Raw genomic sequence first — 116896 nt, 5'->3', positions numbered from 1 at the left:
TTTGGGACTCCCATTACATTTAAGTTGGAATGCTTGACTCCAAAGTTTCCAAAACCCTGTTTATTTTTCTTCAGTCCTCTTTTTTCTCTGTTCTTTGGTGTGGATAATTTCTATTAGTCTATCTTCAGATTCACTGATTATTTCTTCTGTCATTTCAAATCTGCTGTTGAGACCATCTAGTGAATTTTTCATTTGAGTTATACTTTTCAAATCTAGAATTTCCATTTGGTTCTTTTTTATACTATTTCCTTATTGAGATTTGCTTTGTGTTGATTCATTGTTAGCATTTCTAAAATTATTTGAACTTATTTATAATAGCTGCTTTGGCATGTTGCCCTGATAAACCTAAAAGCTGGGCCCACTCATAGTTAGTTTCTTCTAACTGCTTTTTTCCCTGTATATGGGTAGAACTTTCCTGGGTTTTTTTTTTTGCATGTCTAGTAATTTTTGATTAAAAATAAACTGGACATTTTAAATAATGTATTGTAGCTACTCTGAGTTCCATTTTCTACTTTTGATGGTTATTGGATTTTTTCCCTTTATTGTTTAATAACATGCCTAGAGTTAAACTGCAGAATCTGTCTCCCTGGTGTGCAGCCACTGATGTCTCTGCTGTTTTATATTTGTTTGTTAGTTTCTTGTGTTTGCTTAGCCCGGCTCCCTAGTTATTTCCTCTGTGACTGCATAGCTTAGTGGTCAGTCAGTGCTTCGGGCAGAGGTTGTACTCAAATGTCTTGAGCCAATTAGGCTCCTACCCTCTGCTGATTGATGCGTGTGGGGATTGGGGAATGCATTTGAAGTTTCAGCCTGTGCTCAAGTCTCTCTCATCTTTCACTTTTTGCTGGGCTCTCTGAGGTCTCTTGGATCTTCTCTATTCATGTGTAGTGTCCCAGTCAGCCAAGGATGTGTGAGGAGCTTATCGCAGCTATTCTTTGCCTGTCTCGTTTCCGGGGTTACCCTGTTAAACTTCTGGCTGCTTCACCACTTGCTCTGAACATGAACCTCATCTTCAAGCTGGCAGAGCTGCTTGTGCCCAACTAAGTCCACAACTTATTGCTGGCAAGGCTGGGGGACTGTGGCCCCTACACTGAATGGGGTCTGACTCCTCTTGCAGAAGTGAGATTCTCTTGCAAAATTGAAAACAGTCCAGTGAAATAAAACACAGCAAGATAAAATTCCAGGCTCTGATACTTTCATCAGTGAATTATACCAAACATTCAAAGAAAAGTTAATACCAAGATTTCACAAGCTCTACCAGAGAGAAGAAGAAAGATGGAACACTTAACAACTCATTTTATGAGACCAGCAGAATTTTAACACCCAAACTTAACAACATGTTACAATAATGGAAAGTCAAAGGTTAGTCTCTCTTATGAGCGTAATATGTAAAAATTCTGAACTTAAACCACAATTTTGAATCCATCAATACATGAAAAGGATAATCCATCACAAACAAGTTTTGTTTATTCAAAAAATGTAAGGTTGGGGCTTCCCTGGTGGTGCAGTGGTTAAGAATCTGCCTGCCAATGCAGGGGACAAGGGTTCGAGCCCTGGGCCGGGAAGATCCCACATGCTGCTGAAAAACTAAGCCCGTGTGCCACAACTACTGAGCCTGCACTTTAGAGCCCATGAGCCACAACTACTGAAGCCTGTGTGCCTAGAGCCTGTGCTCCGCAACAAGAGAAGCCACTGCAATGAGAAGCCTGCGCACCGCAACCAAGTAAAGTCCCGGCTCGCTGCAACTACAGAAAGCTCACACGCAGCAATGAGGACCCAACACAGCCAAAATTTTTATTGATTACTTAATTAACTTTAAAAATGTAAGCTTAGTTTAATATTGGAAAAATCTATACCTTCAATATTCTAGATCTGGCTCAAAAATGATGTGCAACAAGCAGGGTATATTGTTTTTTTAAATTACTTTTTATTGGAGTATAATTGATTTACAATGTTGTGTTAATTTCTGCTGGACAGCCAAATGAATCAGTTGTACATATGCGTATATCCACTCTTTGTTTAGATTCTTTTCCCATATAGGTCATTACAGAGTATTGAGTAGAATTCCCTGTGCTATATAGTAGGTCCTTATTAGTTGTTTATTTTATATATGGTAGTGTGTATATGTGAATTCCAATCTCCCAATTTATCCCTCCTGTCCCCTTTCTCCCTTGATAACCATAAGTTTGTTTTCTACATCTGTGACTCTATTTTTGTTTTATAAAATAAGTTCATTTGTACCATTTTTTTTAGATTCCACACATAAGCGATATCATATATTTGTCTTTCTCTGTCTGACTTACTTCACTCAGTTAAGGGCATCTTTAGATATGGATAAATCCTGTGGTAAATAAGAAGGGGTGGGGACCTTAATTACCCATTACTGAAATGAACTCTTTCTTGAACACCCTACAGCAGTATTTCCCAAAATATGTGCCTTGAAACAGTAGTTCTGGGAGGAACAAAGGTATTGGGAACAAATAAGTTTGGAAAAACCTGTGTACTACCCTCTGTTCCCAATTTAATTCCTTGAAAGGAGTCACAATGTGCATTAGCATATTAAACACCCTGAGAAATACTGCAGTGAAGAAACTTATTTATGTTTGTTTAAACCAGTGCTTTACCGAAGTTACAAAAGCACAGAATCCTTTTTTTTCTATATGCCTATTACTGAGGGGGCAAAGCTAGTATTTTGTGGAGCTCACCCTAAGAAATGCTTGTCTGTAGTAACCAAGGGTCCATACAGCAAATTATCTCCTACAAGGACTAAACAGTATTTTCCTAGCTTGGAAGAGGCCCTAAGAGACCTGTTTACACGGAGAAAGATATTTATTGACTTCAGCTTTCTATTAGATAGATATCTCATGTTTAATATTCAGATACTAATAATTTATTATAATTGTTTTCTCACTTAAGTTATAGATGTTTAGTATATAAAAATCAAACAATGCAGAGAAGTTTTATATAGAATGTTAAGGATCTCTTTAATCCCTTCCCTTAGAGATAATTATTATTAGTGGTTTAGTATTATTGTTTCTAAAATTCATATTTTTGCAAGTTTTTCAAGAATAATTTCTCACTAGCAGAGGAGTTGGTCAGTTTCTGCTATCTAATGAAAATGCACATATTAATACCATTAAAACCTCCAAGGTTTCAAATAAATATGAAAAATATCAGAGTTTTTTAAAATATGTATGAAAGATGAACATTAAAATTTAAATACAAAATAGAAGATAAATGAAGGAAAAAACTGTCAGGAAAAGAAGCCAAAGACTATGACATCTGATTAACTTCAAGCAAGAAATGGAACACACCGAAGATGGGAAACAAAGGGATAATTTATTTATTTTTGGATACACAAAACACTTATCTTTTGAATGCTCTGATAGTTTCATAAAAAACAGTTTTCACTATGGCTATTATGAATCAAGGCATACTTACACAGGAAAATATTCATGGGCATGAAATTATTGTTTACGCCACCAAGAGAAAATGGATAAAAGACATCAGTAGTTGACAGTTATGACTGATGGGGAGGTGGCATCTCTCATTCACAATAATCCAGGATTTGGAATGAAATGAAGGTCAACAGAGGAGGAATTCCAGGTAAGTGTCAGCCTATTGACACCTGAAGCACCACTGTCACCAAGGGAAACAACTAGGCATTCATTGTCCCTTCTCCATTGGTGGCATTTCACCAGTCAAGTGGGAGTTAAAATGACAAGAAAACAGATTTTGTAAGTAAGGCCACAGGAATTATCATCCTGGATCAGTTTTACAGGTCATTCAATTCATGACAGCCTCTGACAGTGGCGTCCAGGGTCGTTTTGTGGAAGGGTCTCATTTTCCTCTACGCTGCAGCTTCAAAAGTTTCAGGTGCAGGCCCAACAATTATTTTCTTTCAACAGCTCATGCTGAAATGTCAGAATGTTTCTTTCCTATTCTTCCAACTCTCATATCAGTTTCATCTCCTCCTGTGGTTCCTTTCTAGCTTTACTGTATCTTTCCTCTGGTGTGGACACAGAACTACATACAGCATGTGGGACGTGAACTCTTCTGTTTCCTTTACAACACCATTCCTAGTGACTCCACATTTTTGTTGCTCTTTGTGGCTGAAGAACCAGTCTGGACCAGCATGTTCAACGAACAAGGTGATTGTCTGTGATCCCCCCATTTCCTTGGTTTAGGTGATAGTCAATCCTTCTTTAAGTTTGTCGGAAAGAGAACTAGACCAGCAAGTTAGAGTCCTGGCCCATGGTCTGGTGTTATCAATAATGAGCTATGTGACCTCGTAAGCTATGTAAATGGAATGAGCTTTAATTTATTCATATATTAAATAAAAGGATTGACTTTTAGATGCTTTAAGTTCCCTCCCAGCTCTGAATTTATATAATTATGATATTGTAGCTTATCTACCATTTTTCTCGACATTCTTACACCGCATAAGCACTTTTAGCAGTATATTTGTATCTTGGCATTGCAATTACTGCAGTTGGTGAGTGTCAACTACAAATGTAAATATTTCACCTTAAAATCTCAAATCTTAATGTAACATGCCCTTCTCCATCAGTGTGTAAGAACCCATCTCCATTGTGCTTTTTAAAGCCCCAACACTTTAGTTCCTAGCTCTAAATCACAATTCTAATGACCATCATCAAAAACATCTATAAACAATAAATGGTGGAGAGGTTGTGGAGAGAAGGGAACCTTCCTACACTGTTGGTGGGAATGTAAATTGGTACAGCCACTATGGAGAATAGTATGGAGGTTCCTTAAAAAATAGAGTTACCATATGGTCCAGCAATACCACTCCTGGGCATATATCTGGAAGAAAACATAATTTGAAAAGATATGTGCACCCCAGTGTTCATTGCAGCACTATTTAAATAGCCAGGACATGGAAGCAACCTAAATGTCCATCAATAGGGGAATGGATAAAGAAGACAGCATACATATATACAATGGAATATTACTCAGCCATAAAAAAGGATGAAATAATACCATTTGCAGTGACGTGGATGGACCCAGACATTGTCATACTGAGTGAAGTAAGTCAGACAGAGAAAGACAAATATGATCTGATATCACTTATATGTGGAATCTAAAATAAATGGTACAAATGAGCTTATTTACAAAACGGAAATAGAGTCACAGATGTAAAAAACAAACTTATGGTTACCGGGGGGAGGGGGAGAATAAACTGAGAGATTGGGATTGACATATACACACTACTGTATTTAAAATAGATAACGAATAAGGACCTACTATGTAGCACAGGGAACCCTACTCAAAAATCTGTAATGACCTATGTGGGAAAAGAATCTAAAAAAGAGTGGATATATATAATGTATAACTGATTCACTTTGCTATACAGTAGAGACTAACACAACTGTAAATCAACTATACTCCAATAAAATTAAAAGAAAATCACAACTCTATCCATTCATTCATTTATATATTCTTTCATTTTTTAAAAACATTAAGTTCCTATTACGTGCCAGTAAGACAGATATCATTCCTATTCTTACCGAGCTTACAATCTAGAAAGACAGGTACTTGAACAAGCCATGACAATAAAATGTGATCCTAGGGAACGTACTAGGGACTATTTAGCAGAGGCATCTAACCAAGTCCCAAAGCAACCTGTTTTTTAAAATAACCTTTGACTTCACTATTTGAAACTTTGAATGTTTAAATAATTTACATCTGCAGTTCTCCTTTATTTAGGATAAAGCAATGTAAGTAACAACATTTAGAAATTCTCCTTTCCCTAAAAAAGTAGCTACATTCAGGCACCTCCATATCAATAACACCTTACAACCATTTTCCAAATGGCTTTATATTTCCGAGTAGCTTCCTTTCTTTTATATGTTAGCTGATAAACAACCCTGCATTTTCTTCAAGTATTGTGCAAAAGTGGCCTGTAGGACATTAGATATAGATATAGATATAGATATAGATATAGATATAGATATGTGTAACTTTTTAAAAAGTGGTCCTTTTTAGCAAAGATCTCATTAGCCAAGAGATCTCCTTCATTAAGAGATTGCGCTGAGAAGCAAAGATTGTCCTAACATATATTTACCAGTGAACCAATATAGTCACATGATATATTGTGAACTTTCAACGCCATCAATATACATTTATATCATTTTAAGTACTGAATAGTATTCCATTGCATAAATTTGTTACAATTTGTTTAACAGCCTTCTTTTTTAACATTTAGATATTCTGCTTTTTTAATTAGGTAAGAATGTGAAAACATCCTTAAATATGCTTCTTGACCCATCTCTCTGGTTATTTCCTCTTCTTGGATCAAAGGGTGTGCACATTTTTAAGGCCTTTGATACATCCTGCTAAATTGATTTTAAAGTTGAAACTAATTTAGGCTCTACTTACCTCACTAGAGATGCAGAGGATCCTGATGCCAGAAGACCTCAGGCAGCTGGAAGTTGGTGGAGTAAATACAACAGTCAGACCCGAGGTTGGGTAGGGCAGTCACAAAGTGTGCTATGCTTTAGGAAGAAATAAAATACAGAGCACTTAATTTGGGATATTTTAGCATATTTTTAAGTTATATGTGCAAGAGTACAGTAAAACCCATGATGGGAAAAAAGCCGCAGAAACAAAATTTATTGTGGCCAGAGGTACCAGCTTCTATCAGAAACGACAACAACAACAAAAAAAACACTACATGATGAAGCATGTGGAAATCATTTAAAAAAACATAAAGTATTTAACTGTTAAGTCCTACCCAATTTTTATGTATCTGTAACCCTTAGGACGACTTGAAATGCACAATATGTAAACCCTCAGGTAGATGAAGACCGAGAAAAAATATTTTTAAACTCTTACATGCTTCTGTATATGCATGTAACAAACCCATATTTGATACTTTCCTAACCTGAATTTAGTAACTTAGTAATATTCCCACATCATTCCAGTCCTCCTACTTACCATTTATTTTAGGTTTTAGAAATGGTAAAAAATCTATAAAATTTTACATATGTATATATGAACACACACATATGGTAATATATACACGAAATAAAAAAAATTAAGCAATGCTAAAGAGTATACAGTAAAAAGTAAATCATTAGCATGTATATTCCAATGTTACTATCCAAAGGCAGTCACTCCTAATGGTTTCTTTTTTTTATTTATTCTTTATGTTTTAAAGCTTTTTTTAAATTTATTTATTTAATTTATTGGCTGCGTTGGGTCTTTGTTGCTGCACACAGGCTTTCTCTAGCTGCTGAGAGTGGGGGCTACTCTTCATTGTGGTGCACAGGCTGCTCATTTTAGTGGCTTCTCTTGTTGCAGAGCACAGGCTCTAGGCACGTGGGCTTCAATAGTCACGGCACATGGGCTCAATAGTTGTGACTAGAGCACAGGCTCAATAGTTGTGGCGCATGGGATTAGTTGCTCCGTGGCATGTGGGATCTTCCCAGAGCAGGGCTCAAACCCGTGTTCCCTGCATTGGCAGGCAGATTCTTAACTATTGCGCCACCTAGGAAGTCCACTCCTAATGGTTTCTTATGTATCCTTAAGACAGTGTATGCACGTAACAAATACACACACACAAAAATATGTGTATGTGTATTCTCTCTCCAATTAAACAAAAAAAACCAGCCTATGCTACAAACTGTTCTGCATTTTGTTTCTATCACTGTATCTTAGAGACTGTTCCATATTAGTACAGCAGTATTTGCCTCATTAAAAAAAATAAATTTTAAATTAAAGGGACAAAACAAAATAGTTTCAGGGCCTAGAGGAAATTACTTTTGAGGAAGGCTAAGCAGATACTCTGAGATACATTATTGTAACAAGAAAAAGATGAGGGAGACATCCCTTTACTCATTCCTTCCTTACTCATTCAACATGTTTTGGATATTTACCAGCTCTGGGGAACTTATTGGGTATTAGGAGTATAACGATGAATTAGAAATCATTTCTACCTTCTAGGAGTCACAGACTACTAGGAAATACACTCTCATAAACAATTTAGCAATTGTAATAGGGTATGATGTGATGTTATGCTATAGAGTGGCAACACAAAGGATTAAGTAGTTAACTCTACTTGTGCAGGAAAAAATGCTAAGCACTTCATGGGCATTATCTCATATAAGACTCACCACAACCCTATTACATGCCTGCAGGAGGTCTTTACTAGTCAAGGTTTGATTAGAAGTTCCCCCAGTTGAGAGATTTCACTAAGAAGCAAAAGTTGCCCTGCTATATATTTACCAATAAACCAATCACTTATAAAGTTAGTCATCAGATATCTCTCCTTATGTAACATCTTTCTGTTCCCATTAGCCTATTTGCAAATTCATTCCAAAATGTTTGCAAAATGAAATTGCAAATCTCTTGCAAAAGATGTAGGACTTTCATGAACTCATGGAAGGTAACAGTGGAGGATTGCTCAAATTGCAAGCAAAGCCACAGATGAAGATAAGAATGTTGTGGAAGTATACTAGCTAATAATTGAGGAAGAGAAACTCCAAAAGGGTAGTGGTATTTCACAAGAAAACGATTTGAATGGAAAAGAAATGAAAAGTAAAATATATGTTTTATGTATCACAGTAACCTAAGGCAAAAGCCTATAGCAGATACACAAAAGATAAAAACAGAGTGGTACCAATAAGTGTACCACTCCGGAAAATCATCAAATCAAAAAGGAAGAGATGGGTATTGGCCTTGTTCTCTGCCTTTCGGTTTTCCTTCTTGCAGATGCCACCCTGCTCTCATCAGCCTCCAGCCCGCCATCTCCTTGAGATCTAACACCATGCCTTCAATTAAGCTGCAGAGTTCTGATGGAGAGATATTCGAAGTTGATGCTGAAATTGCAAAACAATCTGTGACTATCAAGACCATGTTGGAAGATTTGGGAATGGATGATGAAGGAGATGATGATCCAGTCCCCTTGCCAAATGTTGATGCAGCAATATTAAAGACGGTCACTCAGTGGGGCACCCCCCACAAGGATGCTTCTCCTCCTCCTGAGGATGATGAGAACAAAGAAGAGCGAGCAGATGACACCCCTATTTGGGATCAAGAATTCCTGAAAGCTGACCAAGGAACACTTTTCGAGCTTATATTGGCTGCAAACGACTTAGACACCAAAGGTTTGCTTGATGTTACCTGTAAGAATGTTGCCAATATGATCAAGGGGGAAACTCCTGAGCAGATTCAAAAGACATTCAATATCAAAAATGATTTTACTGAAGAAGAGGAAGCCCAAGTATGCAAAGAGAACCAGTGGTGTGAGAAGTGAAATTTTGTGTCTGATGCTGTAACACTGTGAGGATTGTTCCAAATACTAGTTGCATTGCTTTGTTTATAATTGTTAATATTAGAAAAACTGTCAACAAATGCAACAGCAAATCAATTGTATTATTAGCAGAATGTCGTCTCCATTGCATGTGTAGTTTCAGTACAGATTCCAAACTTATGGCTCCGTTTCTTCTAGTCTGATCAAAACTTCTTTTTTTCTTTGCTCTGAATAAAATCGTACTGTGGGTTCTCTATAGAAAGTGGCATTTGGGGCTTTCCCTCTTTTTGTAAAGCAATTTCTGCCTAGTTTGTCCAATTAACTTAAGTGACTTTTAAAAGTTGGCACTGCAAATAAAGCAACTTGCAAAAAAATTTCTGAAATAGAAAAAAAAAAAAAAGGAAGAGATGAAGAGAAGAAGAAGAAAGGAACCAAGAAATTACAAGACAGCCAGAAAACAACTAACAAAATGGCAACAGTAAGTCCCTACCTAGCAATAATTACTTTAAATGTAAAAGACTAAATTATCTAATCAAAAGATATAGAGTGTCTTGGGACTTTTCTGGTGGTCCACTGGTTAAGACTCCATGCTCCCACTATAGGCAGTGCAGGTTTGATCCCTGGTCAGGGAACTAAGATCCCTCATGCTACATGGTGCAGCAAAAAAAAAAAAAAAAAAAGACATAGAATGTCTGAATGGATTAAAAAAATGACAAGACCCAACTAACTATATGCTGCCTATAAGAGACTCACTGAAGCTTTGTGGAAACACACGGATTAAAAGTGAAGAGATGGTAAAAAGGTATTCCTTGTAAATGGAAACCAAAAGAAAGCAGGAGTAGCTATACTTAAATCAGATTAAATAGACTTTAAGCCAAAGACTGTAACACAAAACAGGGAAGGTCATTATATAATGATAAAGAGGTCAATCCAAAAACAGGATATAACATTTGTATATATTTATGCACCCAAAATAGGAGCACCTAAATACATAAAGCAAATATTAACAGACCTGAAGGGAGACATAGCAACATAGTAATAGTAAGGGATTTCAATAATTCCTTTCAATAATGGATAGGTAATCCAGAAAGAAAATCAATAAGGAAACATAGCACTTCAACTACATTAGACCAGATGGCTTTGCTGGTGAATTCTACCAAACATTTAAAGAAGAATTAATACCAATACTTCTCAAGCTCTTCCAAAAAACAGAAAAGGAGGGAACACTTCCAAATTCATTTAATGAGTCCAGCATTACACAGACAAAAGATGCCACAAGAAAAGAAAATTACAGATCAATATCCCTAATAAACATAGATGCAAAAATCCTCAACAAAATATTGGCAAACCAAATTCAACAATATATTGAAAGGACTGTGTACCATAATCAAGTGGGATTTATTTCAGGAATGCAAGGTTGGTTCATAGTCTGCATATCAATCAATGTGATATCCTTCATTAACAAAATGAAGGATAAAAATCATATGATCATGTCAACAGATGTAGAAAAAGCATTTACAAAGTTCAACATCCATTCATGATAAAAACTTTGAACGAAGTGGGTATACAAGGAATGTACCTCAACATAATAAAGGCCATTAAGATAAGCCTCCAGCTAACATCATACTCAATGGTGAAAAGCTGAAAGCTTTTCCTCGAAGATCAGGAACAAGAAAAGGATGCCTACTCTTGCTACTTTTATTCAACATAGCATTGGAAGTCCCAGCCAGAGCAATTAGGCAAGAAAAAGAAATAACAAGGCATTCAAATTGGAAAGAAGTAAAATTGTCTTTATTTGTAGATGACATAATATGATACATAGAAACCCGGAAGAACTCCATCAAAAAAATGTTAGAACTAATAAATGAATTCAGTAAATTTGCAGGATAAAAAATCAATACACAAAAATCAGTTGTATTTAAAAACATTGACAATGAGCTATCCAAAAGAGAAAATAAGAAAACAATATCATTTACAACTGCAATAAAAGAAATAAAATACCTAGGAATAAATTTAACCAAGGAAATAAAAAATTTATATACTGAAAACTATAAAATATTGATGAAAGAAATGGAAGAAGACACAAGTAAATGGAAAGTTATTCTGTGCTCATGGACTGGAAGAATTAATATTGTTAAAATTTCATACTACCTAAAGAAATCTTGAATTCAATGCAATCCCTAAAGAATTCCAATGGCATTTTTCTTAGAAATAGAATAAACTTCTAAAATTCATATGTAACCACAAAAGACCCCAAATAGCCAAAGAAATCTTGAGAAAAAACAAAGTTGAAAGTATCACATATCCTGATTTTAAACTATATTACTGGGAATTCCTTTGTGGCATAGTGGTTAAGACTCTGCACTCCCAATGCTGGGGGCTGGGGTATGATCCCTGGTCAGGTAACTAGATCCCACATACATGCCACAACTAAGAGTTTATGTGCCACAATTAAGGAGACTGCCTACCACAACTAAGACTGCCTACCACAACTAAAACCAAATAAATACATATTTAAAAAAATAAAATAAACTATATTACAAAGGTATAGTAATCTAAAGAGTATGGTATTGGCATAAAAACAGACACATAGATCAATGGGAGAGAATAGAGAGCCCAGAAATAAACCCATGCGTATCTGGTCAATTAATTTACAACAAAGGAGCCAAGAATATACAATGCAGAAAAAATAGTCTCTTTAATAAATTGTGTTGGGAAAACTGACTACCACAAGAATGAAACTGGACCCCTATCTGACATGATACACAAAAATCAATTCAAAATGGATTAAAGACTTGAATGTAAGACCAGAAACCATAAAACTCCTAGAAAAATGCTTTGGGAGTAAGCTGTTTGACATCGCTCACAGTGATGAGTTTTTTGGGTTTGTCACCAAAAGCAGAGGCAATAAAAGCAAAAATAAACAAGTGAGACTACATCAAACTCAAAGCTTCTGCACAGCAAAGGAAACCAGCAGCAGAATGAAATGGCCACTTATTGAAAGTGAGAAAATATTTGCAAATCATATATTTGATAAGTGATTAATATCCAAAATATAAAATGAACACATACAGTTCAATAGCAAAAAAATCAAACAATCCAATTAAAAAATGGGCAGAGGAACTGAATAGATATTTTTCCAAAGATATACAAAAGGCCAACAGGTACATGAAAAGGTACTCAGCATCACTAATCATCAGGGAAATGCAAATCAAAACCACAGTAAGGTACTGCCTCACACCTGTCAGAATGGTTATCATCAACCTGACAATTGTTGGTGAGGATGTGGAGAAAGGAGAACTTTTATGCACTGTTGGTGGGACTGCAAATTTGTGCATCCACTATGGAAAACAGTATGGAGGTTCCTCAAACAACTGAAACTAGAACTACCACATGACACAGCCATCCTACTTCTGGGTATACATCCAAAGGAAATTAAAACAGGATATCAAAATTATATCTATTGACTCACATGTCATTGCAGCTTTATTCACAATAGTCAAGATATGCAAAAAACCTAAGTATCCATCAATAGATGAATGGATACAGAAGATGTGGCATATATACACAATAGAATATTATTCAGCAGTGAGAAAGAAGGAAATGTTTTATTTGCGACAACATGGATGGACCTTGAGGGCACTGTGCTAAGTGAAATCAATCAGACAGGAAAAGACAAATGCTGTATGGTTATCACTTATATGTTGAATCTTAAAAAAAAAAAAAAAGACAAACACATAGAAACAGCATAGAAAAGTTGCTGCCAGGGGCTGGTGGTGGAGCAAATAGGAAGAGGCTAGTAAAAGTGTACAAACATTTAACTATAAGATGAATAAAGTCTGAAGATCTAATGTAAAATATGGTGACTATAGCCGATAACTCTTTTTTTTTTTTTTTTTTTTTTTTTGGCACACGGGCTTAGTTGCTCCATGGCATGTGGGATCTTCCTGGAGCAGGGATCGAACCCATGTCCTCTGCATTGGCAGGCGGATTCTTAACCACTGCGCCACCTAGGAAGCCCTAGCTGATAACTCTTATACGAAATTCAACCAAGTAAATTTTAAGATCTAATTGGCTTTATTAGGCAGTTTATGAATTGGGTAACATCCCATCAAGCAACTAGAATGATGTTCTGAGGGGCTGTATGAAACGGAGAGTTTTAATAGGCAGCAGGAGGGCGAGGCAAGAAGGTATTAGCAAAAGAAAAGATTGTTTCAGGCCAGACCATCTTTTTTGCAGGGAGGTGGCAGCAGGGAGGGACTGCAGGGGTCTTTATCCTGTAATTTCAGACCAACTCTTTTAAAGGTCACATTTCTGTGGACTGTTGAAACTGCAATTACAGACATACCTCAGAGATATTGTGGGTTCAGTTCCAGACCACCACAATAAAGCAGTTATTGCAAAAAAGTGAGTCACACACAAAAAACACCAATGTACATAACTGAATTTAAAAATGCTCTATTGATAAAAACAACAACAAAAAAGGTAACCATCATCTAAACCTTCAGTGACTCATATTAGTAACATCAAAGATCACTGATCACAAATCACTATAACAAATATAATAATTGAAAAGTTTGAAATATTATGAGAATTAGCAAAATGTGACATAGAGACACAGAGTGAGCAAATGATGTTGGAAAAATGGTGCTCATAGACTTACTTGACACAGGGTTCCAACAAAACTTTAATTTGTCAAAATGAAAGCAAAATAGATCTTCCCTGGTGGCACAGTAGTTAAGATCCACCTGCCAATGCAGGGGACACATGTTCAATCCTTGGTCTGGGAAGATCCCACATGCTCCGAAGCAACTAAGCCCATATGCCACAACTACTGAGCCTACACTCTACAGCCTGCAAGCCACAACTATTGAGCCTGCATGCCACAAACACTGAAGCCCATATGCCTAGAGCCCAGGCTCTGCAACAAGCCACTGCAATGAGAAGCCTGTGCACCACAACAAAGAGTAGCCCCCGCTTGCCGCAATTAGAGAAAGCCTGCACATAGCAACAAAGACTCAATACAGCCAATGAATGAATTAATTAATTTTTAAAAAGTACAATAAAACAAAGTGCAATAAGCATGAAGTATGCCTCTTTCAGAGATGGTTCAAGATGGCGGAGTAGAAGGACGTGCACGCACTCCCTTTTGCAAGAGCACCGGAATCACAACTAACTGCTGAACAATCACTGACAGGAAGACACTGGAGCTCACCAAAAAAGACACCCCACATCCAGAGACAAAGGAGAAGGCACAATGAGATGGTAGGAGGGGTGCAATCATGATAAAGCCAAATCCCATTACCACTGGGAGGGCGACTCACAAACTGGAGAACAGTTATATCACAGAAGTCCACCCACTGGAGTCAGGGTTCTGAGCCCCACATCAGGCTTCCCAACCTAGGGATCTGGCAATGGGAGGAGGAATCCCCAGAGAATCAGATTTTGAAGGCCAGTGGGATTTGATTGCAGGACCTCCACAGGACTGGGGGAAACACAGACTCCACTCTTGGAGGGCACACAAAAAGTACTGTGTGCACCAGAATCCAGGGGGAAGGAGCAGTGACCCCATAGTAGACTGAACCAGACCTACCTGCTGGTGTTGGAGGGTCACCTGCACAGGTGGGGGACAGCTGTGGCTCACCATAGGGACAGGGACACTGGTGGCAGGGGTTCTGGGAGGTGCTCATTGGCATGAGCCTCTTGGAGTTCTCCATTATCTCTACCAAAGAGACTGTAAACTCCAGTGCTGGGTCACTTCAGTCCAAAATATCACCAAGGTGGGCACACAGCCCCACCCATTGGCAGATAAGCAGACTGAAGTTTTACTGAGCTCCACCCACCAAAGAAACACACAGCCCTACCCACCACCAGTCCCTCCCATCAGTGAGCTCACACAAGCCTCTTAGACAGCTTCTTCCACAAGAGGACAGACAGCAATCAACCAGTATCAGCAGTATTTTGTTCTGTGGAAATGAAAACCACAGCCACAGAAAGACAGAGAAAATGAAAAGGCAGAGGACTTTGTACCAGATGAAGGAACAAAACAAAACACCAGAAAAACAACTAAGTGAAGGCAACTTTCCAGAAAAAGAATTCAGAATAATGATGGTGAAGATGATCCAGGACATTGACAAAAGACTGCATGCAAAGATTGAAAAGATGTAAGAAAAGTTTAACAAAGATCTAGAAGAACTAAAGAACAAACAAACAGAGATAAGCAATACAATAACTGAAATGAAAACTGCACTAGAAGGAACACATAGCAGATTAACTGAGGCAGAAGAACTAATAAGTGACCTGGAAGACAGAATGGTGAAAATCACTGATGCAGAAAAGAATAAAGAAAAAAGAATGAAAAGAAATGAAGACATCCTAAGAGACATCTGGGACAACATTAAATGCACCAATGTTCATATTATAGGAATCCCAGTAGGAGAAGAGAGAGAGAAAGGACCTGAGAAAATATTGGAAGAGATTATAGTTGAAAACTTCCCTAACATGGGAAAGGAAATGGCCACCCAAGTCCAGGAAGTGCAGAGAGTCCCAGGCAGGATAAACCCAAGGAGAAACACACCAAGACACATAGTAGTCAAACTGACAAAAACTAAAGACAGAGAAAAATTATTAAAAGCAACAAGGGAAAAAAGACAAATAACATACAAAGAAACTCCAATAATGTTAACAGCTGATTTCTCAGCAGAAAATTTGCAAGCCAGAAAGGAGTGGCATGATATATTTAAAGCGATGAAAGGGATGAACCTACAACCAAGGATACTCTACCCAGCAAGGATCTCATTCAGATTCGATGGAGAAATCAAAAGCTTTACAGACAAGCAAAAGCTAAGAGAATTCAGCACCACCAAACAAGCCCTACAACAAAAGCTAAAGGAACTTCTATAAGTGGGAAACATAAGAGAAGAAAAGGACCTGCAAAACCAAAAACAAAACAAGCAAATGGTAATAGGAACATATATACTGATAATTACCGTGAATGTAAATGGACTAAATGCTCAAACCAAAAGACACAGACTGGCTGAGTGGATACAAAAACAAGACCCATATGTATGCTGTCTACAGGAGACCCACTTCAGACCTAGGGATACATTCAGACTGAAAGTGAGGGGATGGAAAAAAAATATTCCATGCAAATGGAAATCCAAAGAAAGCTGGAGTAGTGATACTCATATCAGATAAAGTAGACTTTAAAATAAAAAATGTTGCAAGAGACAAAAAAGGACACTACATAATGATCAAGGGATCAATCCAAGAAGAGGAGATAATGATTATAAATATATATGCACCTGACATAGGAGCACCTCAATACATAAGGCAAATGCTAACAACTATGAAAGAGGAAATTGACAGTAACACGATAATAGTGGGGAACTTTAACATCCCATTTACACCAATGGACAGATCATCCAGACAGGCAATTAATAAAGAAACAAAATAAACCAGCTACATTTAATAGATATTTATAGGACATTACATCCAAAAACAGCAGATTACACTTTCTCCTCAAGTGCACATGGAACATTCTCCAGGATAGATCACATGTTGGGTCATAAATCAAGCCTTGGTAAATTTAAGAAAACTGAAATCATATCACGCATCTTTTCTGACCACAATGCTATGAGATTAGAAATCAATTACAGGAAAAAAACTGTAAAAAACACAAACACATGGAGGTTAAACAATATGCTATTAAATAACCAAGAGATCACTGAAGAAATCAAAGAGGAAATAAAAAAATACCTAGAGACAAATGATAATGAAAACACAATGATCCAAACCTATGGGATGTAGCAAAAGCAGTTCTAAGGGGGAAGTTTATAGCAATACAATCCTACCTCAAGAAATAAGAAAAATCCCAAATAAATAATCTAAACTTACACCTAAAGAAACCAGAGAAAGAAGAGCAAACAAAACCCAAAGTTAGTAGACGGAGAGAAATCATAAAGATCAGAGCAGAAATAAATGAAATAGAAACAAAGAAAACAATAACAAAAATCAATAAAACTAAAAGCTGCTTCTTTGAGAAGACAAACAAAATTGATAAACCTTTAGCAAGACTCATCAAGAAAAAGAGGGAGTGGACTCAAATCAATAAAATTAGAAATGAAACAGGAGAAGGTATAACGGACACCACAGAAATAAAAAGCACCATAAAAGACTACTACAAACAATTATATGCCAATAAAACGGACAATCTGGGTGAAATGGACAGATCCTTAGAAAAGTATACCCTTCCAAGACTGAATCAGGAAGAAATAGAAAATATGAACAGACCAATCACAAGGAATGAAATTGAAACTGTGATTAAAAATCTCCCAACAAACAAAAGTCCAGGACAAGATGGCTTCACAGGTGAATTCTATCAAACATTTAGAGAAGAGCTAACACCCATCCTTCTCAAGCTCTTCCAAAAAACTGCAGAGGAAGGAACACTCCCAAACTCATTCTATGAGGCCATCATCACCCTGATAGCAAAACCAGACAAAGATACTACAAAAAAAGAAAATTGCAGACCAATATCACTGATGAATTTAGATGCAAAAATCCTCAACAAAATACTAGGCAACAGAATCTAACAACACGTTAAAAGGATCATACACCATGATCAAGTGGGGTTTATCCCTAGAACGCAAGGATTCTTCAACATATGCAAATCAATCAGTGATACACCACATTAACAAATTGAAGGATAAACACCACATGATCATCTCAATAGATGCAGAAAAACCTTTTGACAAAATTCAACACCCATTTAGGATAAAAACTCTCCAGAAGGTGGGCATAGAGGGAACCTACCTCAACATCATAAAGGCCATATATGACAAACCCACAGCAAACATCAATCTAAATGGTGAAAAACTGAAAGCATCCCCTCTAAGATCAGGAACAAGACAAGGATGCCCACTCTCCACTACTATTCGACATAGTTTTGGAAGTCCTTGCCACAGCAATCAGAGAAGAAAAAGAAATAAAAATAATCCAAATAGGAAAAGAAGTAAAAGTGTCACTCTTTGCAGATGACATGATACTATACATAGAAAATCCTCAAGATGCTACCAGAAAACTACTCGAACTAATCCATGAATTTGGTAAAGTTGAAGGTACAAAATTAACACACAGAAATCTCTTGCAGTTCTATACACTAACAATGAAAGATCAGAAAGAGAAATTAAGGACAATCCCATTCACCATTGCAACAAAAAGAATAAAATACCTAGGAATAAACCTAACCAAGGAGGTAAAAGATCTGTACACAGAAAACTAGAAGACACTAATGAAAGAAATCAAAGACGACACAAACAGATGGAGAGATATACCATGTTCTTGGATTGGAAGAATCAACATTGTGAAGATGACTATACCACCCAAAGCAATCTACAGATTCAATGCAATCCCTGTCAAATTACCAATGGAATTTTTTACAGAATTAGAAGAAAAATCCTAAAATTTGTATGGAGACACAAAAGACTCTGAATAGCCAAAGCAATCTTGAGGGAAAAAATAGAGCTGGATGAATCAGCTCCCTGACTTCAGACTATACTAAAAAGCTACAGTAATCAAGACAATATGGTACTGGCACAAAAACAGAAATATAGATCAATGGAACAGGATAGAAAGCCCAGAGATAAACTATGGTCAACTAATCCATGACAAAGGAGGCAATGATATACAATGGAGAAAAGGCATCCTCTTCAATAAGTGGTGCTGGGAAAACTGGACAGCTACATAGAAAAGAATGAAATGAGAACACTTCCTAACACCATACACAAAAGTAAACTCAAAATGGATTAAAGAGCTAAATGTAAGGCCAGACACTATAAAACTCCTAGAGGAAAACATAGGCAGAACATTCTTTGACATAAACCACAGCAAGATCTTTTTTGATCCACTCCCTAGAGTAATGGAAATAAAAACAAAAATAAATAAGTGGGACCTAATGAAACTTCAAAGCTTTTGCACAGCAAAGGAAACTATAAGCAAGATGAAAAGACAACCCTCAGAATGGGAAAAAATATTTGCAAATGAATCAACAAAGGATTAATCTCCAAAATATATAAACAGTTCATCCAGCTCAATATGAAAAAAATAAACAACCCAATCCAAAAATGGGCAGAAGACCTAAATAGGCATTTCTTCAAAGAAGACATACAGATGGCCAAGAGGCACATGAAAAGCTGCTCAATATCACTAATTATTAGAGAAATGCAAATCAAAACTACAATGAGGTATCACCTCACACTGGTTAGAATGGGCATCAGCAGAAAATCGACAAACAATAAATGCTAGAGAGGGTGTGGAGAAAAGGGAACCCTCTTGCACTGTTGGTGGGAATGTAAATTGATACAGCCACTATAGAGAACAGCATGGAGGTTCCTTGCAAAACTAAAAATAGAGTCACCATATGACCCAGAAATCCCACTACTGGGCATATACCCAGAGAAAACCATAATTCAAAAAGACACATGCACCCCGATGTTCATTGCAGCACTATTTACAATATCCAGGTCATGGAAGCAACCTAAGTGTCCATCAACAGATGAATGGATAAAGAAGGTGTGGTACATATATACAAATATTACTCAGCCATAAAAAGGAGTGAAATTCAGACATTTGTAGAGACATGGATGGACCTAGAGACTGTCATACAGAGTGAAGTGAGTCAGAAAGAGAAAAACAAATATCGTATATTAACACATATATGCGGAAAATAGAAAAATGGTACAAATCAACCAGTTTGTGAGGTAGAAATAGAGACAGAGATGTAGAGAACAAACATATGGACACCAAGTGGCGAAAGCGGGGAGGGTTGGGGTGGGATGAATTGGGAGATTGGGATTGCCATATATACATTACTAATAAGAAAAAAAAAACCAAATTCCGCACTCTAAGTATATGCAGTTTATTGTATGTTAACTGTATCTCAATAAAATTTCTTAAAAAAAGAAACACTCAATGTAAAAGTTGTGAGTTAAGTTTTATTCAGGGACCCTACCAAGGACTATAGCCCAGGAGAGAGCCTCTCGGTAGCTCTGAGGAGACTGCTCTGAAGATATAGGGGAGGAGCCAGTATATATGTATGTGTGTATATATACACGTACATATATATATATAGGGTGCTGGGAAATACATGTAATCAAGCAACTATCTTAGTAAAAGATGACTGCTAATGACAAAGAACAGATATCTCAAGTTAATAATTGTAATGCTTTTCTGTGTATGGGGAGTTTCGAGCATTTAGGGTCTTTGAAATTCTTCCTTAGATATTCATCTTAGCTATCTAGGGGCCCAAACCACAGAATGTTTCATGCTGTTCTCCCTCACCCCATTCTGAATTCCCCACAGAGCACAGATGGTCAGCGACCTCAGTGAATTGTGACTTAATCCTTTTATAAATGTGATGATGAGCCACACTCTTTGTTCTTTTTTTTTTTTTTTTAATAAATTACTTATCTTATTGGCTGTGTTGGGTCTTTTTTGGGTCTTTTTTTTTTTTGTGGTATGCGCAGACTTTCTTTAGTTGCAGTGAGTGGGGGCTATTCTTCATTGTGGTGCATGGGCTCCTCATTGTCGTGGCTTCTCTTGTTGTGGAGCATGAGTTCTAGACGCGTGGGCTTCAGTAGTTGCAGCACATGGGCTCAATAGTTGTGGCACACGGGCTTAGTTGCTCTGCAGCATATGGGATCTTCCTGGAGAAGGGATTGAATCCATTTCCCCTGCATTGGCAGGCAGATTCTGAACCACTGTGCCATCTAGGAAGTCCCTCTTTGTTCTTTTTGTTTACAATTGTAAGTCATGGTTTGCTGCCACCAGAGGCAAGTGACTCCATTTTGGGCCTGTTAATTTTTTTTTTTTTTTTAACATGAGGCAGGTTGTATTGCATAATTGAAATTTGCTGAGATTAGAATTTAAATGTTCACACTAGCAAATATGGGCTGAAGTCTTCCTCCTCCAACCCAACTGTAAAGATGCCACAGTAGCGAGACATTCCTGGTTAAGAATCCACCTTCCAATGCAGGAGAGTTGCAGATGCGATCTCTGGTCAGGGAACTAAAATTCCACACAATTCTGGGCAGCTAAGCCCATGTTCCATGTGCCACAACTACTGAGCCTCTGTGCTCTAGAGCCCATGCACCAGAACTAGAGAGAAGCCCGCGTGCCACAATGAAAGATCCCGCATGCTACAGCTAAGACCCAACGCAGCCAAATAAATAGAAAATGGATATTCTGGGTGAGAATTTAATAGTTTTTTTTTATCGAGTTATATATAATACAGTGAAATCTCTCCCTTCTCTTCCTTTTTTTCTTTTCCTGTTCTTTTTTAAAAAGAAATTTATTTATTTATTTATTAGCTGTGTTGGGGGTTCAGTGCTACGAGCATGCTTTCTCTAGTTGCAGACAGCGGGGGCTACTCTTGGTTGTGGTGCGTGGGCTTCTCATTGCAGTGGCTTCCCTTGTTGCAGAGCATGGGCTCTAGGCACATGGGCTCAGTAGCTGTGGCTCATGGGCTCTAGAGCACAGGCTTGGTAGTTTTGGCACATGGGCTTATTTGCTCCGTGGCATGTGGGATCTTCGTGTCCCCTGCATTGGCCAGCAGATTCTTAACTGCTGTGCCAGCAGGGAAGTCCCTAATTTTTGCTTTTTTTCTTTCCTTTTCACACTGTTTTTTCAAGATGGTTTCCTAAAAATTGATTTGCATATAATTTTATCAGATAATGCCAAAATCCTTTGCATGTGGTTATACAATTTTGCATTGCCATCAGCAATGTATAAGAGTGTCTGATAATTCATAGCCATGCTAATAGAGGATGTTGTCAAAGTTTTGGATTTCTGATAGGTGAGAGGGGATAATTGGGAAATGGTGTCTCAGTGTTGTTTTTTTTCTTTAATAAGATTAACAACTGTGCCACCAGGAAAGTCCCTCAGTGTTGTTTTAAACTGACGTTCTCTTACTATGAATAAGCTCAACTACCTTTTGTTTTAAAAGACTTTTCTGTCTTTTTTGTGAACTGCCTATTTGTGAATTTTGTCCATTGTCCTATCATGTTTTGGATCTCATTTTCTCAGTTTCTTAATGTAAATCAGCCTTTTTTCTGTGGTACAAGCTGCAAGTATTTTCTCTGTTTTTCACTTGTATTTTGCTATGTTTGTAGCATTTTTGCCATGTTAAAAAAAAATTAATCCTAAAGTACTTAAATCTATCAGCCTTTACTATAATTTCTTGTGATTTGGGGTAATAGTTAAGGAAAGATTTCCCCTCTCCCAGTTCTAAAGAAATTTATCCCTGTTTCTTCTAGGGCTTGTATGGTTTCATGTTTTTTAATTTTAGATCTCATACTATTTTGTTAATGTTTTCAAGTCTTTTATATTTTTACTGATTTTCTATTTGTATCAAAGGATAATTGTGTATTTATGTATTTTTCTTTTCTGTTCTGTCAGTTTTTATTTCATGCATTTTGAAGCTCTGAATTAGCTACATATACATTGATGACTGTTATGTCTTTATGTTGAACTGATCTTTTAATTATTATGAAATGTCCTCTTTACCCATGGTAATATAGTTGTCCTAAAGTTTACTTTGTCTTGGGACTTCTTAGGTGGTGCAGTGGTTAAGAATCTGCCTGCCAATGCAGGGGACATGGGTTCTATCCTTGCTCCAGGAAGATCCAGCATGCCATGGAGCAACTAAGCCTGTGCACCACAACTATTGAGCCTGCACTCTAGAGCCTGTGAGCCACAACTACTGGAGCCCACGCACCTAGAGCCCGTGCTCCACAACAAGAGAAGCCACAGCAAGGAGAAGTAGCACAATGAAGAGTAGCCCCCGCTCTCCACAACTAGAGAAAGCCCACGTGCAGCAACAAAAACCCAACACAACGAATAAATAAATAAATTTATTTAAAAAACTATAAAAAAAGTTTGTCTCATATTAATATACTTCAGCTTTCTTAAGAGTAATGTTTGCATATTTATTTTAACTTATGAGTTTTAATATTTAAGAATATATTCTTGCATATATGTATATATGTATATTTGTGTAATGTATTTAGTTGGTTCTTTTTAAAAGCCAGTATGATCAACAGAAGAATGGCATAACAGTGTCAAATAACATTGCTTGACCTCTTCCTATCTGTTCATTTATTAGACACGCATTATTTTTATCATATCAATACCAGAATAAAATATAATTTTACAAAAAAAAAAAAAAGCCAGTATGAAAATATCTGCTTTTTCATTTTGGTGTTTAGACCATTTACATTTAGTGTAATTTTCCACATGATTAGGTTTAAATCTACCATTTTGCTATTTGTTTTCTATTTTTCTGATCTGTTCATTGTTCCTTTTTTAATATTTCTGTGCCTTTTTGAATTTTTTTATCCTATTTAATTTCCACTTCTGGCTTATTAGCTATATTTTTGTATTAGTTTTATAGTGGTTGATCTAGGTTTTACAATTGCATCTTTAATGTATATTCTATCTTCAAATACAATTATACCACATGATAAAATGTAAAAATCATACAAGACTATATTTATATTTCTCCAAACCATCCTTTGTTGCTGTTCTTGTCATACATTTCACTTCTATACATTATTAACCACACAATACACTATTATTATTTTTGCTTAAATAGATACCTTTTAAAGAAATTATAGTTTGAGAATCACTATATTTACCATATTTATTATTTCTGGGATCTTCATTTCTTTGTATAAATCCAGCTTTCTATCTTGTATCACTTTTCTTCATCCTGGAGAACTTCAACATTTCTTTTACTGTAGTACAACATGCTAGTGACCACCCCACTCAGATTTGTCTGAAAATATTTTAACTTACTTTGATTTTTGAAGAATATTTTGATACATGAAGAATCAGTTTTCTTTTTCCCTTTCAGCATATTTAACATGTTCTATCTTCTGACTTGCCTAAGTTCTAATGGGGAAGCTGCTGTCATTTTAATCTTTGTTTCTCTGTACATAATGTGTATTTTTGTTCCTCTATTGCTTTTCAATTTTCTCTTTATCAGTGCTTTTCAGCAATGTGAGTATAATGTGCCTTGATGTGCTTTTCTCTTAACACTTATCCTATCTGGGGTTAGTTGAGATTCTTGGATATTGGACTGTAGTTAAAAACAGTATAAAATAGTCTTATATGTGAATTCCATATGGTCAAGAAGCTAGAGAAAAGACTGAACATGCTAAGTAGAGACATGTAAGATATTAAAAATCACAAACAGAGCTCCTAGAAATGACAACCATATTGTCTTAGATGAAAAACACACTGCATAGAAATGACAGCTTACTAGATATTGCAGAAGACCGACTAGTAAACTTGAAGATAAAGCACTGGAAACCATCCTAAATGAAACAGAGGAAATTTACCACAGATTACCTTAAATTTATAAGAAGAAAAAGGTGAACTTATTGAATAAAATGAGATGAGCTCCAATGTGTTGAAAGATGTGAGGGAGGTAGGAAAGATTCTAAAAAGGGAATGGGACAGAGGTTTAGCAAAAGAGGTAGATAAAAAGATTGCAAAGAGTATACAAGACCAAACTGAGTTTGTATAACATGGTTTTTGTTATGGATCTATTTCCCCATCAGCTACACTAGAAACATCAGAATAATTTTTGCCATTTCTCCTTTTTCTAATCTCTAAGCCACGTTAAGTTAGTCCCATGAATTACTTTCCTGGTTTCCCTAGTATTCATTCTTTTCACTGACACCCTAGTTCTGGCTGTTTTTTTCTGTTTGTCTGGATGTCAGTATGGTCTCCTAATTAATCTGCCATCCATTATGAATTGTGTTGCCAAATTCTTTTTCCTAAGGCCCCATTTTGATCATGTCACTTTTTTTTGCTACAAAATCTTCAAAGGCTCCGCTCTTTTTTTTTTTTGGCACATGGGCTTAGTTGCTCCACGGCATGTGGGATCTTCCTGGAGCAGGGATCAAACCCGTGTCCTCTGCATTGGCAGGTGGATTCTTAACCACTGTGCCACCTAGGAAGCCCATCCGCTCTCTTCTGAATAAAAATTTGGACTGTGTTTCACCTGCAACTCAAAGTCCTACCTATTTCTCCAGCTTTTTATATCTTATGATATATCTGTACTAAATTATCTGTTATTTCCAACAAACTTTTATTTTATTGCCTCTTACTTAGTCATTAATGAAGACACTTACTGAGCACATATAATGTGGCATTAGCCTAAATGCCAGGGATAAAGTCATTTTCTTTCAATCTAGGTTTAAGGAAATCTGATCACCTTCATACAAATCCATATAATGAAGTTTCTGAACTTTCAAAGTTGAAGATCAGACCTCAGATAGAGGTAAAATCACTATGGTATAGTCACTTAGGAAGTTTTACCTGAAACAGCCAAATGGCATCTATGTTCAGAACATTATGGAATGAATTATTTGCAGGAGGTTCAAGAGAGAACACTGAGAACAGACCACAGAAAAAAATGTGTGAGAATCAGATTGAAATGAATGAAAAAGGTCTAATTTGTCCTGTACAGAACAATTTCCCTCTGCTTGGGAAAGGATAAGTGATCTGTACCACAAGAATGGAAAGTTAAAATTTCCCTGTGCTTTGGTGGAATGCTTTTGCATGTAGAACATGCATTTCATCCCTTTGACAAATATTCTGAAAGCTGTGAGGGAGGTAGGAAAGATACTAAAAAGGGAATGGGATAGAGGTTTAGCTAACAGGCCCCATGCTCCATGTATAGGTATATTTGAGGCTGAGCTCCTGAAAAGGCCTAGAGTCAGGGAAAGGAAGCTATGAACATTTAATAGTATTGTTTATGGTATTTATGTTTCTCCATGAATAAAATCAATGTCTTTTTGACAGCAAAGTGAAATTATTAAGGGGCTAAGAGTCTAAGTAGTGAGTACAAGTGAATTATCAGCCAACAATCTATCACAGGAATACTGAGTAAGCATTACAATGTGTATTTGTAAAGGGAAAAGTCACCTCAGATTTTAGGCTTCTATTAAAGATGGCCCAGACTCACATATGAGAAAAGGAATGTGGATTTGTTTAGGTATTTAAGCATTTTCAAGGGCCCCTTCTAACTCTTAATATTATAAAGTTTATTGTCAAAACTGAATTTTTTATATTTTCCACTATTAAATGGCTACCTTTCCCAGACACTCTATGTCAGGTTTGTCAAAATACAGACACAGATTTACCATGAAATTAATGAAAGAAACTGAAGCTTTTGGGATCCTCACTTGCACTGTCCCCTTCTAAATAAGTAAATAAGTACTCACTTTTGTACCTAATTTCGACATGTAGTTCCACGTTATTTTTTGTAAAAAGAGCCCAAGAATTATATGAGCTTTAGGTCACAATACACCTAGAAATGCCTCTGGTAGAAACCTTAGAATTATTAAAGTATTCTTCTTGTTCACTTCATTTTATTTAATTCTAAAAATTACTATTTATCCTTCAAAACTCTCTTGGATTTTCTCTTGTCAATTTCAGCTGATACTATTTAGTTCAGGGCTTCCTCACTTGAAAACTGCATCATGATGATAGCCTGATAGTTGCTTTTCCTGACTGCAATCTCCCTCTCAAATAAATCTATACTACATAAAGCTGGCAGACTAATTTTCTTAAAAAGAAACACTGCTTATTTTGCAAAATTCCCATCCAAACTCAAGATATTTTGGTGTCTTACCACTACCACTGATCTTCTACACTTGGGATGCTTAAATGCCCAGGCAAAAGTGGCAGTCAACCAGAGGATACTCATAGCCACAAGAGAAATGTGACGCATTTTTCTAGAGTATCATTTTTACTCCATAGCAAGTAATTTAAAAGGTTACTTCCCCACTTTCTTCTCTTTGTTTCAAACAGATATAGATTTGAATGCAAAAAGAAAAAATACTCTTGAGCTCAGATGCAGAAAATTAGATTCATTATTATTCTTGGCTCATGACACATGCTCACCATTGGTTCATTCAAGCCCCTCAAGTATTCATTCATTCTTTCATTTAAAATAATACAACAGGGCTTCCTAGGTGGCACAGTGGTTGAGAACCCGCCTGCCAATGCAGGGGAGACGGGTTCGATCCCTGCTCCAGGAAGATCCCACATGCCACAGAGCAACTAAGCCCATGCGCCACAACTATTGAGCCTGCGCTTTAGAGCCCGTGAGCCACAACTATTGAGCCCATGTGTTGCAACTACTGAAGCTCATGCGCCTAGAGCTCCTGCTCTGCAACAAGAGAAGCCACGGCAATGAGGAGCCTGTGCACCACAACGAAGAGTAGCCCCCCCCTCCACTCACCACAACTAAAAAGAAAGCCTGTGCACAGCAAAAAAGACCCAACACAGCCAATAAAATAAATAAATAAATAAATAAATAAATAAATAAATAAATAAATAAATAAAATAAAAATAAAATAATACAACAGGGGAATTCCCTGGGAGTCCAGTGGTTAGGACTCCAAGCTTTCACTGCCAAGAGCCTGTCTTCAATCCCTGGTAGGGAACTAAGATCCCACAAGCTGTGTGGCCAGTAAATAAAATAAAACAACAAAAATCCAAGAAATCACCGCCAACATGAAAACTAGAACATGAACTTACATTCACCTCTTTGACCTTCCATTGCATCAACCAGCCTCTTCGCTTCAAGGTAACACTATCTAAATCATCATTCTCTTGCTTTTCTTTTTACTATCACAGATACATATATAGTCCTAAATAGTTTTGGGGGGGTGGGGGCAGCTTAGAAGTTATTAGCTTTATAAAAAGTCTACCGCATGCTGTATGTAATTCTTACAGACTTACTCTTTTCACTCAATATTATATTGCTAGGATTAATCCTCATTATGGCATATAACTGTAGTAAATTCATTTGGAATGCTGTATGAATATATTCTAATTTATTTATCTATTCTCCTACCTGTAGATGGGCATTTGGGTTGTTTTCACATTTTGATATTAAAGAGAATACTCACATGAACAATCCTGTATATGTCCCGGTATTTGTTCAAGTTTATTTTAGGTATATACCTAGGAGCAACATGGCTGGTCAAGGGGTTTGCAAATGTTTATCTTTACAGGGTAAATGACAAGTTAAAGGAGGCTGTACCAATTTACATTCCCGCTAGAAATGATTGATTCTGCTGATTCACGTCCTCTATATACAGTCCAACTTAAAGAAGATTTTTAAAATTATGGTAACATATACACATCAAGCCTACCATTTTAACTACGTCTAAGGGTACAGTTCAGTGGTATTAAGTACATTCATATTTTTGTGCAACAGTCACCCACCACATTCATCTCCAGAACTTTTTCATCTTCCCAAACTGAAACTCTGTGCCCATTAAACAATAACTCTCCTCTCTCTCCTTTCCCCAGTCCTCAACATCTACCATTCTACTTTCTATGTCAATGGATTTCACTACTCTTAGTAACTCATAGTGGAATCATACAGTATTCATCATTCGTGATTGGCTTATTTCACTTAGCATAATGTCTACAGGGCTCATCTATGTTGTAGAATGTGTTAGAATTTCCTTCTTTTAAGGCTGAATTATACATATATGGACACATTTTGGTTATCCATTCATCCATCTATGGATACTGGGTTGCTAAGTATAAGGAAAGAAGAGAAAATTGGAGTTTGGGTGAAAGAACTGGATAGGTTCAGTTTGGGATATCCAAATGGAAATGCCCAGTTGGCAGTTAAGATACTAGGTCTGAGAATCAGAAAAGAAACTTGGGCTACAGATATTATTTCATGAATTATCAGTGGATAGATGATAACTGAATCTACTGAAGAAAACAAGATAACAGGGAAAATAAGTAGAATGAGAAAAAACTAGTTTTAAGGATTATGTGCTAGGTGGTTTAATAAGAAGCAGTAATAATAAGTTAACACTTATTGTGACCTTTCTATGAGCCACGTACCATTCTAAATACTTTGCTTATATAATTTTTTAAAAAAGGGACTTCCCTGGTGGTCCAGTGGGTAAGACTCCTTGCTCCCAAAGCTGGGGACCTGGGTCCAATTCCTGGTTGAGGAACTAGATCCCACATACATGCCACAATTAAGGAGTCCGAATGCCACAACTAAATATGCTGCAACAAAGATCCCGTGTGCTGCAACTAAGACCTGGCGCAGGCAAAATAAATAAATAAATATTAAAAAACAGAAAAACAAACTTCGGACTTAGGTGCTATTATTATTACACCATTTTACATTAAAGGAAACCAAGGCACAGTGCAGTGAAATAATTTGCCTGAAACTGTACATTAAATTGAGTGGCAAAGCCAAGATTTGAAGACAGCTTGTCCAGAACTTTGCTCTCAACCCTATGCAAACCTCACAGTAACTCTGGGAAGTGGATATTTTTACCTCTGCTTCACAGATTTAAAAAAAAAATGAGGCTCAGAGAAGTTAACTCGCTAGAGTAATGACAGCTTGCATGGAGTAGGGCTATGATTCAAACCTAAAGATCATATCTTTCATACCTCAGTTATGAGAAGGGATTTAATTTCTCTCATAATCTTCTACAATGCCTCACCTAGTATTAAATATTTGCTTAAAAAATGGTATTATTATCCTTAACTATTACTACTAATAATGTAAGAACACTGAAGTTTAGCTCCCGATTACCTTTCACAGGAAGTTACTTGAGGTTGTACCACAACATAAAAAAAGTATAAACTAAGGCAGAACATGTGGTCCAGGAAACAGTGACTCCTACCCTAGAGAATAGTGAAAGGAAGTCTCAGGACAAAAGCCTTGCAGTAGTCACCAAAATTGGAGCAGGACAGTGAATTTTTGCAGGGTGGTCTCCATGGAGAAAACTTTGAAATCTAAAAATCAGTACAAAAGAGAGCTTAGAGATGTAAGGGAATCTGGTAGCATGTAGTAAAGATGTCATTTAATTGTCTCTAGCACTGTTCTTCAACAAGGGGCATAAGGTCCTGATATCTTTGCTCTACAGAAGGAAATGTTATCCTAGCAGTCCACAGTTCTGTAGTAAATATTAACATAGGAATAACTGAAATGCTTTTTATTAGCATATTTCACTGATTGTTAAGACTTTTCCCCCCACATTTTAACACCTCTGGATGGGATGCATCTTATAAGCAATGGTGTGTCATGGTTTAGTTATTTTCTTTCTTAGTAGTACATAAAATAATGATGCACCTTCTAATCAACAGCATGTTGGATTTGATCAACCATGTGTGCCACAGCTTTATATGCTTTATAATATACTTTCTAATTTAATCTTCATAAGTTTCATGTAGATGATGTTATTACTGTTTTAAAGAAACCGAGGCTCGAAGATGCTAAACAATATGCTCAAAGACTGCTGTCAATGAAGTGGCAAAGCCAGAACTGAAAACCAGGTCTGGGGAATCCCCTGGCTGTCCAGTGGTTAGGACTCATCTCTCTCACTGCCGGGGCCCCAGGTTTGATCTGCAAGCCTCGTGGTGTAGCCAAAAAAACAAAATGGAAAGGAAAACCAAGTTAGACTTCAAAGGTCATGCTCTGTTGCACCTCAGCATTTACCGTGGGTGATACAAAGCTGAATAAACACTATCAAAGTTGAATAGTTCAAATCGGATGAAGTTTTTCCAACTCCTCCAGAAAGAACCAAACGTGCCCTCATCTGTGCTCCCATAACATTTTATGAATACTTCTGTGGATGTAAAATGTCACCTGCCCTATTAGCAAACATAGGATATTGCAGCCATCAGCCACTACATCAGCCCTGAGGGAACTCAGAATAGAGACAAACAGGCTGCCTGTCACCAAGCTGTCAGCCACTGTAGCTGTCCCCAAAGGTGCAACCTGAGGGAATTCAGGATGGAATAAAAAACACAATACTGGCCATAGATAGTTAAGGTGCATATCAAAGGAATGATTTCAATAAGCCCAGACTCTTGCATTTTCCCATACATAGCTAAATTCATTAACTTGTGATGTCCGGTTTTTAATTAGCAGTAATCTTTTGATTTCCGACTACTAGTTTTTGTCACAAAAACTCCTATATATCCTGGCTCCTCCCTTATCTCTTTGGAGCAATGTCTCAGCGCTACCTGAGAGGCTGCCTCCTGGGCTTAAGGCCTCAGAAAGTCCAAAGAATAAAACATAATGCCAAACTTCTGGGTGGTGCTTTATTTTTTTTTTTCAGTTGACACCTCTATTACATCTTACTATAATGTATAACTTTCAAGTCAGGAGTAGTATCTTAATCACCCTTTCCAACCTTACAGTGCCTACCACTGATCTTGACACATGTAGAAGCTCAATGCGTCTGTTAAAAGGAAACAGGGTCAAAGAAAAAAAAAAAAAAAGGAAACAGGGTCTCTGTCACTAAGTCTAAGGAGGAGACAAGAAAGGCACACATAACTAATAAAGGCCAAATATAGTGCTACAGGGAAATTATAAATAAAGTGCATTGGAGTTTAGGGGAAAAGAACAAATGATAGAAAGTACAAGTCAAGGGGAGACAGTTCTGCCAGGTTCCAGATTTTCATACACACTTACACAGATATAGTCAGTCTGGAAAAGCTGCAAAGGCTGAAACTCAGCTGCTGCGACAATTCCTTTACCCATTTTTAAATTTTAATGAGTTACCAGCATTTATAGGCTGAACTTTTAAAAATTCACATAAAATCAAGACTTTCAGATTTCCTTGAAAAATGGGAAGATAAAAGGAAACTGCGTGCTCATTCTCCAAGGGAAATTGGTTAAATGTATCAATTATTCCCTTCAGATAAAGTCAGTGCTCCCTTAATCATCCTGGTACCTATCACCATTTTCTTTTGCCCACACAGTGTAAGATACTTTATGTCTGACCATGGGTATTTGGGTTTATGACCCCTTGTCAAGACATACAGCTCACTGCTCTATTACACACCAGGTATGTTCAAGCACAGTGTCCCTGCCTGGAAAGATCTTTGCATTCTAAAAAAGCACTCAGACTCCTCCAAGCGACTGGTTCAATTTCTTTTACTAGCTTTCTCTGACCACCCCCTCAACCGGGTCACCGCAGCATTCTGGTCATACCTCTATTAACACCGTAATTACACCGTATGTACAAGTTTTCCTCCTTTGCGAGGATGTGAGTGCCTGGAAGCCAGCGGCCCACGATTCATTGCTGCTCGCGCCCCAAATCCGTGGCCTGGCATCCAAACACAGGCATTCAGTACGTAAGTACGGAAGTCAATCTCTCCACTTTACGCAAACCTAGGCTAAACTATCTACTCGACCTTAGACGTGGGTCTGAGACAGAAACGCAGACGAGTGAAAACACGTGGACTCTGGGAGAGAAGAAAGTGTACACCGAGACCACCACAAACAGACGCTCCGGAACGACGTTCCACCTCTGCCACACAGTCTCAGAATCGCCAAGTCCAACTCTCGCGAGATTCGGCCTGAGCGACGGCCCGTAAGCCCCCGAGACTTGCAGCTCAGTTTCCGCTGGATTCTCGCGGCCGCACGACACGCCAGGATGAGCACTTCCGGCGCTGCGCCCAGGAAGCGGAAGTGAGACTTCCAGTCTGTCTGAGTAGGTGTGTTGTTCGGCGGTCCTGAAATCTGGGAAAGTCGTTTTCGCTTTGCATTCCTGGGCTGTCGAGTGCTTCTCCCCTGGCGGGTGGGAGTGCAAAGACTGAAGTGCGAAATGAGCACCATGTTCGCGGACACGCTGCTCATCGTTTTTATCTCCGTGTGCACGGCTCTGCTCGCCGAGGGTGAGAGCAGTTGCTTCTCTGACGTTTGACCAATCCGAGAGGGGAGGATCCGAGGCTCTGGGTTCCTCGAGCCTAGGGAGAGGTCGCGAGGCTTGCTTCCTTCGGCGGGGGTGGGGGTGGGGGGCGGTGGGGTTCATCTTCTCTATTCCAGGGACTCTTTCTTACCTCCAGGAGCGGGAGCGGTAGTGTGGAATCGATTGTCGAGGTTTGTTTGGTCTAGGGTAGATTTCACTTGCTTGTGGAGACCCCTTCGTATCGTGTCACAGTTGTTTTGGTTGAAAATTCAGTTGTTTTAACGTTAAAAAAGTTAACTGTTGGTGAATATAAAGCAAAAAGTTGACATCCATTCTTACCCAACGGTAACCACTAATAAAGGCTGTTGTGACCGTTCCAGACATTTCTCTGTTAGCATGCTGCTTTTAATGTTTCAGGTATAACCTGGGTCCTGGTTTATAGGACAGACAAGTACAAGAGACTGAAGGCAGAAGTGGAAAAACAGAGTAAAAAATGTGAGTATGGCAACATCCTTCAGAAACAGTTTCAACACATCACGCTTACTGAGTGCATGTTCATATATTTTAGGAGCACCAACTGATATAAAAACTTTATAGGAATACAAAGGTGAATCCGATTTCAATTGAAGTCTATTTAGAAATATAAGACTTTTATGCAAAATATGTAATACAAACTTCAGTGGAGTGACTGACAAGAGTAGTACTTACTATGTGCTGTGGTGGTTCTAAAGAGGAGATCCCACGCAGTTGTGAGGGGCCATGGAAGCCTTTGTGATGCAGATAGCCTTGCAGTCCTTCATGAGTAGCTAAAGTTTGGACAGGGGATGAGATGGGGAAGGAGTTCCAGGCAAAGGAAACAGCGTGTGTGCAAAAATATGGAGATTTTAACTAGTAAGGTGTATTTGGAGAACAGCAGGCCACAGTGATTGGTATCAAGGTAAGTGGTGTCTTCAGGGATAAGCCAACTTTCATTTGGGTCTGATGGCTGAAGGAGTATTTGAGGAAAAGGTTAAGAACAAGTCGAGTTTGTTGTTTTTGAAATAAAACAGGAATTCCACAGGATACAGCTGAGGGGGCTGCTAAAGGTATAATGTGAATTGTTCTTTACAGGCTTGATTTGGTTTTCAGTCATCTTTTCTGCCTTATAAATATTAATTCTAACTTTCATATCTTAAAATTCTTGTGACTTTCTGTATTCTCTTACTTCTCTGTATGTCTTCATAAGGGTTTGACGTTTTCTTTCTTACAACATCCCATTTCTAATATCCACATAGCAACCATTTGTGGTCAGTTGTATAAATATTATTCCTTTATAGAAAAGGAGGTTGAGACTCAGAATGGTTAAATGACATGTTAATGTCTCAGAGCAAAGAATTAGAGACCAAATTCAGGCCTTTTAAATTACGGTTTTACTGTTTCTTCATTTATTAATGTTGATAATGCACCTTAACATATTTAAAACCAAACTCATTATCTTTACCTTCACACATGTGATCCTTTTCCAGGATTTCCTTATTTGGTGAATGGTACTTCCTTGCTTCCAATGGTGCAAGCCAAAAAACCTTACTATACTTTCTTCATTTGGCTTTCAGGACACCACACTCTCTTGGTTTTGCCCTTACCTTGCTCATTGGTCATTCTTGTTTTTTGTTTTTTTAATAAATTTATTTATTTATTTATTTAATGTGTTTATTGGCTGCGTTGGGTCTTTGTTGCTGCACACAGGCTTTCTCTAGTTGCTGAGAGCGGGGGCTCCTCTTCATTGTGGTGCGCAGGCTCCTCATTGTAGTGGCTTCTCTTGTTGTGGAGCACAGGCCCTAGGTGTGTGGGCTTCAGTAGTTGCAGCACATGGGCTCAGTAGTTGTGGCTCACAGGCTCTAGAGCACAGGCTCAATAGTTGTGGCACACGGGGCTTAGTTGCTCCGTGGCATGTGGAATCTTCCCAGGGCAGGGCTCGAACCCGTGTCCCCTGCATTGGCAGGTGGTTTCTTTACCACTGCGCCACCTAGGAAGTCCCTCATTGGTCATTCTTGGTTTTTTTTTTTTTAATAAATTTATTTATGTATTTATTTTATTTACTTATTGGCTGCATTGGGTCATTGTTGCTGCGCGCGGGCTTTCTGTAGTTGCAGAGTATGGGAGCTACTCTTTATTGCAGTGTGTAGGCTTCTTATTGCAGTGGCTTCTCTTGTTGCAGAATACTGGCTCTAGGAGCACGGGCTTCAGTAGTTGCGGCACGTGGGCTCAGTAGTTGTGGCACACAGGCTTAGTTGCTCCACGGCATGTGGGATCTTCCCAGAACAGGGCTCAAATCCCTGTCCCCAGTGTTGGCAGGTGGATTCTTAAGCACTGCACCATCAGAGAAGCCCTGATTGGCCATTCTTTTGCAATTTCCTGGTTGCTTCCTCTTCTTGACTTCCTGTTGTTGGGAGTGACCCAAAATTTGTTTTTTTTCCTCTGTAGTCAGAGCCCTTAATGAACTCATTTATGTGGTCTATTCACCAGTGACCCCCAAATTTACATCCTTAGCCCTCTCTGCTTAATGCAAGATTCAGATATCCAACTATCAACTTGTTAATTCCACTAGAATGTCTAATACACATCTCAAACCCAACCTGTCCAAATTATAAACACTGTTTCTCACTTCCAAGCCTGCTACATTTGTAGCCTTCAAAATCTTGGTCGGTGTTAACTCTGTCTTTCCAGTTGTTCAGGACATAATCCTTGTGCAGTTATCTTTGACTCTTCTCTCACAGCCCGCATCGAGTACTGTTGGGCTGCCTTCAAGTATATTCAGAATCTGCCCACTTTATATCACCTCCACGCTAACTACCATAGTCCAAGCCAACATCACCCTGTGCGTGAATTACTGTGATAGCCTCCAACAAGTGTTCCTGTTTCCCTGTAGTCTGTTCCCAAAATAGCAGCCAGAACAGTCCTTTTAAAAGTATATCAGATCATGTGCCTCCTCTGCTCATAACTCTGGCATGGTGTCCCATTTTCACTCAGAGGAAAAGCCAAAGTTTTCACAGTGGCCTACAGAGGTCCCCTGTTACGGCTCTGATCTTCTTTCCCTCGCACTCACTCTGCTCCACCCTCCCTGACCTGTTTGCTGTTCCTCACTGCACATCAGCCTCACTCCTGTGCTGGGGCCTTTCCAATGGCTGTTCTCTCTACCTAGAATGTTCTTCTCTATGGTATCTGCTTACCTAACCCTTATATCTTCTTCAGATCTTTGCTCAGAGCTCACCTCAGTGACCACCCTATTTAAAACTGCAGTCAGCCCACCTCCTGTCACTGCTGCTCCTCATCTTCCTTATCTTGCTCTGTTTTATTTTGTTTGTTTTCATTCAGCTGTTAGAATGAACCCCTCACTAGGGCAGGGTTCTTTTTTTTTTTTAATCGTTTACTGATGTATCCCATGCACCTAGAACAGTGGCTGGCACGTGATAAATGTCTAATAAATATTTATTGATTCAAATACTTTCTTCTGTCACCCTGTATATGCAGTCCACTCTCAATCCGTGATACCACTGTCCTCCTGAAGAGTTTTCAGTCTTTCCACATCTCTTCATTTCCGCCACCATCACCCAGCCTGCACTTCTGTCATGTTTCATTTGATCTACCATGATAACCTCCTCATTGCTCCACCTGCAGCCGCTCAAATTTGTTCTCTACAGTAACACCTGGAGTAATTTTTCAAGACACAAATCTCATTGTGTTACTTGCCCTTCTTAGAACACTCAATTTCTTCCCATTGCTTTGAGGACAAAGTTGTGGCCTACAAAGTCCAGTGTGGTTGGATGCCTCCCTCCCTCCCCTTCTGACCACATCTGTGTCATGTTTTTCCCTACTCTCTATTCTTTAGCCATCCTCTGAACTAATCTTGCTTTTTCCTGCCATGGAGCTGGGCTTTTGTATCTGCTTTTCCCTCTATCTGGAATAAGTTTCCCTTCTCATTTTGTCTAATAAACTCCTACTCATTCTTCAGATCTCAAAGGCTTATTTAGTCTTCCCAACAGGATCAGATCTTCCCATCATGTGCCTTAATTTATCCAGATACTTCTCTGTAGAGAACTTGTCATAATTACATTTTTATCTGTGTATGATGATGATGATTTGAATAATGTCCTCTCCCCAACTGAACTGTAATTTCTGTGAGGGCAAAGGCTGTTGTATCTCTAGCACTTAACACAGGGCTTGGCATAGATTCGATATTTGATAAAAGTGTGTTGAATAGTTTAAAGAATAAAGGATCTCTATAACATAACATCACATATATTCTTTGTGGGGAATTGTTCTGCTATGATCATAAACTAGCTAGCCAGCATGCAGCGGCATCCACAGACAATTTTCTTCATGTCACGTGTCATGGAGTAGTCTTATGAAATATAAAACACATTTAGCTTCGAATTTGTTTGGATTAATATTCTCATACATTAAATACTTATATGAATATGAATTTGCTGTATAGATTTTGGACTTCCTTAGTGTCCACAGCTAATTGCCTTGTTTCTAGTTATCTGTATTATAGAAGTTAAGTCTTCTTCACCTGACATCTAAATTCAAAGTAATATAGTTGCCAGGCGAAGTTGCCAGGTTATCAAGGAGGAAGGGTAGGGAAGGGGTAAATTAAGAGTTTGGGATTAGAAGATACAAAGTACTATATGTAAAATACATAAACAACAAAGTCCTACTGTATAGCACAGAGAACTATATTTAATATCTTGTAGTAAACTGTAATGGAGAACAGTCTGAAAAAAACTTATATGTATAAATGAATCACTTTGCTGTCCATCAGAATTCACAAAACATTGTAAATCAACTATAATTTAAAAAAAAACCAAAAACTCAGTGTGTTTTGTTTTCATTTATATGATTAGTTGACACATACGACTGCTTGCTCTCTCTAGAGTTTACCGTGTTGAGTGAAGTACACAATGAAGCGGCATAGATACTGTCTTCTAGATATTTGTAATTAAATGGACAGCTGTTATTTACAATGGGGGGCTATTTAACAGGAAGAATTAAGGTAAATTCCCTCTTTGAACAAATGTCTTAATTGCAAACATAATCCCTCCTGACATTCTGCGTTCAAAATTTGGTATGGATCTAGGCAAGAAAAGTTTGTAGGGGACCAAATCTAGAGATGGCCCATGGGAATTCCCTGGCGGTCCAGTGGTTAGACTCCATGCTTCCACTGCAGGGAGCATGGGTTCAATCCTTAGTCAGGGAACTAAGATCCCACAAGCCATGCAGCATTTCCGAAAGAAGGAAAGGAAGGAAAGGCAAGAAGGGGGGAAGGGAGAAGGGAAGGGAAGGAAAGGAAAGGAAAAGAGATGGCCCAGATATACAACTTGTACATAACTATGGTTAACATGTTAAAGGATCTAGTGGAATATATGAACAACATGCACAAACAGATGGGGATTTTCAGGAGATGGAAACTATAAAAAAGGTGTCACATGGAAATGACAGAAATAACATATCAGACATAAAGGATCCTTTGATGAAATTATCCGATATGCAAGACCTTAAAAATATTTATCTCAGTAAACTTGGGAAATACACCAAAATAAAGGAGTAAACCAAAAAAAGAGAAAGATATGAACTCCAGGAAACAAGAGCTCCAACACAGGACTCAAGTGAAGGGAATCTCTCAGACAATAGTGAAGGCAGATTTAGCTGTGCACCAGGCTGAGCTTGTAAGAGGATGCTAGGGGAAACTTCTTCAGGCAAATTTGTAGTGCCTGATGGTTTGACTTTGTACAGGAAAGATTTAGACAGCTAACTAAGAATTTGGGGCCGAATTAGTGATAAGTGTGGAGACAACCAAACAAATTTTAAAATGACATAAATCTCGGAAAAACTTGCAGAAAGGAAAAAATCATCATTTACTGTGTAAATCACCTGTGAACAGTATTTTCACAGTCATAATTTTGTAAATGTTGAACTCACATTTAACCGAAATTACAACTTATAACTAGATTATTTCAAGATATAGGTAAAAAACGACAACAAAACTTTATGGGAGTTCCTTGGTGGTCTAGTGGTTAAGATTGGGTACTTTCACTACCGTGGTCTGGTTGGGGAACTGAAGATCCCACAAGCTGCACAGCACTGCCAAAAAAAAAAAAAAAAGATATATGAGTAAATACCAAAATAATCAGCTAAAAGAGGAAAAGTGGTTGCTCTTTGAAATGAAGGAAATAGGGAGGAGGGGCAAGCATAAGACCATTGCTTATCTTTAAGACTGCAGAATGACTGACTCTAAAATAAATGAGTGTTTTACTTTGGTTATTTATTTTTTTAAACTCTTTATTTTATATTGGAATATAGTTGATTAACAATGTTGTGTTAGTTTCAGGTGTACAGCAAACTGATTCAGATATACATATACATGTATCTATCCTTTTTCTTTCTTTTGTTAAAAAAATATTTATTTATTGGCTGTGTTGGATCTTTGTTGCTGCACATGGGCTTTCTCTAGTTGCAGTGAGCGGGGCTACTCTTAATTGCAGTGCATAGACTTCTCATTGTGGTGGCTTCTCTTGCTGTGGATCACAGGCTCTATGCACGAGGGCTTCAGTAGTTGTGGCTCGTGGGTTCTAGAGTGCAGGCTCAGTAGTTATGGCACACAGGTTTAGTTGCTCCACGGCATGTGGGAATCTTCCTGGACCAAGGATCGAACCTGTGTCCCCTGCATTGGCAGGTGGATTCTTAACCACTGCACCACCAAGGAAGTCCCTATTCTTTTTCAAATTAAAATGTTTTCCAGTGACAGCTCTCATTAGATGATCACCAGCTTGTAGACTGTTAAAATATTTACTACCTGATGTTTTAAACTTATATAAAAATCTAATCTCTTCACAAGTTCAGCCAAACAAAAATCCTTTACAAGTACAAATAAGTACTTGAAAAAAGTAGAAATTTTGCCACAGTTGAAAAACTAGAAATTTTCTAACTATTGAAACAGTTTTGAATCAATCAATCCATTTTGGACTTTGCTAGCTCAAAATGAATTTAAGGAGACTAAAGTATTTTCACACATTTCAGTGAACAAACCAATCAATAGTAATAAAACAAACTAAAGGGAGGCCTTGCTATTTCATCTACTCTTATTCTTTAATAAAGTGATAGGAAGCACAGGCTCAAAATGTAAAAATAAAATGAAATAAAATAAAAATAAAATAAAATAAAATAAAATCCTCAAAAAAATTTGTAGGGTTTTTGAGGAATACAAAGAAATATAAATAGATCTGAATCAGAATTAGATTTCAATTTCTTGTGCAGATCTAATCCTAGGCATTATTTGGAGAATACTGGTGTTACAGTTGTGGTGGGGGCTTTGACAAAAGATCCTTTCTTTTTTTTTTTTTAATTTATTTTTGGCTGTGTTGGGTCTTAGTTGCGGCACGTGGGATTGTCTTTGCAGTACGCAGCCTTCTCCCTAGTTGCAGCGCGAGGGCTCATTTGTCCTGCAGCATGTGGGATCTTAGTTCCCTGACCAGGGATCGAATCTGTGTCCCCTGCATTGGAAGGTGGATTCTTAACCACCAGGGAAGTCCCAGCTTTCTTAAAGGTACCAAGTTGTTTGATTCAGGTAGTCCCTAGACTTATGAGTGTGCTCTAAATGTCAGTTAAGTCTTTTCTCATTGTGTTACTTTTATAATATAGACTAATGAAAGAACACTTCAGTAAATGAGAAAGATTAAAGTACTATATATAGCTGGATTCTTGTAACAAAATTATTTGAGAGCATTTAGAGTAATTTATAAACTGACAACTCTGGAATTCAAAATGCAGCAATACCAGGTCATGGGCAAAAATATATTTCATAGTAGACATCTTTTATTTTTGTCAACTCTGATATCACCATTTATTGTTATGGGGTGAGGTTCTGATGAATAAATGTCAGCAAAAAGAGAGTTTCTCCACAACTTCATGAGGTTAAAAACTATTAGGTTAATTTATATTATCCTTAGAAAAGATTTACCTAGATGGGGGAGGGAGGAAAATCACAGATGTCAACAGAAGGTATAAATATACAGAACTTGGTCAACCATTAAGAAAAAAAAAAAGGTTTATCTAGTCTTAATCCAGTGTGCTGGAAGATCAGGTTAATGTTCACAGTATCATCTAATGTTTCTCATTCTCTAGCCTGCTGGCTTTTCTTTTTTTTTTTTTTTTTGCCCTTGTTTTTAATGTGGTCATGGTTAAATGCCAAGTAGTTGTGTTATAGTCCTTCTGGAGCATCGATGTTTCTGTCCATTTTGTCTTTTAAAATGTTATTTCTGTAACATCTTGTAGAATTTGACTTAATTTCCCTTATGATCTCATACTACTAGTTCATTCTAAATCTCTCTCAGAACGCCCCTGGTGGTCCAGTGGTTAAGACTGCGAGTTTCCATTGCAGGGGACACGGGTTCAATCCCTGATCAGAGAACTAAGATCCTACATGCTGCCTGTTGCAGCCAAACAAAACAAAACAAAACCTCTCTCTTTTATATCTTTTTGATAAAGGAGTAGCACCAATTTTGCTTTTAGAATTCAGGCAGCATACTTAATATACTAAAGGAAAGATTCCTACCTGCCAGTTCTCTTTAATGCAACTTTTAGAAATAATGCATGTACTGTACTATTTGCTAGTAAAGGAAGTATACTAAGATACTATAGGAAACAGATAATGTAAATAAAGTAAAGGTAATTTTTGGTGCAACTATCGCTAGTCCATCTGTAGGTGCTTAAAGATAGTGAGTATAAAATGTAAATATGTTAACACTGTTCTTCAAAAACTTACTGTTACTCTATCATCATGTTAATTGGAAAACTTCAGAAAAAATTTTGGTCTTAGCCTTTTTGGCTCTCCTGATCTTCCTGCCCTGTGCATGTGTTGCCATTTTTCTGTACTATAATTGTTATTTGATTATGTGCCCTCACTAGATTGCTTTTTAGAGGGCAAGGGTCATTTTTATCTTTTTATTTACCTACAATGGTGCCTGTTACTTAGGCAGCCAATAACTGAATGAATGAATGCCCACCTTCTGTAGTGAATATGAGAATGGCACTATAATTAATCACCTAAGAGAGCAGAATTTTAAAATTGTGCTCAGACTCTACCTAAGGCAATCACCCCTCAGCTAATAGTCTGAAAATCATCTCAGTTTTGATTATGATTTTGTCTTTATAAAGTCCTTTACGGGTATTTGATTGATGATGCTTGGAATATTGTGTCTACCTTTTACTCTCAGCAGGTGTGGGAGCATACCAGTTAACTTAACCATGACCATAATCAAAGTCAACATGTAACTTTCTTGTAAGCTTCTTTCATTGGTTCAGCTGTGATAAAACATCCTTTGTTTCTTTAGTGTCATGCATAATTAATTTTTACTGTGTTACTATGTTGTTCACAGTGGAAAAGAAGAAGGAAACAATAACAGAGTCAGCTGGTCGACAACAAAAAAAGAAAATCGGTAAGATGAGCTATTGGTATATACAATATCGAGGTTTTCTTGGAAAAAATAAATTCTTAGATAATGAAAATATAATCAAGTTTTTAATAGTAGTAACTCATGTTTGTGTAGTTTTATGGTCTAGAAAACACTTGCATATGTTATCTGACTTGACTCTCTCTGCTTGTTTTTGCTCTTAGCTTTGAAATTTCAGTTTAGTAAATTGATGTTGACAGTCATGGCTTTTGAACTTGGCTGAAGATTCTTGGCATAGTTTGTAAAAGCGTATTGTTTTTCTTATCTGAGATGATTTCCAGTTAAGACTGAGTTACTTGTATTTATTGTTGCCATGGCTTCCTTACTGAGAATTGACTGGTGATAGAAATCCACCAAGGCGTAGGAAATTTTCTGCTGAGTAATTTTACCTAGTCTGCAAAAATAATTATATGTTTTTGGTTTTTTAGTGTAATTTAGAATTTGATTACAGAATGTAATTCTCTTCCAGAAAGACAGTTTATAAATGACTGCATATGATTTGTATTTATACTTTGTGATGCTTCCTGATTCTAAAATCAGGACAAAATTGTTGTGAAATTGTGTATGTGGTTTGGAAACTCTGTCTCTATCCCTAGGTCACTGCTGTAAAATCCCAGGAGATCACTCTACCAGGCTAGAGTATACCAGTGTCCTGTTCTGATGAAACCTTTTCAATTTAGTGTTCAAAATGGCCTACTCATTCAGTTCCACGGCAAGATGCTACTGTACATCTACTCTGTATGTGTCAGTCACTCTGGTAGGCATTGGAGAAACAAAGTGGAAAAAACTGCTGTCTTTTAAGACGTCTAAAGAGGAGACACAGATCAGTGCAGTATAATACATACTTTTTAGAGATATATTCTGAGTGTCATGAAAGTGAAGAAAAAGGATATCCAAGTGAGTCTAGGGGATCAGATTTTCTTTAAGAGATAATTCTTAAGCTGTATCTTAGTGTGAATTAACTAAGTAAAAATATAAATAAATAAAATACTGATCAGTTGAGTTCTTACCATCAGCAATACCCTGAAGTAAGCACTTGACATTTTTTAGTTCTTTTAATCATATGTGGTAGTGGACAGTGTTACCTCATTTTTAGAGATGAGAAAATTAGGCTTAAGTAACTTGCTCTGGGTCATTCAGTGGTATGATGGATTAAGTAAGTGGTAGAGAAGGGATTTGAACCTAGTTATTCATAACTTTAAGAATCCATGTTTTTAAGCCTTATATGTTCTCGGCAGAAGGGTAGGCATATGCCAAAGCATAGAGGGACCAAATAGCAAGGTATGTACCTGGGACTATAAATAGTTTAGTACAACAAATAAAAAAGAAGGTATGTGTAAAGTACAAGCATACAAGGCTGGAGAAATAAGTAGGGCCTAGTTCATAAAGGTCTTTATAAATTAAGATAAGGAGGTTAACGTAGGCAGAAGGCTTCCCATAACCGTTAAGGGATTTTAAACAGAGGTTTGAAATCAGATTTTAAGAAAGACAACTCTGGCAGTAGTTTGGAAGTTAAATCAGAGAGGGGATCAATGGCAAGAAACTGAACTTAGGCAGAGACACTGGGAGTGCAGTAGGTGGTGCAGATTCAGTGGATATAGAGGAAGTAGATGTAATAGGACTTGAAGACTTTTTAGATGTAGGTATGTTGAGAGGAATGAGTCTGGGAAGAAGCCCAGATTTCTGATTAGGAGAGGAAATATTGGAGGAGTAGCAGACTGGGATGAGAGGAAGAGAGGATGATTTTAGGTTTGAACATGTTATATTTGTAGCGCCTGTGTGACAGTAGGGTGGAAATATTTGGTACACAGTTGAGAGTTGTATGGTTTGGAGCTGGCAGAGAGATAAAGGCTACAAATAGAGTTTAGAATCATATGATTATAAATTGTAACTGAGTCCACAAAGTAAATGAGATCACACAGGGAGACCATAGAAAGTAAGAAAAGCAAAGGGCTGAGGATGGAGAGAGTCTTGAGACACAGAAATTTAAAGGGTAGCAAAAAAAGTGGAGCTTGAAAAAGTATAGCCGTAGAAGTTGGAAAGGAGTTGTGTCATAGAAGTTGAAGCGAGTGTTTGAGGGGACAGGAAGGGTTAGAGGCTGGGTGTTAAATATCTAAGAGGCAAAACAGAGGTAATTAGTGATTTAGCACGAATAATTTTGCTGGCATGATAGGGAAGAGAAATCAGATTGTATAGATTAGAGAGATAATGCATGGTGAGGAAGTGAAGACATTGAACATGGGCAATTCTTTCGAGTAGCTTTGTTATAAAGGATAGGCAAGATATAAAAATGGAAGGCACATTACCCCCTACCCTTAAATTGACAACAGAAAGTATTTACACTCGAATTATGTTACCATGGAAGGCAACCTTGAATTGTTTTCTCACCAAAATGTCATCAGAAGGTAAAAGAAATAATATTTATGAAGAGTCGCTTATCAAAATCTTATCTGGAGTTAAACACATAATATTTATTGGGAGTTGCTTGAAGGACAAACATCCTATCCATTCCGTAGATTTAGAATTTTTACTCCTAAATTAAGCCAAACTATCATAAATCTGTAAACCTAACCTTGTATTATTTTGGACATCATATTGCTTCTACTCTATTTCACCTTGACATTTGCACTCTTAGACATGTCATGAAAAACTCAGCCAGATAAAATTTATTGTAGTACTACTATGGACTGTTTTTGAGAACATCATCTACAACATTACACGATACTCCTTTGAGGAGAAATTATGGAAACTTTCTAGTACTTTTGAATGTCAAGACAAGCAGTGATTCTCATACATAATCGATTTATTTTTATCTTATTGACCCTGTGCTTGAACTGATGGGTCCCCCCCAACTTTGAGACTGGAGTCAGATTTGCTATTCATCTCCAGCAACTTTATAAGGCCAATTAAATGTATTTCTGTATACTGGCCCTATGTACGATTTTGTTATTATGCAGCCCTTACTTCCCATTTTATCAGATTCCCTACTTGGGCTTCTTTAAAAAAAAAATGGGGGGCACTATAAAGAGTGATACTGCTGCATTGAAAGAAGAGTTTTTAGTAAAGGGGGAGTGGTCAGCAATAGTCAGTGTTTCAGAAAAGCAAAATGTCATTGATATCACTAGGTGAAGCTCTTAGAGATAACGGTCTTGGATAGAGCCATTAATTTGAAACTGAGGTGTGTAAAGATTTTATGTCTCCCATTCTCATTTCAGGAGCAGATGTTTTGGTTTAAACTGTAAAAGAGAAACTGCTTTTAATGTATGAATTTTATTTAGCTCTTTTGGCCACAGTCAAGTTACCTCAAGTAATGAGGAATTTAAGGATATATGTGATCCAGAACTCAGGAAAAGCTGAACTAACTGGTTACAGGAAGGCAGAAACTATGTTAAAGCAATTCCTGCAGGCAGAGCAAGCCCTGGGATAAAGCCAGATGTTGGGCTCCACTATTAATTTATAGTACTTCTCTCTCTCCTGTTGTTCAGCTTCCCCACTTTCTCTGCAGTGCTTTCCTAGCATTTAATATTTGCCTACATTTGACTTTGGCTTGTGTCCTGCGGTTCTTTCTAGATCAGCATTACTCACAATGTGCTCTCTAGGTCACCTATATCAGTATTGCTTGAGTTATGTGTTACAAATGAAGGGTTTTGAGTCTTACTCCCAGGCTTTACTAAATCAAAATTTCTGGACATGCGACCCAGGAGGCCACTTTTTAAATAAGCTGCCCAGATAATTCTTAGGCGAACTGAAGTTTGAGAGCCAATTCTACATTATTATTTTGCTGTTTCTGCTCCCACAGTTAAATGTTTACTTTCCCAAGATTTTCTGGTTTAAATTCCTGAAAGAAGGAATCCAACTAGCTCAGCTCGTCTTTTTATAACATAGGTCTTGGGAAAGCCTATGGATTGGCTACCTTTTTGGCCAGTAGTGGCAGGGCAAGGGGTGTGAGGAATCTTCATAAGGTTGAACCTCAACAAAGACTGTGATGTGAGGGAGATATTCCCCAGAAGGTGGCCAGTGATGGGAGAGCAGGCAGTTTGAAGCTTTGCTGAATGGGGTATCTCCTTTCTTGGTGACTTGGAAATATGAGAGGACATTTTTGAAATTTATTTGGGGTCCTGAATTTATGTATTCATTCTAGGCCTTTATGTCTGCTATTTGGATTTTCCATAAAAGAAGGCTGTATCAGGCGTTTCATTTAAATTTTGCTTCTTCTCCCAATCTACATGAAATTTTACAGGCGTGTTATTAATTGGTCTTCCATTCAAGACTACTCAGAATATAGAACTGTCATGGGATACTTAATCTGTAGAGAGGCATCTGCTATTTTGATCATCTGTTCCTTGTTTAAAGATGTTCCCCACCTCCCAAACTGTCAGTTGGGTCAGACTACCGAGTTGCCCCCGGAGTACGTTAATTGATCTATATTCTTTGACAGAGAAGTCACTGGTTATTGACTAAGGTAAATGATGAAGTGTTCCTTTCTTAGTTAAATTACATTATCTTGTGGTACAAAGCCTAATGCTGTCAAATAAAAATGTGTAATAGATTGGCTTGAGGTTTGTTCATTCTGTGGTCAGAATGGATGTCATCATTGCTACTAGTGTATTCCAATAGCTACAAGAAATGTAGCTCTTTTTAATTGGAGTATTCGCTTTTAGAATTTTAATTTTTCCTTGGATTTCAACTTGGATAATAAATCATTCTAGAATACAAGTGTATCTTCTTCGTGCTTACAGTCTTCTCCCATGAAATTTCCACAAATTTCATAGAGTTTGTATTCCAAAAGCTGAGTAGTAAAAGGGTGTATAGAATTCCTTTCAGATGGAGGAATTGAGGTATGATTCTCTTCTGTATTAAATCCTGAGGTTCTGGATGACAAAGTAAAGAATAGTTCACACAGGAGAGGTGAACACTAAATGACATAGAATATTTATTTCCAGCATTTGGCACCTTTAAATTCTAGATCTTCAGGGGAGGTGTAGAAGGTTTTACACATGTTTTCACCCTCCTCTTGTTAACAGTTATGAAAGATGAGTTGGGAAGTACAACCATCGTGGAAGTCTTGGGCTTCTAGATGTTGAGTTTTTTCTTAGGAGATGTTGAGTGAACCTTAGGATGAGGTTCACTAGCTATACTTCTTTTAAGTAACACACCACCAAGCTGGAAATAACCTTAGACTGAGACAGTGACTTCCCTACCTTATTGGGACCCAGAGAGAACTTTTTGAGAGGATTTAAGCTAGTTAACTGACAACAGGTAAGGACTAAGTTAACACAGAACAATAGAGAACCAATGAATCACTTTTACTTATTTCAGTATACTCTTTAACTATTTGGGGTACTAGAAGTTAAGCATTTCAAGCAGTAGAATAACTAGCTTTATTGCATCATCTCAGGCAAAACTGTATTATGCTCAAATATTTGATTGCTGCTAATACACAATATAAATCATTTCAAAATAAATCATTTCCACTTATTTTACTTACTAACGTGAGTTCCCCAGAAATTATTCACTTGGGGAAACAAAGTTTCTTGTTAAGGGAAAAGCAGGTTCTTTTAAAAAAGATACTTTTTCAATACAGTTTATTATAAATTTGCTTATTCTTATGTATTCTTATGTATTACATGGTGCTTATATTGACTAATGGGTCTTCATAAGCTTATTTAATCCATAATGTAATGTAAAAATTGTATTTTTAGGGACAGTAGTTGGTTTTGTTTTTGTTCCTCTTTTGTATTGCTGATAATTAAAAGCAAAATTGGTCATGAAATAACATTTAAAATTTCTTTAAATCATTGAGGCTTAAAGAAAAGTAGATTTGATCACAATGTGAGAGCTAGAAACTTGAAAAGGATGTTTCAAGTAATTTTAAGGACGTAAATGTTTCATTTCTCATTGTGTCTAACAGAATATCCTTGTAAAATTTGAATCTTATATTCTGAAATAATGAGTAGAACGCATCTTTGCCTAGAAGTTACTAGAGTCAGGGTTTGATAACCATAATGGAAGAGAGATAAAGAATGAGTTTAATAATTTTCTAAGGCTGGAAAGAAAAAAAAAGAGGCTAAAAGAGAATGTGGGTATTGAGAGAGATGGGATGGGGGGAGAGACAGGACAGCATCTTAGATGCAATTAACTGAGCTGGGAAAGGAGGAAAATGGAAAACTTTTAGATTAGGCATTTCTCCCAGCAGTTATTTAAAGGTATCATCAATTGGGGGGGTTAGTGGGGAGAAGAGGAGGTATATAAACCTAACTGTGGCTTTATGGCGATACTTACAAGTTTATTGTTCATAACTTGGGGAGTACCTGAAATTTCTTCCCTATTGGTAACATTTCTCTTAGATCAGATTTGCTCTCTCCGGCATGGGCATTTCTGGATTTCTGAAAACTTACATTGTTTAGGACTTTTAATAATAAAGTCTTTGTAGTGTTCATGCTTCTTGAGGCATCTTAGCATTTCCTACCAACTAAGCAGATCATGTTCATTTCAGACAAAACTTTGCATGTATAGTTGACCCTTGAACAATGCGGGGGTTAATCCGTGTGTAATTTACAGTCAACCTCATATCCGGGATTCCTCTGCATTCCTGGATTCAACCAACCACAGACTGTGTAGTACTGTAGTGTTTACTATTGAAAAGTATCTGTGTTATCAGTGGACCTGTGCAGTTCAAATCCGCATTGTTCATGGGTCGGCTGTATAATGTTTCCCTGTTAAATATATCTGTTTAGATTGTTCCTTTATTTTATTCTGCTTTTTGTCCCCTTTTTTAAACAGAGGGTTTTGGTTTGTTTTGGCTTTTTTAACCAACTTTACCTTTTTATATAGTATCTTTTTTGTTTTTGGGGATTTTTTTGGTGGGTTTTTTATTATAAATTTATTCATTCATTTATTTATTTATTGGCTGCATTGGGTCTTCGTTGCTTTGCGCTAGCTTTCTCTAGTTGTGGTGAAGCTACTCTTCGTTGTGGTTCACAGGCTTCTCATTGCAGTGGCTTCTCTTGTTGCAGAGCTTGGGGTCTAGGTGCATGGGCTTCAGTAGTTGTGGTACACGGGCTCAATAGTTGTGGCTCACGGGCTTTAGAGCACAGGTTAAGTAGTTGTGGCACACGGGCTTAGTTGCTCCATGGCATGTGGGAACTTCCTGGCCCAGGGATCAAACCTGTGTTCCCTGCATTGGCAGGCACATTCTTTTTTTTTTATTTATTTATTATTTTTTGGGGGGTACACCAAGTTCAATCATCTGTTTTTATACACATGTCCCTGTATTCCCTCCCTTCCTTGACTCCCCTCCCCTCGAGTTCCCCCCACCCTCCCTGCCCCAGTCCTCTAAGGCATCTACCATCCTCGAGTTGGACTCCCTTTGTTATACAACAACTTCCCACTGACTATTTTACAGTTGGTAGTATATATATGTCTGTGCTACTCTCTCGCTTCGTCTCAGCTTCCCCTTCACCCCCCGCCCCCTCCCAAACCTCGAGTTCTCCAGTCCATTCTCTGCATCTGCGTCCTTGTTCTTGTCACTGAGTTCATCAGTACCATTTTTAGATTCCGTATATGTGAGTTAGCATACAATATTTGTCTTTCTCTTTCTGACCTACTTCACTCTGTATGACAGACTGTAGTTCTATCCACCTCATTACATATAGCTCCATCTCATCCCTCTTTATAGCTGAGTAATATTCCATTGTATATATATGCCACATCTTCTTTATCCATTCATTTGTTGATGGGCATTTAGGTTGCTTCCATGTCCTGGCTATTGTAAATAGTGCTGCAATAAACATTATGGTACAAGTTTCTTTTGGGATTATGGTTTTCTTTGGGTATATGCCCAGAAGTGGGATTACTGGATCATATGGTAGTTCTATTTGTAGTTTTTTAAGGAACCTCCAAATTGTTTTCCATAGTGGCTGTACCAACTTACAGTCCCACCAACAGTGCAGGAGAGTTCCCTTTTCTCCACACCCTCTCCAACATTTGTTGTTTCCAGACTTTGTGATGATGGCCATTCTGATTGGTGTGAGGTGATACCTCATTGTGGCTTTGACTTGCATTTCTCTGATGATTAGCGATGTTGAGCATCTTTTCATGTGTGTGTTGGCCATCTGTATGTCTTCTTTGGAGAAATGTCTATTTAGGTCTTCTGCCCATTTGTGGATTGGGTTATTTGCTTTTTTGGTATGAAGCTTCATGAGCTGCTTGTATATTTTGGAGGTTAATCCTTTGTCCGTTGTTTCATAGGCAATTATTTTTTCCCATTCTGAGGGTTGCCTTTTAGTCTTGTTTATGGTTTCTTTTGCTGTGCAAAAGCTTTTAAGTTTCATGAGGTCCCATGTGTTTATTCTTGATTTGATTTGCATGATTCTAGGAGGTGGGTCAAAAAGGATCTTGCTTTGATGTATGTCATAGAGTGTTGTGCCTATGTTTTCCTCTAGGAGTTTGATAGTGTCTGGCCTTACATGTAGGTCTTTAATCCATTTGGAGTTTATTTTTGTGTATGGTGTTAGGAAGTGTTCTAATTTCATTCTTTTACATGTTGCTGCCCAGTTTTCCCAGCACCACTTATTGAAGAGGCTGTCTTTTTTCCATTGTATACTCGTGCCTCCTTTGTCAAAGATAAGGTGCCCATATGTGTTTGGGCTTACTTCTGAGTTCTCTATTCTATTCCATTGATCTTCCTTTCTATTTTTGTGCCAGTACCATACTGTCTTGATCACTATGGCCTTGTAGTATAGTTTGAAGTCAGGAAGCCTGATTCCACCAACTCCATTTTTCCTTCTCAAGATTGCTTTGGCTATTCAGCAGGCACATTCTTAACTACTGCGCCACCAGGGAAGTCCTGTGTATCTTTTTTGTGCTATTCTGTTGAGAATGATACCTGATGAAAAGTGAAATCACTGAATCATATAACATGCTTTTCAGGTCACCTCAGACACAGTTACTGTTAATTATCCATGAGTAAAATACCTGTGCTGAGAATGAGTCTTAGCTTCTTCTACTACACCATCTAGCTAGATCGTGTGTGATGGTACGTGAGTCTATCAGAGCAAGTCAGGAGTGAAAGCAAACATCTGAGAAACTTGACTGTGTTTCTTTTACCTCCTCCAAAACCAGATGAGCATTAACTTATTTCTGAATTATTTGAAACCAACAAAACCTACTTTATTTGTATATGGTGGGCACCTAAAAACAATGTGAGTTGAAAAATCTTCAGGAACCATGCACAGTAGTGTTGGCATATATCATAAACCTATACTGCTGTATTCTTAAGCCATGTATACATACAGTCTGCCTTGGCACTACATATGGTTAGAGTTTCTGTTTGGACATAATTGAAAAAAGTGGAATAAAATGTCAGAAAAACTATGTCACTTTAGTTTACTCTCAGCCTTTCAGTCTCTAAGTGCTTCTTCAGGCTATCAGCTTTATTATGAAAGACTCCTGTCCCTGGAAAGGGATTTTTGGGGTACTGTATCTTCAGATCAGCTTTTATTACATTTGCTGATTCATTAATGATGCATTATTGAGCATCTACTACAATACTGAGCAACTAACTACTTGCCAGTTACTGAGGATACAAAAATGAAGAAGGCATAGATAGTCCTTGTCCCCCAGGAGCCTGCCATCTAGTTGCATTGTTAAGTACATACATAAACAGATCATTATAACAGTATAAACTCAGTGAGTATAATGATAGAGATGTGCTTGGGATATTCTGGAACCCTAAAGAAAGGACTTCTAATCCAGTGTCTAAGACTGCATTGTCCAGTATAGCAGCTTCTAGCTACATTTGACTGTTTAGATTTTAAATTAATTAAAATTATTAATGAAGTTGAAATTTTAGTTCCTCAGTCATACTGGTCACATTTCATTGCTGAGTAGCTACATGTAGCTAGTGAGCTACTGTATTGACAGCACAGCTATAGAATATTTTCATAATTGTAGAAAGCTGTTTAGAATAGTATTGCTTAAGGAATCAAGATTGTCAAAAGGAGGCGACACAAGAGCTGATCCTTAAAAGTTGAGTACAGGCTAGCCAGGAAAGGGTTTGATGGGGTAGGATAAAACAGTCTAGGTGGAAATAGGGTAACCAACCATCCCAGTTTGTCTAGTCCGAGGAGTTTCTTGGGATGTGAGATTTTCAGAGCTGAAACTGGAACAGTCCAGGGAAAACTGGGACACTTGGTCCCCCAAGGTTAGAAGAGACTATGAACAAAGACACTGAATCAGGAGAAAAGCATCATATATACAGGAACTTAAAGTTGTTTGGTGTTGTAAAAACATAAAAATTTATGGGAGTGGTTGGAAATGTAGCTGCAGAAGTAAGCAGGGACCAGATACAGGACTTGCAGTTGATATTGAAACATAATCTTGGGACTTCCCTGGCAGTCCAGTAGTGAAGACTCTGCGCTTTCACTGCAGGGGCTGGGTTCAGTCCCTGGTCAGGGAATTAAAATCCCACATGCTGTGAGGCATGGCCAAAGGAGGGGAAAAAGAAAAAAAAGAAAAGAAAAGAAAAGAAAAGAAAAGAAAAGAAAAGAAACATGATCCTGTAGGGATGAAAAGCCATGGAAGGATTTTAAGCTGGGAAATATCATGCTTTTGTTCAGTTTTGCCTTTTAGGTAGATCTGACATGCATTTATATGGAAGATGGATTTGAGGGAACGAGTTTGAGGTAATGAGATCTGTTAGGAGACTCGAAGGTAGTATAGGTAAGAGGTGTTAGAAATCCTAACTAAGGAAGTGAGAGTAAGGCGGAGGGGAGGGGGTGGATTTCATAAGTATCTCTGAGGTATAATTAATAGTACTTGGTGTTTGATTGAAGATAGAATAGGGAGTCAAGGATACGCCAAGATTTCTAGCATAGATGCTTTTCTATACCATTCTTTTCATGTCTCAGTGATAGTCCTTTCCCCCCTCCAGTTCTTTTATGACTGTTTACCTTCTAGTCATCTCTTACCCCAATCCTCAAATCCCAAATTTTAAAAAGTCTTATTACATTATAAGAGGGCTGCTCAGGTAGAAAAAGAGATTTAGGGGCTTCCCTGGTGGCACAGTGGTTAAGAGTCTGCCTGCCAATGCAGGGGACACGGGTTCAAACCCTGGTCCAGAAAGATCCCACATGCCGCAGAGCAACTAAGCCCCTACGCCACAACTACAGAGCTTGTGCTCTAGAGCCTGCGAGCCACAACTACTGAGCCCATGTGCCGCAACTACTGAAGCCTGTTTGCCTAGAGCCCGTGCCCTGCAACAAGAGAAGCCTGCGCACTGCAATGAAGGGTGACCCCCGCTGCCCGCAACTACAGAAAGCCTGCATGCAGCAACGAAGACTCAATGCAGCCAATAAATAAAAAATAAATAAGTAAATAAACTTAAAAAAAAAAGAGATCTAGCCTCCGAGATACACCTTAGCTCTATCCCACTTTGTTCATTTTCTTCCATATATCTTCACCATCTCTACTCTCTCCTGCCTGTATCCTTTCCTTCCAGAGAGAACAAACTGGATAGGAACCATTTAGGACATGGAATCACATATTCATCTCACTGTACATTGGAAACTGCACTCCAGCCTGCAGTTCCTGTAGGCCTGTTCTTCTTCCCTGCTTTCCTTTAACTGCCTAAACTTGCCAGCCCTCTCACCAGTTTAATATATTCCAATTGTATATTTTTTGTTTTAGAGGGTATATCTTTTATTTCATAATCTTCCTGTGAGGGTGAGGATTTGTGTGTGTTTTGTTCATTCATTTTATCACTACTGCTCAGAGAAGTGCTCTGGGGCTTTCCTGGTGGCACAGTGGTTAAGAATCCACCTGTCACGGAAGACCTAAATAGACATTTCTCCAAAGAAGACATGCAGATGGCTCAACATCGCTAATCATTAGAGAAATGCAAGTCAAAGCCACAATGAGGTATCACCTCACACCAGTCAGAATGGCCATCATCAAAAAGTCTACAAACAATACATGCTGGAGAGGGTGCGGAGAAAAGGGAACCCTCCTGCACTGTTGGTGAGAATGTAAATTGGTACAGCCACTATGGAAAACAGTATGGAGGGTCCTTAAAAACTAAAAATAGAACTGCCATATGACCCAACAATCCCACTCCTGGGCATATACCCTGAGAAAACCATAATCCAAAAAGAAACATGTACCACAGTGTTCACTGCAGCGCTATTTACAATAGCCAGGACATGGAAGCAACCTAAATGCCCATCAACAGATGAATGGGTAAAGAAAATGTAGTACATACATACAGTAGAATATTACTCAGCCATAAAAAGGAATGAAATTGAGTTACTTGTAGTGAGGTGGATGGACCTAGACTCTGTCATACAGAGCCAGGTAAGCCAGAAAGAGAAAAACAAATACCGTATGCTAACTCATATATATGGAATCTCAAAAAGTGGTAATGATGAACCCAGTGACAGGGCAAGAATAAAGATTCAGATGTAGAGCATGGACTTGAGGACACGGGGTGGGGGACAAAGGGGAAGCTGGGACAAAGTGAGAGAGTAGCACTGACATATATACACTACCAAAGGTAAAATAGCTAGTGGGAAGCTGCTGCATAACACAGGGAGATCAACTCAATGATGGGTGATGACTTAGAGGGCTGCGTTAGGGAAGGGGGGAGGGAGTCAAGGGAGGGAGGGGATATGGGTATATATATATAAATACAGCTGATTCACTTTGTTATGTAGCTAAAACTGGCGCGACAGTGTAAAGCAATTATATTCCCCAGAAAAGCTTAAAAAAAGAAAAGGAATCCACCTGCCAGTGCAGGAGACACGGGTTGCATCCCTGGGCCGGGAAGATCCCACATGCCACCGAGCAACTAAGCACACGAGCCACAACTATTGAGCCCATGTGCAGCAACTACTGAAGTTTGTGCTCCTAGAGCCCACGCTTCGCAACAAGAGAAGCCACTGCAATGAGAAGCCCGCGCACCGCTAGAGAAAGCCCATGTGCAGCAATGAAGACACAACACAGCCAATAAATAAATAAATAAATAAATAAATAAATTTTTTTTAGAAAAGTGCTCAGCATGTAGTAGGTAATCAGTAAGTATTTGTTGAATAAATTGATTCTGGTGATAAAAATACATGATCAAAGAAAGCAGTAGCATAGTATTATATATAGAGATAATTGGATTGGGAGTTGGGAAACTTGAATTCTAGTCTTAGCTTTGCCATAAAATAATTATGTGGTCTCTGAGATGTCAATTCTCCTTTGCTGGGCCTCAGTTTCTTCACAGGTACAATAATAAAGTCCCTTATGTTGATGGAATACAGTAAATAAGGGCATTAATATACAGCTGAGACTTCTTTAGTGGTTTAGGTTCTGTGTATATAACAATTTTCTTGAAATATATGTCAAGTTTCCTAGCTTTCCAAGCAACTTAACTATGAACCTGTGCTTATTTTTAGATTGATTTGACTGTAATATGAAAGAACCTGAATCTTAAATTCATCTTAACTGGCTTTTAATTTTTAGACTCTGTGCTCTCTTAAATTAACTGAAAGAGGAGAAAAAAACCATAAGAGATGAATAATTAATATTTGAAACCTAAGTACAGTCATTATGGTTATACTGTACTTCCTATTGATGTTATAAGAGTATATCTTAATGTACAGAGTTCAGACAATACCAGAGGTAAATTTTTTAAATTGAACTTTAAAGATTTTTTTTAAAGCTCTTTATTAGAATATAATTGCTTTACATTGTTGTGCCAGTTTCTGCTGTACAACATGAAGCATCTGTATTTATACATATATATCCATATGCCCTCCCTCCCTTGACTCCCTCCCACTCTTCCTGTCCCATCCCTCTAAGTCATCGCCCATCATCAAGTTGATCTCCCTGTGTTATGCAGCAGTTTCCCACTAGCTATCTGTTTTACCTTTGGTAGTGTATATATGTCAATACTATTATCTCACTTCCTCCCAGCTTCCCCTTCGCTCCCCTACTCTGTGTCCTCAAGTCCGTTCTCTGCAACTGCATCTTTATTCTTACCCTGTCACTGGGTTCATCATTACCACTTTTTGAGATTCCATATATATGAGTTAGCATACGGTGTTTGTTTTTCTCTTTCTGGCTTACCTGGCTCTGTATGACAGAGTCTAGGTCCATCCACCTCACTACAAGTAACTCAATTTCATTCCTTTTTATGGCTGAGTAATATTCTACTGTATGTATGTGCTACATTTTCTTTACCCATTCATCTGTTGATGGGCATTTAGGTTGCTTCCATGTCCTGGCTATTGTAAATAGCGCTGCAGTGAACACTGTGGTACATGTTTCTTTTTGGATTATGGTTTTCTCAGGGTATATGCCCAGGAGTGGGATTGTTGGGTCATATGGTAGTTCTATTTTTAGTTTTTAAGGACCCTCCATACTGTTTTCCATAGTGGCTGTACCAATTTACATTCTCACCAACAGTGCAGGAGGGTTCCCTTTTCTCCGCACCCTCTCCAGCATGTATTGTTTGTAGACTTTTTGATGATGGCCATTCTGACTGGTGTGAGGTGATACCTCATTGTGGCTTTGACTTGCATTTCTCTAATGATTAGCGATGTTGAGCCATCTGCATGTCTTCTTTGGAGAAATGTCTATGTAGGTCTTCTGCCCATTTTTGGATTGGGTTATTTGCTTCTTTGATATTAAGCTGCATGAGCTGCTTGTATATTTTGGAGATTAATCCGTTGTCAGTTGCTTCATTGGCAAAGATTTTTTCCCATTCTGAGGGCTGTCTTCTTGTCTTGTTTATGGTTTCTTTTGTTGTGCAAAAGCTTTTAAGTTTCATTAGGTCCCATTTGTTTATTTTTTATTTTATTTCCATTATTCTAGGAGTTGGGTCAAAAAGGATCTTGCTTTGATGTATGTCATAGTGTATTCTGCCTATGTTTTCCTCTAAGAGTTTTATAGTGTCTGGCCTTAGATTTAGGTCTTTAATCCATTTTGAGTTTATTTTTATGTTTATCTCTGGGCCCTCTATTCTGTTCCATTGATCTATATTTCTGTTTTTGTGCCAGTAGCATACTGTCTTGATCACTGTAGCCTTGTAGTATAGTTTGAAGTCAGGGAGCCTGATTCCTCCAGCTCCATCTTGCATTCTCAAGATCGCTTTGGCTATTCGGGATCTTTTGCGTTTCCATATAAATCGTAAAATGTCTTGTTTTAATTCTGTGAAAAATGCCATTGGTAATTTGATAGGAATTGCGTTGAATCTGTAAATTGCTTTGGGTAGTATAGTCACTTTCACAATGTTGATTCTTCCAATCCAAGAACATGGTATGTCCCTCCATCTGTTTGTATCGTCTTTGATTTCTTTCATCAGTGTCTTATAGTTTTCTGCATACAGGTCTTTTGCCTCCTTACGCAGGTTTATTCCTAGATATTTTATTCTTTTTGTTGCAATGGTAAATGAGATTGTTTCCTTAATTTCTCTTTCTGCTCTTTTGTTGTTAGTGTATAGGAATGCAAGAGATTTCTGTGCATTAATTTTGTATCCCGATACTTTACTAAATTCATCGATTAGTGCTAGCAATTTTCTGGTAGAATCTTTAGGGTTTCCTATGTATAATATCATGTCATCTGCAAAGAGTGATAATTTTACTTCTTTTCCAATTTGGATTCCTTTTATTTCTTTCTCTTCTCTGATTACTGTGGCTAAAACTTCTAAAACTATGTTGAATAATAGTGGTAAAAGTGGACATCCTTGTCTTGTTCCTGTTCTTAGAGGGAATGCTTTCAGTTTTTCACCATTTAGAATGATGTTGGCTGTTGGTTTGTCATATATGGCTTTTATTATGTTGAGGTAACTTTCTTCTGTGCCCACTTTCTGGAGAGTTTTTATCATAAATGGGTGTTGAATTTTGTCAAAAGCTTTTTCTGCATCTATTGAGATGATTCTATGGTTTTTATCCTTCAATTTGTTAATATGATGTTGATATTGTGATATTGATTGATTTGCATATATTGAAGAATCCTTGCATCCCAGGGATAAACCCTACTTGATCATGGTGTAAAGATTTTTATTTATTTAAATTGAACTGTTTTGGTGCTCTGCTACATTTGAATTTTCTGTTAATACAAAGTATACAGTATTGCATGTATTCAGCTTATCTTATTAAGTGATACTGAGACAGAAATGCTTTATAGTCACCACTCAGTGACAGTTTTAACATATGCTTTGTTCTCAGCACTGTATATATTAACCAGTTCATTAATTCTTTGCAGAGCGGCAAGAAGAGAAACTAAAGAATAACAACAGGGATCTATCAATGGTAAGAGTCCTAAATATAACTTCATGATAAACCACTGTTTTTCAGCAAAAGACCCTGATTTGCATCAAGTACACTATGCTTACCTTTTCAGAAATGTATAGTTATGTAAGCTATAAATAATATCACGGGTGTTCCTGGACTAGATAGAAGTGAAAATATGCTACTGGGCTGAAGCTTCATCTTAGTAATATGAAGAGTTTTTTTTTTTAAGGCTGTCTCAAGATCATAATTTGTCCCTTTCACACAGTTTTTATTAGCTTCCCCCTTACATTTTCGAATGAAGTAGCTTATTTTCTTTTTCTTCCTCATGTTATTGTTGAATCTTTGGCTTTATGGTGACCTGGTAATCCCACCATAGGGGTTGGAGCATCATAGATGGCCTTTATTGTGGCCTTTATTCTTTAAGAGGCCTTTTATTCTGAGGGTCAGGCATATCATAAAGTGTAAGGAAAAGTGATTTTATTAGCCATTTACTCGTTATTTATAAAGAGTAGAGTTTGTGCAAGCGTGTCTTTCTCTGGCATAGGTAGGCTAATTATATGGCTTAATTGCTGTATATTCAACACAGGACATCTAAACTGTGCAACAGTTGTCTTTTACCAAGAGACCTTGCTATATTATTTTATTTTCAGTTTCTTGAAATTCTTATTGATTAAGAAAGATTATAATTTGGAAGTGCGTTTTCTTGAAAACAGCTTTTCTTGTGTCACAATTATTATATGTTCATGAGACCAAATTTGGAAACTGCAGAAAAAAGATAAAACTTGCTGATAAACTGTTAATCTTATATCTTTATGATCTTTTATTTATACTTTTATGGCACATGTAATTAAGAAAGAAGTTAGCTGCAAGAAACAGAATACCTAATATTAAACATATAAAAGTCTTTTTACTTGCTCAGGAAGTGCAGAGGTTGGTAGTCCTGGGCTGGTGTGGCCGCACAGTAATGTTACTAAGGACTCAGGTGTGTCTTCCTTAGCCTATGGTCGTTTGGTTGTTTTGATGGTGCTTTACTGCCAGGCATTTTGTTCTTTGTTCCAGTCAAGAAGTATGGGCAAAAGCCCTAAGGGATGCTAGCCAAGTTTGTCCCTTTTAAAAATTCTGATTAGTACTTGTACTTATAGCTCATTGGCCAGAATTGGGTCATATGCACCACCCCATACTATTCATCAGAAGGTGGGAAGAGAAGAGGCCTTTGAGGTGGTGGGTCAGTTAGCCAATAAACAGCTTTTTGCCAAGGAGCATTTTTTTTAAATGATACGAAACCAAAACTTTTGGGGTATGCTTTAGTGGTGGTTCTTCGTTAGTGCGAAATGACAATTTGTTATTCTCCTTACAGGTTCGAATGAAATCCATGTTTGCAATTGGCTTTTGTTTTACTGCCCTAATGGGAATGTTTAATTCCATGTGAGTATCCTTTTATATGGTTTTATCTAACTGTTGCTGTATGTGTGTGTATATGTGAACAATTAACTTTCTTGGTAATGTTTTGGTTTTTCAGATTTACAGAAAGATTACAAGAATAGTACATTCATTAACCGGATTCACAGTTGTTAGCATTCTGCCTCATTTGCTTTCTTTTTTTCTCTGTTTCTCCATATCATATATATACTCATTCATACATTATTTGTGTATTTTTCTGAATCATTCAAGAGTTTGTTGTAGGCTTCATGCCCCTTTACCCATAAACTACTAAAATGTGTATTTCCTAAAAACATGGACATTCTCTTACTTAACCTCAATCCAGTTATTAAAATCAAGGGAAATTTAATTTTGATAGAATATAATTATATGATAACTTTTTCACCCTCTTAGTATTGAAGATATCTAGTGTGTAAGGCAAAGACTAAGATTTTATAGATCCTCTAAAAAGAATTTAGTATGTCCCTTGGGTTTTTAAGTTCCTCACTAGCAAACTGCTTCAAAATGAAGGTAGTCATACAGAGATGTTTTGACTCTTAAAATAGAGTCTTAAAAACTATAATCTTGTTTAATGATAAGGTAAGTTACTATTGTCTAAACTAGCATGTAGCAGGCCTGAGTAATTGTGGGACTGCTTTTGACAGAAGCTGGGAAGATATCCAAAGATGACAGGCAGTCATTTATCACCTTTCAGAGCTTACCTGAACTATCCCACGCGTATTAGAATTTTCCTCACTTGCTCTTTTCCTTCCCTTTCTCCTACTCTTTCTCCACTGCTTCATTTCTCTGTCTCTCTTTTTCGTTGTGCCCACCCCCTGCCCCACCTCCAGTCTATTCTTCTCTACCCACCTGTTAAGGGCCTACTTTGTACCAGGCATTGTGCTAGGTATCAGAATATAACAAAAAAGATGTGTTCTCTGCCCTCAGTAATATCAAAATTTTATGGAAAGAAAAGACATAAATAAATTAATACATTGATGGATGTTACAATAGATATGTGTGTGTGTGAAGTATAGTAGTGGGGGAAAAGGGAGTGGTTATTTTTATAGGTGAGGCACCAAAGGGAATGTCCAAAATGATATTAATACAAAATTTCCACTTAACTATTGAATACTAAAATCATAGATGTTTAGAGCTGAAAAGGACCTATGGAAGATTAAAGGTCTCTAGAAGTCTAACTTGTAACTCTAAACTCATTCTTTATTCACTGCTATGCTTTCTTTCATATCTTGGGTATATATCACTGTAATTTCCAGGCAAATCAAACACTGAAAGATTTTGTAGTTAACTAGAAAGCTTCATTGGTACAACTCAAATACTCAAATAAATGTTCTTTAATTTGTCACATTCTGGATAGTATAGAGCTGGCTAAATACTCATCTATATTTTAAAAATTTGATGCTTAACTTCTTATTTTCCTCATACTTCTGATTTTTAAAATAATGTTTTTGTAGGTTAGTGGCGTGTGTGTGTATAGCTATTCTTACTGGTCTTGGCTTTATTGTGTGATAACTACAACAGATTTAAATCCCTATTTTGCTTGAAGTGCAGCATTTGGTTTGATTCCTTAGTCTCATGTACAGGGACGTTCTAATGAAAGAGACTGACTAAGAAATAACTGTGAGGAACATAGCCAGTATTTTATAATAACTCTAAATGGAGTATACTCTTTAAAAATTATGGATCGCTATGTCATACACCTGAAACTTATATAATATTGTAAGTCAACAATACCTAAATTTAAAAAAAAAAAAAGCAAAGAAAGAATGGTGGCCATTTCTACCAGGAGTAATGCTGCCTTATATTCATGTGATTCCCTTTCTTAATGTTGTGAACATATTGTGGTACGAAAGGCTGCTCTATGGGAGGGGCACTGCTTCAAATATATTTTTCTCCCAATATCATATTTTTCCCCTAAGATATAATCTTTTATTACATTTGTTTCTCTAATTATTGAAGTAATAGATTCTTACTGGAAAAATTCTAGTAATATATAGATGTATAAAATATAAAGTAAAAATCACTGCCTTCCTCAAATGAATGCGTGTCCTTTCAAGGTTTGTACTTCTCTCCGTATGCAAACACTTAGATATTTGTATGTAATAATTTTTATACCCCAAAATGGTTGTTTTGTAACCTGCTATAGTTACCTATGATAATATTTTAAATACATGTGTAACTCTTGCATAATTGTTTTTAATGTCTGTAAGTATTCCGTTGAATGGATGTACCCTAATTTATATAATCTTCACATCAAATATTCACAGGTAGTATGTACACCAGTGTATGCTTATTTTTTCCTCAGGTATATCCTAGAAGTAGTGCTTAGGTAAAAAAAAATTTTTTTTTTTTGGCCATGCCGCGTGACATGCAGGATCTTAGTTCCCCAACCAGAGAATTTCCCTTAGAAAGGTTTTTATTAATTTATATTTTTTGATTATTGCCCTCAGTACTTGTGAGTGGTTCTTTCTTCATATACTTGTCATCACTGGGAATTATGTATCTGTTTAGTATTTGCAAATCTATAGCTGAAAAATAATATTTCTTTTAAAATTTGCATTTCTTGTGAGATTTAGCATCTTTTCATATATTTATTATGTTTTGCTATTTCTAAATTTCTAATTCCTGTTCTCATTTTCTTTTTACAAGGATTTTTTTATGTATTGAGACTATTAAGCTCTCTTTGGAGATATATGGACAATATTAGGTCAAACTTTTAGGTCAAATCTATTACTCTTTTCTGTTATATAAATAGTGCCTTTCTCGTACCAGGTTATATAAATTTTTTTCTACTTTTTATTTTTTATATTTAAATTTTGTTTCATCTGTAATTTATTTTGGTGTTTAGTTTCCAAGTTTACCAGTTCTTAGCTGTTGTCAATATTAGGTAGGGAATAAATAATATATTTTCCCTGATGATTTGAAATGACTAGTTTGATATATTAGGTAGCTTCCCAAAGTTTATGTAGTAGATCTTAACCAAGAGTGTACATCAGAACCAAAGTTTAAAAAAAAGAATTTTCTTCTACTAGTAATACACAAATACTTCTAAAAAATTCAAACAGTATAGAATAATGTAGAATAAAAAGTGAAAGTGAACCCAAATGAGTTGAAAACTGATGTCCACACAGAAACCTGCACACAGATGTTTATGGCAGCTTTATTGATAATTGTCAAAACTTGGAAGCAACCAAGATGTCTTTCAGTCAGTAAATGGATAAATAAACTGTGGAACATCTAGACAGTGTAATATTATTTATTGCTAAAAAATGGGCTATTGGCCATGCAAAAACATGGACGAACCTTAAATGCATATTACTAAGTGAAAGAAATCAACCTGAAAAGGCTACATACTGTATGATTGCCACTAAATGACATTCTAGAAAAGGCCAAAACTGTGGAGACGGTAAAAAGATCAGCGGTTGCCAGGGATTAGGTGTGAGGGAGGGATGAATGAGCAGAGAACAGAGGATTTTTTAGTGTAAAACTATTCTGTATGATACTTAATGGTGATACATGTTGCTATACATTTATTAAAATCCGAGTGAACCCTAATGTAAACTATGGACTTCGGTTGATAATGAGGTGCCATTGTCAGTTCATCTGTTGGCAATTATGAATAATGCCATCTGTGTGCAGGTTTTTTTGTGAATATCTTTCAACTCCCCTGGATAGATACCCAAAGAGCACGATTACAACATGGTATTCATGTTTTTTTTTTTCTGGTCTTTGTGCCCTGTACATTTAAATATATATATATATTTCTTGTGTCTAGGACTGTGAGCACCTAGAAGTTAAAGACTATATTTCTATAAGCTGGCATGTGAAATTAAAAGTCTAGTACATATTTTTTGTGTGTGTGTGAATGAATTCCAAGTTCTATTTCACATATATTGAAAAGCAGACATTTCAGATCTGATGTTCAGAATGTCCAATCCATAAGATTCAATGCTATCTTCATATCCTCAGATACAATGTCATTGTTCATGTGACATGGCAGTCCAAATAATAGCTGAGATTGAAACCAAATGCACCCCTTTCTTTTTCTTTTCATTAAAAATATTAGCACATAATAATTTTAATCAAAATTTAATCATTTTCGTATCTATGAATTTTAAATTTAAATGGGGAAAAAACATATAGAAAGAAAATACCATCCCTCAACAGTTCTAAACAAAAGTAATATGGATATCAATTATTACAGAGTCTAGTACATATTTTGATTTTGTTGAACAATCACTGTTCATTCTTTAGCATAATTTCTCTTAGTTTCACCTTGGTCATCTGTCTGTTGCAGAATGGAATACATTATCTCTACTATCCATTTTAGCTTAAAGTTTGTTGATAAGAAAAAAGCTTCAGGTTAGACAAAGATGGGGAGGACTTTAGCTCCCAGATTGCCAGAGTAGCAACAGGAGGCACCAAATTCAGCCATTTATTTCGCTTTGGCTTCTCTTCTGGATCATTTCCATAAAGCTGAATCATTAAAATCTTAGAATTAGAAGTGATCTTAAAAGTCATTTAACACATTACTTCTGTGTCAGTACAGAAATCCCCCAGTAATACCTCTAGCAGATAATATTCCATCCTCTTTTAAATTATTTTCAACGATGAGCAGCTTGATGATTTGTGAGGTAATATAGTTTTACCGAGTAGTATTTAGAGTTTGAAAACAGTTCCTTTTACTGGGCCAGAATATGCCTCCTTGTTCTTCTGTTCATGAGCAGTGGTTCTGCCCTCTGGAACTGCAGAGAGTAAGTGCACTTAAGTAATCAACTTATTTTAAGTCATCTCTCTCTTTGCACCTTTTTCTCTCCTCAACTCTTTTCATTATTAGGCTAGACACCAATTCACTTAGCTATTCCTATGGCAAGCTTCTAGTCTCATGGAAAAATTCCTTTGAAGGTTTCTTTTTCCCTTCGTATTTGCGGCTAGTTTAAGGTCTCATTCATACTAAATGTTCAGTTTCACATAAATGAATAACTTACTTATAGGACAAAAGGTTTTCTCTCTTTTTTTTTAAAGAAACTTTTTTCTAGCTTTATTGAGATATATAATTGACATAATATAGAACATTGTGTGTGTTTAAGGTGTACAGAGTGATTATTTCATGCACATATATATTGCAAAATGATTACCAAAATAAGGTTAGTTAACAAATCCTTCACCTCACATACATATCATTTTGTTGTGCTCTCTTAGCAACTTTCAAGTATGTAATACAGTATTAAATATAATTGCTATGCTGTACATTAGATGCTCAGAACTTACTCATTTTAAAACTGGAAGTTTGTACCCTTTGACCAACATCTCCCCATTTCCCTCACCCGCTGTCCTCTGGCAACCACCAATCTAATTCTCTGTTTGCATGAGTTCAGATTTTTAGATTCCACATTTGAGTGATGTCATACAGTATCTTTCTCTGTCAGACTTGTATACAGTATATGTATCACATTTTTTTTATCCATTCATCTGTTGGTGGACACTTAGGTTGTTTCCATATCTTGGTTATTATGAATGATACTGCAATGACATGGGAGCACAGATCTCTTTGAGATAGTAGTTTATTTCAATTCCTTTGGCTAAATAGCTAGAAATGGCATTTATGAATCATACTGTAGTTCTATTTTTAATTTTTTGAGGAGCATCCATGTTGTCTTTCATGGTAGCTGTATCAATTTACATTCCCACCAGCAGTGTCCTAGAGTTCCCTTTTCTCCATATCCTTGCCTGCATTTGTGATCTCTTGTCCTTTTGATATTCTAACAGGCATAAGGTAAAAATCTCTTTGTGGTTGTGATTTGCATTTCCCTGATGGCTAGTAATGTTGACCTTTTCATGTACTTCTTGGCCATTTGTATGTCTTGTTTGGAAAAATGCCTGTTCAGATCCTCTGCCCACTTTTTTTTTTTTTTTTTTTTGGGGGGGGGTACACCAGGTTCAATCAACTGTTTTTATACACATATCCCCATATTCCCTCCCTTCCTTGACGCCCCCCCCTCCTCTGCCCACTTTTTAATTGGATTTTTTTTTTTTTTTTTTTGCTATTGGGTTTTATGAATTACTTATATATTTTGGATATTAACCCCTTATATATATGGTTTGCAAGTGTTTTCTCCCATTCCATAGTTTGCCTTTTCATTTTGTTGTTTCTTTTGCTGTGTAGAAGCTTTTTAGTTTGATGTAGTCACATTTGTTGATTTTTGTTGCTTGTGCTTTTGGTGTCATATCCAAAGAATCGTTGTCAAGATCAATGTCATGGAGCTTTTTTCCCTGTTTTTTCTTTTAGAAGTTTTACAATTTCAGGTTTTGTGTTTAAGTTCTTAACCCATTTTGAGTTAATTTTTGTGAGTGGTGTATGATAGGGGTCCAGTGTCATTCTTTTGCATGTGAATATCCAGTTTACCAGCACCATTTATTGAAGAGACTTTTCCCCACTGAGCATTCTTGGCTCCCTTGTCAGATATTAGTTGACTGGGTTTATTTCTGGGCTCTCTATTCTGTTCTGTTGGTCTGCATGTCTATTTTTATGCCAGTATCATATTGGTTTGATTACTATAGTTTTGTAATATAGTTTGAAATCAGGAAGTTTGATGCCTCCAGCTTTCTCAAGATTGCTTTCCCTATTCAAGATCTTGTGTGGTTCCATGTGAGTTTTAGTATTGATTTTTCTTTTTTTGTGAAAAGTAGAATTTTGATAGAGATTGTATTGGATCTATAGATGACTTTGGATAGTATGAACATTTTAACAATATTAACTCTTCCAATCTATAAACATGGAGATCTTTCCATATGTTTGTATCTTATTCAGTTTCTTTATCAATGTCTTATAGTTTTCAGTGTATATATCTTTCACCTCTTTGATTAAATTTATTCCTAAATATTTTATTGTTTTTGATGCTATTGTAGATGGGATTGTTTTATTTTTTTCATATAGTTCACTGTTGGTGTATAGAAATGCAACTGATTTTTGTATGTTGATTTCCATCCTGAAACTTTTACTGAATTCATTTATTTGTTGTAAAAGGTTTTCTTTTTGGTTGCAATTTCAAATTAAAGATAATAAGGAATAAAATGATTATGTAAGATGAATTTGTTGGGTGTGTATGTTAGCAATAAGAGGGATAAACATTTTTGGCTATATTTATTCCAGCCCTGTTCCTCACAGTTTAACTCTACAGAAGGATAGTAGAGTGTCATATGTAGAACAGCATACTATATACAGCATATAACCAGGAAATATTGGAACAGCTGTATATCATATTTCTTGTGAGTGAATGGGGATGTCTCCTCCTGGAAAAGTTATTACTTTTGTTTTGCTTTTGTGAGGTTAGTAAATAAGATTAGTAGCATAATTACTTCAAGCAGATCTTTAAATATTTTTGTCATATCCAAGTAACAGCATTCATGATTAAGTCCTTTCCCTGTGTAACTATATACTAGGAAGGCAGTTGGAAATTGTAAGTGGACAGTCATATATAATGTATGGAATATGTCAAATTCGTTCTATTTTATATTCTTTGGAGTTCAGCTGTATAAGAAGCTCTTTATAACGGCAATAGTTAATATGGATATTTTGGGATTTTTTTCCCCAAAGAAAAAGATGGTAATGCTACCTCTCTTTTCCCTCTCCCTCTGTAGAAACATTCTAAATACCAAATGTTTTTCTAAGAGGGAATGTTCTAGACATTTTAACTGGAATTAAAGACTTTATTTGGTTAATGTAACTGATGCTGTCATATATTTTTCTAATATTATGAAGTATCACTATCCTTAATCACATTAATTTTATAATTCTCATTATTGTTTGATTATACAGCTTATTTATAGAAAAGTGTAAAAGAAGCTTATACCCCCAGCACCTCAAAATAAACACTGATATGTATTTTCTTCTAGCTTTTTTCTAAAATTTTCTATTTTCAAAACATTTTTCTTTTCTATTTTAGAAAAACTAAAAGGAATTACTTTCAAACATTAAAAGCATGTTAAAAGTTGTCTCAGGGGACTTCCCTGGTGGCACAGTGGTTAAGAATCAGCCTGCCAGTGCAGGGGACACAGGTTCAATCCCTGGTCCAGGAAGATCCCACATGTCACGAAGCAACTAAGCCCGTGCGCCACAACTGCTTAGCCTGCGCTCTAGAGCCCGTGAGCCACAACTGTTGAGCATGTGTGCCACAACTGCTGAAGCTCCCCCACCTAGAGCCCATGCTCTGCAACAAGAGAAGCCACCACAATGAGAAGCCTGTGAACTGCAACGAAGAGTAGCCCCTGCTCTCGCCGCAACAAGAGAAAGTCCGCGCACACAGCAACGAAGACCCAACAGCCATTTATTTTTAAAAAGTTATCTCAGAATATTATGTATGCCATTTTTCATTCACCACTATGTGTATTCCATGAATTTCTCTTCAGAAGTGTTTATCCTGTTTAATATGTATATACTGGGAAGCTTCGAGTCTTGGAAAAGAGGATTCTTTAAACCTTATTGGTGTCATGGTTTAGAACAGTGGTTCTCAAAGTGTGGTCCGGGGATCCCCGGAGGTTTCTAAGACTTTTAAGAGGTCCTTGAGGTAAACATTATTGTTGTGATAATTGTAAGATGTTATTTGCCTTCTTCACTCTTGTTTTCTCATGAATATATGGTGGAATTTTCCAGAGGCTTCATAGGGTGTGTAATATTGCAACAGTTCAAGCAATGAAGCAGTTGTGAGAATCCAGCATTTTTCTATTAAATAAAACATTAAAGAGATTGGGGGGGGGGGTGGAAAAGCCTTTCTTTTCACTAAATTCTTTTTCTGTATGGAAAATAGAGTTATTTTCCATAAAAATATTTGTGTTAACATACACTGAATATTGCTACCTTTTAAATGATTTGATAAGTACTTTAAAATTTCTGTTTTAATTTATAAAACAGTAATATTGTTAGATATAACCTCTAAATAAAACCTTTATAGGGTCCTCAGTAATTTTTCAGAGTGTTAAAGGATCCTGATACTGAAAAAATTAAGAATCACTAGTTTAGAAAAAGATTGATGGGAAAAATCTAGGCCCTTCCTTACATGTTTATACTTCATATCTCTTTTTAGAATATCACCCTTTGTTTTTTAGAGATCAAGGGATGTAAAGTTCTATTTCTGTCCCAGATTCTTCTCTGTAACTAAGAAGCTTGTCAGTCTTCCAAAAATAACAATTCTTTGCTTTTTCCTTTTTAGATTTGATGGTAGAGTGGTGGCAAAACTCCCTTTCACCCCCCTTTCATACATTCAAGGACTGTCTCATCGAAATCTGCTGGGGGATGACACCACAGACTGTTCCTTCATCTTCCTGTATATTCTCTGTACCATGTCAATTCGACAGGTAAGTGACCACATCCACTATTTAATACGTATATCCTTCCTTACTCTCACACCCTAAGTTAGTGTCTACTTCTGTAATACCGAAAGTGTCTACCTGTTGCTACTGAGATCTTTCAGTTGCTTGTTTTAGAATTCCAGGGTATCATCTAAAATAGTTTTAAATGTGTATAGGTCTAGAGTACTGATCCGTAGGGATGGGAAGTTAGCCATAAAATCAAACATGGTTTCCACATCCCATTTTTAGAGCTCTCAAGTTTCTACTTTATTGCAACTATCTAAAGGTAGAAAAGTAAAGAGTGGGTTTTGTCTTCCTACTATCATTTCTTTTTATTATACACCAGTGCCTTTTGGCACTTTAGGAAACTGTTCTAAACTATTGCAGTGATGAGAGGGTTGAAAACATAATAATAATTTGGTGACTTTAAGTTAGTCACAGTTGAGTTTAGTAGTTGTGTCACGCAAGCCCTAGAGTGAGTGGGATTCAGTAGTTGTGGCACCCAGGCTCATTAGTTGTGGCTCATAAACTCTAGAATGCAGGCTCAGTCATTATGGCACACAGGCTTAGTTACTCCGTGGCATGTGGGATCTTCCCGCACCAGGGATCAAACCTGTGTCCCCTGCATTGGCAGGTGGATTCTTTTTTTTTTTATTTTTTATTTTTTTAATTTTTTTGGGGGTACACCAGGTTCAATCATCTACTGCGCCACCAGGGAAATTGCCTTAGTATGGTTTTTGCCACGCAAAATTTTGTTTGCTGAAGGTTTTGGTTTTTTCATTTTGTTTTGTTTTGGGTCTTTTTTGTTTTTTTTTTGTTTGTTTTCTTTTTTGGTTTATTAGTCTCTTATTAAAGTTATAAAGGAATTCATCCTTGTTTTCTTCTAGTACATTTTCGTTTCATTCCTTATATTTAAGTCTTGATTCAATCCGTTTGAAGTTGATACTGCTGTACCTTATTTATTCTTTGCTTTTGTGTTTTGCCAACTATTATGTGATTTTTACGAGGGAAAACATGAAAACAAGGGTTCATTTGAGATTCAAGGTTGCCTCCCCCTTGTTTTCAAAGACTAAGAAGCCGGAAGATCAGAAGAATGCAGTAAGGTTAATGATTATTCTTGAATCTGGTGTGTATTTGAATAGGATGAATCCCTGTCAGCAGTCTGCTATTAATATTTTCTCTGGAGTGCCTGTCTAAATTCCTCTTTGAAATTTGCAAGTCTGTTCAGATCCCAGTACAAATGTTTGGTTGGGGACATTCCTCCTTTCTTCACACCTTGTGTAGATAATCAGGTCTTTTGGAATGAGCGGGTGTCATAGGGTGGGCTAAGCATTGTGATCTGAACCCCTAAAGTAAAAGAATATGGAGAAGTGAGTCAAAACATATGTGTTGTATCTAGAGAGTCTTAAGATTTAAACTTCTCAGTGTGACTGCCCCTGGTAGCAGTTTTTCTGGTTTCCCATATTCAGTAATTCCAGTGCTTTTAATCTTTCTTTGTTTTAATCTTTCTTTATTGTGGTAAAATAGACGTAACATAAAATATACTGTTTTAACCATACAGTCCTGTGACATTAAGTACATTGTGCGTTGTACGACCATCACCATTATCCACCTCTAGAACTTTTTCGTCTTCCCAAACCGAAAATCTGTGCCCATTAAACGCTGAATCTCCATTAACCTCTCCCCTCAGTCCCTGGAAACAACCACTCTGCCTTCTGTCTCTGTGAATTTGACTGTTCATATTTGTAAATTTGACCTATTATAAATAGAATTGTATTTATGTCCTTTTGTAACTGGCATCTTTTCAGGGTCCGTCCATGCTGTAGCATGTGTCAGAATTTCCTTCCTTTTTAAGGGTGAATACACATTCCATTGCATGTATATACCACATTTTATTTATCTGTTCATCTGTCAGAGGACAGTTGGATTGGTTCTACCTTTTGGGTGCTGTGAGTAATGCTGCTGTGAACACGGGTGCAGAATTGTCTGAGTTCCTGTTTTCTCTTTTTGTGTGTATACTCAGAAGTAGAATTGCTGGTCATAGTGCAATTCTGTGTTTAATTTTTTGAGGAATCAACATACTGTTTTCCATAGCTACTCACCATTTTACCCAGTACTGTTAATCTTAAGGCTCCAGTTCACCACCAGTTTGAGACCATTTTTTAAAGAATACAAGTAATTTCTCATGCTTCTGTTTCAGTGAGTGAAAACCATAATTTCATTCACTTGGGGTTAATGTTTATGCTAAACGTATAAAAATAAAGTGTATTTTATTCATTATCTCCAGCGATGGTGGGGTGGCCTTGCTTATTTTAATGGGGAAGTCTTGTAGTAAATTAGAATATAGCATCTAGGAGAATGAGAAACATTTCGGTTATCCGTGTCTTTTTTTTTTTTTTTTTTTTTTTGGCACACGGGCTTAGTTGCTCCGTGGCATGTGGGATCTTCCTGGAGCTGGGATCGAACCCGTGACCTCTGCATTGTCAGGTGGATTCTTAACCACTGCGCCACCTAGGAAGCCCCTATCCGTGTCTTTAAAATGTCAACTTTAATTGCTGAAGTGAGCAGATACTTCTATTACCAGGTTTCCAGAATTTGTCTTTAACATCTTATATTTATGAAGGATTCTGGCATTTATATATGTCAGTTAATAACCTCTCTACAGTATTAACCAGAATCTACTTCGTTTACTGAGAGTGGTAGTGTGATTAAATCAACTAGCTCTAGTCCCTTTCTGACAATACAAGGGCAGGGGGTGTGCTAGCTGGTTAAAAAAAAAAGTGCATCTTAAGAACAACTGCTTTAAAAAAAACAAAAAACAAAACAACTACTAACTTTCTATAGCATTGTCATGTGATTATCATAACATGCCCCCCTTATTATGTTGGAGGTGTATAACATTAGGTTGAGTTAAGGGTATCTATCTGCTTCAGTAATTTTTCCCCCTTATCTATAATAGAATTTATTCACATTAGTAATAATTCCTTGATAGATTCCTCTATTCATTCAACAGAATTGAGCACGCACATGTATCAGGCTCTGTGCTGGGTGCTTAGTATACAGTTATGATTAAAAAAAAAACTGACATATAATTATGGTCCTTGCCCTCATGTAGCTTATATTTATTTTGAAATAAAAAGGTTAATTTTCCCTACCTGCAACTTCACTTCTAAAAAAATCATTATCGGGGCTTCCTAGGTGGTGCAGTGGTTGAGAATCCACCTGCCAATGCAGGGGACACAGGTTCGATCCCTGTTCTAGGAGGATCCCACATGCTGCAGAGCAACAAAGCCCGTGAGCCACAACTATTGAGTCTGTGTACCATAACTACTGAAGCCCACGCACCTAGAGCCTGTGCTTTGCAACAAGAGCAGCCACCGCAATGAGGGGCCCATGTACCACAACGAAGAGTAGCCCCCGCTCACCGCAACTAGAGAAAGCCCATGTGCAGCAACAAAGACCCAACACATCCAATAATAAATTTAAAAAAAAAAAAAGAAAGAAAAGAAATCATTATCAAATATGAGGGTATAGAAGTATATTTAAAATTATTTCTATTATGTTAATCATTCAGAGTGGAGGCAGATTAAACAAAGATTAAATTTTAAACCTAAACTAAGGCAATTTTATGACATTACTAATTCACGTAAATATTTGTGAGTCTGGTTTTCATCTATTACATATTTTTTTCATGTTGTAGTATGTTATTGATTATATGATTCACCATTGACTTAAGAGATTTCAAGGGAAAGCAGAAATAATACTATACTGATCATATAATAGATTTTAAAACACATTCTTACTTCAGAAACTTTAAAATGGTGGGCAGAGAGGAGGAATGCATTATAAGGTTGAGGAAATATAGTATTTGGAGGTGAAACACCAAGGTTTGATTCTTGATGATACTGGCCAAATGTCCTTGGGAAACTCTCTGAGTCTCAGTTTTCACAAAGGTGAAATGGGGTTTGGTGCACAACCTCCTCACGTTATGATAATCAGATGACAATAATATAGAAAGTTAGCGGTTTTTCTTAAGGTGATACTTTTTTTTAAAAACAGTTATTGCCTGCCCCTGCCCTTGGGGTATGTTTAAAATTAGTATTTGTTTCCCAGCTCGAGATAGGACTGGTTCTTTTCACAGATTAAAGCGTGGTGCTGTGTCATATTAACTGAAAATAAATCTAATTACATTTCCTCATTTTATCTTTCTCCTTTTGTTTACTTCCTTAATGTGTAGTGGTTAGTGATTAGCTGCCTTGACCTTCACATCACTATTTCCTTTGTGTGAATTTGTAGCAGAGGAAATGGTAGGTCTGCCAGCTTTTATCAGAGGTGTTAAGTTAGTCCAGGATAGTGACGAAATTTAAGAATAAAAGGAAATTTTCTTAACTCCTGAAATTAAGGCACTTGCTTTTTTTTTTCTTCCCCCTTTTCTTATTATGAGTCAGTAGTGGACTGAGTAAATGGTGATCTGTCCTCTACAGAAAGTGTTCTAAATCTTAGTGAAAATCCACGCAAACTTACCTGGTAAACAGCTAAGGGAAAACTGGTCTATTCTTTTTTTTTTTTTTTTTAATTTTTTTTATTTATTATTTTTTTGGGGGTACACCAAGTTCAATCATCTGTTTTTATACACATATCGCCGTATTCCCTCCCTCCCTTGACTCCCCCCCCACCCTCCCTCGAGTCCCCCCCACCTTCCCCGTCCCAGTCCTCTAAGGCATCTTCCATCCTCGAGTTGAACTTCCTTTGTTATACAACAACTTCCCACTGGCTATCTACTTTACAGTTGGTAGTATATATATTGGTCTATTCTTATAAATTTATATAACAGTGAAAGCTATGAACAGTATTTTCTTTTCTTTGAAAGCAAAAAGGATTAGTGGTTCTGAGGAAAAACACAAGAAAGAGTTTCCTATCTTTTTTTTCTTTTGTCACTCACATCTTAATATATAACTTTATGGATGAATGACTGTAATCTGAAGAAGTGCCAGTGAGAATTTCTCATTGTCTTCTTCAACAGGCATATGTGCTCAGAACAGTGATAAAAATAAGTAAATTTTATTTTTTTCTCGCACTGTTGGCTTTCCTAGGACAAAGAATTTTGGTATGACTTATAAAAACCATAAGCCATAAACCAAACCAAACCAAGCCAAGCCATAAAAACCATAAACCAAAAGGTTCTAATTGTGTCATGTCAGTATATCTTAAAGTCATCAGAATGGTAAAAGGATGAGATAGATGCCTGCCACCTCTTGTACCTCATCATTAATTTATGTCACTTTAAGGATTGTAACTTAAGTCATTAATTTCAGTATACCTCATCCATAAGCAAGGCATTTTCATTTGTAGTATTTAACTTCAAATCAGTTAGAGAATACATGTGATTCAGAACAGATTATTCAGGCATCATCTTAATCTGATTCCTTTGAATTGTTTCAGTGCATGAGTTCAAGGCTTTATTTAGAATATTCCTGTCCTTGCTGAAGAGTGATTCAAGTCCTTATACTATGCCAGGAATTCTTTGATGCTGAAAATGCAAGAGTAAGAAGTGATTGTCTCTACCCTGTGGAATTCAGTCTATTTGGGAAGACAGACCCATAAGTAATAGTAGAGTGTGATCAATGCCCTTTGTGTGTGTATGCATGTACAAAATGGTATAGGAGGGGTAAAAAGTGCTATGAAAGTGAAGTGGCTGCAGGGATTAGTTCTATGAAACAAAGATTTTACGGGAGGGCCATTTAAGTTGTATCTTGAAGGATGAGTAGGGGTTTTCCAATCTTATCAGAATATTCTTGGCATAGGGACTTCCCTGGTGGCACAGTGGTTAAAAATCCACCTGCCAATTCAGGGGACATTGTTTGAGCCCTGGTCTGGGAGATCCCACATGCTGCAGAGCAAGTAAGTCCATGAGCCACAACTACTGAGCCTGTGCTCTACAGCCCTTGAGCCACAACTTTAGAGTCCACATGCCACAACTGAAGCCTGCATGCCTAGAGCCTGCACTCTTCAACAAGAGAAGCCACCACAATGAGAAGCCCGCACACCACAATGAAGAGTAGCCCCCACTCACTGCAACTAGAGAAAAAGCCCATGCACAGCAACAAAGACCCAATGCAGCCAACAAATAAGTAAATAAATAAAAATTTAAAAAAGAATTATTCTTGGCATAGTATGAGTGAAAACATGGAGGCTTGAAAGTATGTACTGAATATAGTGAGACCCCTGAGTCCATAGTTGTTGATGGGATGAAGCATGTCACTGCTTGTACCTCATAGCACAGCATTAAGTGATTTCTCTCCCTGTTTCTTTCTTTCTATGTGTTTCTTATAGTGCAAATCTGCTAGTGACAAATTCTCTTAATCTTCATTTATCCAAAAATTATTTATTTTATCCTTATTCTTGAAGAATATTTTCATGGAATATAGAATTCTGGATTGACTATGTTTGTTTTAATCCTTTAACATTGTAAAATGTCTTTCCACTATCTTCTGGCCTCCATTATTCTTGATGAGAAGTCCTTCATATCTTTGTATCCTTGGAGATAATGTGTGACTTCCCTCTGGCTGCTTTCAGATTTTTTTTTAAGTTTGGTTTTCAGCAATTTGACTATGATGTGCCTAGGGTATTAAAAAAATTATCTTGCTAAAGTTCATGGTTTTTATAATCTTGGAAAATTTCAGCAATTATTTTTTCTAATTTTTTTTCTGTCCCATTCTTTCTCTCTTATGTAATTCCATTTACTTATACATTAGTCTTTTGGGTATAGTGTCCCAATAGGACACTGAGTCTCTGTTCAATTTTTTAAAGTCTTTTTCTCTCTGTTCTTTAGATAGGATACTTTCTAGTAAACTGTCTTCAGGTTCACTGATTTCTTTTTCATCTCTAATCTGAGTTAACTGTAAACTCATCTAAGGATTTTAAAATTTTGATAAAGTATTTTTCAGTTCCAGAATTTCCATTTGGTTCTTTTTGACTTTTCTCTTCCCCTGCTGAGGTTTCATATTTGTTCATTTGTTATGAACATATTCTTTTATGTCCTTAGGCATAGTTAAGCTGCTTTAAAAATCATGTCTGTTAATTCCAACATTTGGATCATCTCAAGGTTGAACTCTGTTGCCTGTTTTCTTTAATATAGGTCAAATTTTCCTGTTTCTTGATATGTCTAGTAATTTTAGATTGTATCTTGGGCATTGTGAGTGATAGGCTATAGAGATTCTAGATTCTGTTATTTTTAAAAGAGTGGGGTTTTTGTTGTTGTTGTTGTTAGTTTGTTTAAGTGGGCAATTAAGTTGGCACTCAAACTCCAAAGTCTGTCTTCTTTGTGATAGGCAGCACCTGAGATCTTAGTCCTAGTTGGGCTGCTTGAAGACAGTCTCGTGCATGAATGGTTTAAGAGTCAGCCAGAGATATGGGCAGAGTTTAGATGTAAAATTTTGAACTCTCCTTTTAGCTACTTTCCAGGATTTTTTCCCCTCAATTTTCAGTTGCTATGGTTGCCTTAAACTCTGGTTCTTTAAACTAATAAGACTGCAATTTCATTCTGAGTTTTAGATACCCCACACAGTGCCACCTGGGTTCTACTATCCATTATGAGATTTAAAAAGAATAAAACATCTTGTCTTCTTACACAAAACTAAAATTCAGAACATTCTCCTTGACTGGTCAAAATTGTCACTTGATCCCCTAATCCCCCCAGAAGAGACCTTTATTACAAAAGAGGCCTTTGGACAACCTAGGACAGATATATGTTGAAGTCTGCAATATAATTTGTTATAACATAGACATATTCTATAATGTTAGAGCCACAGCCACACAGGACTGTGGCTCCTTGAAGGTGCTTGGTGGGGAGGTTAGGGCTCAGCAGGAGCTTTAGGTTCCCAACAACATTTCATCTGTTTTATGTGTTGGGTTTTTACATGATTTTGTTTAAAGAAAGAATTCTGTGACTGAAAACAATTGACCTAGTGAGCCCCCTTTTTTCTTTTCTTTTCTTTTTTGATTTACTTGGCTGCATCAGGTCTTAGTTGTGGCATGCAGGATCTTTGTTGCAGCATGCAGGATCTTTTGTTACGTTGCACAGGCTTCTCTAGTTGCAGCTAGCAGCCTTCTCTCCAGTTGTGGTGCATGGGCTCAGTAGTTGCAGCCTCTGGGCTTAGTTGCCCCATGGCATGTGGGATCTCCGTTCCCTGACCAGTGATCAAACCCAAGTAGCCTGCATTGGAAGGTGGATTCTTAACCACTGGACAACCAGGGAAGTAGCCCCCCTTCTTTTTAAATGTACGGAAAATAGAGATTTGGTAAAGTGAAAATATATTGCTTATTGTTTTCTTTGCCTAGTTTGCCAGTACTGGAAAACAAGTCTTCTAAGTGCTAACCCAGTACTATTTCAGCTACACCAGTGTTGTACTATCATTAAATATTTAATCTCTACATCATTCTCCTAAACAGCCTATTATGATACAGTGTGAAAATCCTGAGACTGTTGGATAGGGCCATTTCAGATGATTGGATTTTACTCACAGCATTATGAATAAAGATTATGTTATGGGAACTTGATGAGAAATTATAATCAATCGGAAGGGTAAGCTTGTTGTCAGATGCCAGAGAAACTAACAGAGTGAAGTAAGGATTGCTATGGCTGAGTTATTTTAGCTAAATGACTAAGGAATAAAATTTAGCAGAATGTGTTTATTGCCAGTGACCTGGGTCTTCCCAAAATATCCAGTTAGCAACCAACAACTTCCTTTTCTTGATCACCGGTCCTTATCCTTTGCAGAGAGGAAGGAACGCAAATCCTGTAGTGGTATTTTTCTGGGTTTCCTGCCAATGGAAGGCATGATTACGGGAAAATGTTTTTCCTTTGTTTTTCCCTTCTGACATACTCTTCAGTTGTTACCCAATTGCACAGGACTGGACAGAAATGCAAAATAATTGTTTTATATTTTTCTAAAACCTTACCATATCTTATTTTTTCTTTAATTTTTAAATTGTTTTTATTTTTTAATTTTAAAAATTATTTTAAATTTATTTTTATTGAGGTTGAATTACAATGTTGTGTAAATTACTGCTGTATAGCAGAGTTACTCAGTTATACATATATTTACATCCTTTTTATATTCTTTTCCATTGTGGTTTAGGATATCCTATGGTTCCATAGTATATTGAGTATAGTTCCCCATGCTATACAGTAGGACCTTGTTGTTTATCCATTCTTGTATATACCAGTTTGCATCTGCTAATCCCCAACTCCCTCTCCCACCCTCCTCCCCCTTGGAAACCACAAGTCTATTCTCTATGTCCCTGATTTTGTTTCTGTTTCATAGATAGGTTCATTTGTGTCATATTTTAGATTCCACATGTAAGTGGTATCATATGGTATTTGTTTTTCTCTTTCTGACTTACTTCACTTAGTACGATAATCTCTAGGTCCATCCATGTTGCTGCATATGGCATTATTTCATTCTTTTTTATGGCTGAGTAGTATTCTGCTACTAGTACTGTATATCTATGTACCACATCTTTATCCATTCGTCAGTGGCATTTAGGTTGTTTCCATGTCTTGGCTATTGTGACTAGTGCTGCTGTGAACATCAGGGTGCATGTATCTATTTGAATTATAGTTTTGTCTGAATATATGCCCAGGAGTGGGATTGCTAGATCATATGGTAATTCTATTTTTTAGTTTTCTGAGAAACCTGCATACTGCTCTCCATATTGGCTACACCAACTTACATTCCCACCAACAGTGTAGAAGTGTTCCCTTTTCTCCACACCCTCTCTAGCATAAGTTATATGTAGACTTTTTTTTTTTTTATTGGCTGTGTTGGGTCTTCGTTGCTGCACGTGGGCTTTCTCTAGTTGTGGCGAGCGGGGGCTACTCTTTGTTGTGGTGTGCAGGCTACTCATTGTGGTGGCCTTTCTTAGTGCAGAGCACGGGCTCTAGGCTTGTGAGCTTCAGTAGTTAAGGCACATGGGCTCAATAGTTGTGGCTCACGGGCTCTAGAGTGCAGGCTCAATAGTTGTGGCGCACAGGCTTAGTTGCTCTGCAGCATGTGGTATCTTGCTGGGTCAGGGATCAAACCTGTGTCCCCTGCATTGGCAGGCAGATTCTTACCCACTGCACCACCTAAGAAGTCCTGTAGACTTTTTAATGATGGCCATTCTGACAGGTGTGAGGTGATAACTCATTGCAGTTTTCTTTTGATTTAAAAAAATTTTTTTTCTTTTTTATTTCTTTTTTTCTCATTGTAGTTTTGATTTGCATTTCTCTAATAATTAGTGATGTTGAGCATCTCTTCATGTGCCTATTGGCCATCTGTATATCTTCTTTGGAGAAATGTCTATTTAGGTTGTCTGCTCATTTTTCTGTTGGATTGTTTTTTTCTTGTTGCTGCTGAGTTGTATGAGCTGTTTGTGTGTTTTGGAAATTAAGCCCTTGTTGGTCGTATTGTTTGCAGATATTTTCTCTGTAGGTTGTATTTTCATATTGTTTATGGTTTTCTTTGCTATACAAAAGCTTGTAAGTTTGATTAGGTCCCATTCGTTTATTTTTGTTTTATTTCTGTTTTCTTGGGAGATGCACATGTTATATTCTGCATTTCTGTTAAGTATTCTTCCATATCATATTCATATATATTAAAACTCCTGTCTTTTTAGCAAAGTGCATATTTCTGAACTGTCTTGCTAATTAAGAAGCCCTGAAAAATTGGAAGAGAATTGAGAGGCTATAGGAAAGCAATCAGGTCGAGTTAAATGGATGAGGTTGTTGAAAGATATAAAGGAGGTAATATACACAAACATACTTGCTTATATGCACTGTGAAGCTTAGCGACTGTTTATTGAATTATAGCCTGACAGTTGGATCTCCATTTTTAAAATCTGCATGTAAGGATAATAATAAGCCTGCTTCATTGAGTTGTTGTGAGGATTAAATGAGAACATATATGTGAAGTGCTTAGAACAGTGCCTGGCACTTTGAGATAGCACCTGTGGAAATATTTGCCTTTATTTTAAATTATCCTGTTCAGCAGTATTTCAAAAAGTTGAAGGCAAGGAATGAGAAAAGAATATATAACTATTATTAATACAACTATTATTTTTCCATATATTCTTATAGTATTTATATTCATTTTTAAATTGATTTAATTATTTATTGGCTGCGTTGGGTCTTCATTGCTGCCCACGGGCTTTCGCTAGCTGCAGCGAGCGGAGGGCTACTCCTTGTTGTGGTGTGTGGGCTTCTCATTGCAGTGGGTTCTCTTGTTGCAGAGCATGGGCTCTAGGCATGCAGGTTTCAGTAGTTGCAGCACGAGGGCTCAGTAGTTGTGGCACATGGGCTTAGTTGCTCTGAGACATATAGAATCTTCCCAGACCAGGGTTCAAACCCGTGTGCCCTGTGTTGGCAGGTGGATTCTTAACCACTGTGCTACCTATATTCATTTTTTATTGACTATTTTTTTAGAGCAGTTTTAGGTTCGCAGCAAAATTGAATGAACTGTACAGAGATTTCCCATCTAACTCCTCTCCCCTACTTGGAGGCTGCCCCCACTATCACCTTGCATAATAGTGATACTTTTTTTTATAATCAGTGAACCTGCATTGATACATCATTATCACCCAAAGTCCATAATTTACATTAATGTTCACTCTTGGTGTTTTACATTGTATAGGTTTTGATTTATATGCATTTATTCACTTAACAATGTAACATATATATATTTGCTATGTTGTATTCATATATGGTCTTCATAATTGCAAATTTTTTATAGGCCAGGCGTGCTACAAGATTTTTCACTCCTAAGATAAAGATCCCTTAGAGAGGGATCTTGTTATTTAACAGGAAAACTGTGCCTGATTTGTAACCTCTCTCTGCCTCAGCTTTCTCATCTCAAAAACGAGGATAACTAAGGACTGGTGTCTAGTCCTTAAAACTATTTGCAAACTTTAAAGTGCATAGAAGTGTAGGATATTATTACTACTCTAGAGGGAAAATTTTATCTAAGAAAAACGATCGTGGGTTCATTTGTGAGACTATAGGAATTTAAACTGTTTAGAATTTCACTAAAGGATAAGATTGCAGAGGGTTGGTATTGAAATACAAATACTTGAGTAATGTACCATTGATAAACTTGATTTAGTGTTTGCAAAGAGAGTCTGTGACAAGAGCCACAAGGAGAACAAAGTATAGCGCTGCCTGGATTTCCGTGAACTTCAGCCTTGTTTTAACATTTTTGTTGCTGTTGTGGTTGTTGCTCTTAAGGCTGTTTACCATCTAGAGCAGTGGCCTGTGTCCAGTAGTTGTTTATATGTTTTTAATTCATAACGAGACTGTCAACAGTCTACCCTTTCGGTCTGCCTTTCAAAATATTTCCTATTTTCCTTTCATTTGTCTTCTTTAAATCACAGTAAACCTGTAATTTAAAGGGCATCAGAGGTTTTTACACTGGTCTTTATCTCTAAAATGATAGAGAGTCACTTAATTGACCCCTGTCTCTGCAGAATAACTGAGCAAGGATGCCTTGTATATTTTGTCTAGACTGTATTATTCTATTCATTAACTAGACAGATGTGTTTATCAGCAGCTAATTCTGAAATGTCTTATTATTTCAAATTTTATCTTTAGTTTCCTATCATGCCTTGTTTAATGTTGGATACATTGTAGGTGGTCAGTAAATACTTACTGATTAATAAAAGAAGTTGGAAATTATGACATTCTATCATTTGGTCTTCTCATTGCTTTGTGCAGTGGATTATTGGAGGGGGGGCATGAAGGAGCTATTTTTATTGTGAAAGTAATACAAACATTCTCCAGCTTTGCTGAGGAGAAGTAACCTGAACTAAAATGATTGATTTTTCTTCTTAACTGGTTTTTAGATTTCTTTTTAAAGTAAAGCATGGGCTATATAGTATTGTGAGTGAATGACTAAATAAAGTATTTTATGGTAAATATAATTTAAATGAGTTCTTAAAGCTGTATCTTCATATTTGAATATTCTGTTATATTCTGACAGTGTTATCTCAGAAATATAAACACATCTGTAGTAATTATCATTCTTAATGATAAAGGATCGGGGAGTATATACCACAGGAGCCTGGATATGGATATTCTCATAGTGCCTTATGCACAATAGGTACTCAGTAACTATTGAGCGAGTGAATGTATACAAGCTAACCTGTCTATCCTGGAGTAAAGTTTGTTCTGAAGACCAGAACTTTAACAGAGGAGGTACTGTGTAGAGAACCCATTAGATTAAGAATCAGAACACATGGGTTTTAATTCTAACTCTGTTCTTCATTTAACTTTTTTTCCCTCAGATGTTTATTGGAGTGTAATTACTTTACAGTGTTGTACAGTTTCCGCTGTACAGCAAAGTGAATCGGCTGTATTTACACACATATCCCCATATCCCCTCCCTGTTGAGCCTCCCTCTCCTCCCTATCCCACCCCTCTAGGTCATCACCAAGCATCAAGTTGATTTCCCTGTGTTATGCAGCAACTTCCCACAAGCCTCCTCTTTTACATTTGGTAGTGTGTGTATGTCAATGCTACCCTTCAGGAAAGACCTGAACAAGAATAATTAGGTGAGGACTTCCTAGGTGGCGCAGTGGGTGAGATCCGCCTGCCAATGCAGGGGACACAGGTTCGATCCCTGCTCCAAGAAGATCCCACATGCTGCAGAGCAACTAAACCTGTGCGCCACAACTATTGAGCCTGCGCTCTAGAGTCCGTGAGCCACAACTGTTGAGCCCATGTGCTGCAACTACTGAAGCCCACATGCTTGGAGCCCATGCTTTGCAACAAGAGAGGCCACCACAATGAGAAGCCCGCGCACCACAACAAAGAGTAGCGCCCACTCGCCACAACTAGAGAAAGCCCATGTGCAGCAACAAAGACCCAACACAGCCATTAAAATAAATAAATAAATTTAAAAAAAAAGAATAATTAGATGATCTAAGAGGTTTTTTCCCTCTTACAAGTGCTGTACAAAATCTTAACTGATCTTTACTTAACCTCTGCACATTCATGAGCCCCTCCCTCCCCCTGTAAAGCAAACCGATTCATCCCCTCATCACACTGTCCACTCCTGATTGCTCTTTAGAGCGCCTACACCTTTCTGCTCCTACCAGTTGAGTCACTGCCTTTCAAGAGCCAATTGTGTTTATCTGAAACTGTTTATGCTAGTTTTCCTCAGTGTTGTATTTATGTGATTTAATTTAATGTTCTATTAACTGGTGAAATCTGAGTATGAAAATAGTTGTTTCTGTGAGAACTAGTTTCATACAGTTGAGTTTCTAAAACAAAAAAACTATTGCATTAGATTTAAGTAAGACAACTGAAAAAGATGAGAGGATATGCTAAAAATCTAGGAGACTTCTGAACTTAGATTACTTCACAAGATTCTGAATTCTCTCAGTTCTTTGAAGACACTGATACTGAATATTTTAGTTTCAACTTCAGATGATGCAGTAATGACTCAATCCAGCTATAAGACCCTTACTCAGAGAAAAGGTCTTGTCACAAGAAATAGCTGATGAACATACTTTATATACTCTGTTTTGAAGTAAAAGAGGATCTCTTTTTATGATTCACCACTTGAAAAAATCAGCTTCTTTGATTAGTAGACGTAGATCTCATCAGGTAAGAGGGCTTTTACTGTCCTGTGATCTCTGTAACGTAGGCCTTTAAAAAAATAACATAGTAGTAATCATCCTATTTTAGGTCATATCAGTACTTTTTATTTGTAAGGCCTCTCTTTATATGACATCTGTGTTAAATACTTTTCTGTATATCTCATATTAAAATCCAGTTTTTATTCTGTTTCCTTCACAGAACATCCAGAAGATTCTTGGCCTTGCCCCTTCACGAGCTGCCACCAAGCAGGCAGGTGGATTTCTTGGCCCTCCACCTCCTTCTGGGAAGTTCTCTTGAAATCAAGAAGAGCCCTATAATTCCTGCCATTCTTTTTAGACAGTCAAATCAGACAGGCAACTATTTTGTAGCAAGAGCCATAGGCAGCCTTAGCATTTGGGCCACTTTCTAATTTTGAGTTCTTTCTAAGCTTTTTTGGATACGATTCTAATGAGAATGGCACCCAACAATCGTGATGGTGCTTTTGCTCACAGATTAACTTTTTTTTAAAAACGTGTGTTGATTAGATCAGCTCAGGTGATGTTTATATAATGAGAAATTCTTATTTTGCTTATACAAATATTTCTGTGGGATCAACTTTCAAGTATGTGCTGTGTGCCATGTACCATGGAAGTTGGCTCTCCATGAACATTTAGAGATCTGGAAGAAAAATTTGGTTTATGTAATTCTTAATTGGAACTATTTGTTGTGTGTTTTTTTCAAGCCAAATATATGACCTGAGATCAATAAAAGAGGCCAAAATTTTAGCTATTTGATCTACAAGGAGAGATCTGTTTTGTTTTGCCATATTTCTAGATACATATTTTTAGTAATCTGAACATAAGGATAAACATTGGCCAGCAAGGGGCAATGCTGTTTTTTTCTTTTTTCTCTCCCCTCCCCCCACCCTTGTGCAATGTTTAAATGTAATATTTTATCATACTTGCTTCATATGCTCAAAATGCAGAGTTGCCCTGTTATAGGAATTGGAAAGCATGAGAGGAAAGTAATAACTCATGGGAGTATAAAAAAATGAGGGACCTCAGCAATTTCCTTCATACCTTAGTACGATCTGTTGGATTCTCGGGAAGGCACTCAGTCCTCCCCTGGAGGCAAGGTTATAGTTATATGTGGTTAATTGTGCATAGTCACAGTGGCCTTTGGTTCCTGCCATGCTCCTCTGTAAAGGATGAGAGGATGCCTATACCATCATCTGCCCCCCAATCCATGGAATTGGAAATTTATGTGGAGTGATAGCTCTAGTACTAAATATTTACATTTATCAGTAGTGTCCTTAGATGCACATATTCTACCAGTGAGAAAAATACATTATTTGCAAAGTAACAACTGTGAAACCAACAGCAAACTTTTCAATGGCATAAAGTCCAGAAGACAGTGGAATAATATTTTCAAAGCTGAGGAAAATAATTATCAACCTAGAATTTTATGTACAGCTAAACCATAAGTTTGGGGACAATATTTTCAGAGCTACAGTATCCAAGATAGTTGAATTACTAAAAGATGCATTTCAGGGATGGAAAAGAATACCAGGGGGAAGGTGTGGGATATAAGAAACAATGGTCAACCCAGAAACTGATAAAATATATGGTGGGTAAATTTAAATATCTTATGGATTGTCTAGTTTAAGGGTTATCTCAAGACAAGCCCACAAGTAATTACTGTTCTTACACTCATTTAACAGATGAAGAAACTGGGGCAAGAGAGGTTAAGCAACTTGCTCAGCATCCCTTAGCTAGTGAGTGGCAGAGTTAGGATTCGAACCCAAGCAGTTTAACGCCATGTAGTCCAGGCTCTCAAATGCAATGTTGTATTATAACCTCCCCATATAGTATGTGGTGTCTCTTCCCATCACTTTCCCTCTCTCTTCAGCTAGAGTAAATGAGCTCTAAAGCTGGGGCTTTGTATTTTGTTGTTGTCTTGTTTCCTCAAAGCCATCACATGGGTGGGAGGAAGCAGAGCAGGAGCTCACTGAGAGCAGATGAAATGGAACAGAAATCTCTATTTCAGGGTTACCTTTATCAGAAAAGATGCCCGATAATGGATGGTGATGACTTCACATGGTCTTTTCTCCACGTCATCAACTGTTCCAGGCACAGTAAAAATGAAAAGGGTGATAATGAAGGAGGTGACGATCGTGCTAACAAGGGCGGCAGAGTGACGGGGTATCTAAAACAGAGAGAGAAGACACCCCTTCAAAATTCTGCCATCACCTTGTAAAGTGAAAATATATAGTTCATCCGCCCTCTTAGGTTTTGAAGTTGGTGCTTTCTAATCAGATTTCTAATAGATATTGAGGTTTTCATAAAGTATAATTCAGTGCAAGAGGGTAAATCAGAGGGAGAAGTAAAAAGGAGAAGGAAGGAGGAAAGATAACATCTATTCACCCTGTTCCCAAAAGGACACAATAGCAAGGATGTATACAGAGGAAACAAAAACTATTGCATCACAAAAATGTAAATTCAAGGAGATATTAAGGGCTACTGCAGGCTAGCAATTAGTTTTTTTATTTATTTGCCCTGAAAATTTTTCAAGACTAGTCATTTGGATGACTCTAAATGCAGACCATCACTGAACTAATGGAGATAACATTTCAAGCCAGGGAAGGCTCTGAACAGCCGAAACACATGGTTTGGCTGCTTTGCTTATGTAAAGGATAGATTGTCCCCTTCCTAGTTTAAAAAAAAAAATTAAGCATTATTAATATTTACATTAGGCTACTCAGATTGTGCTCATAATATACTCAGTAGTAAACTTTTTAAAAATGCATGTAAACCTAAATTTATTAACAGATAACATTTCAAAATTTAAGCCAGTTTGAAAACTGGAAAGCAAACAGCTGTACTCATGCCTTTGACCAAATTGTGATCCCTCTTCTCCCATTTGTAAGTCATTCTCTTCAGTAGGTTTTCAGGAATTTAAAATGACATCAGTGGGTTAACGAGCATCCAGAATTCCCTCACATCCAAATCAAAATCATTTTATCATATGCTAGTATGTAGTAGGGTTTTTTCAACATACTTAAACTTTTATTGTGCATTTCAATCCTATGCTTCAATACAAGTAAAAGCAGCGTATACGTTCTCCTTTTTTGGATTAATTCCTCTTGTTACAGTCTTTTATTTTGTTTGAATTTACTTCTTGCTTTGAGTTTTTAAATGTTTCAGAATGGAAAAGAATCTCAGAAAGAAATGAAAATTTTAAAATGTATAAAGAACACCCAGGTACCGATTATTCATCTTCAACAATTATTAACTCATGGTAGGTCTTATGTCTACCCCTGCTTGTTTCTGTTCCTCTTACATTATTCTGAAGCAAATCCTAGCATTGTATCTTTTACTCATAAATGTTTCAGGGCTCTCAATACCATTTTCACACTTTTAAAAATTGACAGTTCCTTGATAGCATACTTGTTTTTAGATGTCAACATTTTTTAGTTTTTTTTGAATCAGGAGCTAAATATTAAGATAGCCGTATTGCAGTTGGTTGATAAGAGTTGTAAATCTCTTTATTGTTGCAGTTCTCAAATTAGAATACATGAGAATCACCTAAGTCTTGTTAAAACATTGACTGCTGAGCCCCACCACAGAGTTTCCGAGTCTTCAGTGGAGCTTAGGAATTTGCAGTTCTAATAAATTCCAAGGTGACGCTCAATGTTGACTGATTTGAAGTCCACTCACGTTTTAGTACCCCACTCTCTCTCTTTCATTTCCTCCCTTGCAATTTATTTGTTGAAGAAACTGCATTGTTTCCCCTGTAGAGTTTCCCGCAGTTTGGATTTTGCTGATTGCGTGCCTGTTTTACACACTGTTGGTTGTCTCTTTTTGTAATGTTAGCAGCTTTTGCTAATAACTAATTACTAATAATTAGAGATTGAAAAATTATGATATTCTAGTACCCCTTCATTGATTAGGTAAAATACCTCTGTAGGTAGAAACATCCCTTCATCTACTGTTTGGTTACCCAGGGTTAAATTTTTTAGGACAGGCAGAATAAATGCTTGATTATCTGGGTTTCACAATAATGAACTGTTCACTACGATCCTCCAAGGGTGAACCATGTGTGTGTGATTAGCAGTTCGTAGGTTTAAACATACTTGATTCACTTCAGTTCACTGAGGTTATTTTTCCTGTGGATGCTCAGATTGTCCTGTTTTTGGCCAGTGAGAGGCCCTTTAAGTTGGCTCCTGGGTCTGTTTGACATGATCCTGATTTTCACTGGTGGCATCCTTGCTAAGTGATATGACAAGATGTTCCAGGGCCACCTCACATTTCCTGCCTGACTGGAATTCAGCGCTTTCTTCAAGGAGGCCTGGTTCTTCTTACTGGGAAATGGTATTTGGAAACTGCCATCAGAGCACTAAAGATGCTCATCAACACTGGGTTACTAGGTTTCTAGGCCTTTTTTGTGGACTCAGGTAATATATTTTGTTGTTGTTGTTTTAAGATGATGAACTTATACTAATACTCTACACCCCACTTAAATTCAGGGCTACAGAGTTTTCCTTCAATTTCTTTGACCTGTCTCTTTTAATTCTCTCCAGTTTTCATTGGCAGAAATGATGGCATATCAGCATAATCCCACAGTATCCACCCAAAAGCCTCAGAATATCAATACCAACAATATAATTACTGAAAATAATTGAAGCTTTTTTGGGGTGGGGAGGATTCTTTAAAATACATCCCACTGTGTGTTCACAGTCAGATTACTGAGATTTCAAGTCGTCTGTAATAGTTTTTTTAGACTTTACTACCTTTGTTTTCTCTGCCTGGAATGTTCTTCCTCTTATTTGCCTGATTTTTCTCACGTTTCCTTCTCGACTCAGCTCAAGCATCTCCTCCTCTTAAAGGTTTTCTCTGACCTTTATGTGGTCGTGTTAGGTTTCTTTTCCCTGTATCTGTTTGAGCTTTTCATATATGAGTCACTTATAAAAAAGTGGGCAAATCTCTTAATTTTCTAAGCCTCAATGGCCTCGTGTGGAAAATGGGATGAATACTCCAGTTAACACTCTCATATCCAACATCACTTATCTGAGTCTTCAGCTAGATTCTCTCAGTTCCCTCTGAAAAGCCTGCTGCCTGATGCCCACGGTACCCTGAATGCTGTCAGCCGCGCTTACGCACTTTAGCTCTTACCAGGGAGTTGTATAATGTTACTTGTTTTACCTGTTAATTTCAGTTATATATGTTGACTAAGTATTATGTAAATTAATGAAATGAATGCAAAGAAGAGAATTGTGTTCATGAAAACTAATTTGAGTGGTTTGAAATGACTCAATAAAAGCAAATTGCTAAAAATAATTGCTTTGACTTACATGTGGGTGAAATAACAGGGACTGAAAAAATAATAAAAGTAATAAATACTCATATTCATTCTTAGTGTTTTAGTTCATACTTCACTTTTAAAGATACCCAAACTGGAAATTAGAGATATGATACATTTTAGTCTTAAAAACATTTTTATTTTAGGAAAGCATCACCATAAAACATGGAATTCTCATCATCACAAATTCTGTTTAATTTCTAATTTTTGAAACCTTTGAGTTGACAATATTTGATTCTTTTGTTTTACTGCTATAAAGTATGCATGGAAAACAAAATAAAAATAAAACTTCTTTGAAATAAATGAGCCAATCATGATGAATCAAACAAACAAGAGGTGATACATTATGGGTTTGGTGTATATCAAAACAAAACAAAACCCAATAACACTCCAAACAATAGACTCGTATTCAGGGAAAAAGCCTTGGCCCTACATCAGAAGTGAATAGGTATATATTTGTTATAAGTTAAAAGTGTCTGAAGTGCATAGGAATTTTTTTTCATGATTCTGTCATTAACTTTTTATTTATTTATTTATTTATTTTTTGGCGGCACTGTGTGGCATGTGGGATCTTCGTTCCCTGACCAGGGATGGAACCCATACCCCCTGCAGTGGAAGCGCAGAGTCCTAACTACTGGAGTGCCAGGGAAGTCCCTGTAATTAACTTTTTAGATTAACCTACAAATTACTGGTTCTAGTAACATCAGCTACATAGGTTTTTCCCTCATAGTGTTTTTGATGGATTATATAAAGCAATTGACATTATGCCTAGCATATTGAAAGCATTTGAATTTCAAACACAGCAAGGTAGATAGGATATCTTTTTATTGTCTTGATTTTATATGTAACAAGTCAGGTTCTTAGACATTAAGCGATGTATCCAAGATCACAGTAAATGGCAGAACCAGGAAGAACCTTAGGTTTCAGGGTCCATGCTCTTTCTACTAGAGCACCCAGTAGGCTGACTCCATTGGGTCTACAATGTAAGACTGCTGAGTTGGAATCCTGTCTGGACTTGTTACCCTGGATGCAAAATGTCTTCATGTGAGGCAAGCTGGGGTTCCCAGGGAGTATCATTTAAGTGACTATCACTGTCTCTTTTCCCTCTATTAAAAAAAAAACTTCCCCACATTCCTATTTCACCATCTGAATGGTACGTATTGAAGAGACTGAATCTTAGAGGAAATTTTTAAATTATTAAATCAATAAAGAAATTGTCCAGCTGTCACCAGATGAATATGGAAGAGGATAAACAGAAGTCTAATAGATGTTTTTTTTAATTTCAAAATTGCTTTTTTTAATTTTTATTTTTTAAACTTATTTCACTAAAGTATAGTTGATTTACAATGTGTTCATTTTTGTTATACAGCAAAGTGATTCAGTTATTCAAATATGTATATTCTTTTTCATATTCTTTTCTGTTATCACAGAGATGATATGATATTTTGAATGGTTGCTATCTGAAGATGGGAGGCTAACCACATTTTAATTCAGAAAATTATATTTGGATCCAGGCCCATCTGGCTGCTTATATTATAATCAAAGGCCTTTTTTATGCAAGTGATTTTTAGGTTTGTAATTAATTACTGCAACCATTTGCTGAAAAAAGTCATCGATCATAAATAGAGGTCATGTCAAGAAGGATGAAAAAGCCTGAAACCTGCTTGAGCTGGTGACACTGTTCCATTCTAGAGAAAATTCACATTTGTAAGCAAAATGGGACAATAACTTTAGAGCAGTGGTTTTGAAATTTTTTGGACCACAATCTGTGGTAAGGAATACCATTATTGCAACCAGACTGAAGTTTCATGAAATAACATTTACCTCCTATATGCACGTTGATAATTTCATACTATTTCATTTTTTTAAAATTTTGGTCACATCCTTTAAAGGCAGTTCTGCTCTTTTTTTGGTAACACTGCTCCAAGAACACTCAGATATAAACAGTAATGTCAGCTTGGGCAGGAAAATGGAAATTCCACTGGCTTCCCTATTTCCATTTATATCGCTTGACTCAGGGGTGATATTTAAAATATAAAAATGTTATTTAAAAAAAATAAAAGTGTAATTTAAAAAGTCAGCTTGCTGAAGAGATCCCTCTAAAATTTTGTTCTCCATGTTCACACCAATTTTTCTAATTTTAATCTATAAAAATGCTTTACCTACAAAAAAATTTGGCCTCAATCTACTAATTTTACAACCTACTAGTAGGTGGTACCAGATAGTTTGTGTCAAAAAACAAAAAACTAAGACAGGTATATCTTTTTGGAATTTGAAAAAAGAAATTTGGCTGAATTCAAATTTGGGGCAATAGAGAACATTGCTCAAGTTACATGTGGTGGGCTCATCTAAGACTGACTATATTGTGTTAATCAATAATTTGCTTTTAAAAATGAAGAACAATAAAATTTCTAGAAAGGCTTTAGCAAAAATGTGACTTCTTTCCTCAAATATGCTATAATGACACTTTCTGGAAAACAAGAAAGCACCAAGAACCTGACATTAATATCAGGATATAATTACATTCACCCATCCACCAAGCACATACAGGGCATCACCTTTTTGCAAGACCCTGTGCTGGGGTCATAGTGGCCACAAAGTTGAATTAAGTAGGATTCTATGTTCAAACAACTGACAATTCATGGCTACTGTGTCAGTTACCATTTATCTAACAAAAAAAGGATGACGATTCCTTCAGTGAACTGCTACTCACGAAATTGTTATAAAGATGAAGTGAGAAAAATATATACTTTGTAAGTTATAAGGGGACATTACTAAAAACAGTTGAACAAGTAAAATGTTCAGTTGTTTTATTTCTATATATACTAAGCAATCGTTTGACAATTTGGTTTTCTTCCTCTTTAATCATCAATTTATAGTAACTAGGTTGTAGCTAGAAGATTTTGTTTCTGAAGATCATTTGTCTCAAAGCATTAGCTGTATTTGGTAAAATCTTGCTAATAAAAAGTAATAGGCTGTGGATGAATGCATTTCATTTCCTTCTAGTCTTGGTTGTACCCTGTGTCCACAGAATAATTTAATTAAAAATCTTATCTTCCAATAAAAAATAATAAACCAATTTACTGCTTATCTCAGTAGATAGGACTTATTAATGCACAATAAAGATTAAAAAAACACCCAGAAGACTTCAAAATAACATGAAGTACTATTAGGTCTGTTCTCAAAAAATTACATGGCTACAGATAGAGAGGTCATAATCTCTATAACTCTGGTAAGACTCAATCCTTAAAAGTTCTAACAATGTGAATATCACCTCCTCAAGGTGATTCTTCTCAGTCACCTCAGAGCAACTAAGCACCAGGGAGGTGCAGGGATTCATAATACATAGTCAATATCCCCTAGGACCAAGGATTGAGCAACAGTAATGATTGTGGCGTGTATTGCAATAGAGGTAGCAACAGAGAGAGAAGGAAACCATAGATTGTCTGGGGAAGATTGTGGGGTATGGGTTAGCAAAAATTAGTAAAACGAAACTCCTGCCTTCAAAGAGCTTAGAGTGTAGATGGGGCAGCATTTGATTGACTGAACCAAGTATGGCAAGTAGAGATGAACACAATGTGTTCTAGGATGTAGAGGAGGATATCTAACACAGGTCCAAGAAGGGGTTCTGAAAGAGGTGACAAGAGCCAAACTCTAAAGGAATGATTGGAGTTGGCTGAGAAAAACTTGGAAGAAAAACATTGCAGATAAAGAAAGTAATGTACAAGAAAGTAAGGAGGCAAGGAGTGTAGGTAGTTTAGGATGAATGGAGCCTTAGGGATGTGTGGGGAACTGGCAAGCCATGAGCCAACTCCTGACCAGCTAAGCGGTTTAGTTTGGAAGCTCTAAGCCATTGGTTACAAGCAGAGAAGTGGCATGATCGGATTTCCATTTTAAGCTCACTCTGGTAGCAGGGTAGAGATTAGGAAAGACAAGCCTTTGGAGAGATTAGGAAGCCATCCATTCATCACATGTATATTAAGTGCCTACTGTGTGCCAGGATACTGTGGTCATCAAACATATACATCGGATTTCCCTGGTGGTCCAGTGTTTAAGACGTCACCTTCCAATGCAGGGGGTGCAGGTTCAATCTGGTCAGGGAGCTAAGATCCCACATGCCCCATGGTCAAAAAACCAAAAAATGTAAAACAGAAGCAAAATTGTAACAAACTCAATAAGAACTTTAAAAATGGTCCACATCAAAAATAAATCTTAAAAAAATATATACATGGTTACACTTTTATGGAGTTCCACTCTGGTGGGGGAAGTAGATGTCAAACAAATGAACACATAATTACAAAATTTATGTATTCCAATGGCCATCTTCACAAAATCTGGAAACAACAAATGTTGGAGAGGGTGTGGAGAAAAGGCAACTCTCCTGCACTGTTGGTGGGAATGTAAGTTTGTACAGCCACTATGGAAAACAATTTGGAGGTTCCTTAAAAAACTACAAATAGAACTACCATATGATCCAGTAATCCCACTTCTGGGCATATACCCAAAGAAAACCATAATCCCAAAAGAAACATGTACCATAATGTTTATTGCAGCACTATTTACAATAGCCAGGACATGGAAGCAACCTAAATGCCCATCAACAAATGAATGGATAAAGAAGATGTGGCATATATATACAATGGAATATTACTCAGCTATAAAAAGGGATGAGATGGAGCTATATGTAATGAGGTGGATAGACCTAGAGTCTGTCATACAGAGTGAAGTAATTCAGAAAGAGAAAGACAAATATTGTATGCTAACTCACATATACGGAATTTAAAAATGGTACTGATGAACTCAGTGACAAGAACAAGGACGCAGATGCAGAGAATGGACTGGAGGTTTGGCGGGGGTGGTGAAGAGGAAGCTGAGACGAAGCGAGAGTAGCACAGACATATATATAGTACCAACTGTAAAATAGATAGCCAGTGGGAAGTTGTTGTATAACAAAGGGAGTTCAACTTGAGGATGGAAGATGCCTTAGAGGACTGGGACGGGGAGGGTGGGGGGGACTTGAGGGAGGGTGTGGGGGGAGTCGAGGGAGGGAGGAAATACGGGGATATGTGTATAAAAACAGATGATTGAACTTGGTGTATCACCCCAAAAATAATAAATAAATAAATAAAATTAATAAAAAAAATATATGTATTCTAAATAATCACCGTGAGAGAGTAGGACAGTATGACCGTGGTGCTTCTCTGCTGTTGCTGACTGCTCAGCATTGCTTCTTCCTTCTGACAACAGTTTCCTGCAGGGAACCATGCCTCCCCTACTCCATGTGATATGTCAGTCACATTGTCCCTTCTTCCTGAAAGGTGGGCGTATAACCAAGACTAGCCAATTAGAGTGATCTATCCTCCTGACCCCAGTGCTTAGTCTCCAGGCTGGGCATATGGACCTAACTAAACCAATCAGGAACTACTCTGGTATTTGGTACGTGGATGCTAGGAAAGAGAGGGCCCCTCATTCTTTTGGATCAAGAGCTATAATAAGTATATAGGCTTGAACCATTAGTCATCTTTCCTGATAAATGTGGAGAGACAGAGAATGAATCCAATAAACATGTGTAAATAGAGCAGAGAGAGAGAAAGAAAGGTGGGGGGAGAAAAAGGCTTTGACAGCATTATTTGAGCTCCTGGATCCAACTATGCCTAAAGCTAAAGCCACCTTCGAACATTGCAGCTACACTGAAGGGAATACAGGAACAGGAGGTGCATGCTTTGGGGAAAAAAATAATGAGTCCAACTTTAGACAAAATGAACAGAAGAAACTTGTGGAATAACTAGGTGGAAATGCCTAATAGGGTCTGGATATATGTTTCCGTTGCGTGGAAGGGAAATCAAAGATGGGATTACATATTTGGGAGTTATCGGAATACAAGTGTAAGTTGAAGTCATGTTTGGCTGTGAACTACGAAAAGCATCTATAGATTGTGAAGGAAAAAGAACAAATCCAGAGGAATATTGTCATTTACAAAAGAAAAAGAGACAGAGATGCCTACATAGAATAATAAGGAGAAAACCCAGGAGAAAGGAGGCTATTTTAGCCGAAAATGAATAAGGTTTTAACAAGTGGGCACCCTAGGGGGTTGTCTCTCTCACACACACTCCCCACACCCAATCTACCAGCATCTTCTGTTGGCTCTGCTTTTCCCATCACTTCTACCTAGACTACCACCTTGGTCTACCATTGCCTCTCACCCAGGCTATTGCATTAGCATCCTAACTGGTCTATTTGATTCCACTCTTCTGTTCTTAACACAGCAACAATATGTGATCCCTTTACAAAGTCAGCCAGATTGTGTAACTCCTCTGCTTAAAGCCCTCCATTGGCTCCCTGTATTAGTTTGCTAGGGCTGCCATAACAAAGAACCATAAGCTTAGTGGCTTAAACAACAGAAATCTATTGTCTCATAGTTCTGGGGGCTGGAAGTCCGATATCCGTGTCGGCAGGGCCATATTCCCCCTAAAGACACTAGAGAAGTCTGTGTTCTAGGACTTTCCCCTAACTTCTGGTAGTTTCTCGGCTTGTGTGTAACTCCAGTGCTTCACATGGCGTTCTCCCTGTGTGCCTGTCTTGTCTTTGTGTCCAAATTTCTCCCTTTTTTTAAGGACACATTTGTTGGGATTAGGGCCCCGCTTAATGACCTCCTTTTAACTGGGTTATCTCTTTAAAGACCTTATCTTCAAATAAGGTCACATTCTGAGGTACCGGGGGCTACGACTCCACCATATCTTTTTTCCAGGGGACACAAGTCAACCCATAACACTTCCCAATTCAGAGTAAAGTCCAAAGTCTTTGCAAATATTCCACAAGACTCTACAAGATGTGTCCACTCCCCCACTCTTCCCCACCCCCACCCCTTCTTACTTTCTGACAGCAACCCCTACTGTTCTCTCTCTGTCATTTACTCTGATCATGACACAGGGACTTCCAGGCTGTTCTCAGTACACTAAGCACACTCTACCTCAGGGCCTTTGCACTTACTTTTCCCTCTGCCTGCAAAAGTCTTCCTCCTAGATTTCTGCATGGATCTTTTTATCACCTTCTTTGGGTCTTGGCGCAAGGATCATCTCAATAAGTCCTGCTCTGACCCCATTATTTAAAACACTCAACAGTCAGATTATTCTAGCACTCTATCATTTTTCTTGCCTTACTTTTCTCCATAACACCTTCTGATGTATCATAACACGTTCTCTTCACACATTCTGGTGTACCATATGATTTTCTTATTAATTTACATTATTGCCTGTCTCTTCCCACCAGAATAGATGCTTCATGAAGACAGGGACTTGGGACTATGTTATTCACTAATGTATCTTCAGAACCAAGAACAATGCCTGGTATATGGTAGAGGCTTAATGAACATTGACTGAACAAATGAATGAGTGGTTAATAGTGTCAAATGCCACACACAAATGTCAACATGAAAAAGAGGAGCATCCATTGCATTGGTCAAGGTGCAGTTTATTTTTTTTTATAGGTCATTTTTTTCCCTATTTTTAAAGAGTGATATTCTCTCTCTTTTTTAAAGATTTATTTTATTATTTATTTAATTATTTAATTTTTGGCTGCATTGGGTCTTCATTGCTGTGCATGGGCTTTCTCTAGTTGCAGTGAGTCAGGGCTACTCTTCGTTGAGGTGCACGGGCTTCTCATTGTGGTGGCTTCTCTTGTTGTGGTTCGTGGGCTCAGTAGTTGTGTCTCGCAGGCTCTAGAGCACAGGCTCAGTAGTTGTGGCACATGGGCTTAGTTGCTCCATGGCATGTGGAGTCTTCCCGGCCCAGAGGTTAAACCGGTGTCCCCTGTATTGGCAGATGGATTCTTAACCACTGCACCACCAGCGAAGCCCCAAGATGGGGCTTATCAACACCTTATCCAAAGCAGCTTCAGTAGAGTGGCAGAGGGATTACAGTGGATTAGGGATTGAATGTGAGTTGAAGGAGTAGAGACAGCAGGTGTACTATTTTCCTATCAGGTTGGTTCTGAGGAAGGAGAGATACAGGTAGGTCTGTATCTAGACAGACTTGGGCAGGGTGGAAGACTGTTATTTTTAGATGAGAGGAACTTGGATTTGCTTAAAGGCTGAAGAGGTAGCTTAAGTAAGTAGCCAGGCTCATGTGCGGCCTCTGGGCCCATGATTACCTGGGGTCACATGGCTGGGTCTCTCTGCACTGTGCACCTTGGAAGCGACTAGAATAGAGGAGGGGCAAGAGGAGCTCTGTGCGGCTGGGCCCTGCTCCACTTCCTCTGCATCAGTACTGAGGCTGCCTGGGGCCTTTGTCAGCATCCTCTCCCCCGACCCACCTGAGGAGAACTGGGAGACGGAAGAGGAAGGAGTGAGAAGAGGCCACAGCCATGGCTCAGGCTTAGCTCTGAAGCTGCACGGGGCTTTCACGGCAGCTTATCCACTCCTGGGAGCATCCCTCCGTTTTCACTGCTCCCCCCACCCCCACCCACTAAGAGAAAAAGATACTCTTTTTCCCCTTTCCTTTTCTGATGAACCTCTGCCTTGCTGAGACAAACCTATTTTCCATATTGTTGGGGAAAAGAATGAAGGTTCTTATTATACTGGGGCTTTTTTTTATTCTCGATTTTTTTAAGTATGATTGATTTATAATGTTGTGCTAATTTCTGCTGTACAGCAAAATGACTCAGTTATATACATATATACATTCTTTTTTTCCCCAGATCTTTATTGGAGTATAATTGCTTTACACTGTTGTGCTAGTTTCTGGTGTACAACAAAGTGAATCAGCTGTATGTATAAATACAGCTGATTCTTCCAATCCAAGAACATGGTATATCTCTCCATCTGTTTGTGTCGACTTTGATTTCTTTCATCAGTGTCTTATAATTTTCTGCATACAGGTCTTTCGCTTCCTTAGGTAGGTTTATTCCTAGGTATTTTATTCTTTTTGTTGCAATGGTAAATGGGAGTGTTTCCTCAATTTCTCTTTCTGATTTTTCATTGTTAGTGTATAGGAATGCAAGAGATTTCTGCACATTAATTTTGTGTGCTGCTACTTTACCAAATTCTTTGATTAAGTCTAGTAGTTTTCTGGTAGCATCTTTAGGGTTTTCTATATGTAGTAACAGGCCATCTGCAAACAGTGACAGTTTTACTTCTTCTTTTCCAGTTTGGATTCCTTTTATTTCTTTTTCTTCTCTGATTGCTGTGGCTAAAATTTCCAAAATTATGTTGAATAATAGTGATGAGAGTGGGTACCCTTGTCTTGTTCCTGATCTTAGAGAAAATGCTTTCAGTTTTTCACCATTGAGGATGATGCTGGCTGTGGGTTTGTCACACATGGCCTTTATTATGTTGAGGTAGTTTCCCTCTATGCCCACTTTCTGGAGAGTTTTTATCATAACTGGCGTTCAATTTTGTCAAAAGCTTTTTCTGCACCCGTTGAGATGATCATATGGTTTTTATCCTTCAATTTGTTAATATGGTATGTCACATTGATTGACTTGTGTATATTGAAGAATCCTTGTGTTCCTGGTATAAACCCCACTTGATCATGGCGTATGATCCTTTTAATGTGCTTTTGGATTCTGTTTGCTGGTATTTTGTTGAGGATTTTTGCATCTGTGTTCATCAGTGATATTGGCCTGTAATTTTCTTTTCTTTGTCTGGTTTTGCTATCAGGGTGATGGTGGCCTTGTAGAATGAATTTGGGAGTGTTCCTCCCTCTGCTATATTTTGGAAGAGTTTGAGAAGGATAGGTGTTAGCTCTTCTCTAAATGTTTGGTAGAATTTGCCTGTGAAGCCATCTGGCCCTGGGCTTTTGTTTGTTGGAAGATTTTTAATCACAGTTTCAACTTCAGTGCTTGTGATATTCTTTTGCATTATGGTTTATGCTAGGAGATTGGATATAGTTCTCTGTGCTGTACAGTAAGGCCTTGTTGTTTATCCATTCTAAATGTAATAGTTTGCAGCTACTTACCCCAAACTCCCAGTCCATCCCTCTCCCTCCCTGCCTCCCCCTTGGCAACCGCAAGTCTATTCTCTATGTCTGTGAGTCTATTTCTGTTTAGTAGATAGGTTCATTTGTGCCATATTTTAGATTCCACATATAAGTGATATATGGTATTTGTCTTTTTCTCTCTGACTTCACTTAGTATGATCATCTCTAGTTGCATCTATATTGCTGCAGATGGCATTATTTCATTCCTTTTTATGGCTGAGTAGTATTCCATTGCATATATGTACCACATCTTCATTATCCATATATCTGTTGATAGATGTTTAGGTTGTTTCCATGTCTTGGCTATTATGAATAGTGCTGCTATGAACATCAGGTTACATGTATTTTTTTAAAAAATAAATGTATTTATTTATTTATTGCTGTGCTGGGTCTCTTTATTTCCTTTTCTTCACACTCTCTCCAGCATTTGTTATTTGTAGATTTTTTAATGATGGCCATCCTGTAGTACCTCATTGTAGTTTTTTTTTTTTTTTAATTATTTTTGGCTATGTTTGGTCTTCATTGCTGCACAGGGGCTTTCTCTAGTTGCAGTGAGGTGGGGCTACTCTTCATTGCGGTGCACAGGTTTCTCAATGAGGTGGTTTTTCTTGCTGTGGAACATGGGCTCTAAGCGTGAGGGCTTTAGTAGTTGCAGCATGTGGGCTCAGTAGTTGTGGCACACGGGCTTAGTTGCTCTGTGGCATGTGGGATTTTCCCGGACCAGGGCTTGAACCCCTGTCCCCTGCATTGGTGGGCAGATTCTTAACCACTGTGACACCAGGGAAGTCCCGGTCGTAACTCACTGTAGTTTTGATTTACATTTCTCTAATAATTTGTGATATTGAGCATCTTTTCATGTGCCTACTGGCCATCCATATGTCTTCTTCGGAGAAATGTCTACTAAGGTCTTCTGCCCATCTTTTGATTGGGTTGTTTGTTTTTTTGTTGTTGTTGAGTTGTGTGAGCTGTTTGTATGTTTTGGAGATTAAGCTCTTGTCAGTTGCATCATTTGCAAATATTTTCTCCCATTCTGTGGGTTGTCTTTTCGGGTTTTTTTTTTTATGGTTTCCTTTGCTGTGTAAAAGCTTGTAAGTTTGATTAGGTCCCATTTGTTTGTTTTTGTTTTTATTTCTATTGCCTTGGGAGACTGACCTAAGAAAATATTGGTAGGATTTATGTCAGAGAATGTTTTGCCTATGCTCTCTTCTAGGAGTTTTATGATGCCATGTTTCCTGTTTAAGTCTTTAAGCCATTTTGAGTTTTTGTCCCTGGGGTGAGGGTGTGTTGTAATTTTACTGATTTACAAGCAGCTGTCCAACTTTCATATTGGGGCTTTTTTAAGAGCTGGGAAATTTTTTCCCAGGGATGCCCAGCCTCTCCAGTGCCTATTGACTAGATCTGGGTCACATGCTCATCCCCAATCCCATCAGTGCCAGAGGGAATAAGACAACCCTGGTTGGCTTAGTGTACTCATGATTTGCCCATGTGATGAGGGAGTTAAACACTGGCACAAAATCCAGGAGCTGTAAGCCTGGAAGAAGGGAGAAAAGGCTTTCAGTGGCATACAAATAGTAAGGTGTATGAATAATGATTCAGGGAGGCCATTCAAGGTAGAGTTGGGCTGCCTGAGGGGGCAACCTGGCCCTAGGTGGGTGGTCAACCTCTGTTATTCTATGTCTTGTTATTTGCTGCCACCTGGTGCAGAGATATTTCTTTCCACCATGACCAAACATCCAGCCTCAAGTTTTGGGGCACCGGAAAAAGCCACTTGATAGTCAAATTTTCAAAAAATGTAATAGACGTTTGAATCAGTGGACCTCATTCTTGAATTCTTTCTTTGCTTTATGTGTTTTCTTTTTCTAGTTGTCTAATTTTATCCTTCCGCCCGCTCGACCTACCGCTTGTGTGCGTGTGCCACCTAGTGGTGAGCATTGGTCCTGCAGGCTCTCCAGGGGAATGAGGTGCTGTGTTCTTGGAGCCACTTGGTCACTGTACTGCAGAAGGGAGGCAGGCTGAGTGGACCACACACTGAGAGCAATCTAGAATGGATACTCGAATAGGGCTGATGGGAGGCTCCCTGTGGTTGAGCCTGAAGGCACAGATCTCATAAACGCATGCCAGGTATCCTCTCAATATCCTTCAAAGAAAACAAAACAAAAGAACAAAAAGGTTTGTTTCTTCTTTGACATGCCAACCATCCTAAAAAATAGGAGAGAAAGTGAGCAAGTGGATCCAGAAGGGCTCCCGTTATACTACTGGCCGCCCCACCATTGTCTGTCTTCTTATCACCCATCTCCATCCAGCCAAGTCCTTCTTACCCCTGCTTCCCCTTTCCTCTCCACCAAGTCCTCTGTTCTTTGCTTAGACTTTGCTACAGTCTCAGTTTTATTATGTAATACCCCAACCACATTAACTAAAAACCTGGCTTTCTCATGAGGGAAATATAACATAACTATATAAATGCACCTGATAATACATGGTAATTCACAGCCCTCTTGAGCAGAGGCTGCTGTTTCCCTGACACTCCCATCTGAGGACCAAGAGGTGGGGATAACATGCTCTTAGCTACCCATTGCCCCATATTCTATTTTTCAAAAAGCCTGTCTTCTTTTCAGGCTTATAACATCAGTCTATAACATCTTATGTCCCATCTTAAAAACAATTTTTAAAAAAGCAAGTAGTATATACACATGGTAAAAAATTGAATATCTATGAAGATATAGAAATAACAAAAATCTATGCCTCTCTCCCCTATGCTGTCCTCCTGCCTCACCTTCACTGCCTATTCCAAAATCACCACTGTTAATACTTGGTTGTCTGTGATGGTTTACTTTATATGTCAGCTTGGCTAGGCTGTTTGGACAAACTGCACCTAGGTGTTGCTATGCAGATACTTTTTAGATGTGATAAGTGTTTATGATCAGTAGACTTTGAGGAAAGCGGATGATCCTCCATGATGTTACTAGAGCCTCATCCGAGCAGTTGAAGCCCTTAAAAGCAAAGAGTGAGGTTTCCCAAAAAAGAGGGAATTTTCCTCAAGACGACAACATAGAGACCTTGCCGAAGTTTCTAGCTTCCTGCCCTGTGGAATTTGATTTCAAGACTGCCACTTCAACTCTTTAAAAAAAAAATTATTTTATTAAAGTATGGCTGATTTACAATGTGTTAATTTCTGCTGCACAGCAAAGTGACTCTGTTACATATATACATACATTCTTTTTCAGAGTCTTTTCCATTATGGTTTTTGCCAGCCTGCCCTAAGGACTTGAGACTTGTCAGCCCTGCCCCTCCCAACTCATGTAAGCCAATTCCTTGAAATCTCTCTCTCTCTCTGTCTATATAAGTATATCCTATTGATTCTGTTTCTTGGGAGAACGCTGACTAATATAATATCTGTGGTGAGGATGGAATCCGTGTTTTGCTCTTCTAGTTAACTAATAAGGAGTTGCATTTTGGTGTGGCCATGCAGCTACGTTCTCTCCACTGGTGTGGGAAGAGGAGTGATGTGAGTGACTGCCATGCCTGACCCATTATACCTCTTTGCTCTTTGTTTTTAATGGATGACTGACAGGTGACACAGAGGGCATCCTTCTAAATCACGTGTTGCAGATGGCATCCTGGGTCCTTCTGTAACTCTATGGAGCCAAGTCCCCTCCTCTTCAACTCTGGCCTCACAGATCTTAAACATCCTAACCTAGATGCCCCTGGACTGTTAGGTAAGTTTTCAATACATTTCTATTGTGTTCAAACTATTACATTTTGGATTTGTTTCATAAACTAATTGAACATACCCTGACTAATAGAAAGATTGGTACCTTGAAATGGAGTGCTATTTTTTTTAAGATTTTTTTTTATCATATATTTATTTATTTTCCACTGCATTGGGTCTTCATTTCTGTGCATGGGCTTTCTCTAGTTGTGGAGAGCAGGGGCTAGTCTTCATTGTGGTGCATGGGCTTCTCTTGTTGCAGAGCATGGGCTCTAGGCGGGCGGGTTTCAGTAGTTGCAGCATGTGGGCTTCAGTAGTTGTGGCACATGGGCTTAGTTGCTCCATGACATGTGGGATCTTCCCGGACTAGGACTGGAACCCTTGTCCCCTGCATTGGCAGGTGGACTCTTAACCACTGCGCCACCAAGGAAGCCATGGAATGCTATTTAAAATAAACACCTAAAATATAGGCATTGGCTTAGTCGATGTGTAGCAGGAGGTTAGGAACTGGTATCACTGGCTGAAAAGATGGTGTCTCCTCTTCTGCCATGGCAAAACTTTTGGTAGAATTGATGCTGTGGTGACTTGAAAGGCAGACACAATCCCTGTTGTGCCAGTAGCGTGAGGGAAGGTGGTTGGAATGGCTGTTGCTTGCTGTTTTTTTAATTTATTTTTTAATTGAAGCATAGTTAATTGACAATGTTGTGTTAGTTTCAGGTGTACAGCACAGTGAGTCACATGCACACACACATATTTTTTCCAGATTCTTTTCCCTTATACATTATTACAAAATGTTGAGTATAGTTCCCTGTGCTATATAGAAGGTCCTTGTTGGTTATCTATTTTATATATAGTAGTGTGTATATGTTAATGCCAAACTCCTAATTTATCCTTCCCCCCCTTTCCCCTTTGGTAACCATAAGTTTGTTATATCTGTGGGTCTATTTCTGCTTTGTATATAACTTCATTTGTATCTTTTTTTTTTTTTTAGATTCTACATATAGCGATATCATATGATATTTGTCTTTGTCTGACTTACTTCATTTAGTGTGATAATCTCTAGGTCCATCCATGTTGCTGCAAATGCCATTATTTCATTCTTTTTTATGGCTGAGTAGTAGTCCATTGTGTAAATATATTACATCTTCTTTATCCATTCATCTGTTGATACACATTTAGGTTGCTTCCATGTCTTGACTATTGTAAACAGTGCTGCAATGAACATCAAGGTTCACGTATCTCCTGAAAGTATGGATTTTCTCTGATATGCTAAGGAGTGGGATTGCTGGTTCATATGGTAGCTCTATTTTTAGTTTCTTAAGGAACCTCCATGCTGTTCTCTATAGTGGCTGTACCAATTTACATTCTCACAGTGTAAGAGAGCTCCCTTTTCTCCACACCCTCTCCAGCATTTATTATTTGCAGTGCTGCTTGCTGTTTTTATCTAGGTATTACAAGAAAGAGATGGGCCTAGATGAGAATCTACTGGTTGGCAGGCAGAAGAAGGGAGTAAAGAGCCCAGAAATTTGGGAACTTGTAGATATTAAGTCAACTGCTTCAATACCATAAATAGCAAGAGATGAGACTTGCTGCTTAGAGGCCTCTCATTAAGACATCTCAGTCAGACAAAGAGCTCTTTTCAGTCGTGCCCAATTGTTTCAGATGGTTTCAAGGCAACTACCACTAACCTGAGAAAGAGAAACTTGGGGGCAAGGAAGCAAAGTATGGAAACAGATTAAGGACTCCGTTTAGAAAAGAACTCTTGGTGTGGCCCCTGGCACAAGGAACTGAATAGAAGCAAGTAGATAACATGCCTTGTAAGTTTGTGGAATATTCCTGAAGAGGCCATGGGAAGTCTGGCCTAAAAAGGTTTTGTTAAAATAAAACAAATCCTGGGCTCCCAGATTGCAAAATCAGGCTGCAGAAGGCTGAATAGTTCTTGAAGAAGGACTCCTTATCACCTACTTTAGAATTTCTACTTATCTCAGGTTCCTAGCATTTTGATTAGGATCTGTTTTGATGTAGTTTCTTTAGTATTTCTTCTGTTTGAGGTTCATTCAACTTCTTGGATTGGACAACTTATAATTTTCATGAAATTTAGAAAAATGTTGACCATTATTTCCTCAAATATTTTTTCTCTCCACCTCCCAATCCGTCCACCTTCTGAGAATCCAGTTACATATATGTCAGGTCACTAGATATTGCCTCATAGCCCGCTAATGCTCTGTTCATTGTGTTTTTCAGTCTTTTTTCTCTGTGTGTTTCATTTTGGAGTTTCTACTGCTGTCTTCAAATCCACTAATCTTTTCTTCTACAGTATCTAATGTATGAATCCCACAGGGTATTTTTAATTTTCAGATATTATATTTTTCATGTGTATATCTTCCATTTTCCTTCTCATTATGTTCATGCTTTCCTCTACCCTTTTAATCATATGGAATACATTTATAATAAGTATTTTTTTTTAATTTTTTTAAATTTATTTATTATTTTTTTTGGGGTACACCAAGTTCAATCATCTGTTTTTATACACATATCCCCATATTCCCTCCCTCCCTCGACTCCCCCCCACCCTCCCTTGAGTCCCCCCTACCCTCCCCGTCCCAGTCCTCTAAGGCATCTTCCACATGCTAATCTTCTCTGTATCATTCCAATTTTAGTATATGTACTGCCGAAGTGAGCACTATAATAAGTATTTTAATATCCATATCTAAAATAGTTCTATTACCTGTGTTATTTCCAAGTCTTTCTTTTAACTGATATTCCTTCAGTTTCTCTGCATGTCTGATAATTTTTTTTTTAATTATTTTTTTGGGGGTACACCAGGTTCAATCACCTGTTTTTATACACATATCCCCGTATTCCCTCCCTTCCTTGACTCCCCCCACTCGAGTCCCCCCCACCCTCCCCGCCCCAGTCCTCTAAGGCATCTTCCATCCTCGAGTTGGACTCCCTTTGTTATACAACAACTTCCCACTGACTATTTTACAGTTGGTAGTATATATATGTCTGTGCTACTCTCTCGCTTCGTCTCAGTTTCCCCTTCACCACCCGCCCCCTCCCATACCTCGAGTTCTCCAGTCCATTCTCTGTATCTGCATCCTTGTTCTTGTCACTGAGTTCATCAGTACCATTTTTAGATTCCATATATGTGAGTTAGCATACAATATTTGTCCTTCTCTTTCTGACTTACTTCACTCTGTATGACAGATTGTAGTTCTATCCACCTCATTACATATAGCTCCATCTCATCCCTTTTTATAGCTGAGTAATATTCCATTGTATATATATGCCACATCTTCTGTATCCATTCATTTGTTGATGGGCATTTAGGTTGCTTCCATGTCCTGGCTATTGTAAATAGTGCTGCAATAAACATTATGGTACAAGTTTCTTTTGGGATTATGGTTTTCTTTGGGTATATGCCCAGGAGTGGGATGACTGGATCATATGGTAGTTCTATTTGTAGTTTTTTAAGGAACCTCCAAATTGTTTTCCATAGTGGCTGTACCAACTTACAGTCCCACCAACAGTGCAAGAGAGCTCCCTTTTCTCCACACCCTCTCCAACATTTGTTGTTTCCAGATTTTGTGATGATGGCCATTCTGATTGGTGTGAGGTGATACCTCATTGTGGCTTTGACTTGCATTTCTCTGATGATTAGTGATGTTGAGGATCTTTTCATGTGTTTGTTGGCCATCTGTATGTCTTCTTTGGAGAAATGTCTATTTAGGTCTTCTGCCCATTTGTAGATTGGGTTATTTGCTTTTTTGGTATGAAGCTTCATGAGCTGCTTGTATATTTTGGAGGTTAATCCTTTGTCCGTTGTTTCATAGGCAATTATTTTTTCCCATTCTGAGGGTTGCCTTTTAGTCTTGTTTATGGTTTCTTTTGCTATGCAAAAGCTTTTAAGTTTCATTAGGTCCCATTTGTTTATTCTTGATTTTATTTCCATGATTCTAGGAGATGGGTCAAAAAGGATCTTGCTTTGATGTATGTCATAGACTGTTCTGCCTATGTTTTCCTCTAGGAGTTTGATAGTGTCTGGCCTTACATGTAGGTCTTTAATCCATTTGGAGTTTATTTTTGTGTATGGTGTTAGGAAGTGTTCTAATTTCATTCTTTTCCATGTTGCTGTCCAATTTTCCCAGCACCACTTATTGAAGAGGCTTTTTTTCCATTGTATATTCGTGCCTCCTTTGTCAAAGATAAGGTGCCCATATGTGTTTGGGCTTACTTCTGAGTTCTCTATTCTATTCCATTGATCTTCCTTTCTATTTTTGTGCCAGTACCATACTGTCTTGATCACTATGGCCTTGTAGTATAGTCTGAAGTCAGGAAGCCTGATTCCACCAACTCCATTGTTCCTTCTCAAGATTGCTTTGGCTATTTGGGGTCTTTTGCGTTTCCATACAAATCGTAAGATTTCTTGCTCTAGTTCTGTGAAAAATGCCATTGGTAATTTGATCGGGATTGCATTGAATCTGTAAATTGCTTTGGGTAGTACAGTCATTTTCACGATGTTGATTCTTCCAATCCAGGAACATGGTATGTCCCTCCATCTGTTTGTGTCGTCTTTGATTTCTTTCATCAATGTCTTAAAGTTTTCTGCATACAGATCTTTTGCCTCCTTAGGCAGGTTTATTCCTAGGTATTTGATTCTTTTGGTTGCAATGGTAAATGGGAGAGTTTCCTTCATTTCTCTTTCTGCTCTTCCGTTGTTAGTGTATAGGAATGCAAGAGATTTCTGTGCATTAATTTTGTATCCTGCTACTTTACTAAACTCATCAATTAGTGCTAGCAGTTTTCTGGTAGAGTCTTTAGGGTTTTCTATATATAATATCATGTCATCTGCAAAGAGTGACAATTTTACTTCTTCTTTTCCAATTTGGATTCCTTTTATTTCTTTTTCTTCTCTGATTGCTGTGGCTAACACTTCCAAAACTATGTTGAATAATAGTGGTGAGAGTGGACACCCTTGTCTTGTTCCTGTTCTTAGAGGGAATTCTTCCAGTTTTTCCCCATTGAGAACGATGTTGGCTTTTGGTTTTTCATATATGGCTTTTATTATGTTGAGGTAATTTCCTTCTATGCCCATTTTCTGGAGAGCTTTTATCATAAATGGATGTTGAACTTTGTCAAAAGCTTTTTCTGCATCTATTGAAATGATCATATGGTTTTTATCCTTCAGTTTGTTGATATGATGTATCACGTTGATTGATTTGCGTATATTGAAGAATCCTTGCATCCCAGGGATAAACCCCACTTGATCATGGTGTATGATTTTTTTAATGTGCTGTTGGAGTCTGTTAGCTAGTATTTTGTTGAGGATTTTTGCATCTATATTCATCAGTGATATTGGTCTGTAGGTTTCTTTTTTTGTGACATCCATCTTTGCCTGGTTTTGGTATCAGGGTGATGGTAGCCTCGTAGAATGAGTTTGGGAGTGTTCCACCTTCTGCAATATTTTGGAAGAGTTTGAGAAGGATAGGTGTTAACTCTTCTCGAAATGTTTGATAGAATTCGCCCGTGAACCCATCTGGTCCTGGGCTTTTGTGTGTTGGGAGATTTTTAATCACTGCCTCAATTTCCGTACTTGTGATTGGTCTGTTCATGGTTTCTATTTCTTCCTGGTTCAGTCTTGGAAGATTGTATTTTTCTAAGAATTTATCCATTTCTTCCAGGTTATCCATTGATTGGCATATAGTTGCTTGTAGTAGTCTCTCATGATGTTTTGTATTTCTGAGGTGTCCGTGTCTGATAATTTTTGATTGGCTTTTTAAAAATGTATTTATTTATTTATTCATTCATTTATTTATTTATTGGCTGTGTTGGGTCTTTGTTGCTGCACACGGGTTTTCTCTAGCTGGAGCAAGTGGGGGCTACTCTTCATTGTGGTGCATAGGCTCCTCATTGCCACGGCTTCTCCTGTTGTGGAGCATGGGCTCTAGGCACATGGGCTTCAGTAGTTGTGGCACATGGGCTCAATAGTTGTGGCTCATAGGCTCTAGAGCACAGGCTCAGTAGTTGTGGTGCACGGGCTTAGTTGCTCCGCAGCATGTGGGATCTTCCTGGCCCAGGGCTCAAACCCGTGTCCCCTGCGTTGGCAGGTGGATTCTTAACCGCTGCACCTCCAGGGAAGTCCCTTGATTGGCTTTTGACATTGTGAATTTTACTTTGGTAGGTGCTGGACTTTGTTGTATTCCTTTAAATATTTGGGGGGGAGGGGAGTTGTTCTGGGTCAGAGATGAGTCACTTGAAATTGATTTGATCTTTCTGAGGCTTGCTTTAAGCGTTGTTATGTCAGTCCCAGAGAAACCACTAGCCTGGGGCTAATCTGTCCCCACTGTTGAGGCAGTATCCTTCTGAGGACCCTACACAAGGCCCTGTGGCCTAAGGTCTTTGCACTCTGGCTGATGGGAACACAGACAATTTCCAATCCTATATGAGTTCAACGGATTTCTCTGCCTCCTTCTTTCTGGTGGGTTTTCCCTTGGCCCTGGGTAGTTTTCTCATTACTGAATACTATGGATCAGTTGTCAGCCTTCAAATCAAGGGACTCCCTAAAGATCTTCAAAGCTCTCTCTTTGTACAGCTCCTTCCTTTCTAGCTACTCTGAATTATGTCTCCTTAACTCATGAAGATGGCTGGGCTGTCTTTGGGTTCCCTCTCTTGCACTATGGCCTGGAAACTCTTTTAAGGTAGAGAGCTGGGAAATTTGAAGAGCTCACTTGCAGAGATCACTGTCCTATGTTACCTGTTGTCCAATATCTGTAAATTATTTCCTATATTTTGCAATGTTTTCTAGTTGTTTTAGGCATGCAGATGAATCTGGTGCTAGTTATTCCATCATCATCAGAAACAGAAGTCTCAACACCCACTTCAAATGAGGACATAGAAGATAGTGAATCAGAAAGTACCACAGTCAGGGACTTGATATTCTCTGGGTCCTCTAAGGTCTTTTCTCCCCCCTCATCTTTTTTTCGTTTGTTTTTTGTTTTTGTTTTTGTTTTTTAATCTAAGAGCCATTTTATTTATTTAATTGAAGTATAGGTGATTTACAATGTTAATTTCTGCTGTACAGCAAAGTGATTACATTATAAATACATATACATTCTTTTTAAAAATATTTTCCATTATGGTTTATTGGAGGATCCCCTCATCTTTATCGAGGTATAATTGACAAACTGTATACATTTAAGATGTATGACTTGCTGTTTTAAGTATGCATTGTGAAATAATCAAGCTAATTAACATCTGCATCTCCTCACAAAGCTCACATAGTTATTGTCCCCCACCACCCCATGAGTGTGTGTGTGTGTGTGTGTGTACGGTGAGAACGCTGAAGATCTACCCTCTCAGTGATCTCTCAACTCGTGATCCTGCTCTTAGGCAACTTACAAGTCAGTTTTTCAGATTCATGGAGAACTTCATCATCTGGCCTATTCTCACCTTTTTAATCATTTTTCTGCCATCATTCCAGGCATCTATAAAATCCTCAGAGCCAATAAATCCAATAATAGTAGCTACTGCTTTTTGAGCCTGCTGGGCCAGATACTTCACATATGTTGTATTCTCACATTGCTCCTACCAGATAGTTATTATTTCCCCCTTTTCTTAAAAAATAAAGAAACACAGGCTGAGTAGGTTGAGCAACGTGTTCAAATTCATTTATTAAGAGAAAGAGGCAAGATTTAACGGTGGCTATTATTCCTTTCACTGTATCCTATGTCCTATTAGCTTTACAATTCCTAGACATCCTTTACTGCAGTAACCTTCCCTTCCAGTTCACTCCAACAATTCATTCCTGTGAATTGATCTAATTACCACCTAAAACTCTGAAATCTTGAACATAGAAATTTCATGTGAACATACCCTATTATCCTCCCAACTCTTCCATTCCTGTATCCCCACTAAACCTGTTCTTCCACATCATAGAAACCGCCAGAGCCTTAACCTCCACTCATGATTCTCTTTTTCTAGCTTCCTTTTCTTACCAACCCAACAAAATTATCATTCAACACTCTCGCGAGGGCCTTCGGTTCCCTGGCTCCATCGATCCTCACAAATCCTAACACCTGCTTGTTCCCTTCCTGGACCATTGAGTGAGGATGGAGAAAAATGTATTCAATAGTCTGATTGGAAATGAGTTTTGCTCAACAATAGTTTTACTAATTCTGAATCAGCAGTGTTTCTTATTTCTAGCAAGTGTTGTTCCTGAATTTTTATCTCCCATTTGAAGTTTTTCTTTGCTACTCATTTTCAGCAGGTGATTTTGTTTCCTACTTTAGCGAGGAAAACAATTCCCTTCCAGCCATGCTCCTTCACTTTCAAACATGTGTATCTACACTCATATGTTTACCTTTTTTTATTTTTTTAGGAAAAAACCTGCAGCATAACATCTCGTCACATCTTTACTTCCTCTCTTGGACCCACCGCTTTTTTGGTTCCTTTAGGATTTTCCATCAGTCATTCCTTCTTTCTCTTGGATTTGCAAGCTCTCTCTCTTCCTGGCTCCTTTTCTCCTCCTGAACCAGTACTGAACTTTTCTTCCTTTCATCTACTTCTTGAAAGTATAATTGTACATTCTCTGTATCCACTTGACCTCTGGTTCATTATATAATTTACAGTCCAGCTACTCACTGTTCAACTGAAATTGCTCAATTTAAGGATACTCAAGACTCCTTAAGTGGTGAACTTTAACAGTCTCATCTCCCAGCTTGACTCTAAAACAACATTTCCCAGAGTGTTTAACAGTTGCCACTTGAAAAAACAATGCTGCATTCAAATAAGATTGGGAAATCATGGGTTACAACATTGAACACATTTCTTTCTTTTATTGTTATTGGTTTTTTTATTGAAGTATAATTGACTTGCAATATTAAATTAGCTTCAGGTATACAACATAGTGATTAGATATGTCTATACATTACAAACTGATCACCACGATAAGACTATGTGGTGCACAGGCTTATCATTGCTGTAGCTTCTCTTGTTGCAGAGCAAGGGCTCTAGGCATGCGGGCTTCAGTAGTTGTGGCACCTGGGCTCAGTAGTTGTGGCTCACAGGCTTAGTTGCTCCGTGGCATGTGGGATCTTCCCCGACCAGGGCTGGAACCTGTGTGCCCTGCCTTGACAGGTGGATTCTTAACCACTGCACCACCAGGGAGGCCCTCATTTTCACTTTTAAAATGTATCTTGGACTCAGCCACTGCTCTGCTACTCCAGTCTGTCCAGATACCATCATCTCTTGATTAGATGGCTACAAAAACCTTTCCTAATTGGGTCTTTCTGCTCCCTACCTGTGTTGCTCCCTCCAATCCATTATTCACAGAGCAGGCAGGGTGAGCTTTTAAAAATTTTATGCTTGATCAGGTCACTTCTCCTGCTTCACACCTTTGATGACTGTCCCATTGCTTCTGAGGATAAAAGCCAGGATAAAATCCAGACTCCTTTTGGCAGCCAGATGCTGATCCTCCAGCTTTGCCTTGAGACGCTCTCATCCACCCTGGCAAAGCCCCCATCATCCCGAGTCATCAGTAGTTTCTAGACCACGTCCAGCTCTTCTCCGTCTGAGAACTTTCAGGCATTCAGTCCTCTCTCTCAGGAATGCTCTGCCCTCAACACTTTCCTTGCCTAATTTCCCTTTTTCTTTCCAGCTTCAGCTTAACCATCATCTCCTCTGCCAGACATTTCTGTTCATTTTACCCCCACGAATGTCACAGCATTTTCCAAATTTGCGATTGGGTATTTATTTATCTGCTTATCCTCCAGTCTGTTTAAATTTTAGTTCATGAGCACAGGGATTATGTTTGTTTTATTCATTGCTATTAACTTCATGTCTGGCACATGGTAAAAGTCTGTTAAATGGGCAGATGAATAGGACTCTTGAAAAGGATTTCTAAAGGACAGTGACATATATCAAGGTTGAGATAAGCTATTGTTAAATGTACTTATCCAGTAAAAAAGCTAAGACTGTAATTTTTTTGGAAGGCAGAAAGCCATAGCTACCTCAATTAATGCAATAGTGTATCTGTTATCTATTGCTGCATTAAAAAATTACTCCAAGATTGAGTAGCAGCTGACCACAAAAAAAATTTTTGTTTTCCTAGGTTTCAGAGAGTCAGGAATCCAGGAGTACCTTATCTGGATGGTTCTGGCTCAGTGTCGCTCATGAGGTTGTAGTCAGGCTGTTGGCTGGAACTGTCATCATCTGAAGTCTGGGGCTGGAGGCTCTGCTCCCAACCTGACCAGTATGGCTGTTCGAAATGGGCCTCAGTTCCCCACCATGTGGGCCACTCCACAGCAACCTCACAATGTGTCAGCTGGCACCCCCCAGAGCAAGTGATCAGAGAGAGACGGTGTCCAAGAGGAAAGCCACAATTTCTTTTATAACCTAATTCCTGAAGTGACTACTTCTGCCATTTTCTACTTGTCACAGAGACAAACTTTGGTATAGTTTGAGAGGAGACTACACAAAAGTGTGAATGTCACAGGGCAGGGATTATTCCAGGCCATCTTGGAAACTGGCTTCATAAACAGTTATTTATAGTTCTTACTATGTGTGAAGCTTATTCAGGTTTGCATACTCTCAACATCTAATTCAATGCCTCCTGCAGAACAGGTCCTCAAAAAAAATGCTTGTTGGAAACTCAGGTGAAAAACTGCCTACACATCACACTTCTCAATAGTAATGTTGTAAACTAGAAGATAATAGGGTGTTGCCTTCAAAATTCTGAATGAAAATTATTTTCAACTTAGAATACTGTACTGATCTAATCCCACCTAGATCATCAATCATGTATGAGGTGAGAAGGAACATTTTTCAATCGGGTAATCTCCAAAAACTTACCTTCCTTATATCCTTTCTCAAGAAGTTACTACTAGGGACTTCCCTGGTAGTGCAATGGTTAAGAATCTGCCTGCCAATGCAGGGGACACGGGTTCAATCCCTGGGCCAGGAAGATCCCACATGCCATGGAGCAACTAAGCCCGTGTGCCACAACTGCTGAGCCTGCGCTCTAGAGCCCGCGAGCCACAACTACCGAAGCCCACACACCTAGAGCCCGTGCTCCACAACAAGAGAAGCCACCACAATGAGAAGCCTGTGCACCACAACGAAGAGTAAACCCCGCTCGCCAAAACTAGAGAAGCCCATGCACAGCAACGAAGACCCAACACAAACAAAAATAAAATAAATAAATAAATTAAAAAAAAAAGTTACCACTAGAAGATGTCTTTGTTAAAATAAGAAATACACCAAGAAAGAAGAAGACATAGTAGACAGGAAGCAGAAGGTACCACAGGGCAGGGGCAAAGGGAATGAATGCTTAAGATGAGAGCAAGGGAAGTCCCCAGAGTAGATGAGGTCAGAAGGCTTCAACACAGGTATCTTCAGGAGAATAAAACACATTATCTAATAGATGTGACCATGTAGAAATTGTGTGGAACATAGTTTTACAGAGCTCTAGAGGATGTGGATTTAGTCAACTGTTCACAGAAAACTAAACAAATGGAAATTAGAAGAAATTACGAATGCCAGGAAAAATAAAAAATTATAAAGAAAGCAAATGCAATTAAATCGGCCACATATTACCTTTGGCTCCATGGTGACTAATATTTACACACTCACAGAATAAAAACTAAACTGCCGACATCTTGAGTGACGTGATGGTTACATGGGTGTATACCTTTGTCAAACTCATCGAATTGTCCCATTAAAATGAATGCATTTTATTGTAAACTATACCTCAATACCTCTAACTTTAAAATAGATTGCTTGCAAATTGGTATCAGAAGGTTTCAAAACAATTATACCCTGGGGCTTCCCTGGTGGCGCAGTGGTTAAGAATCTACCTGCCAGTGCAGGGGACACGGGTTCGGGTTCAAGCCCTGGGCCAGGAAGATCCCACATGCCACAGAGCAACTAAGCCCGTGTGCCACAGCTACTGAGCCTGTGCTCTAGAGCCTGCGAGCCACAACTACTGAGTCCATGCACTGCAACTACTGAAGCCCACTTGTCTAGAGCCTGTGCTCCGCAACAAGAGAAGCCACCACAGTGAGAAGCCTGCGCACTGCAACAGAGAGTAGCCTCTGCTCACCACAACTAGAGAAAGCCCGTGTGCAGCAACAAAGACCCAATGAAGCCAAAAATAAATAAAAAAATAAATATTAAAAAAAAATTAAAAAAATAAAAAATACTCTGAGACCTAGGATTCTACCCTGAGAAAACAACTAAGCCAACAGCAGATTTAGCTGTATCTCCTACTATCCATCTATCTTACTATCTAACATCTGACAAATTACTCAATTTTGCCAAATCTGTTTCCTCACTTGTAAAATAGAGATAATAGTTCCTGATCTATAGTGTCCTTTTGAGGAATAAATGAGATAATACAGTAAAATGTAGTAAAGTATGATAGTATTTAATAGACGGTTAGCTATTACCATTATTTCTAGGTGGTGAAATAATTGCTTTAATTTTCTTTTAAAAAAATCTCTAAAGATTTTTCTATAGTGAGCATATGTTCCTTGTTTATTTTTAAAAACTATTTATTTTGAAATACTATAGACTCAAGAAATTGGAAAAATGTCAGAGGTCCTTGTTTAAGTTTTTAAAGTTTGTTTTTAACTACATATTGTACACATGCAAATAATGAAAGTTCTATTGTGTTTTAGAAAAAAACACTAACACAACCAATGGTGTATCTTATACATGTAAAAGAGCTGAAATAATTCCTCTATAACTGTACTCTCTCTCAGATACAGACAGGTTCTAAATTTTTCTGTAAGGTCCATGATCTTCCAAGTTCTGGGATTATTAGCTCCAAGAACAAATTCCAAAGTCAATGACTCTGATTTTCATTTAAAAAGAACAAAACAAACAAAAAAAACAGAAAGGCACTGCAAACTATAAGTGCATTATGATTATAATGACAACTATTGTACAGTGCTTATTTTAAGATAACTCACATATTCTGTTTCATACTACCTGATATTTACAAATTCAACCAATTTTTTGAACATATGACTATTACAGCATCAAAAATACATTGAAAATGGAAAAGACTGGATTCTCCAAATAAGATTCCTAACTGCCGTCCTGGAGCATCCTTATCAGGGTGGTGATGTCAAAATCCAGATTTGCAACACCTCTGACTGAATTACTGTTTATTTGCTTATTCAACAAGTATTCATTATGGACCTAATCCTAGCGTCAGGGTGCCTACATCAGGAAACGTATTAGATCTCAAATAAGACAATTATATTCTCCACATGAAGAATATAAAGCATACTCAAGGCTTAAAATGGAATTCAGTCTGTAAACTATTATAAGAGAAAGCCCCTGTAAATATAGGCAGGAAGAGTGTTCTAAATAATTTTTTCCTCTTTTTGTGTAGATGGTTTTCTCGTTCCTCACTGAAAGAGTTAAAAAGTGTAATAGACATATTATTGTATCCAGGAAAAAAAGTGTATGTGTAGTCCTAGAAGATGGAGTAAGATCTGGCTACTCCCTGAAGACAGTCGCTTTTCCTCCTGGAGGATGTATCAAAAAACCAAGTATCACTAATGATGAAACTAAGCCAAAACAACAGCCTGGCAGCTGGATGACATGGGGGTGAGGGGGGAGTGAGGGACCCCAATGGGTTCCCAAGG

The 116896-nt window shown here is 37.7% G+C and overlaps 2 protein-coding genes, 1 long non-coding RNA gene and 1 pseudogene across 3 annotated transcripts; 2 read left to right on the top strand and 2 right to left on the bottom strand.

Moving 5' to 3' along the window:
* Nucleotides 1–6450: 6450 nt before the first annotated feature.
* On the bottom strand, nucleotides 6451–32668 carry LOC130849911 (uncharacterized). The gene is made up of 3 exons (XR_009052808.1): nucleotides 32537–32668; nucleotides 32334–32448; nucleotides 6451–6512 (listed from the first exon to the last, which is right to left on the bottom strand). It is a non-coding gene; the product is annotated as an uncharacterized LOC130849911 (long non-coding RNA).
* LOC130849910 (S-phase kinase-associated protein 1-like) lies at nucleotides 8786–9274 on the top strand. Its single transcript, XM_057729162.1, has one exon. It carries the CDS (start codon nucleotides 8786–8788, stop codon nucleotides 9272–9274), a length of 489 nt encoding a protein of 162 aa, XP_057585145.1.
* Nucleotides 32669–32743: 75 nt separating the features above from the next.
* Nucleotides 32744–85001, top strand: TMCO1 (transmembrane and coiled-coil domains 1). Its single transcript, XM_057727779.1, has 7 exons — nucleotides 32744–33019; nucleotides 33451–33528; nucleotides 42447–42506; nucleotides 58770–58816; nucleotides 60156–60223; nucleotides 69448–69592; nucleotides 84420–85001. Exons 1-7 carry the CDS (start codon nucleotides 32950–32952, stop codon nucleotides 84516–84518), a joined length of 567 nt encoding a protein of 188 aa, XP_057583762.1. The 5' UTR covers nucleotides 32744–32949; the 3' UTR covers nucleotides 84519–85001.
* Nucleotides 85002–105867: 20866 nt separating this feature from the next.
* On the bottom strand, nucleotides 105868–105925 carry LOC130850591 (U6 spliceosomal RNA; annotated as a pseudogene).
* Nucleotides 105926–116896: the final 10971 nt, after the last annotated feature.

This window comes from Hippopotamus amphibius, chromosome 3, assembly GCF_030028045.1.
Source record: "Hippopotamus amphibius kiboko isolate mHipAmp2 chromosome 3, mHipAmp2.hap2, whole genome shotgun sequence".
Lineage (NCBI taxonomy): Eukaryota > Metazoa > Chordata > Mammalia > Artiodactyla > Hippopotamidae > Hippopotamus > Hippopotamus amphibius.
Note: the sequence above shows the minus strand (reverse complement) of the source record. Positions and strands in the feature narration are given on the sequence as shown.

What these genes read in the sequence shown, in the direction of transcription:
- LOC130849910 (XM_057729162.1), top strand. Translation starts at nt 8,786, where the DNA reads ATGCCTTCAATTAAGCTGCAGAGTTCTGATGGAGAGATATTCGAAGTT.
- TMCO1 (XM_057727779.1), top strand. Translation starts at nt 32,950, where the DNA reads ATGAGCACCATGTTCGCGGACACGCTGCTCATCGTTTTTATCTCCGTG. An exon ending in ACAACAAAAAAAGAAAATCG is followed by an intron (nt 42,507 to 58,769) that starts GTAAGATGAGCT and finishes AATTCTTTGCAG; the next exon opens with AGCGGCAAGAAGAGAAACTA. An exon ending in ACAACAGGGATCTATCAATG is followed by an intron (nt 58,817 to 60,155) that starts GTAAGAGTCCTA and finishes TTCTCCTTACAG; the next exon opens with GTTCGAATGAAATCCATGTT.